The following is a 126,859-nucleotide window of genomic DNA, read 5'->3' as shown; positions in this document are numbered from 1 at the left end:
CTAGTATAATGGACCTGGTTCAACAGCAGGTGGCAGCATAAATGGCAGAGCTACAGGTATAGAGAATGGAGCTTTCTTTCCATTCTAACACCCCCCTCTGTGGTGTGGTGGGCATTTCCAACTTGCTTCAGGATGGGTGGAGACCAGTTTTAGTCAGTCTAGCTTACCCTTGCTAGGGGAAGGTCTAGTTTACCCCCTGTCAGGGGAACGGTGTGCAGCAGGTGCACGTCCCTGTTGGACATGCAGTGCCCAGGCCAGCTGGAGCACTCTCAGCTCAGCTGGATATGAAGGCAGAAGCTTAAAGCCTCAGGAGCCAGGAGAGGGAGACTCCTGGTATAGCAGAATTCAGAGTCAGACTACAAGAGAGAAGTTGCAGCACCAGAGATAACTAAGTTATGCAGCTAGCCTGTCAGCACAGCAGAGCCAGAGAGCAACAGATGTAGCAAAGAGGAGTTTGCTGTTTCCAACATCATCACAAGGTCTGGACTCAATTTATTTAATCATCCCCTTCATCAACAACCCCCCTTTTCATTGCTGCGGAGGCAACACCTAGGGTCCAGCGTATCCAGGTAGGAGCACAGTGACACGTGCACCAACATTAAGGGACATTTAGGCCACCCTACACCACTCTGGCATTCCTACACCTGGGTACCATCCACAGTATCACTAAAAGGGGCCCTGTGCCCTTGTAGCTTTACTGCAACTGGTGTCACGAAAACAAGTACTTTTTTCCTCTTAAAGGGCCCTGGGGGAGGCGCCTGCCGCAACAGCTGTCTGTGTATGTACACTCAATCATTGAGAAGGACCACCCACTGGACTCCTAAGCTCACTAAGGGAAACTATTTTAATCAATAAGTCACAAGTAGAATCTTTTCCAGCAAAACTATATATCAATTTACTCAGCTCCTCCTGCCAAAAAACATAAAATATAACCTTTATATTGAACAGCTAAAGAAATTCCTGTGAATAATTCATAGGAAGCCACAAACAGACATGATACATACCAGGCTACACAATGTGTAAGGAACTATGTTATGATTACAAGGGGAAAGAACATCAGTTCGATCAGACACTATGAACTACCCAAGGACTAAATAGGGACAAAAACCTTTCTAGTTTTTTATATACAACCAGCGTTGCTGTGGTAAAACTAATAGGTTTAAATCTATACACAATTAGGGCAATTTATTATGACCCCCTACGCCTGAAACAAAACTCAGATTCCACCTTTTACTTTTCAGATCTCCTTTGGAAAATGAAAGGTAGAATCTGATTGGTTGCTATGGTCAACTAAGCCAGTTTTACTTTACACCAATTTGATAATTCTCCCCCTTTATGTCTATTTTGTGCAACAACAAAAATTTAATAAAGAACTGGTAAAGACCTGCTTGAAATGGACTTCTGTATCACTAATTCTGACTTGATTTAATCTAATTTTTACTACCACAGAGCTAATTCCCACACTGTTTATTCTGGAAGCCTGCAGTGTCCCTGTCATCTTGCCTCCATTTGTTAGTTTAGACTTCTGATCCTTGTCACAATCAGCTCTGCAACATCAATTGCTCCACTGCACCCTCAACTCTGCTAAATCAATTGCTCTGCTGCACCCTCAACTCTGCTAGATCAATTGCTCCACTGCACCCTTAGCGCTGCTACATTGATTGCTTCACTGCACCCTCAGCTCTGTTACATTGATTGCTTCACTGCACCCTCAGCTCTGTTACATTGATTGCTTCACTGCACCCTCAGCTCTGTTACATTGATTGCTTCACTGCACCCTCAGCTCTGTTACATTGATTGCTCCACTGCACTCTCAGCACTGCAACATAGATTGTTCCATTGCACCATCAGGTCTGCTACACCACCAACTCTGCATCAACTTAAGCCCACTGCACCATCAACTGTGCAACAGCTATAGCTCTGCTTTACCGTCAACCCTACAACATCACCAGTCCTGATACATCTCCAGAATACTACCAGAATGTCTCCACTGAATTGGCAGGAGAACAAAAAAGTTGCCTTTTTTATATGCCATTTGTATATCTGCTTTAAAAATTGTAGTTTGGGAAGTGGGTAGGGGGACATGATATTTGTGGACATAATGAGCTAAATTCTTCTCTGGGGCCCATAGAACTCCACTACAGCTGTACAAACTCCTTTTTCACCCTGGTTCTAACAGGTATGCGGAGGAAGATCTCATCATAGCCACCACTAGCAAGAGTACATCCCTAGACATTATTATATTAAGGGTTTAGGATCTGGGAAAGAGGTGTTGTCAGGTTCTTGGACCTGGATTACATACCGAGGACAATTAAATGCCCAAATAAGATATTTAAACAGGGGTTGTCTTTATGACAGCGACTCTTTTAACCTCTTAAAGACTGTTGTATAGACTTTTTGCGGCGGCCGTTCAATGTACTTCTGCAGTAAGCCGAATTGGGACTAATGCACACTGGTGTAATGACATGCACTGACTGGGTCAGGTGTAGGTATAGTTAATCGTTTTTGTTTGTGACGCCAATTGCAATGTGCACAGGTTATAGTCTCAGGGCCCTTTAAGATGTAATAACTCACTTACCAGGTGAGGAATGCCAGAGGGGGATAATGTCTCTGTGTAATGTCAACTGTGTCTCCTACCTTGGTACGGCTGGACTCCTGGATCCTGGCTCACTTGCAATAAATTGAGTGTTGCTAGTAGGAGTAATTGAGGAACTTTGGTAGCAGTAAATGAGATTCAGACTGGTAATATGATTCAACTTGTCTTTACTTAATGCAGCATAGATCCATATGAGTGACAGCATAAGTCTTGGGTCCCAGCAGGTATTGGCAATGTATGGCAGGGATCAATAACTCTTCTGCTCTTATACTATGTGCCTCTATGTGCCTGGAGAATCTGGAGGGTATCTATCTTCTGCCCTGTCTATCTTCTGCTTGGTATGGGACTGACTAGCTGAGGAGGAATTTGGCTTCTCCTGGACTCTGGATATGTTACTCACAGTACTGCTCGCAGGGAATGGTTCTTCCTGGAGATCTGTAGTTCTGGAGGTGCTGCTTGCTTGTCCACAGTCGAGGCGGAAGGGCTCAGACTGGGAAGAGTGATCTTTGGCCTCAGCCGAGGCACGATCCTGTCTTGGGATCCCTGTTTCTGGGAGCTCCTACTAACACAGCCTACCCCAAGCAGGGGTGGCTGGTACACTAACTAGAACTTCCTTCTCCTCCCCATGAGACACCTCCCTCCTCCTGTGTAAACCCCACTCCTTTGGCACAGTGTAGCGGTATACTGTATATTGTGTGGCACAGTGTATGCTATATGTGTATAACATAAACATATTTCATATGAAAACTTACAGTTACTTGGCTTGGCCCTTGGGGATCTCGGACGCCCCTTCAACACTTAGGCCGGGGGCTCGGTGATGCTGATGTTGTGTTTTATCCTAATGAGAAAGATTTCATAATAAGGATTTAGAGAAGGGACAGAGGGAGAGCAGAGTAGGGAGAGGCTGGTGCTGCTACTAGGGGGTCATACCATGGGGGAGTAATAAAGCCCACCATAATGCCCCCCAGTAGTAATAATTCTCCTTATAATGTGACAGTGCAAAAATACCCCCTTGTAATGCCCCCAGTTGAGCTAATGTTCCCATAGTGCCCCCATAATGTGCCAGTATAAAATACCCCTATATAGTGCCCCCAGTAAATTCCTCCATAGTGCTCCTTTCCCCCCTCCCTGCTAGTGCCCCCCATAATGTACCAGTATAAAATGCCCCATATATAGTGCCCCAGTAGATGACCCTCAGTGTCCGGCCTCTGATAGGCTGCCGGCCTAGTGTCCCCCATAATGCCCCCCAATAATGTGCCAGTAAGTGTCCCCATAGATGCCCCCCCATGTGCCAGTATCATAGTGCCAAACCCACCCATGTCCCAGTATCAAGTGCCAAACCCCCCCCCCCCCCACATGCCAGTATCAAGTGCCTCTCTCTCCCCCCCATGTGCCAGTATCATAGTGCCATCTCCCCCCCAAAAAAAGTGCCAGTATCAAGTGCCTCTCTCCCCCCCATGTGCCAGTATCATAGTGCCAAACCCACCCATGTGCGAGTATCAAGTGCCAAACCCCCCTCCCACGTGCCAGTATCAAGTGCCTCTCTCCTCCCCCCCATGTCCCAGTATCATAGTTCCATCTCCCCCCCCCAAAAAAAAGTGCCAGTATCAGGTGCCAACCCCCCCCATGTGCCAGTATCAGGTGCCAACCCCTCCCCCCCCATGTGCCAGGATCAAGTGCCTCCCGCTCCCCCATGGCAGTAGCAGTCGGGTATTAAAAAAAAATACTTCTACTTACCTCCATGTCAGCGATGCGATGCAGCCTCTTCCTGTGTCCTGCCCTGTATGTCCATTTATGGAGTCAGTGCTTGTATTTCAGAAAAGTTTCTGCTGGGATTCGAACCCACAACCTATATCAGAGACAGAGCACCTAACCACAAGACCATAAAAGCTGCCTTGCTGCTGACTGAAAAAAATATGAGACTTCTACTGTTATAGCTGGCTATACACATGACAGCTGCCCCAACACACCCAGCACTGCTATATCTCTATATGACAGTTGTCCCAGCACACTCAGCTCTGCTATATCTCTATATATGACAGCTGCCCCAGCAAACCCAGCTCTGCTACATCTATACACATGACAGCTGCCCAAACACACCCAGCACTGCTATATCTCTATATGACAGCTGTCCCAGCACACTCAGCTCTGCTATATCTCTATATATGATAGCTGCCCCAGCACACCCAGCTCTGCTACATCTATATATCTCTAAGTATTGCTATACAGTAGATAGATATATAGAGATATAGCAGAGCTAAGTGTGCTGGGGCAGCTGTCATGTGTATAGATGTAGCAGGGCTGGCTGTGTTTGGGCAGCTGTCAGGTGTATAGATGTAGTAGAGCTGGGTTTGCTGGGGCAGCTGTCATATATATATAGTAGAGCTGAGTGTGCTGGGACAGCTGTCATGTGTATAGATGTAGCAGAGCTGGGTGTGTTTGGGCAGCTGTCATGTGTATAGATGTAGTAGAGCTGGGTTTGCTGGGGCAGCTGTCATATATAGAGATATAGCAGAGCTGAGTGTGCTGGGACAGCTGTCATATAGCAGTGATCTAGCAGTGCTGGGTGTGTTGGGGCAGCTGTCATGTGTATAGAGGTACAGTTAGCCAGCTATAACAGTAGAAGTCTCATATTTTTTCAGTCAGTTGCAATGCAGCCTTTATGGCTGTGTGGGTTAATGCTTTGCCACTGATACATTGGAGGTTGTGGGTTCGAATCCCAGACACATCAGGAGAATTTAGGAGACCGTAAGATTAGATCACATTAGCGAGGGGGCCCTGAACTGAGACAAGAATCGATGATATTTAACTAACTTGAAAATAAACTGTCACACACGCTGACGGGGCGCCGGTAGTTACGGCTGCCTGTGTGTAGTGTGTGTCAACAGAAGGCGGCGCGGGGCCCCATAGCCGTTGCTATGGCGATCCCTACGCCACTGAGCAGAGGTACCTGTGTAGTAACTGGATCTGCCTGGACTTACCACTTGGTCCTACCCTGGGTACCTATGGGTATACATCACCGGGTGTAGGCCATTAGTTTTCAACGTCCACATGAAGACAGTCCGTATAAAGAGGGGAGAGAACAACAGCTGTCAAGTTAAGGCATACTTAAGTAAGTTGCTACATTTTTTGTTAAGTGCAATGGTTAAGTACAATTGTCCACAGTCGAGGCGGAAGGGCTCAGACTGGGAAGAGTGATCCTGTCTTGGGATCCCTGTTTCTGGGAGCTCCTACTAACACAACCTACCCCAAGCAGGGGTGGCTGGTACACTAACTAGAACTTCCTTCTCCTCCCATGAGACAGGACATGGGACCAGCCCACTTCTGCTCACAGGGGGGGGTCTAAACTGGAATTAACTATTCCAGCCTAGGTATACTAAAACTGGCTAAAGTTCCTGATCACACATTGCTGCGACCTGCTGGTGTACATGGAAATCCCAGCACAATATATATGAAACAGGCCTAGAAAATACATAAAATGACATAAATGACAATATGATTACACTTAACATGTGGTAGCGGGGGAAAAAGAGTTTGGTAACATAACTCCGGGATGTTACACTTCTTCTGATCTGCTGGTTTTGTGGTGACAGTTCAGAAGATTGCCAAGTTGTTTCCCATGGGCTTCTTGGCAGCGACTGGAGACCAGCAGAATCGGTGTCTGATCATGTGATCACTATAATGACCAATCACAGTGATCACAGAAAGTTTGTATCCAAAACAAAAAGTTTTGTCCACCCCGTTTCTCTGCCTCTTTTCTCACTCGTTACTTTGTGTGGAGCGTCAGAGAAACCAAAGATATGCTTATGTTGACCACTGTCCACTGTTGTGACACAGTGAGGGGTTGTGTCTGGCAAGGCAGGTATTTTTCTCCCACCATCTGCGGCTGGGCTGGTTTCCAGCCAGGTGAGGTCAAATACCGGACCGGAGTTTAATTGCCAGTCCAAGTTTTGGCAGCACCTAGCTGTCCTTAAGTAGGAATCTGGGCTCAGCAGAGATGTCTCTGTTTTTGGGATCTGAGGCTTTGTGCCATGCTGGAGGGCTGAGAGCCGCACGCTGGAGAAACAGGCCCCCTAAAGCCTTCTGTGGACTAATGGAGGCTGAACTGCCAGCAATGTGACTTGTGTTATATGAACTTTCCATTGTGTGTGAATTAACACCAAGACAGCAAAGTTACGTGCTGTTTTGTGAAATTGCCTCAAGTGTGAATAAACACTGACATTTTGAGTTAAGAACTTGTATTTTGCCTCTGTACTGCGCCCGCTTATCCTAACTACCAGAGCGAAATCCCACAATTGGTGGAGGATGCGGGCAAATGCAGTGAGGCTGGCGTGAACGCCGATATTTTTGGTTTCTGCATTTTTCAGGCACGGTTGTATGTCGTACATTAAACCAGATGTATTACAACCAGTGCCCCACGACACATTGAAGGCTGTTATGGAGGCTAATCTGCAGCAGTGAGAGACAAACCTGCAGCAACGCGAGGCTAATATACTGCAGCAGGAGACTAACCAGTTGCTGCTACACGTGATGGCTTTGCAGACAGCAGGAGCGTCCAAGATGCCCGGAAAGCAGTCCGTGCCGCGATTACAAAGATGACCTCCGCAGACGACATCAAAACCTACCTGGCGATGTACGAGAAAGTGGACATCAGGGAAAAGCTACCCCGTGACCAGTGGGCTGAGGCCGTCGCTCCATTCCTGGCATCCGATTCCCAGCAAGTGTATTTCCACTTGCCGGACGATCAAGTGACCGACTACCAAAAAGTAAAGGGTGAGATTTTGGCAATACTGGGGGTGAATGTGTTGGTCCGGGCCCAGCGGGTACATCAGTGGGGGTTTAAGCCGGCGGAGCCTGTATTATGACCTACTCCACCTTTTGCAAAAGTGGCTACAGCCTAATGTGCTGAGTCCCACGGCTATGCTGGACAGACTATTGGCTATGTTCTGGTGGGCTCTGCCACCCCCTTTCAGCACTGGATCGGCCAGGTATCTCCTGGCAACGCCCAAGAAATGGTGGACCTGGTGGTGGGCTACGAGGCTACTAAGACTATTACAGGGTTTTTTTTTGGGAGGGGGGGCAGTCAAACCCCGTAAATCTCCATCCCAGACCCGGCGACTTGTACCAACCAAACCCACCCAGGGTGTACTCTCTACGGACCTGGCTCCGATAGTCTGCTGGCGGTGTCAGGAGCTGGGCCATGTAAGAGCTGACTGTACCCATCAGGTGAAACCCATGGATACTAACTATGGCTACCATCATAAATAGACAAACTCCAGCGTAATTTGCAAGTTTGTATTACTTTTTATTGAAATTGCGGCTTCAATGTTGTAACGTTTCGGCCTATTGGCCTTCTTCAGACTAATGCCGCTGGTGATGATGAGAAGAAGTTGGCGCTTTGTAGGAATATTTTGCGGAAGTACCGCTGGTGAGAGTGGCGCAAAATATTCCTACAGAGCGCCAGCTTCTTCTCATCATCACCAGCGGCATTAGTCTGAAGAAGGCCAATAGGCCGAAACGTTACAACATTGAAGCCGCAATTTCAATAAAAAGTAATACAAACTTGCAAATTACGCTGGAGTTTGTCTATTTATGCTCAATTGGGGCGGGAACCCTACTCCAAGCTACAACAGAGTGCGACAAGGTTACAACCAAGATATGGCTCCCATCAGTCGCTAAATGCCAGGAAGCTGTGTGCAGCAGGTACCCCAAAAACTCTAAACCGCCTGTGCCAGGTGGAGGTAGAAGACGCTCCGGCAGAGACTCTGCTGGACTCAGGGAGTCTGGTGTCCCTAGTAAGGGCTCCCCTGGTACAGTCAGTGGAGTATACTGGCCTGAAAGTCGGGGTCATGTGCATCCATGGAGACTTAAAAGACTATCCCACTGCCCTGGTGTCTCTAACCACAGGGTCTGGCAGATGGAGTCACAAAGTGGCAGTTGCCCCAAATTTACACTACGAACTTATAATAGGGTGATGTAACACCCCAGAGTTGTGTTACTAAACTCTTTTACCTGCTACAATCTCCTAAGAGCATTAACCTTGTCATCTGATGTAATTTTACATTAAATCCTCACAACTGTGCATTGTAAACCTTGTTAAATGTATATTGCTGTAATTTCCATGTTCACCAGCAGGTGGCAGCAATGTTCTGGCAAGGACTTAGGTTCAGTTAAGTATTCCTAGTCCGGATCTTTAACCCGGGTGATCGGGTTTTGGTTCTGGTGCCGACCGTGGACAGTAAGTTCCTGGCTAGGTGGCAGGGGCCCTACGAGGTGCTCGAGAAAATTGGAGATGTAAACTACAAGGTACACCAGCCAGGGCGGCGAAAGCCGGAGCCGGTTTACCATGTGAATTTACTCAAACCGTGGAAAGATAGGGAAACCTGTACAGAAGACAGCCCGCGGCCGGGTTTTCTAGGAGAAGAGGTACCGGCCCCTCTGTCTAATGCAAGAGAGGCGGCTGCCACAATAAAAATTGCTGACAGCCTCTCCTCTAAACAGACTCAGGAGGCCAGGTAGTTTGTTAGTCGGAACACGGATGTGTTCTCGGACCTCCCTGGACGCACTTTCATAATCCAGCATGACATTGTCACTGAGCCTTAGGCAAAAGTCCGATTAAAACCATACCAGGTACCCGAGGCTCGGCTACAAGCCATATCGGAGGAGGTGCAGCTAATGTTTCAAATAGACATCATTGAGGAGTCAAAAAGTGAGAAGGCCAGTCCTATAGTATTGATACCCAAGCCGGACGGGACGTTGCGGTTTTGTAACGACTTTCGAAAACTTAACAAGGTTTCCAAATTCGATGCGTATCCCATGCTCCGGGTGGATGAGCTCATCGAGAGGTTAGGTCAAGCCCGTTATTTTTCTGTTTTGGACCTCACGAAAGGGTACTGGCAGGTGCCCTTAACGGAGGCTGCCAAAGAGAAAACTGCCTTTATCACGCCTGAGGGGCGGTATTAATATACCCTTTGGTCTGCATGGCGCCCCAGCAACAAATGGACATTGTGCTTCAGCCACATTGTCGGTACGCTTCGGCTTACCTGGACGATATTGTCATCCACAGTACTGACTGGGAAAGTCACCTACCCAAAGTACAGGCTGTAGTGGACTTCCTTCGGAAAGCTGGCCTAACAGCTAACCCAAAAAAATGTGCAATAGGGTTAGAAGAGACTAAGTACCTGGGGAATGTCATTGGGCGTGGAGTTATCAAACCCTAAGTGAACAAAATAGAGGCGATACGGAATTGGCCCAGACCTGTCACCACCAGGCAAATTAAGTAATTCCTGGGAATAGTGGGCTATTACATGAGGTTTGTTCCCCACTTTGCTACTCTTGACAGGGCTCTTGAAGGGACGAAAATCAGTGATGGTTCACTGGGATGAACGAGCGGAAGAGGCTTTTGCCGCTTTGAAGTCGGCCCTGTGTGGGTCACCGGTTTTGGTGACGCCCAACTTCAAGAGGTAGTTCGTGGTACAAACGGATACCCCTGAAGTAGGCCTCGGTGCTGTACTGTCTCAGGAAGTCAACGGGGAGGAGCATCCCATTGTCTTCCTAAGCCGCAAGCTCACCCCAGCCAAAACCAGGTACAGTATAGTTGAGAGAGAGTGCCTGGCTATCAAGTGGGCGCTCGAGTCTCTCCGCTACTATTTGTTGGGGAGAAAGTTCCGCCTGGTGACCGACCACTCCCCTCTCAAGTGGATGAGCCAGGCCAAAGACAGGAATGTCCGGGTCACCAGATGGTTTTTGTCTCTACAGTACTTTAAGTTCTCGGTAGAACACAGAGCAGGCCGGTTGCAGGGAAACGCGGATGCCCTGTCCCGGGTGCATTGTCTAGCGTGTGTCCACCTCCTCAGGGTTGAACAAAGGGGGGGGGGGGTATGTGACACATTGAGGGGTTGTGTCTGGCAAGGCAGGTATTTTCCTCCCAGCATGTGCGGCTGGGCTGGTTTCCAGCCAGGTGAGGTCAAATACCGGACCAGAGTTTAAGTGCCAGTCTGGGTTTTAGCAGGACCTGGCTGTCCTTAAATAGGCAGCTGGGCTCAGCAGAGATGTCTCTGTTTTTGGGGAAACAGGCCCCCTAAAGCCTGCTGTGGATTAATGGAGGCAGAACTGCCAGCAAGGTGACTTGTGTTATATGAACTTTCCATTGTGTGTGAATTAACACCAAGACTGCAAAGTTACGTGCTGTTTTGTGCAATTGCCTCATGTGTGAATAAACACTGACGTTTTGAGTTAAGAACTTGTATTTTGCCTCTGTACTGCGCCCGCTTACCCTATCTACCAGAGCGAAACCCCGGACCACACAGACACAAGAGTAAGAACTTGGGACTGCTGAGCTGCAGTGATTACTACAATGAATTCATGGCGGCTGGATTTATCTGATCAGGATTTACAGCCATACCTGGTGCAAAGAATATAATGTGTCTGGTATAAAGAGGTGGTGTCACGGTAGGTGAGGGAAGGGAAGCAAACCAAATACAACAAAAGAAACAAAACACCAGGGTAGGCCCCAAAGCTAGGGAACAGAGAAAGGTCACCACCTGACAATCCCTGAGCCTTTCCCTGACTGCTGACAACATGAGCAAATCCTTAGGGTAGAAGTGCTCATGCGCTGGAACCTAAGCCTAGCTGAAACTGAAACAAACCCTCAGCTAGGGAGCTGGAGATAAGACAACCGGTTCCTAGCGCAAGGTGCATGAACCAGCGTCTTCCTGAGGCCTAGCCAGAGCACACAACAAAAGGGAAGGAGTAGGACTTAGCTTAAGACGGACGGGGAGCAGGAGATCCACCAAACACCAGCTGAGAACTCCAGAAGCAAATATAAACCGCAAGGGCTATAGTGAGAGGCAGGTATAAATAGCACCACTAAATAGCTAATGAGCAGAACCTGTGGGGAGGTGGGATCCTGCCCAAAACCACAACAAAGAGAAACAGAACAATCTGTCAGATAGACTTACGTGTAGCAAGTCTGTCAGATCTTCTCAGGCCTCTCACAGGGCAGGGAGTGACAGGTGGCCATCCACATGATTCAGGTGGCAACGGAAAATGTCTTTGTGTTGCATAAAATATCACTTACTAGAAATCGCAATAAAAAATCTCTTATTTCAGTATCCCGACCCCAGACTCCACGAGGAAGAAAATGTCCAACAACTTGTGGAACGTCATTTTGTACACTCTATCCCTGCTACTGTAAAGAATATGGCATGCGAAAAGGATACACCATTTTATTGCCATACATGCCCCTCTAATACTTGTCTTTAAAACTACCCTTGCTTCGAAATACATTCTATAGTCTCACATTATTGAACCATTTATTTTCACAAGGAAGGGTTACTGCATGGTTAACAGTTTACATTTTTTATGCTTGGTCGACTGCTGTTGATCAGTGCTTGTCTGCAGAATCTGGTGATATCTCTGGTATTTCCATATGTGCTGGCAACCTGTAGAAAAAAAGGCTTTTTATGATATGCAAATTACCCCCTAGGTGAAATGTGGGCAGTGCTCTTGCTCTTCGTTGCACCCAGAGTCTCTGCTCCCTGTCTGCTATGCCGTGCCCGCCACTACTGGGACAGACAGGCCAGGCAGTGAAAATATATTCATGCCTGGCCCTGCTCTCATGAGTGTGCGCAGTAAAGGAATGGAGACTGCCTCCATCCCTTTACTGTGCATGTGCTGAACCTGCTCCTGTGAGACTTCAGGGACAGATGTAAATATGTTTTCACTACCTGGCCTGTCTGTGACAGTGATGGGGGCGCGATGCAGTGTCCCAGGGGGTCAGTAGTGTATGCTGGGCTTTGTAGTGCAGATTGACCACTAACCTGGGATCCACTGTCGTCTTCAAATGGGGCAAATACTGGAACAGGCAGGTAGTTAAAGAGTTCGTGACGCCAGTGTCAAGTAAACGGTGACACGCCGTGTATGGTATTGTAGAAGAATGAGGCAAGCATAGGATAGCCAACAAAAACTGGAACTTTTACTGAATATCAGTGGATACAGCTGGTTCTTGGGAGTACAGAATGGCCGGTTTTAGCAAGGCATTATACAGAGTGTTGATTACAGGAGATGCAGTACAGGCGGTTTGCACAATATTCCTGACTGGTCCTGCTACATGTGACTTGCTCTCCAAGGTCTAATGCCCTATAGCTGGCGTACCCTTGAAGTTGTCTTTATATAGTACCTCCTCTGTTGTCTTGAGTACCTCTTGCTTTATCTGATCGGCCTCTGTGGTATTCTGTGTCTTCAGGCTGATTAGCTATGCCTTTCTGACTTCTATGCATGGACTCAGGAGGGAATCCTCTCTGCACTGAGTCTGGAAACTTCTACCCTTCTGAGCTAGGCCCTAGCCTATTTATACTGAACTGGGGGCTCCCTCTGCTGGCTGTTATAAGGATTGCCGGTAACCGGCCTGACTGGCTTAAAGGGAACTACACACTCAAATCTAGCAGTGTCGGGTAGCCTACCCGTATGCTGCACACCCCCAGACTTTAACGTGAGTAAGGCCTCGTACTCACACTCATGCCTGAACCAACATAAGCTGCTGCATAATTTAAACATTGCATTATAAATATAATAAACAACTATTTCACACAAAAATATAACATTTGCAATAAATGACGCAAGAAAAAGGGGCGTCTTCTTTCTTCTTAGACACGGCCGCTGACCTGGCACAGCGGACTTAAGGTGAACCAGGTTAGTCTATTTTTTTTCCTTGACTGAAGTATAATAAGGAACTACACAGGGTTTCCCCGTGGGTATAGAACAGGCAAGGGCTCTCGTGGAGGAGTCCATTCTTGCGTACAAACGTCAAGCAGGCTATTTCTATTAACAACTGTTCGGGGGGAGACACCACCAGCATAGTCAAAGTCTCCTAAATGGACTGGCGGACGTCCCCTGGTTATCCGGGTGGACCTTCTCAACACAGGGGTCTCCTCTTCCCTTAGCAACGAGGTAGAAGAGAGAGGAGCAACAGGAGGATCTCCATCCGTGAGACCTTGGTCAGGAACAACTGGAACAACAGGAACAACAGGAACAACAGGAACAACAGGATCCACTAGAGGGGGAGCTGGATCCGGGGCATCTTGAACCGGCTCTTCTGGAAGTGAAGGTACAGTAGGTGCCGGAGCGGGCACCAACAAGTTCAACCATGGTGTCAGAAGCCAATGCATGGGATCAGCGTCATACCTTAGATCACGGACAGCCTGCATAGGATCCTCGGGCCGTATTGATGACTCTGACACAGGGGGTTCAGAGATAGAACTCTCGGCACTGGGTTCTGGTGTCAGGCAGAGCTTTAACCGGTTTCGGTGTACAATTTGGGATCCCCTGCCTTCCCGGGTGATCTCATAAGTGTGAGTTCCAACATTTGGGATTGCAGTGACAACATAGGGACTTTGTTCCCATTTACTGTCCAGTTTACTGGTGCGGCGGTTATTTTTTTAACCATACCACAGCCCCTCCGGTAATAAATTGTTCCCTCAGGGTCTGATTCTGGTTATCAGCTTCCTTGGGATCTATCTGAATTACAGCCCCCAAAGCCTCCTGAAGTGATAGGGCATAGTCACGGAGGGACTCACCGGACTTCTGTTTCTTGCCAAAGAAGTGCATCTTTATCTCTGAGGCAGTCCTCGTTTCAAAAGTGGCCCTGAGGCGGGTGAATATCTGCTCTAGAGTACTCCGTTCCGCAGCAGGCCAGGATAATACCTCTCTGCGGGCAGCCCCCTCCAGTTGCGCTAGCAAGATTTCCATTTGCTGATCGGCATTTATGGGGTATAGTTTGAATAAGGCCAGCAACTTTTCCTTAAAGTCCCTTAGGGTATGGGCCTCTCCGTTATAGCGGGGAAACCATGGGGCCCCAAAATAGTAAGGCATGGTAAAGGGCATCATGCTGGGGGCTATAGGATGATTAGGAGCCGCAAGCTCTCCCGGGTCCGGCCGCTCGGCAACTCCCGGATCTGACATGTTAACTTAGTACGAGGTGGCCGCTGGTGACTAAAGGGGCCGGAACAATCCCCTTCCCTCCGGATACAAGTTCTTACCGGTATCGCCGGGTTCGCGCAGGCCAAATCTCGTGAGACTCCGGACGTCCTGTGTACGCGGTGACGTTGCTGACGCAGGAAAAGCAGGGCCGCGGCGGTGCGATGATGAAGAGGGCGGGATTCTCTGTGTCTTTGAAGGGATCCGCCCACGGAGGTCCTCAGCAGCGCGGGAAACTTTACTCCAGGCGGCCGGTGGCCATCTTGATCACGATTCCCTGACAGCAAGCAGGGTGTTGCAAAGTCCAATAAATCACAGTCCACAAGTACGATTTTCTCTCTGGGGGTAGCGCAACACAGTACAGCGTCTCTGATTCCTCCCAGGCACAATTTCAATCCACCGGCTTGGAAATAAAGGGTACAGTCTTTGTAATACGGTGGTGGAATAGTTAAAGCACACAGTTCACACTTCTCTGCACTGTAGAAGTATGCGAATCCTGTTCGTGACGCCAAAAAGAGCGATGCAGTGTCCCAGGGGGTCAGTAGTGTATGCTGGGCTTTGTAGTGCAGATTGACCACTAACCTGGGATCCACTGTCGTCTTCAAATGGGGCAAATACTGGAACAGGCAGGTAGTTAAAGAGTTCGTGACGCCAGTGTCAAGTAAACGGTGACACGCCGTGTATGGTATTGTAGAAGAATGAGGCAAGCATAGGATAGCCAACAAAAACTGGAACTTTTACTGAATATCAGTGGATACAGCTGGTTCTTGGGAGTACAGAATGGCCGGTCTTAGCAAGGCATTATACAGAGTGTTGATTACAGGAGATGCAGTACAGGCGGTTTGCACAATATTCCTGACTGGTCCTGCTACATGTGACTTGCTCTCCAAGGTCTAATGCCCTATAGCTGGCGTACCCTTGAAGTTGTCTTTATATAGTACCTCCTCTGTTGTCTTGAGTACCTCTTGCTTTATCTGATCGGCCTCTGTGGTATTCTGTGTCTTCAGGCTGATTAGCTATGCCTTTCTGACTTCTATGCATGGACTCAGGAGGGAATCCTCTCTGCACTGAGTCTGGAAACTTCTACCCTTCTGAGCTAGGCCCTAGCCTATTTATACTGAACTGGGGGCTCCCTCTGCTGGCTGTTATAAGGATTGCCGGTAACCGGCCTGACTGGCTTAAAGGGAACTACACACTCAAATCTAGCAGTGTCGGGTAGCCTACCCGTATGCTGCAATAGCATAGCAGACAGGGAGCTGAGCAGACAGGGAGCGGAGCAGACAGGGAGCTAAGCAGACAGGGAGCGGAGCCTCTGGGTGCAGAGTCACCACCTTTTAAAAAGCCTTTTTCAACAGATTGCCGTCACATGTGGAGATAGCAGAGATATCATCAGAGTCTGCAGATAAGCGCCGATATACAGCGGCTGACAATTTCACCTAATGGTAAGTGATGACAGATGCCCTTTAAGGGGCTTAGTGTTAGGTTAAGGCCATATGTAAGGTGGGCCTAGTTTGCGTGAATAAAATGTGAAGAGGTAAGACAACCAATAAACCCATATACTGCTGTAGCCAATAAAGGGCCTCAGTTTTCTTGTGCCACACACTGTTGAGGCCAGTGATTGGCTGCAGCAGTACATAGGACGTCACCACTGCAGCCAAAACGATACATCATGGCTGCAGCCCAGCAGAGAAGATGGACCAGCTGCGCCGGATCGGAGGGGGCTTGTGTTTACCATCCTTCCTGCAGTTTTCCCAAGAAAAATTTTAACCTAGATGACCCCTTTAAGGTTTAAAATACCTGCGATATTAAGAGGTAATGATAGGTGTGCTTTAATAAGCCTCATGGACATGTGCTGTCCAAATGTTTTATACTGCGCAAAATTCTCTGTATACTGTGGAGATGATCGTGTAGCGATGATCCGGGAGAATGCTTCAGTTTTTCCCCTAGTTTGGTCTGGACAACTGAACTATATATATATATATATATATATATATATACAGTATATACTGTATATAATGATGCAGAATAATGGAAATAACAATGTCGGTATGAACCCAGCCTAGGGGCTTTTTTTACACGTCTGTGTTCATGGCCAATGGCTCTGCAATGTGCCGCCCGACAGGGCCAATAGTGTCCTAGGTCTATAGAAATGCTGAGTGGTGTGGTGCGGCCTTAACAGTTTTCTGTGTCTGTCACGGTGCTCTTACCTGAATACAGCCAATCCCCAGGGTTAGGCTCCAAAGCAATAAAGGGGAATAATTGAGGTAGGAGATGGAGAATAAATCGAGTCCAGACATTTATAAAGTTCAACGGCTTTACTTGCATAAACTTTCATCCAGACATTATTCAGGCTTTCTCTTGGTTCCAGCAGGCTTTGGCATAAACTGGCAGGCAATCTTAATAACTCTGCTTTCTCTCTCTGTTGTACTAAACTCAGCTTGGGTCTGGTTACTGTACTTTCGGTTGGTTCTGGTATCCCTGGATTGTGCTGCCTTTGGCTGTTGTCTCCCTCCTGACACTCAGTAAGTAAATTTAGCAAGGAGTCATGGTGCTCTATGAGCTCCTTCCCTTTGGAGAAACTCCTGCTGCAGCCAGAGAACTTTCCCCTTGCTGCTACATCTTCAACACATCTGCCTCCATCACAAGCTTAGCTTAGACTGCCTAGACTTCCTGTAGTCCCCTCCCTTGGATAGGATATGGGACTGACCCACCTCTGACCTAAAGGGGGAGAATGGAATGGTAAGTTCTATTCTATCTAAAGATCTCTCTCTGCCATATACTTTGCCATCTGCTGGTGAACCAGGCATATTATATGTACAAAACAGTTTCATAACAATAATAGAAATGCCCAGTGTAAGAAACCTGGAATAAATACACTGATGACATTATTGGTAGCAATTAAAGACAGTAGCAGGGTGAAGGAATAGTAATACCACTCTGGGGTATTACAGTTCATCCGTGAAGATGTCCATGAAAGATCAGTGTTTGGTCCATGTGTCCGTTTTTTGTCCTCCTTGTGTCATCCGTTTTCTACAGGCACTGCTTGGCTGAAAATTATTTTCCAGAGCATCTCCTACCAATGGTCAATGAAAATCATTGACAGAATACGGGTGCCATCCATGTTGTGTCAGTGGTTTTCATTGACCTATGGACTTTAATGGCTGTGTTTGGTCTGCACCAAAGTAGTGTATGTCTCAGTGGTTTTTCCACTGACCAACTGATGTGTAAATAAATACATTAAAATCAAGGGGTTTGTGTGGAGTCCATGGAGAACATTCACTGACTTCTGAATAAGGCCTCATTCACACGTCTGTGATGAAATCCGTGATTAGATGGTCAGTGAAGACTTTTGTGAAGAATCCATGTTTGGTCCATGTGTCTGTTTTTTGTTCTCCATGTGTGTATTATGGTGAGATCAGAAGTTCGGAAAAATAGACTTAGGTGCATAAAGAGTTTATTAAACTATGATAAAAAAAATATATAAGTAACAGTCACTGAGAGTTGTGCAGACAAATGAGTGAGCTCCCATCGATCAGCACCCGACATTGCACTAGGGCCGATACCCATATTATACAAAGAGAGGTGATTGTAGCAAGAGATCTTCCCTTGATGATGTCTTCAATGGAGCTGAGCACTGTGTTCCAAAACTAATGGGGTCATTTATTAAGACCAGTGTTTTAGACGCTGGTCTTAATAACCCTGTGCGCTAGAGGTGGATCTGTTGAAGTTATGAAGAGGCACCAGCATCTACAGTACAGACCAAAAGTTTGGACACACCTTCTCATTCAAAGAGTTTTCTTTATTTTCATGACTATGAAAATTGTAGATTCACACTGAAGGCATCAAAACTATGAATTAACACATGTGGAATTATATACATAACAAAAAAGTGTGAAACAACTGAAAATATGTCATATTCTAGGTTCTCCAAAGTAGCCACCTTTTGCTTTAATTACTGCTTTGCACACTCTTCAAGAGGTAGTCACCTGAAATGGTCTTCACTTCACAGGTGTGCCCTGTCAGGTTTAATAAGTGGGATTTCTTGCCTTATAAATGGGGTTGGGACCATCAGTTGCGTTGTGGAGAAGTCAGGTGGATACACAGCTGATGGTCCTACTGAATAGACTGTTAGAATTTGTATTATGGCAAGAAAAAAGCAGCTAAGTAAAGAAAAACTAGTGGCCATCATTACTTTAAGAAATGAAGGTCAGTCAGTCCGAAAAATTGGGAAAACTTTAAAAGTGTTCCCAAGTGCAGTCACAAAAACCATCAAGCGCTACAAAGAAACTGTCTCACATGCGGACCGCCCCAGGAAAGGAAGACCAAGAGTCACCTCTGCTGCGGAGGATAAGTTCATCCGAGTCACCAGCCTCAGAAATCGCAGGTTAACCACTTCAGCCCCGCTAGCTGAAACCCCCTTCATGACCAGAGCACTTTTTACACTTCAGCACTACACTACTTTCACCGTTTATCGCTCGGTCATACAACTTACCACCCAAATGAATTTTACCTCCTTTTCTTCTCACTAATAGAGCTTTCATTGGGTGGTATTTTATTGCTGCTGACATTTTAACTTTTTTTGTTATTAATCGAAATGTAACGATTTATTTGCAAAAAAATGACATTTTTCACTTTCAGCTGTAAAATTTTGCAAAAAAACCAACATCCATATATAAATTTTTCACTAAATTTATAGTTCTACATGTCGTTGATAAAAAAAAAATGTTTGGGCAAAAAAAAAATGGTTTGGGTAAAAGTTCTAGCGTTTACAAACTATGGTACAAAAATGTGAATTTCCGCTTTTTGAAGCAGCTCTGACTTTCTGAGCACCTGTCATGATTCCTGAGGTTCTACAATGCCCAAACAGTAGAAAAACCCCACAAATGACCCCATTTCGGAAAGTAGACACCCTAAGGTATTCGCTGATGGGCATAGTGAGTTCATAGAACTTTTTATTTTTTGTCACAAGTTAGCGGAAAATGATGATGATTTTTTATTTTTATTTTTTTCTTACAAAGTCTCATATTCCACTAACTTGCGACAAAAAATAAAAAGTTCTAGGAACTCGCCATGCCCCTCACGGAATACCTTGGGGTGTCTTCTTTCCAAAATGGGGTCACTTGTGGGGTAGTTATACTGCCCTGGCAATTTAGGGGCCCAAATGTGTGAGAAGAACTTTGCAATCAAAATGTGTAAAAAATGACCGGTGAAATCCGAAAGGTGCACTTTGGAATATGTGCCCCTTTGCCCACCTAGGCTGCAAAAAAGTGTGACACATCTGGTATCGCCGTACTCAGGAGAAGTTGGGGAATGTGTTTTGGGGTGTCATTTTACATATACCCATGCTGGGTGAGAGAAATATCTTGGCAAAAGACAACTTTTCCAATTTTTTTATACAAAGTTGGCATTTGACCAAGATATTTTTCTCACCCAGCATGGGTATATGTAAAATGACACCCCAAAACACATTCCCCAACTTCTCCTGAGTACGGCGATACCAGATGTGTCACACTTTTTTGCAGCCAAGGTGGGCAAAGGGGCACATATTCCAAAGTGCACCTTTCGGATTTCGCAGGCCATTTTTTACACATTTTGATTGCAAAGTTCTTCTCACACATTTGGGCCCCTAAATTGCCAGGGCAGTATAACTACGCCACAAGTGACCCCATTTTGGAAAGAAGACACCCCAAGGTATTCCGTAAGGGGCATGGCGAGTTCCTAGAATTTTTTATTTTTTGTCGCAAGTTAGTGGAATATGAGACTTTGTAAGGAAAAAAGAAAAAAAAAGAAAAATCATCATTTTCCGCTAACTTGTGACAAAAAATAAAAAATTCTAGGAACTCGCCGTGCCCCTCACGGAATACCTTGGGGTGTCTTCTTTCCAAAATGGGGTCACTTGTGGCGTAGTTATACTGCCCTGGCAATTTAGGGGCCCAAATGTGTAAGAAGTACTTTGCAATCAAAATGTGTAAAAAATGGCCTGCGAAATCCGAAAGGTGCTCTTTGGAATGTGTGCCCCTTTGCCCACCTTGGCTGCAAAAAAGTGTCACACATCTGGTATCGCCGTACTCAGGAGAAGTTGGGGAATGTGTTTTGGGGTGTCATTTTACATATACCCATGCTGGGTGAGAGAAATATCTTGGCAAATGACAACTTTTCCCATTTTTTTATACAAAGTTGGCATTTGACCAAGATATTTTTCTCACCCAGCATGGGTATATGTAAAATGACACCCCAAAACACATTCCCCAACTTCTCCTGAGTACGGCGATACCAGATGTGTGACACTTTTTTGCAGCCTAGATGCGCAAAGGTGCCCAAATTCCTTTTAGGAGGGCATTTTTAGACATTTGGATCCCAGACTTCTTCTCACACTTTCGGGCCCCTAAAAAGCCAGGGCAGTATAAATACCCCACATGTGACCCCACTTTGGAAAGAAGACACCCCAAGGTATTCAATGAGGGGCCTGGCGAGTTCATAGAATTTTTATTTTTTTGCATAAGTTAGCGGAAATTGATTTTTTTTGTTTTTTTCTCACAAAGTCTCACTTTCCGCTAACTTAGGACAAAAATTTCAATCTTTCATGGACTCAATATGCCCCTCACGGAATACCTTGGGGTGTCTTCTTTCCGAAATGGGGTCACATGTGGGGTATTTATACTGCCCTGGCTTTTTAGGGGCCCTAAAGCGTGAGAAGAAGTCTGGAATATAAATGTCTAAAAATGTTTACGCATTTGGATTCCGTGAGGGGTATGGTGAGTTCATGTGAGATTTTATTTTTTGACACAAGTTAGTGGAATATGAGACTTTGTAAGAAAAAACAAAAACAAACAAAAAATTTCCGCTAACTTGGGCCAAAAAAAATGTCTGAATGGAGCCTTACAGGGGGGGGGGGGTGATCAATGACAGGGGGGTAATCAATGACAGGGGGGTGATCACCCATATAGACTCCCTGATCACCCCCCTGTCATTGATCACCCCCCTGGTAAGGCTCCATTCAGACGTCCGTATGATTTTTACGGATCCACTGATATATGGATCGGATCCGCAAAACACATGCGGACGTCTGAATGGAGCCTTACAGGGGGGTGATCAATGACAGGGGGTGATCAGGGTGATCAGGGTGATCACCCCCCTGTCACTGATCACCCCCCCTGTAAGGCTCCATTCAGACGTCCGCATGATTTTTACGGATCCATGGATACATGGATCGGATCCGCAAAACACATGCGGACGTCTGAATGGAGCCTTACAGGGGGGTTATCAATGACAGGGGGTGATCAGGGTGATCACCCCCCTGTCACTGATCACCCCCCCTGTAAGGCTCCATTCAGACGTCCGTATGATTTTTACGGATCCATGGATACATGGATCGGATCCGCAAAACACATGCGGACGTCTGAATGGAGCCTTGCAGGGGGGTGATCAATGACAGGGGGGTGATCAGGGAGTGTATATGGGTGATCACCCGCCTGTCATTGATCACCCCCCTGTAAGGCTCCATTCAGACGTCCGCATGTGTTTTGCGGATCCGATCCATGTATCCATGGATCCGTAAAAATCATGCGGACGTCTGAATGAAGCCTTACAGGGGGGTGATCAATGACAGGGGGTGATCAGGGAGTGTATATGGGTGATCACCCCCCTGTCATTGATCACTCCCTGTAAGGCTCCATTCAGACGTCCGCATGATTTTTACGGATCCATGGATACATGGATCGGATCCGCAAAACACATGCGGACGTCTGAATGGAGCCTTACAGGGGGGTGATCAATCACAGGGGGGTGATCAATGACAGGGGGTGATCAGGGAGTGTATATGCGTGATCACCCGCCTGTCATTGATCACCCCCCTGTAAGGCTCCATTTAGACGTCCGCATGTGTTTTGCGGATCCGATCCATGTATCCGTGGATCCGTAAAAATCATGCGGACGTCTGAATGGAGCCTTACAGGGGGGTGATCAATGACAGGGGGTGATCAGGGAGTGTATATGGGTGATCACCCCCCTGTCATTGATCACTCCCTGTAAGGCTCCATTCAGACGTCCGCATGATTTTTACGGATCCATGGATACATGGATCGGATCCGCAAAACACATGCGGACGTCTGAATGGAGCCTTACAGGGGGGTGATCAATGACAGGGGGTGATCAGGGAGTGTATATGGGTGATCACCCCCCTGTCATTGATCACTCCCTGTAAGGCTCCATTCAGACGTCCGCATGATTTTTACGGATCCATGGATACATGGATCGGATCCGCAAAACACATGCGGACGTCTGAATGGAGCCTTACAGGGGGGTTATCAATGACAGGGGGTGATCAGGGTGATCACCCCCCTGTCACTGATCACCCCCCTGTAAGGCTCCATTCAGACGTCCGTATGATTTTTACGGATCCATGGATACATGGATCGGATCCGCAAAACACATGCGGACGTCTGAGTGGAGCCTTACAGGGGGGTTATCAATGACAGGGGGTGATCAGGGTGATCACCCCCCTGTCACTGATCACCCCCCCTGTAAGGCTCCATTCAGACGTCCGTATGATTTTTACGGATCCATGGATACATGGATCGGATCCGCAAAACACATGCGGACGTCTGAATGGAGCCTTACAGGGGGGTGATCAATGACAGGGGGGTGATCAATAACAGGGGGGTGATCAGGGAGTGTATATGGGTGATCACCCGCCTGTCATTGATCACCCCCCTGTAAGGCTCCATTCAGACGTCCGCATGTGTTTTGCGGATCCGATCCATGTATCCATGGATCTGTAGAAATCATGCGGACGTCTGAATGAAGCCTTACAGGGGGGTGATCAATGACAGGGGGTGATCAGGGAGTGTATATGGGTGATCACCCCCCTGTCATTGATCACTCCCTGTAAGGCTCCATTCAGACGTCCGCATGATTTTTACGGATCCATGGATACATGGATCGGATCCGCAAAACACATGCGGACGTCTGAATGGAGCCTTACAGGGGGGTGATCAATCACAGGTGGGTGATCAATGGCAGGGGGTGATCAGGGAGTGTATATGCGTGATCACCCGCCTGTCATTGATCACCCCCCTGTAAGGCTCCATTCAGACGTCCGCATGTGTTTTGCGGATCCGATCCATGTATCCGTGGATCCGTAAAAATCATGCGGACGTCTGAATGGAGCCTTACAGGGGGGTGATCAATGACAGGGGGTGATCAGGGAGTGTATATGGGTGTTCACCCCCCTGTCATTGATCACTCCCTGTAAGGCTCCATTCAGACGTCCGCATGATTTTTACGGATCCATGGATACATGGATCGGATCCGCAAAACACATGCGGACGTCTGAATGGAGCCTTACAGGGGGGTGATCAATCACAGGGGGGTGATCAATGACAGGGGGTGATCAGGGAGTGTATATGCGTGATCACCCGCCTGTCATTGATCACCCCCCTGTAAGGCTCCATTCAGACGTCCGCATGTGTTTTGCGGATCCGATCCATGTATCCGTGGATCCGTAAAAATCATGCGGACGTCTGAATGGAGCCTTACAGGGGGGTGATCAATGACAGGGGGTGATCAGGGAGTGTATATGGGTGATCACCCCCTGTCATTGATCACTCCCTGTAAGGCTCCATTCAGACGTCCGCATGATTTTTACGGATCCATGGATACATGGATCGGATCCGCAAAACACATGCGGACGTCTGAATGGAGCCTTACAGGGGGGTGATCAATGACAGGGGGGTGATCAATGACAGGGGGTGATCAGGGAGTGTATATGCGTGATCACCCGCCTGTCATTGATCACCCCCCCTGTAAGGCTCCATTCAGACGTCCGCATGTGTTTTGCGGATCCGATCCATGTATCCGTGGATCCGTAAAAATCATACGGACGTCTGAACGGAGCCTGACAGGGGGGGTGATCAATGACAGGGGGGGTGATCAATGACAGGGGGGTGATCAGGGAGTTTATATGGGGTGATCATGGGTGATCAGGGGTTCATAAAGGGTTAATAAGTGACGGGGGGGTGTAGTGTAGTGTAGTGTTTGGTGCGACTTTACTGACCTACCTGTGTCCTCTGGTGGTCAATCCTAACAAAAGGGACCACCAGAGGACCAGGTAGCAGGTATATTAGACGCTGTTATCAAAACAGCGTCTAATATACCTGTTAGGGGTTAAAAAAATCAGATCTCCAGCCTGCCAGCGAGCGATCGCCGCTGGCAGGCTGGAGATCCACTCGCTTACCTTCCGTTCCTGTGAGCGCGCGCGCCTGTGTGCGAGCGTTCACAGGAAATCTCGGCTCTCGCGGGAGGACGCGTATATGCGTCCACCCAGAAGAGCAGGGCCGCCGGCAGGACGCAATCCTGCTTACGGCGGTCCAGGAGTGGTTAACAGCAGCTCAGATTAGAGACCAGGTCAATGCCACACAGAGTTCTAGCAGCAGACACATCTCTAGAACAACTGTTAAGAGGAGACTGTGTGAATCAGGCCTTCATGGTAGAATATCTGCTAGGAAACCACTGCTAAGGACAGGCAACAAGCAGAAGAGACTTGTTTGGGCTAAAGAACACAAGGAATGGACATTTGACCAGTGGAAATCTGTGCTTTGGTCTGATGAGTCCAAATTTGAGATCTTTGGTTCCAACCACCGTGTCTTTGTGCGATGCAGAAAAGGTGAACGGATGGACTCTACATGCCTGGTTCCCACCGTGAAGCATGGAGGAGGAGGTGTGATGGTGTGGGGGTGCTTTGCTGGTGACACTGTTGGGGATTTATTCAAAATTGAAGGCATACTGAACCAGCATGGCTACCACAGCATCTTGCAGCGGCATGCTATTCCATCCGGTTTGCGTTTAGTTGGACCATCATTTATTTTTCAACAGGACAATGACCCCAAACACACATCCAGGCTGTGTAAGGGCTATTTGACCATGAAGGAGAGTGATGGGGTGCTGCACCAGATGACCTGGCCTCCACAGTCACCGGACCTGAACCCAATCGAGATGGTTTGGGGTGAGCTGGACCGCAGAGTGAAGGCAAAAGGGCAAACAAGTGCTAAGCATCTCTGGGAACTCCTTCAAGACTGTTGGAAGACCATTTCAGGTGACTACCTCTTGAAGCTCATCAAGAGAATGCCAAGAGTGTGCAAAGCAGTAATTAAAGCAAAAGGTGGCTACTTTGGAGAACCTAGAATATGACATATTTTCAGTTGTTTCACACTTTTTTGTTATGTATATAATTCCACATGTGTTAATTCATAGTTTTGATGCCTTCAGTGTGAATCTACAATTTTCATAGTCATGAAAAAAAAGAAAACTCTTTGAATGAGAAGGTGTGTCCAAACGTTTGGTCTGTACTGTATATAACTTTGGCGCATCCACCACCACTCTAAATCTACGTCAGCTTTCTTGGCCGATTTTAAGACTGCAAATAATCTATTATTTTCCTTGTGCTCTATTGCAGATAATGTTGAGCTACAGAAGCATTGCAATATACAGGTGAAACTCGAAAAATTAGAATATCGTGCAAAAGTCCATTTATTTCAGTGATGCAACTTAAAAGGAATTACATTAATGCAGCTTAAAATTAGAATTTTGTGAAAAGGTTCAATATTCTAGGCTCAAAGTGTCACACTCTAGTCAGCTAATTAGTCCATACCCCCTGAGCGACGGGTACCTCAAAATTGAGAATTTGGGGTTTCATAAACTGCAAGCTATAATCATCCAAATTATACCAAATAAAGGCTTGAAATATCTCGCTTTGCATGTAATGAGTCTATCTCCTATATTAGTTTCACCTTTTAAGTTGCATTACTGAAATAAATGAACTTTGCACGATATTCCAATTTTTCGAGTTTCACCCAAGGCTTCTGTAGCTCAACATTATCTGCAATAGAGCACAAGAAAAATAATAGATTATTTGCAATCCTGAAATCAGCCAATTGCACATAACTTCTATGTTTTCTGTCCTGAGAGAGGGATCCCTGAGTTATCTGTTGTGTTACATAGGACTGCGGGTAACATCTAACTACATTATCTGTACTCAGAATTGTATCCCTGTGTTATCTGTAGTGTTGCTTAGGATACGTTAAGGGTACTGTTGTGACATGGCTGTATGAAAAACATAATAGCTATGGGGCAGAAGATGGAAGGGGGGGATTATAAAGGGAAAATGGAGGGAGGGAGCCCAAGTTGGGTAAACAGTCTCGGGCCTATGATGCACCTAATCCACCTCTGAGCGGAGCCTACACAGAGATAACGTATAATGTAAAGATTTGCACCTGTTTGTTATTTTTGAACTACACCTGGTTTTAGCTCACAATCACTGATTGAAATCACTGACCAAACACTGACTGTGTGAAAGTGGTCTTGGGCTTCATTCACGCGTCAGTGATTCACCAGCCGTCTGTGTTCTCCATGGACAGCACACGTACCCATTCCTTTTAGGCCTCATGCACACGACCGTTGTGTGCATCCGTGGCCATTGTGCCGTTTTCCGTTTTTTTTCGCGGACCCATTGACTTTCAATGGGTCCGTGGAAAAATCGGAAAATGCACCGTTTTGCAGCCGAGGCCGTGATCCGTGTATCCTGTCCGTCAAAAAAATATGACCTGTCCTATTTTTTTGACGGACAACGGTTCACGGACCCATTCAAGTCAATGGGTCCGTGAAAGAACACGGATGCACACAAGATTGGCATCCGTGTCCGTGATCCGTGGCCGTAGGTTGCTTTCATACAGACGGATCCGAAGATCCGTCTGCATAAAAGCTTTTTCTGATCTAAGTTTTCACTTCGTGAAAACTCATTTCCGACAGTATATTCTAACACAGAAGCGTTCCCATGGTGATGGGGACGCTTCTAGTTAGAATACACTGCAAACTTTGTACAAGACTGCCCCCTGCTGCCTGGCAGCACCCGATCTCTTACAGGGGGATATGATAGCACAATTAACCCCTTCAGGTGCGGCACCTAAAGGGGTTAATTGTACTATCATATTCCCCTGTAAGAGATCAGGGCTGCCAGGCAGCAGGGGGCAGACCCCCCCCCCCTCCCCAGTTTGAATATCGTTGGTGGCACAGTGTGCGCCCACCATCGCCCCCCCTCCCTCCCTCTATTGTAATAAATCGTTGGTGGCACAGTGTGCCCCCACCATCGCCCCCCCTCCCTCTCTCTATTGTATTAAATCGTTGGTGGCACAGTGTGCCCCCACCATCGCCCCCCCCTCCCTCCCTCTATTGTATTAAATCGTTGGTGGCACAGTGTGCCAACCACCATCGCCCCCCCCCTCCCTCTATAGCAGTAACATTGGTGGCAGTGTGCGGTCTCCCATTCCCCCCCCCATCATTGGTGGCAGCGGAGTTCCGATCGGAGTCCCAGTTTAATCGCTGGGGCTCCGATCGGTAACCATGGCAACCAGGAAGCTACTGCAGCCCTGGTTGCCATGGTTACTTAGCAATAGTACAACAGTAGAAGATTCATACTTACCTGCTTGCTGCTGCGATGTCTGTGAACGGCCGGGAGCTCCTCCTACTGGTAAGTGACAGTTCTTTAGCAATGCGCCGCACAGACCCTTCACTTACCAGTAGGAGGAGCTCCCGGCCGGACACAGACATCGCAGCAGCAAGCAGGTAACTATGAGTCTTCTACTATTGTACTATTGCTAAGTAACCATGGCAACCAGGACTGCAGTAGCGTCCTGGTTGCCATGGTTACCGATCGGAGCCCCAGCGATTAAACTGGGACTCCGTTCGGAACTCCGCTGCCACCAATGATGGGGGGGGGAATGGGAGACCGCACACTGCCACCAATGTTACTGCTATAGAGGGAGGGGGGGGGCGATGGTGGTTGGCACACTGTGCCACCAACGATTTAATACAATAGAGGGAGGGAGGGGGGGCGATGGTGGGCGCACACTGTGCCACCAACGATTTATTACAATAGAGGGAGGGAGGGGGGGGGCGATGGTGGGCGCACACTGTGCCACCAACGATTTATTACAATAGAGGGAGGGAGGGGGGGCGATGGTGGGCGCACACTGTGCCACCAACGATATTCAAACTGGGGAGGGGGGGGGGTCTGCCCCCTGCTGCCTGGCAGCCCTGATCTCTTACAGGGGAATATGATAGTACAATTAACCCCTATATCATATCCCCCTGTAAGAGATCGGGTGCTGCCAGGCAGCAGGGGGCAGTCTTGTACAAAGTTTGTAGTGTATTCTAACCTGAAGCGTCCCCATCACCATGGGAACGCCTCTGTGTTAGAATATACTGTCGGATCTGAGGTTCACGAAGTAGCTCATATCCGACAGTATATTCTAACATAGAGGCGTTCCCATGGTGATGGGGACGCTTCAAGTTAAAATATACCATCGGATTGGAAAAAACTCCAATCCGATGGTATAAAAGAACTCCAGACTTTACATTGAAAGTCAATGGGGACGGATCCGTTTGAAATGGCACCATATTGTGTCAACATCAAACGGATCCGTCCCCATTGACTTGCATTGTAATTCAGGACGGATCCGTTTGGCTCCGCACGGCCAGGCGGACACCAAAACGACTTTTTTTTCATGTCCGTGGATCCTCCAAAAATCAAGGAGGATCCTTTTTGGAGGATCCACGGACATGAAAAATGAAAAAAAAATCTAAGTCAAGTTTGCCATTGAAATGATAGGAAAAAACGGACACGGATCACGGACACGGATCACGGACACGGATGACAATCTTGTGTGCATCCGTGATTTTTCACGGACCCATTGACTTGAATGGGTCCGTGAACCGTTGGCTGTGAAAAAAATAGGACAGGTCATATTTTTTTCACGGCCAGGAAACACGGATCACGGATGCGGCTGCCAAACGGTGCATTTTCCGATTTTTCCACGGACCCATTGAAAGTCAATGGGTCCGTGAAAAAAAACAGAAAACGGCACAACGGCCACGGATGCACACAACGGTCGTGTGCATGAGGCCTTAATGTGTGTATTTACACATCAGTGTTTTAGCACAGAAGTATGATCTATTTTATCCTTCACTACGGATCCAGCACGGCTAGATCGCCGCTAGCATGTCCACAATATACCTGTCCCATAGCGCTGTGTGCTTTTATTTAGTTTAAAAAATTATTTTAGAGATATGTAAATTAGTCTTGTAGGTGCCCAAGGGGCTATATGAACCTTCCTGGTGCCCAGCCACGCCCCCCCTCTGATGGAGCCAGCGTCCTCCGAATCTCCTCCTTTCTTCACAGTTAGATTGCTGTAATCTCGCGCATGCGCAGTTCCTTCCCTGAGGCTGATGCTGGCACAGGGAAGGAACACTATACCGGCACTGCGCATGCGCGAGCTCATGCATCGCAAGATTACAGCAATCTAACTGTTAAGAAAGGAGGAGATTCAGAGGACGCAGGCGGTGCTGGACTCCTTCACAGGCGGGCGTGGCTGGGCACCAGGAAGGTTAGTGCAGCCCCTTGGGCACCTTACCAGGGTCATTTACATATCTCTAAAATCATTTTTTAAACAAAATAAAAGCACACAGCCCTATAGGACAGGTATATTGCGCATCTCTATAACCTAAAACAAGGTGACAGAATCCCTTTAAGGGCTCTTTCACATCTGCGTTCTTTTCTTCCGGCATAGAGTTCCGTCGTCGGGGCTCTATGCCGGAAGAATCCTGATTAGGATTATCCTAATGCATTCTGAATGGAGTGAAACCCGTTCAGGATGCATCAGGATGTCTTCAGTTCAGTTCCGGAACGTTTTTTGGCTGGAGAAAATACTGCAGCATGCTGCGCTTTTTGCTCCGGCCAAAAAAACGGAAGACTTGCCGCAAGGCCGGATCCGGAATGAATGCCCATTGAAAGGCATTGATCCGGATCCGGCCTTAAGCTAAACGTCGTTTCGGCGCATTGCCGGATCCGACATTTAGCTTTTTTAAAGTGGTTACCATGGCTGCCGGGACGCTAAAGTCCCGGCAGCCATGGTAAAGTGTAGCGGGGAGCGGGGGAGCAGCATACTTACCATCCGTGCGGCTCCCGGGGCGCTCCAGAGTGACGTCAGGGCGCCCCAGGCGCATGGATGACGTGATCGCATGGCACATCATCCATGCGCATGGGGCGCTCTGACGTCACTCTGGAGCGCCCCGGGAGCCGCACGGATGGTAAGTATACCGCTCCCCCGATCCCCGCTCCTACTATGGCAACCAGGACTTTAATAGCGTCCTGGCTGCCATAGTAACACTGAAAGCATTTTGAAGACGGATCCGTCTTCAAATGCTTTCAGTACACTTGCGTTTTTCCGGATCCGGCGTGTAATTCCGGCAAGTGGAGTACACGCCGGATCCGGACAACGCAAGTGTGAAAGAGGCCTTAGAGGAGATATTCTGAAAATTCATTTTCAACTGTGTAGTGTCTGTGGAACACAGATGACATACTGTAAAGTGAGGTTTTTAATTGGTTCTTCCTCTCTAACGTCATGAAGTTATTTAGTGATGTCTATACCTGGCCACATTTCTGCAGTTTGTGGTAACTGTACATGGGTACTGACATTTAGGTGGGGCTGTGAGGGGCCAGGAAAGTAGAAAACACTTAGAGGGTCATTTACTGACACTCAGAAATTCACCTATTTTTGGTGTATTTCTGATGCAGATAAATAACCTTTGCGCTGCAATCTGTGACTTTTCCTCACTCATGCCTGTTTTATGCATAAGAAAATGGTCTGAATGTAAGGAAGGAAGCTGGCGTAGATTTAGAGTGGTGGTGGATGCGCCAAAGTTATATAGAGGCCGGCGCCTCTTTATAACTTCGGCAGATCCACCGCCAGCGCACAGGGTTATTAAGACCAGTGTCTAAAACGCCGGTCTGACCCCTTTAGTTTTGGAACACAGTGCTCAGCTCCATTGAAGACATCATCAGGGTAAGATCTCTTGCTACAATCACCTCTCTTTGTATAATATGGGTATCGGCCGAATGCAATGTCGGGTGCTGATCGATGGGAGCTCACTCATTTGTCTGCACGACTCTCAGTGACTGTTACTTATAGTAAACTCTTTATGCACCTAAGTCTATTTTTCTGAACTTCTGATCTCACGATAATACACACATGAAGAGCAAAAAACAGACACATTCACCAAACATGGGTTCTTCACAGAAATCTTCACTGACCACCTAATCACGGATTTCATTATGGACACAGACGTGTGAATGAGACCTTATTCAGAAGTCAGTGAATGTTCTCCATGGACTCCACACACAAACCCCTTGATTTTAATGTGTTTATTTAGACATGAGTAATTTTCCACCGTGGGTCAGTGGAAAAACCACCAAGACATACACTACTTTGGTGCAGACCAAACAAAGCCATTAAAGTCCATGGGTCAATAAAAACCACTGACCCAACATGGATGGCATCCGTATTCTTTCATTGATTTTCATTAACCAATGGTAGAAGGTGTTGTGAAAAATAATTTTCAGCCCAAGCAGTGCCTGTGGAAAATGGATGACTCAAGGAGGACAAAAAAACGGACACATGGACCAAACACTGACCTTTCATGGACATCTTCACGGATGAACCATTGACCATTTTGTCACAGGTGACATCCTGGACATGGACGTGTAAAAAAAGGCCTTAGGCTGGGTTCATACTGACATTATTATTTCCATTAGTCTGCATCATTATAGAAGCACAGCAATGAAAGTAACGCAAGTGCCGGATCCAGAACATAAACTAATGGCACTGGAGGAATCTCTTTGACACTAATTGGGTTTGTTTGTATTGTTAAAGTCTGGTATTTTACAAAGTAGCATTATTTTCTCTGTGGTTTCTGACAGAATCTGTGATGGGGACCCCTAATGAAGATCTGAAGCCTTACCTGTTAAGATTTGCTGATCTGTCTGGTGTCCTAGAATATTCAAAATGCAAAAAAATAATAATTGTTTTGTACCACCAGGGGGCGCACAAAGACCAGGCTAATAATTTCTCATATGCTGTTTAAAGATTACCTCTATAAAAAAAATATCTGATTAGTGCTACAGGGCAGTAATTACAGCTGCTCAATCAAAATAAAAAAGTAGTAATTAAATACTATGGTGACATTAAAACTATTTTTGCATAAAATAATGGCAATTTTAGTGCTAATCACATTTGCATATATGTTAGAAAACTGGTATACTTGATAAGGCGAACGATACGGATCGTGTCCGGATCTGTTCAGGAAAAAACTGATGGTTTTGCACAGAAGTTCATTTTTTTTCACGCCTCTGCAATCAGTATTAGGGTGCATTCACACATCCGCAATTCCATTCCGCATTTTGCGGAACGGAATTGCGGACCCATACATTTCGATCGGAATTGCGGAGCGCACATTGCCGCTGTCCGTGTTTTGCGGATCCACGGATCCGTGGATCCGCAAAACACACACGGATGTGTGAATGGACCCTAATGCTCCGTGTCTCTGCTGTCCAGAGCGGGGCTTGGCTGTCTTTCATGCAACGGATGACACGCATGGCATCCGCTCGTGTGAAAGAGCCCTAAGGGTCCCTATCAGGGTTGGGATTCAAATTTTTAACAGGTTCCCTACTCAACGGCGGACAAGCGGCGTTACGACACATGTTTACATATACATATATATGCAGCACACATACACATAAATACACCATATATACACTACACACACATACCACCCAACTTTTAAAAAGCCTAAGGAGCTAAACTATCAGTGCTCATCTCCCGCTGCCGTGCCGCCACTACCAGAGCACTGGATCGGGATTCAGCCGGTAACACGGTTCTCCAATCCGGCTGTAATTTTAACAATCAGATCTGGAGAACTGGAGGGAACCGGCCGAATCCCATACCTGGTCCCTATGGATCTATATTACAGATGTACAGATACAATCCACATGCCGCTATACAGTGCTTCTCCAGTATTAGTACTGTGGGGGCGAGCACTGCCCTGGGGCATCAGTAGAGGTTCTCTTTTTTTAGGCTACTTTCACACTGGGCTTTTATTTCTGGAGGATCACCACTATCATCCTATTCTAGCCAGTACAGAACGGCGCAATTCCCAAAATCTGATGTAAAAACACATAATGTAGTAGATGGGTGGCTGCAGCCTGAACATTTCCTACATTTGTCTTTATAAAATAAAGAAATGCAACAAAATGATAGCACAACGGGGAGCGGCGCTTCTAACGCCAGTCATCACTTGTACGGGGTGCAAGAGGTGCCAAAATTCTTAGAATGCAAGTTGTATGCCAGAAAGTGACACGCCAGCTCGTAGCTAGTACTGCTGGTGTCAGTAGAGATAAACGTGTCAGGCAGAAAAAGCCCCTGTCCAGTTTTTTTTTTTTGTTTAGAAAAGTGGCAGGCAAGGCGTAAAAGTTCAAAAATGCACACATTTTTGCATAAAATAGGTGGCGCAAATATGTCGGACTTTTTGGCACCACAATCCTGAAGCAAAGTGCGTGACAAATCTCTGGTAAGGTGCCTTTTCATGGTTTAGGTGTGTAGAAGTCTCCAGGAAGGGATTATACACAGGGCACACAAGCCTCCAACAGCCATGACATGAAAAACGTAGTTGTGTGCACCCTGCCTTGGCAGTCACTGGCTCAGCTGTCTACATGACTCCCATACACTTTGGAGAGTGTTAAAGGGACATAGTCACCTGGATTTTACTTACTGAGCTAAAAACATCACCACATCAGTCCACTGGCGGATCTAGGGGGAGGGCAACGGGTCAATTGCCCCCCCCCCCCCCCCCCCGGGCAATATAGTGAGAGAGTGGGCGCCACTCCATTCTCTCACTGTGGCCCCATTACCTTCTCCCGCGCTGTATGGTAATTGCCACTATCGGAACACCAGGGAGGAGTCTGCCCTGTTTCTCCCTGGGCGTTCCTTCTCCCTGGCTGTAGTGCTGTCCATTCACAGCGCAGAGCTCACAGCCAGGGAGAAGGAACGCCCAGGGAGAAACAGGGCAGACTCCTCCCTGGTGTTCCGATAGTAGCAATTACCATACAGCGCGGGAGAACGGAACAGGGCCACAGTGAGAGAACGGAGTGGAGGTCAGGGATAATAGTAAGTACAGTGAGATCCCTGGATGCCGCGCTACATACAGTTGCAAGAAAAAGTATGTGAACCCTTTGGAATGATGTGGATTTCTGCACAAATTGGTCATAAAATGTAATCTGATCTTCATCTAAGTCACAACAATAGACAATCACAGTCTGCTTAAACTAATAACACACAAAGAATTAAATGTTACCATGTTTTTATTGAACACACCATGTAAACATTCACAGTGCAGATGGATAAAGTATGTGAACCCCTAGACTAATGACATCTCCAAGAGCTAATTGGAGTGAGGTGTCAGCCAACTGGAGTCCAATCAATAAGATGAGATTGGAGGTGTTGGTTACAGCTGCCCTGCCCTAAAAAAAACACACACCAGTTCTGGGTTTGCTTTTCACAAGAAGCATTGCCTGATGTAAACGATGCCTCACACAAAAGAGCTCTCAGAAGACCTACGATTAAGAATTGTTGACTTGCATAAAGCTGGAAAGGGTTATAAAAGTATCTCCAAAAGCCTTGCTGTTCATCAGTCCACGGTAAGACAAATTGTCTATAAATGGAGAAAGTTCAGCACTGCTGCTACTCTCCTTAGGAGTGGCCATCCTGTAAAGATGACTGCAAGAGCACAGCGCAGACTGCTCAATAAGGTGAAGAAGAATCCTAGAGTGTCAGCTAAAGACTTACAAAAGTCTCTGGCATATGCTAACATCCAGGGGCGTCGCTAGGTTAAAACATTCGGGGCCTGGGCCCCGGATGTTTTGTCCCATGCCCCGAATGTCCTGCCTGCCTGCTAGATGCAACTGTATTGCCGTACACAGAACGGCAAATACAATTGAATCTTATACTGGGAACAGGCGAAGGACCTTTGGTGACATCACAGGCCATGTGATCAGCAAAACAGGCTGTGATAGGATGACCTGGATGATGTCACCATCCAGGTCATCCTATCACAGCCTGTTTTGCTGATCACATGGCCTGTGATGTCACCAAAGGTCTTTCGCCTCTTCCCAGTTCAGGATTGGACCGGAGTCAAGAGGAGAAGGAGCCTAATAGTGATGTCTGTACAGGCGAGGTAAGTGAAGGGAGAGGTAGAGAAATGCTGGGAGTTGTAGTTATTTAACTGGGATGTATTTTAGGGCTGAAGGGAGGGATGTTATTGACATGGAACTGTATGTTGAAAGTGGATGGTGGGGGGGAATGATGTTTATGTACATGGGACTTAATGTTTAGGGTCCGTTCACACTTGCGTTTGGTGATCCGCTTGTGAGATCCGTTTCAGGTCTCTCACAAGCAGCCCCAAATGCATCAGTTTAACCCCAATGCATTCTGAATGGATGCGGATCCATTCAGAATGCATTCGTTCGGCTCCGTGCGGTCCCCCGTTCCATTTTGGAGGCGGACCTCAAAATGCTGCAAGCCAAACGCATCCGTCCTGACAATGTAAGTCAATGGGGACGGATCCCTTTGCATTGACACAAAATGGTGCAATTGTAAACGGATCCGTCCCACATTGACTTTCAATGTAAGTCAGGACGGATCCGTATTGGGACTTAGAAATTAAAATCTAATACAAACAAATTGGTCCTTAACGGATGCATTCGTTTGTATTATATCGGTGCGGATCCGTCCTGTACAAGTACATGAACGCAAGTGTGAAAGTAGCCTTAGGGGGTGATGTTTACATGGGATTGTGCGTTGGAGGCGGCTGGGGAAGAGGTGATGTTATTTACATGGGACTGTATGGTGGAGGGAGGATTATAACTGCAGGGGGCACTGCAAATCCAGGGGACATTATAGGCGTTCTTATTACTACTGGGGGCTCTATAGGAGGGTCTTGTAGATCTGCCTTATTTCTACTAAGCGCACTATGGGGGCCTTATTACTACTGTGGGGTCTGTAGGGAGCTTTATTGCCACTGGGGGAACAATAGGGGGCCTTATTTCTACTAGGGACTCTGTGAGGGTATTATTAATATGGGAGGGCATTGTTGAGGAGCATTATCACGGTTGGGGCAGTGTTACTAATAAGGGCATTCTAGAAGGGAATTACTATTGGTGGGACTATGAGGAGCACTATTACTATGGGGGGCAGTAATGTTTCTTTAGGATAGTATTTGGGGGTATGAGGGGGGGGGGGGTTGAGGTTTTGGCATAGAAAGCAGCAGGATAACACTGTGGGGACTCCAGTTGGGGGATAATGATAGAAAGTGAGGAAGCTAAGATGTCTGTGTGTCGCACTCTGCAGAGACGAGGCGGCTGAGAGAAGTTGTCCAGACCGAGAAGATGATGACAGAGAGGAGACGTCACCTGGAGGCCCTGGATGTGACAGGTAAGTGCCGCTGTATAGCAAGTACAGCATAGTGCGGGGGGGGGGGGGCATATTTATTGGGGCTTGTGCCCCGGATCTTTTGAGACCCTAGCAACGCCCCTGCTAACATCCCTGTTAGCGAATCTACGATACGTAAAACACTAAACAAGAATGGAACCACTGCTTCCAAAGGGTTCACATACTTTTTCTTGCAACTGTACAACTGTATATATACAGATAGTTATCTTACAAAGTTTGGAATGAATGTATAGTGTATAGTGGTTATATATAGATATATGGCATGAAAGGTCCTCTTAAATAAGTTTTTCAGGGCCTCTTCACATACACTGGCACTGGCAAAATTAGTGGCCCGCCCTGTCCCTTTCACTCCCCCCCCCCCCGTGCATCTTACTGCCAGCCAACCAGAATCAAGCCGGTACAAACTGGCGCTGTTCTATTTAGGCCTGCCCACCAAGTTCCGGGCTCGGGAACTGGAAGTCTGGGACAGGGACCTCACCTCACGGGTTGTGGACAACTGCGGCGGTGCCAGTGACAGTCTGACAGACTTTGCCCCTCCAGAGACCAATCTCTGGATCCACCACTGCATCAGTCTCCATGATTTACAGTACAATATACCAGTAATACTGCCCTGTGTCTTTTATTTTGTCTATAAAAGTGGTTTTATTAATATGCAAAGTACCTCAATAAGGAGCCCAAGGGGACATCCCTCTGGCAATTGGAGCCCAGCCGCTCCCATTACTTCAGAGCCCAGCACCGCCCCACTGCTAATTTATCCACTCCTCTTCGCCGACGTAATGTTTGTGCAGCGTCCGTAATCCCGCGCATGCGCCCTGGATACACATGTCAGCCCCTGCACGGTGTCCTGGCATCGGCCTCACAGAAGTCATTGCGCATGAGCCAGCTTCGCTCGACCCGGAAAGGAAGAGCGGCGCGACTTGCCATGCGGACGGAGGAGCAGGAGCAGCGAAGCTGGTGTATGCGCAATGACTTCTATTAGGCCGATGCCAGGACAATGCACTGGCGCTGACATGTGTATCCAGGGCGCATGCGCGGGATTAGGGGCGCTGCATAAACATTACGTTGGTGAAGAGGAGTGAATAAATTAGCAGTGGGGCGGTGCTGGGCTCCGAAGTCATGGGCGCGGCTGGGCTCCAACTAGATGTGATGGTGAGGAAGCAGAGGGTGGATATTTATGCACTGACCTGTACAGAAAGGAAACTGATAGAAATAGTGTTTTACACTATCAAAGTGCACATCCGATTTCTCATAAAAAAGACATCCCCAAATCACAGTTTATGAGGATTAAAAGGATAGTTTCAGATCCCGATACACAGAATATGAGGATGGAGGAAATGAAAACCAGGTTTTTACAAAGGGGCTACCCTGAGAAAGTACTGTCAGAGGTTGAAAACAATATGAAGGTTCAATCTGCCTCTAATATAAAGAATAAAAAGAATAATCGAATAGCGTTTGTGCATAAATACCACCTTTACAATCACCATTTTGACAACATAGTGCGTAAACACTGGCATCTTTTAGGCAAATCATATCCAATGGTGGAAGAATTCAAAAATCCACCACTTATCTGTAATAAGCGTAGTCCCAATTTAAGGGACCAATTGGTACGTGCGGATATAGGCAGTACAAAAAAAAGAAGGAATACAGCAAACCCTAAAATGTCTGCGCTGTATGCAATGTAGTAATGTACAAAATATTTTTTATCACCCACATACAGGGAAACCATATAAGATCAAGGGTTACTACACATGTGACACTCAAAATGTAATTTATTTGATAAAATGCCCTGTGGCTGTTATACATAGGGGAAACAATGCAGATGGTACCGCATTAGTAAACATAAATCCACTATACGTAAGAAAAATCTGCTATTACCTATCCCATACCATTTCCATACTCAAGAACATTCAATTGCACAGTTGAAATATCAGGTGATAGAACGGGTACATCAGCCAAGAAGGGAGGCGATTTAAAGGGATTCTGTCACCTGGATTTTAGTGACAGAGCTTTTAACATCATCACATCAGTCTGCCCGTTTTGTATTAAAATATACTAGTATTACTACCCTAAGTGTTGTCTTTTGTCTAGAAAATCGCTTTTATTAATATGGTAATTACCTGAGTAAGGAGCCCAAGGGGCTGTCCCTCCGGCCGTTGGTGCCCAGCCGCGCCCCTTCTCCTGGAGCCCAGCACCGCCCCGCTGCTAATTTATTCACTCCTCATTGCCGGCTGGCGCATGTGCAGTTCGTCCTGTGACGCCGATTCCAGGCCCTGACATGTGTATCCACGGAATGCATTCGCTGAGCCATAAGCTTGCGCATGCGCTGTGGATACACATGTCAGCGCCTGGAATCAGCCTCACAGGACACACTGCACATGCGCCAGCCGGCAATGAGGAGTGAATAAATTAGCAGCGGGGCGGTGCTGGGCACCAACGGCCGGAGGGACAGCCCATTTGGGCTCCTTACTCAGGTAATTACCATATTAATAAAAGTGATTTTCTAGACAAAAGACAACACTTAGGGTTGTAATACTAGTATATTTTAGTACAAAATGAGCAGACTGATGTGATGATGTTAAAAGCTCTGTCACTAAAATCCAGGTGACAGAATCCCTTTAAGCCTTTCGGATCCATACTTTGGATACTTTGCAACCAAGAGGCCTAAATATGATATATGATTTTAATCCGGATGCATTTTCTTACCGACCACAGTACCACGAACCTGATATTGGAGGATCCTATTTCCCTTCTGATGAACTGGGTCTTAGGGGGATAAATGTATTCTATCACGTTTAAGCTATTTTCTGATTTACTAATTGATGATGTCATGATTAAGTGATGGGGATTAGGTGTCTATATAAATGTATATGCTGTTACTTAGTATCACGCAGTTGAGGAAGGCTGGACGGGCCGAAATGCGTCCTGTAATCTTACTTTACTATATGGAATAAAAAGAATATCATGGATTGAAAAATCAACATGTCTGCTGGGATTATTCTTCCAACTGCCAGAGGGACGTCCCCTTGGGCTCCTTATTGAGGTACAGAGGCGGCTCTTCCATTAGGCCACTTAGGCCGCCGCCTAAGGCCTCGCGCTGGTCGGGCCTCACTCTGGCTCCCACCCGCACCTGACACTGCCGCAATTTTATTGGCTGCTTCCAGACCTAGTGCTAGTGCTCAGTGCTATAAGTAAACTTAGACAAGACAAGTAGTAACTTCTTAAGAGCTGCCGCGGCCAGGCCGCTCGAGCCCCTCTGCTCTCTGCCTCTTTAAGAGAACAGAGGCTGCTGGGGCTCGGAGCGTGCTACCGCACAGGCACGTCTCTAAACGCAACGGCAGCCCCGCCCTCAGAGCGATGCGCAGCCAGGGAGAGAAGGATTGCCAGCCGCCAGGTCCCTGCCTCACCTCACCGGCTGTGTGTGGACTGTCCGGTGTCTGGCTGCTGCCGGCGCCGCCCCGAAGACATTGTCAGTGGTGGACTCACTGTGGACTGGTGCCACTGTGCCCGAACTTAAGAAGAATCCCAGGTGTGTGTCCTGCTGGCCGCTGTGACCACCCCCCCCCCCCCTCCCTGGCTGCCCTGATCTGATATTAACAACAGTAACTTACTGACTGGTGCCAGAGCCAGTAATGTGCCCATGGAGGGGGACTGAGAAATGTGCAATTGGGGAGGGGGGGGGGACAGGGGTGTAAGATGTGCTGCCAGCCTCATGGAGGGGGAGAATTTGGAGAAATGTGCCATTGGAGAGGGAAGGGGGTAAGATGTGCCGCTGCCACCCTGCTAGACCCATGGAGGGGGAGAAATGTGCCATTGGGGGAAGTTAAAATGTGCCGCTGCCAGCCATTGGGGGACACTTTTTACTGGCACATTAGGTGGCACTATATGGGCATCTACTGTGGCCACAAAGAAGGGGCATTTTATATGGGGGGCTCTGTATAGGGGTATTTTTTTTTTTACTCTGGCGCATTATGGTGGGTACTATAGGGAAGGGGGAGAGGAGAACTATGGGGTCATCTCCGAGGTGCACTAGAAGGGGTATTTTATACTGGTACATTATGGGGCACTAGCAGGAAGGGGGGAGAGGAGCACTATGGGGGAATTTACTGGGGGCACTATATAGGGGTATTTTATTCTGGCACATTGTGGGGGCACTATGGGAACATTAGCTCAACTGGGCGCATTACAAGTTTTTTTTTTTGCACTGTCACATTATAAGGATAATTATTTCTACTCGGGGGGGGGGGGGGGGGGCATTATGGTGGGCTTTATTACTTATGTTTTTTTTCCTCGGAAGGCACCCGTACCGACAGGTGTGACGTCACAGGAACCGTTCTTGGACTTACTTTCTTTGGTTTCCCCGCGCTCACACCAGCTACCGGCCAGCGCGCACAGGAGAGGGGAGTCGAGAGGACAGAGCAAGTTAACTACCACGAGGAAAAGAAAACGGAAGACCAGGAGAAAACCAACCAGGATGGCGCCATCCTGGGGTAGCGCCATCCTGGTTGGTTTTCTCCTGGTCTGTTTTTGGTGAGTCTCCATTGTTCTCTTATACCCAGGCTTCCCTCCATTTGGATTGCTACTTTGTTGCTAGGCTTTTGCCTGGTGGCCGGTTGTCCACAGGCTCTTGCCTGTGTGGGCTGGGAATTTGTTACTTTCAGACTCACCATTCCCATTTATAATTATCCTTTATCTGCGGCTTACTTTTCCATTCTATATTACACCCGCTGATTATATACTAACATCTATGACCGGAGTGCCCCTCCCAGGGTGGAGCTGTTTTCTCCTCTCCCTGCTCCTTTTTTGTTCCTTGTCTTACTGCATTTTGTATACGAAATTTTGATATCTTTTTATGTCCTAATAAAACATTTATAATTATTACACCTGGCTTGTTGAGCTCTATTCTCCTTCTTTTTTCTGATGCATAGATTAGCGGCAGCGCAGGAGTACCCCCCTCCTTTCTGTTTTATTACTCCCCCATGGTATAAGCCCCTAGTGGCAGCACCAGCCTCTCCCTGCTCTGCTATCCCTCTGCCCCTTCTCTGACCGATGGGATCCCCCACGATCTCCTGTGTGGTACTCCGGATCTCCTTGTGCCCGGAGCGGTGGTCAACACCCCCCTCCATGTATCTATGGGAGAGCCGCAGATACAGCTCTTGTGTATCTCCGAGTCTTCCATAGAGATACATGGAGGGGGAGTGTTGACCACACCACCACTCCGTGTGGTGGTTGACACAGCTTATTTCTTAAGGACAAAGTCTAGAGCCGCCTCTGTTGAGGTACTTAGCATATTAATAAAACCGATTTTGTAGACCAAGTAAAAGACACAGGGCAGTGATACTAGTGTATTTTAATGTAAATCGTGGAGACTGATGTGGTGATGTTATTAGCTCAGTAAGGCCTCTTTCACACTTGCGTTGTCCGGATCCGGCGTGTACTCCACTTGCCGGAATTACACGCCGGATCCGGAAAAACGCAAGTGTACTGAAAGCATTTGAAGACGGATCCGTCTTCAAAATGCTTTCAGTGTTACTATGGCAGCCAGGACGCTATTAAAGTCCTGGTTGCCATAGTAGGAGCGGGGAGCGGTATACTTACCGTCCGTGCGGCTCCCGGGGCGCTCCAGAATGACGTCAGAGCGCCCCATGTGCATGGATGACGTGCCATGTGATCACGTCATCCATGCGCCTGGGGCGCCCTGACATCACTCTGGAGCGCCCCGGGAGCCGCACGGATGGTAAGTATGCTGCTCCCCCGCTCCACTTTACCATGGCTGCCAGGACTTTAGCGTCCCGGCAGCCATGGTAACCATTCAGAAAAAGCTAAACGTCGGATCCGGATTATTGCCTTTCAATGGGCATTAATTCCGGATCCAGCGTTGCGGCAAGTGTTCAGGATTTTTGGCCGGAGCAAAAAGTGCAGCATGCTGCGGTATTTTCTCCGGCCAAAAAACTTTCCGGTCCTGAACTGAAGACATCCTGATGCATCCTGAACGGATTTCACTCCATTCAGAATGCATTAGGATAAAACTGATCAGGATTCTTCCAGCATAGAGCCCCGACGACGGAACTTTATGCCGGAAGAAAAGAACGCAAGTGTGAAAGAGCCCTAAGTAAAATCCAGGACACAGTGTTCCTTTAATATACAGCTACAAGGCGGTCCCAGGTCCTGTGTCCTTCAGAGCTGAGGGACCAGGTCACGTGTACCCAGAACAGGACCAATGAAAACCTCATCCCACTACTCAACGTGGAAAATTCCGTTCCTTATAAATTGCTGACGAGACACGCCCCTAAGTCCCTATTGGTTATCGCCATCCTATTGGCGTGTCTTGCGGTGAGCGGCCCTCAATTTTATGTAAAAAGAGGGGCGGACCCAGGCTGTCTGTCAATGACACGCAGAGCCGGAAGTGGGGCAAAAATGTTGTGATCCCGCCGGAAGTGGGGCATGAAAACAGGAAAAGAGGGTTTCTATGAGAGTGGGTTGGTTGCTAGGTGCAGGCAGGAAGTCGGGAGGTGACGGAGTGATGGCAGCTGTACAGAGCGACCGGGACAGGATGGCGAGTCCCGGACGATGCCTCCCGTCCTGTGCCGCGCTTCTAGCCTTCATAGCGGTATTCGGCGCGGTGCTCCCGGCGCACGTAAAGAAGGCGATGGAGGAAAGCCCGGAGACGTACAGCCATTACTACGATCACACGGAGCTGAGCGAGCGGCTGCACTCCCTGGCACAGGCGTACCCGGAGCTGTGCCGGCTCTCCAGCCTGGGCATGTCCGTGGAGGGCCGGGAGCTGTGGGTGATGAGGGTGACCGCTGACCCTGACACGGTCCCCCCGGAGCGGCCGCAGTTTAAGTACGTGGGGAACATGCACGGGGACGAGACGGTGTCCCGCCAGGTGCTGGTCTACCTCCTCCAGTACCTGCTGGAGAACTACGGCCGAGAGCCGCGGGTCACTGCCCTGCTCAACGCCACCGACATCTACATCGTGCCCAGCCTCAACCCAGACGGCTTCCAGAGGGCGCAGGAGGGCGACTGCCAGGGGGCGGAGGGCGGCCGGGAGAATGCCAGGCAGCTGGACCTCAACCGCAACTTTCCAGACCAGTTCACCAATCAGCAGCCGCCTGACCCTCAGCAGGTGCCCGAGGTGGTGGCCATGATGAAGTGGATCCGGGAGAACAGGTGAGCGGGGCAACAGCGCTGACCTGTGCCACACAGCGCTGACCTGTGCCACACAGCGCTGACCTATATAGTGCTGACCTATGCCACAGCGCTGTACAGAGGGTTCCCTCAGTCTGCCCGAACTGCCCACTGAGGCCAAGACTATTCTCGCCTAGGAGATGTGCTCACTGTGTGATGGGTGGGGGTCTGACCCCTGGGACCCCTATGATCCTGGGAATGTAGGGTGGCAGCTCAGATTTAGAGCTGTGTCCCAACTCAGGTTTTCTGGCTGTCCTAGACCCCCTCTATGCAGGGCACTATGGTACACCTCCACTGTACAGAGGGGGCGCCACTGAGCAAAGAACAGAAAACACAATGGTGTTACTCCCCTTTATTCTCAGGGTCAGGGAGTCTCCGTGTTATATGCTGAGATGGGAGTAACCCTTTAAAGTCTTCCCATACATTTATACAGTTTTTGATGGGTGGGAGTCTGGGTGCTGTGAGGAGAGACTGCTCAGCAGGACGCATCTAATCCCTGGTGTTAGTGTTCAGCTGGGGTCTCCACATTCAGACCCCACCGGTCAAAACCCTTGATTTGTCACGGACATCAAAGTTTTTTTTTAATTAACCCCTTAAAGGGAACCTGTCATATATATGTATCAAATAGTTTTTTTACACAATAAAAGCACACAGAGCTATGGGGACTGGGTATTGCGGATGTGGTAGCGGCCATCTAGCAACCCATGTCCTCAGCTCTATACACAAAATCCCGCTGACAGGTTCCCTTTAAGGACCCTGCCATTTTTCACCTTCCTGCCCAGGCCATTATTTGCAAATCTGACATGTGTCACTTTATGTGGTGATAACTTTAAAACGCTTTTACGTATCCAGGCCATTCTGAGATTGTTTTCTCATCACTTATTGTACTTCATGACAGTGGTAAATTTGAGTCAAAATATTTCATTTTTATTTATATAAAAAAATACCAAATTTACAAAAAGTTGGAAAAATTAGCATTTAAAAAAAAAATGTATTTCTCTGCTTTTAAAACAGATAGTGATACCTCCTAAAATAGTTATTAATTTACATTCCCCATATGTGTACTTCATGTTTGGATCATTTTGTAAATTACATTTTCTTATTTTGGGGATGTTACAAGGCTTAGAAGTTTAGAAGCAAATTTTGCAATTTTTCTGAAAATGTCCAAAACCCACTTTTAAAGGACCAGTTCAGTTCTGAAGTCACTTTGTGAGGCTTACATAATAGAAACCACCCAAAAATGACCCCCATTTTAGAAACTACACCCCTCAAGGTATTTAAAACTTTCTTAACCCTTTAGGTGTTCCACAAGAATTAAAGGAAAATGTAGATGAAATTTCAGAATTTCACTTTTTGGGCAGATTTTCAATTTTTTCCAGTTACAAGGCAAGGGTTAACAGCCAAACAAAACTCAATATTTATTACCCCGATTCTGTAGTTTACAGAAACACCCCATATGTGATGGTAAACTGCTGTACGGGCACACGGCAGGGCGCAGAAGGAAAAGGAATGCCACATGGTTTTTGGAAGGGCAGATTTCACTGGGATAATTTGAAGACCCCCTGATGCACCCCTAGAGTAGAAAGTCCCAAAAAAATTACCCCATTTTGGAAACTACGGGATAAGCTGGCAGTTTTGTTGGCACTATTTTAGGGTACAGATGATTTTTGGTTGCTCTATATTAGACTTTTTGTGAGGCAAGGTAACAAGAAATATCTGTTTTGGCACCGTTTTTTTTATTTTTTTCTTATTTAAAGTGTTCATCTGACATGTTAGATCATGCGCTATTTTTATAGAGCAGGTTGTTACAGACACGACAATACCAAATAGAACTACTCTTTTTGGTTGTTTGTTTCAGTTTTACATAATAAAGCATTTTGGGGAAAACCAATTTTTTTTTTTAGTGTCTCTATATTCTGAAAGCCATAGTATTTTTATTTTTTGGGTGACTGTCTTATGTAGGGGATCATTGGTCTTATGACTGTTTGGTTGGTACTATTTTAGGGTGCATATGACTTTTTGGTCGCTTGGTATTACACTTTTTGTGATCATCTGAGGGGTTAGTTCATGTGATTTTTATTTTTTTACATTTTTTTTATACAGCAGGTTCTTGCAGACGCGGTGATACCTAATATGGATACTTGTTTTTTTATATAAGTTTTGCACAATAACAGCATTTAAAAAAAATAATAATTGTGTTTTAGTGTCTCCATATTCTGAAAGCTTTATTTTTTTTTTTTTGGGGCATTTGTCTTAGGTAGGGGCTCATTTTTTGCGGGATGAGGTGACTGGTACTATTTTGGGGGGCATACGCCTTTTTGATCACTTGGTGTTGCACTTTTAGTGATGTGACAAAATATATATATATATATATATATATATATATATATATTTATATTTTTTTTTAAACCTTTTTTTTATTAAGAATTTTTAGGAGTACAGCATATCAGACAAAACATTTTAACATGCTAGATATAGAGAATTGGGGGGGGGGGGGGGGGGGGGTAAAAGGGGTTTAGGGAAAATAAAATCAATGTTATGGCGAAGCCAAATAAGACACTGGGACAATAAACAATTTGACATATTCCCTTAGGGCTCTTTCACACCTGCGTTCTTTTCTTCCGGCATAGAGTTCCGTCGTCGGGGCTCTATGCCGGAAGAATCCTGATCAGTTTTATCCTAATGCATTCTGAATGGAGTGAAATCCGTTCAGGATGCATCAGGATGTCTTCAGTTCCGGAACGGAACGTTTTTTGGCCGGAGAAAATACCGCAGCATGCTGCACTTTTTGCTCCGGCCAAAAATCCTGAAGACTTGCCGCAAGGCCGGATCCGGAATGAATGCCCATTGAAAGGCATTGATCTGGATTCGGCCTTAAGCTAAACGTCGTTTCGGCGCATTGCCGGATACGACGTTTAGCTTTTTCTGAATGGTTACCATGGCTGCCGGGACGCTAAAGTCCTGGCAGCCATGGTAAAGGGTAGTGGGGAGCGGGGGAGCAGCATACTTACCATCCGTGCGGCTCCCGGGGCGCTCCAGAGTGATGTCAGGGCCCCCATGCACATGGATGACGTGATCGCATGGCACGTCATCAATGCGCATGGGGCGCTCTGACGTCATTCTGGAGCGCCCCGGGAGCCACACGGACTGTAAGTATACCGCTCCCGCTCCTACTATGGCAGCCAGGACTTTAATAGCGTCCTGGCTGCCATAGTAACACTGAAAGCATTTTGAAGACGGATCCGTCTTCAAATGCTTTCAGTACACTTGCGTTTTTCCGGATCCGGCGTGTAATTCCGGCAAGTGGAGTACACGCCGGATCCGGACAACGCAAGTGTGAAAAAGGCCTTACTAAGTCTAATAAGTTGCATATCTGCCCCTGAGTGTCATCTGTGAATGATGTAGGGAACAAGCAACTAAGAACTAACGGAAAAATACTTGGATGAGCTTAAATTAAAGTGCAGGTAATTATATATTTATGTGAGTAGTGGATGAGTATGTAAGGTCAGTGTGAGAAGGTCACTAAGGATTGAGGACTCGCTGCCCCATCGAGGAGTGTCTATATTCCCACCATGGTCTCCATAGTTTTGCAAACTTGGTGTGTGATCTGGTTGCCCAACTCGCTGACTCCACCATTAAATGGATCTGGTCCACTTTCCCATACCAGTGTTCTATAGAGGGAGGAGAGTTATTCAACCAGCGAGGTGGAATCAGAAATCTGGCAGCTTGAATTAGTAAAGTGGCCAGGTCAGAGTAGGCAAGATGCCATTGTTTGGAGGGAAGCCACAACCGGACAGACTGGGGGGAGAACTCCCACTTGGATTTACAAATCTCGTTTATCGTTTTCCCTATTTGATCCCAAAATGGACATATTAGCGGACAAAACCATAGAATGTGACCTAAGGTTCCCTTCTGGGATGAACCTCTCCATTCTGAAAAGTTTATAAGGGTCGTTGTTCCAGCGGGTCATCCTTTTTCTAGGAATCTTCTTGGATCTTTATACATTTCGAGAACCTGTGTCACCTCTGATGGATGTGTTTGATTTCTTGTGGGGAGAATGTTATTTCTAGGTCTTGTTCCCAGACACGTATATATGAAGGGAGCCCTGACTCAGGATGGGAGAGTAAGGATTTGTAATGAAGCGAGATACTATTTTTTTGGGGGGAAGGGATCTTAAAGAGCGAGTTTTTCAAACCAAGTTGGGTTTGTGGTAGTGTTATATCTGGTAAGTAAAATCTTACAGGAGCAATGTAGTTCCTGCCTGGCAAAAAAAAATCCATCCCATATGATCTGGGAGCAGTAAGTAGGTATGTTCTCCGCAGATTGTATGTCTGCCAAGAGTGTTGAGATCGTAGTATCTTTTAGAAGCTCCCAAAATTGTGGTGCTTGGGAAGTAGAGGGCTGAATCAGGACTGTTGTTTGCTGGTAAGCTACCTGGGGGGACTGAGAATGAGTATAATCATGGATGCTGAAGTATAGGCCTTTGGTGAGATCCGTAGGTGCAGAAGAGAGGTCCAAAAGCACCCACAGTCCTGCGTACTGTTTGTTAGTAATGCCAGTTCAATATCAGAACCTAGTGATCTATATTTAGGAATGCATAGTTGCAGCCACCTCTTCAATTGAATAGCTCTGTGTTAGTACTCCGTATCGGGCAGTCCAACTCCACCCTGCAGGCGATCTTTTATAAGCCTATTCTAAGCTATTCTAGAAAAAAGATGTAACAGTCTTCCTAATCGGTTTGAAAAATGATGATTGGAGGTATATAGGGACCATTTGCATAAGATATAACAACTTGGGGACAATATAAGTTTGCAGTAGGTTTTTGCATCCTATCCAGGATATCCAAGGTAATGCTAAAGAGTCGAGTTGTCTTTGTATCTTTTGTAGGATTGTGGTATAATTGGATTTATAACACGGCTGGGTCATTGGTGAGCGTTATACCTAAATATGGCAGGGAACTGGTGTTCCACTAAAAAGGATAATATTCTTTCAGAGAGCGGATTGTCTGGGTCGGGAGGTTGAACCCCATAGCCTCCGATTTGGAACAGTTGATCTTAAAATTCGATAGGCTGCAGAATGTGGCAAAGACGTTTAAAATCTGGGGGAAGGCTTGCGTGCGGTTGGTAACGAGCAGCATGAGGTCGTCCGCAAATGTGGTGCATTTGTGTTCTGTTTTGTCCACCTTCAGACCCCTTATGTGCGAAATGTCTCGAAAAGCTTGTAATAAAGACTCCATAAAAAGGGAAGGAGACAGGGGGCAACCCTGGCGAGTCCCGTTAGTAATGCGGAAGGACTTGGACAAGGTTCTGTTAGCTCTTACTCTAGCACTTGATGATTGATATAGAGACATTACCGCTTGAACAAAGAGGTCAGGTATGCCAAATCTGTGAAGCGTGCGCTGCATGCATAGCCAATCATCTCTGACCAAAGCCTTTTCTGCGTCAGTGCTTAAAAGTACTAAGGGACAGGCTTTTCTCTTTACCCATGAGGTTACATTTATTAACCGGCATGACTGGGTGTTTCCCTCCCGGCCCAGAACTAAACAAGCTTGCTCTGCATTTATGATTTTTGGAATGAGAGAAGCAAATCGGGAAGCTAGAAGCTTGGCCCAGAATTTCATATCTTATGTTGAGAGATAGGTCTGTAGTTGCCGCATTCCCTACTAGGGTTGTTTCGATACCAACATTTTAATTCGGTTTCAATACCATAAAAAAAGTAATCCATGTTCTCGGATACTGGGCTGTGCAGTAACACAGCCTGAGCCTAGTATCGATAAAAACCAAAATCCCGGTATCGTATCTATTGGGTATCGAAAATTCGATACCTGAAACAACCCTATTCCCTACTGTCTTTGCCTTCTTTGGGGATAATGGTAATTGTGGCTTCTAGCGACTGTTTCGGTAAGGGTGTACCTTTAGCTACATCTGGGGAGCAGTACATCTGGAGATCGCCGGAGTGCTCCTGGCATGATGTCCCTCTCATGGCGAGATTCCCTATGGCGATCAGCGGTCTTGTCTATGCATGACGATGCAAGTCGAGCCTGGATTCAGATCACATGGAGCAGGTTATTCAGCTTGAGGATGATCTCCTCGAACAGAGCGGAGTTGATAAGTAGGGTCCCAAAATGATCAAAGGCATCGGGCGGTTACATAGGGTGGGACACATATAATGTGCCATGATGTGGCACTCCTAGAAGAACTCATGTGGTGTTGTTGTCTTCAGTTAGGGATATGGTGACCCTCACCTCATGTTTCACTTGTTTCTGGTAGTCTTATGTTTAGCAACTGTTTCCCCAGTTTCTTGTGTAGGGAGACGTAGTATTTTGGTCAGGGGAGAGTCTACAGGGAGCCAGGAGTCCAAAGGTATGAGTGACATATCGAGAATGCTCCAGGCCACGGGCAGGTCTTGGGGGGTGCGAACCACAGAGCGGCGTCCATTTTTTGCAAAAGTTATCCCAAAAGGAAAAAGACACTTATAGTATTTTTTGGTTCCTCATATGGTCTGTGAGGGGTTTAAGGGCACAGCACTTAAGGTAGAGGGTGGCGATGTCTTGGAAAAGTAGTACTGACGAATCCCCATACCTTTTTTTATTTTTTTATTTCTTTCCTCTCTCTGGAGGCTTGTAAGATGGCGGCTGTGTCCCTGAAGCTTAATAACCCTCGGCGATACTTAATATGTCTATTTTTATTTTTTTCCTGTTTTTTACAATTTTTTTCAATTTTTTTTTTACTTTTATTTTGGGGAAAAGGATGTTGTTGGTGTTTGTGTTTGTGTGTGTGTGTGTGTGTGTGTGTGTGTGTGTGTTTTTTTTTTTTTTTGTTTAAGCGTTAAATATTTTTTCTTTTGTAAAACTTTATTTTTTTTAAACTTCTTCTTTTTTCACTTTCTATTTTGTCCCACTCTGGGACTTCAACTTTTTTATAATACTTCTGTATTGTGATGCATTATAATACTTCTGTATTGGGAGCTGCCATCGGGTCCCCGCGCTGCTGTGACGGGGACCCGATGGCAGGAAAGGCAGCCCGAAGCCTTCCTTAGGCAATGTTGCCCGCCTTCCTTGACAGCCGGTGAGATCTAGCCCCCTGAATCTCACAGGCAAGTAGGCTGTATTACACTTACAGCCTACTTGCCTGTGAGATTCAGGGGGCTAGATCTCACCGGCTGTCAAGGAAGGCGGGCAACATTGCCTAAGGAAGGCTTCGGGCTGCCTTTCCTGCCATCGGGTCCCCGTCATAGCAGCGCAGGGACCCGATGGCAGCTCCCTCCCTCACCATACACTGCACGTGCTGCGGTCACCGCTGACCGTGGCTGTGCAAGGGTTAAAACGCCGGCATCAGTGTTTTCACCGATGCCGGCGCATACAGCAGGGGTCCGGCTGTCAGTGACTGCCGGACCCCTGCTGCTGATTGGGCAGGTGCAGCTCCTGCGCCCGCCCGATTACCATGAAATACATGTACGTCATTGGTCCTTAAGGGGTTAAAAGGACAGGTACACTGTAACCAATCAGTGCGGTAGAAGACACATGCAGACATAGACAAGTGCTGATCACAGTGCTGTTCTACATATGGCACAGGCTGGGGGTAGTAGTTCTCAGCCTGCCTGTACCTGGAGCGATATGGTCCAGATCTGACCAGCATTCTGATTGACGCTGGTTATAACCAGCGTCAAACAGTGGAGAAGTATTGTCTAATACAATATCTAATGGATGCTGGGAACCGATTTGCAACGCATGAGAGGTAATGGTGATACTTAAAGGATTATCCAGGAAAATATGTTTCTGACTTATCCTCTGGTCATTAGTATCAAATCTGCAGGGGTGCGACACCTGGGACCCCCGCCGATCAGCTGTTGGAAGAGGCCTTGAGCCGCCACAGCCTCTTCCTAGGCCAGTGACATCACTGTACACCGGTCACATGGCCTATTTGCAGCTCAGCCCCATTCAAGTCAATGGGGCTGAGCTGCAGGGCCAAGCCCTGCCACTATATGATGTACGCTTGGAAAGCTGCCGGGTAGGGATGAGCGAACTTGTGTTTCGGTGTCCGGGTTTTATTACAATTCGGATTTGGATTCAGCTACCACGGGCCATAACAGAATTCTACGACGGAATGCACCATAGAAGCCTTTAAGAGGCATTCCGTCATAATAGAAGTCTATAATGGATCCGTCTGGTTTCCGTTATGCATTTTGTCGTCATAGAATTCTGCTATGATCCGTGGTAACGGAATCTATATCAGAATTGTAATAAAAACCAACACCGAACTTGTAAAACATGAGTTCGCTCATCCCTACTGCCGGGAGCCTGCATCTCGCTCCAGTGAGGGCACCGGCTGATTGTCGTGGGTGCCGGAACTTGGACCCCGCTGATGTGATAATGATGACCTATCCTGAGGATGTCATCATCTTCTTTTCCAGGATAACCCCTTTAAATGGAATTTCCAGTTTATGGCTGAGATCAGTATACTGGGGTGATTTGCAAAGTTAAATGCATTAGAATTCTGCTCCAAAATGTCACTCACTGACACCCCCCCCCCCCCCCCCCCCCCCCCAAAAAAAAAAAAGAAAGATATATAAAAATTTTCTGTTGATATACTTGAAGTTCTTTAATGATGCCCGTTTTGGCCCGTTTTGCGGACAAGTATAGGCATTTCTATAGCGGGCCGTCCCTTCCGCAAATTGTGGAAGGCACACGGGTGGCATCCATGTTATGCGGATCCGCGAAAACACTGCACGGTCGTGTGAACAGCTTCAGTATCCTGCCAGCTCCTGAAGGTCCTAACGTTTCCTTAGTGTTACTGGTTCAACAGGGGACTGTTAGGTTTAGTTCCCACAGTCAGTGTTTGATCAGTGATTTTGAGCCCAAACCAGATGCCGGTCAAAAAGGCAGAACAGGTGCAGATCGTTCCATTAGATCTGATCTCTGTGTAGCCTCCACTCCTGGTTTTGGCTCACAATCACTGATGGAAGTCACTGAAGTGTGAACTAGGCTTTACAGGGACAATGTGAACACATATATCAGTTTATTCATAAATCTATGGAGTGTCCACATACAGGTAGCAGGCCACCACTCAGAAAAGTCCACATACGTAGATCGTCGGCTGAGAAAGCCTTGGCGCTCATTTTAGATACTTCAGTGAAGACAAATTCAGGTGTGGTTCCCGTAATGGGAGGCAGAGTCCAGATACAACCTCCTGGTAACCTAAAGTAGGAAATCAGATATTTCCTCCAGCTCAGGAGACCAACCACTGAACATTAAATAATTACACCGAAAATCCCATCTATGGATAGTCCAGGTATGGACATCAGACAAAGAGGTATCATATGACCCAATTACCCCATATTGGGTCAAATGATACCAGGTATGGACGTCAGACAAAAGGTCGTGGTTATTGGGTCATATGATACCTTCTGTCTGACGTCCATACCTGGACTATCCATAGATGGTGTTTTCTGTGTACTTATTGTTCAGCGGTTGGTCTCATGAGGTGGAGGGAACATCTGATATCCTCCATTAGATCACTGGGACCTTCTGAGGTTTTGTCTTGATCCGGTGACTGGTTTTCTGTTGACCTGGATTTCTGTTCGCTTTTTACTGAAGTATCTAATTGAGCTCCAAGCCGACAATCTACGTATATGGGCTTTTCTGAAAGGTGGTCTAATGCCTAAATGTGGACTCTCAACATGTGTTCACATTGTCCCTCTAACCCTGGGTTCACACCTGAGCGTTTCTGAGACGCGCGTTTTACGCGCGTATTTGTCGCGCGTTTTTTGCAATACGCGCGTTTGATGCGTTTGTGTGATTGACTGCAGTGTTGTCCAATGAGTCTATGGGCCAAAACGCGCGACAAACACCCAAAAAAAAAGCTCAAGAACTTGTTTATGCGTCGGGTGTTTTACAGCGCGTTCAAATGCGCTGTAAAACGCTCAAGTGTGAACCAGGGCCATAGGGAAGCATTGGTTTTCACGTGTTGAGCGTTTTACAGCGCGTTTGAACGCGCTGTAAAACGCTCAGGTGTGAACTTAGGGTAAAGGTGCCTTCACACTCTGCGGACCTTCTGCTCACCTAAATGCGGCTGCAGAAATCCTTGTGTTTTTGCCACCCCATTCAAATGAATGGAACTGATTTTCAATTGTGGAAAATTCTGCCACAAAATCTTTAGTGAGTGAAAGCGCCCTAATTAGCCAGTAACATCGGGGAAATGTGGAGCTGGCGGGTACTGAAGTTATCCCGGGTACCCTGGCTTCTCCTTTTGAAATCCAAAATGTACATAAATCCACACTATTTATCTCGCTTTGGGCCATTTGTGCTTTTTATTTATTTATTTATTCCTGCAGTTTTTGGTGTGAATTTGATGCAGATTTTTCCACAAATCTCACCGTTCCACTGAAAAGGGTGAAATCCACAAAAAAAAAAAAAAAAAAAAAAGACACACACACACAAACAATTGACATGCTGCAGATTTCAAAATCGGCACGGCAGGTCAGTTTCTGCACCTAAGAAAAAAAAAGCAAACGGGCACATTTATTAAGAGCGGTGTTTTAGACTATTTTCACACTAGCGTTAATATTTTCCGGTATTGAGATCCGTCATAGCGTCTGAATACCGGAAAAAAACGCTTCCGTTTTGTCCCCATTCATTGTCAATGGGGGCAAAACGTAACTGAACAGAACAGAGTGCTCCAAAATGTATTCCGTTCCGTTTTCGTACCGGAGAGCAAACCGCAGCCACAATAGAAAGCGGATCTGTCCCCCATTGACTTTCAATGGAGTTAATGACGGATCCGTCTTGGCTATGTTAAAGATAATACATCCGGATCCGTTCATAACAGATGCAGACGGTTGTATTATCTGTACGGATCCATTCATAATAGATGCAGACGGTTTTATTATCAGTAACAGAAGCGTTTTTGCTGAACCCTGCCGGATCCAGCAAAAACGCTAGTGTGAAAGTAGCCTTAGTCGTTGGTCTTAATAAAGCCCCTGCTGTGTCGGTGGATCCGCTGCAGTTATGAAGAGGCGTGAGCAGAGGAGAATACTGGCATCAGCAGCACGGAGTTCACACGGCCAGTGCCCGTCTATTTCAGACCTACGGCACGAAGCGCTTGCGTTCATCTGCATGAGCCTTTACTGTGCGTCATTTAAGAGCTTTATCGAGTGCATCACCAACATTTTTCTTCCCTTTTTTTTTTTTGGGGGGGGGGGGGGGGGGGGTTGACTTTTTTTCATAAAAATGTTCTCTTATATACACAATCTGCAATGTGTTAATTTGCTCTATAAACTGGCATGCATGCTTGTACCACCGTTGATATGGTTTTAGATACTGTTTGCGGTATGGTTTAGCGGTACAGGGGGCGGGGCTTAAGATGCATTGACCAGCGCCAAAATTTTGTAACAAAGTAATTTTAACCATTACAGATGTAGCAGGGGTAACGCACACAATCATAACTCAAATTTCTTAACTCATCGCGTTATCTTGAAACAAAAGTCATTGAAAAGCAATTGCTTAACACATTTAGTTGCATTTACATGTCTCCTAAAGCATGTGTGTTAACCCTGCTACATCCGTAGCTGGTGTAAAGGTAGTAAGAAGTTACTACCCCTGAACCACTGCGATAAATCTGCATCTGGGTTAGTAAATCTGCCTCTATGGGTTCTGGTTTGGGGCTTTTAGTCTGTGTCAGTGGTGTGTTTTTGTTATTACACAGCATACTCCCGGGTATGACTCAAAAAAACCCTCACCTTTTTAAAATGCCAGAAAATAACACTGTGTGACGGAGGGCTTAAAGGACTTGTTTCACTGCAGCAAATGGAATTTATTATGAAGAGGAAGTTAATACAAGGCACTTACTAATGTACTGTGATTGTCCATGTTGCCTCCTTTGCCGGCTGGAATAATTTTTCCATCACATCATACACTGCTTGTTTCCATGGTTACAGACCACCCTGCTATCCATCTGCGGTGGCTGTGTTTGCACACTATAGAAAAAGGTCTTTGCCTCTCTGGAGGCTGGGACCGTGGGAATGTACATAGACTGGCAGTTTTTCCTATAGTGTGCAAGCATGACCACTGCTGCTGGATTGAAGGGTGGTCGTAACTATGGAAACGAGCAGTGTATAATGTGATGGAAAAATGAATCCAGCCAGCAAAGGATGCAATATGGACAGTCGCAATACATTAGTAAGTGCCTTGCTTTCTCTACATGATAAATGACAATTGCTGAAGTCAGACAACCCCTCTAAGGAATTTCCAGCATTAGAAAAACATGGCCGCTTTGTCTGACAAACAGCACCACACCTGCATGTTGGTGATCTCTGGTAGTGGATAGAGCTGAGCTGCAATACCACACACAACCTGTGGACAGTTGTGGTGCTGTTTTTGGAAGAGAGCAGCAGTGCACTCTATCTCCAGCAGTGACATAAGGCTGAATGCGCACATGAGCGACTCTTCTGGATAGATCATCAGTATCTGATCGGTGGAGGTCCGACACACGGGACCCCTGACGATCAACTGTTTTAAAAAAGGCTTCGGCACTCCTGTGAGCGCCACGGCCTTCTCCGTGCTTACGAAGCACAGCGCCATACATTGTATAGAGGCTGTGCTTGATATTGCAGCTCAGCCCCCTTCAGTTGAGCTGCTCTTAAGCCATGTGATGAATGAACATGTCACTTGGCCTGGGAAAGGCATTAAGAAGGCTGGGGCGCTGATTGGTGGGGGTCCTTGGTGTTGGACCCTCACCGATTTAAATACTGATGACCTATCATGAGGATAGCTCAGTATAAAAATCTCAAAAAAAACCTTGATAGGGGTTATCCCATGAACAACACGTGTTAACTTTGCATGATATGGGGATAGGTCTCTGATCAGTGGGGTTCTGACTGCTGAGACCCTCGCTCCATTCAAGTGGGGAGTACTGAGCCCCCTTACTTGTGATCAATGGGGGTCCAAGTGGTCAACCTCCCCCACTCGCTAGATTCTTATCCCCTCTCTTCTGGGTGCGGTTCTTTAGATGACCCCTGTATGAAGCCACCAGCATACGTTCCCTGACCCCCGCCAATAAACGGGCATGTTGAGCTTGGCCGAACGTTTTTATTATTTCAGTGGGGGATGGGAATGGGTCTGGTGAGACCCCAACATGTCCAATCCTTATTTCCACCTAGGCTAGGTTTCGGCAGCAATCTGAGCTCCCCCTTTACACAATCCTCTAAGATCACTCCAATGACGCACAAGAGGTGAGCACAGTTTCCCCTTTGCATATAGAAAAAAGCTTATCAACAAGTTTTTATTCTAAGTTTTTATGGAACAGGAAGCCAAAAACCGCCACAATAATGTATACAATTGGGTGGGGAAACCACAGACCTATTGCTGAACCTTCACAGGGAATTTCACAAGTGGGACAAGACTTGAAACCTGTTACATTTACCGCATCTTGGTCTAGTTTTGCAATAAGCCCATTTGTAAGCACATTTAAAGGATATGCGAGTTTAAGGTCTTACACAGATATCTGATCTTTGACGTCAATCGGTGAGATGTCCGCCCATCATTGGTGTCACTAGATATTTTTGAAAAACCCCATCTAATGCAGTGAACTTTGCTTCAAAGGGAGTCTATCAACTGGATCAAAGGGGTTATCCCGTTCAAAACATCCATTGTCCACAGGCTAGTGTAGGGCATGTGTCTGATCGGCTGGGACCTCTCCAATCACGAGAATGGGGGGTTTGAATGTGTCAGTGGTCACACGTGCCCTGCTGCTCCATTGAACTCCATGGGTGTTGAATGGTGTGTGACCGCTACTCCATTCAAACAGAGGAATGCAGGGCCTCCATTCCTTTTATTAGAAGGGGCCCAATGGTCAGACCCCCACCAATCAGACACTTATCCCCTATCCCTGTGAATAGGGGATACGTGTCTGTAATGGGTCAAACCCCTTAAGGTGTCCTACTCATGTACTGCAGATGAAGAGTCTGGATCAGTACTTTATTTTCATAGTGCCACCAGGCTACGTTCTATTACATACATTTAAAATACTTTAAATTTTTATTTTTTTTGCATTCCCTCCAGATTTGTACTTTCTGGAAACCTTCACGGTGGCTCAGTTGTGGCCAGTTATCCTTATGATGACTCCAGCAGTCACATGGAAACAGGATTCTACAGCAAGTCTTCAGATGACAAAGTTTTCCAGTACCTGGCCAAGGCTTATGCATCTAACCACCCCATAATGAAGACTGGGCACCCAAGCTGCAAGGGTGAAGAAGAGGAGTTTTTTCCAGATGGGATTACCAATGGGGCACACTGGTATGATGTTCAAGGTATGATTCCAGATTTTATTGGTCATAGACAAACATAGCAAGTAAAAAAAAAAAAATGAAAAGGAACCAAGACTTTGCCCTATAAAAGCCAAATTAGTGGCCAAAGTTGCACTGAGAAAACAGGCTTGAACACCTGTTCTTTCAAAGCATTAAACATGTACAGTTCAAAAGAAAAAGGAAAAAGTCTGGTACCGTGTTAGCCACTAGAAAACGAGTATAGTGCTCTCATTAAGAGAAACAAAATAAGAGTATTGCAGGTTTGATACCTTTTAATGACTAACAAAAAATAGAAGTAATGATGTTACATAGCGCGCTTTCGAGACATCACCAGTCCCTTCATCAGGCGTACTACAAGAATATATGAAGAAACAGCAATATACACTGCCTGTCCAAAAAAAATATGATTCTCAATGGGGTTAAGGTCTGGACTCTGTGGTGGCCAATCCATGTGTGAAAATGATGTCTCATGCTCCCTGAACCACTCTTTCACAATTTGAGCCCGATGAATCCTGGCATTGTCATCTTGGAATATGCCCGTGCCATCAGGGAAGAAAAAATCCATTGATGGAATAACCTGGTCATTCAGTATGTTCAGGTAGTCAGCTGACCTCATTCTTGGAGCAAATACTGTTGCTGAACCTAGACCTGACCAACTGCAGCAACCCCAGATCATGGCACTGCCCCCACAGGCTTGTACAGTAGGCACTAGGCATGATGGGTGCATCACTTCATCTGCCTCTCTTCTTACCCTGATGCACCCATCACTCTGGAACAGGGTAAATCTGGACTCATCAGACCACATGACCTTCTTCCATTGCTCCAGAGTCCAATCTTTATGCTCTCTAGTAAATTGAATCCTTTTCTTCTGGTTTGCCTCACTGATTAGTGCTTTTCTTACGGCTACACAGCTGTTCAGTCCCAATCCCTTGAGTTCCCTTCGCATTGTGCGTGTGGAAATGCTCTTACTTTCACTATTAAACATAGCCCTGAGTTCTACTGTTTTTCTTCGATTTGATTTCACCAAACGTTTAAGTGATCGCTGATCACGATCATTCAGGATTTTTTTCCCGCCACATTTCTTCCTCGAATACGATGGGTCCCCACTATCCTTCCAGTTTTTAATAATGCGTTGGACAGTTCTTAGCCCAATTTTAGTAGTTTCTGCAATCTCCTTAGATGTTTTCTCTGCTTGATGCATACCAATGATTTTGACCCTTCTCAGACTGACATCTTTTCCACGACCACGAGATGTGTCTTTGGACATGGTTGTTTAAAAAATGAGAAGCAACTCATTGCACCAGTAGGGGTTAAATAACTTGTTGCCAGCTGAAATATAATCGCCCAGGCAGTAATTATCCAATAGGAGGCTCATAACTATTTGCTTAGTTAAATCCAGGTGGCGACTTGTTTTTTTTTTGGACAGGCAGTGTGTATATACAATACAAGAACAGAGACATGGGGGGAATGAATGGACCATTGAAAAAATAACAGAACAACATATCAAAGATCTTGAGAATGAGTCCTTAATTATCTTACAGATAAGGGGTGTGAAAGTTTTATGGTCTCTAAATTGATGTTATCTCAGACCTGGTGCCCCAACTATGTCTATAGAAGACTCTTTAGATCTTGTAGTATGTCATAAATCCCAGGGACAAATTCAGTCCTGTATTCAAAGTGTCAAGCAGTGTTATAAATTTGTATTCTTCTAGGTCTTTGGGATTTGAAGTTACCTTTTTAACCACCTCCGGACCGCCTAACGCACATGTGCGTTCCGGAGGTGGCAGGCTGGCGCACAGTCACGCATATATGCGTCATCTCGCGAGACGCGAGATTTCCTGTGAACGCGCGCACACAGGCGCGCGCGCTCACAGGAACGGAAGGTAAGCGAGTGGATCTCCAGCCTGCCAGCGGCGATCGCTCGCTGGCAGGCTGGAGATCCGAATTTTTTAACCCCTAACAGGTATATTAGACGCTGTTTTCATAACAGCGTCTAATATACCTCCTACCTGGTCCTCTGGTGGTCCCTTTTGTTAGGATCGACCACCAGAGGACTCAGGTAGGTCAGTACAGTCACACCACACTACACTACACCCCCCCCCCCCGTCACTTATTAACCCCTTATAAACCCCTGATCACCCATGATCACCCCATATAAACTCCCTGATCACCCCCCTGTCATTGATCACCGCCCTGTCATTGATCACCCCCCTGTCAGGCTCCGTTCAGACGTCCGTATGATTTTTACGGATCCACGGATACATGGATCGGATCCGCAAAAAGCATACGGACGTCTGAATGGAGCCTTACAGGGGGGTGATCAATGACAGGCGGGTGATCACCCATATACACTCCCTGATCACCCCCCTGTCATTGATCACTCCCCTGTAAGGCTCCATTCAGACGTCCGCATGATTTTTACGGATCCATGGATACATGGATCGGATCCGCAAAACACATGCGGACGTCTGAATGGAGCCTGACAGGCGGGTGATCACCCATATACACTCCCTGATCACCCCCCTGTCATTGATAACCCCCCTGTAAGGCTCCATTCAGACGTCCGCATGCGTTCTGTGGATCCGATCCATGTATCCATGGATCCGTAAAAAATCATGCGGATGTCTGAATGGAGCCTTACAGGGGGGGTGATCAGTGACAGGGGGGTGATCACCCTGATTACCCTGATCACCCCCTGTCATTGATAACCCCCCTGTAAGGCTCCATTCAGACGTCCGCATGCGTTCTGTGGATCCGATACATGTATCCATGGATCCGTAAAAAATCATGCGGATGTCTGAATGGAGCCTTACAGGGGGGGTGATCAGTGACAGGGGGGTGATCACCCTGATTACCCTGATCACCCCCTGTCATTGATAACCCCCCTGTAAGGCTCCATTCAGACGTCCGCATGCGTTCTGTGGATCCGATACATGTATCCATGGATCCGTAAAAAATCATGCGGATGTCTGAATGGAGCCTTACAGGGGGGGTGATCAATGACAGGGGGTGATCAGGGAGTCTATATGGGTGATCACCCCCCTGTCATTGATCACCCCCCCCAAGGCTCCATTCAGACATTTTTTTTGGCACAAGTTAGCGGAAATTTTTTGTTTTTTGTTTTTGTTTTTTCTTACAAAGTCTCATATTCCACTAACTTGTGTCAAAAAATAAAATCTCACATGGACGCACCATACCCCTCACGGAATCCAAATGCGTAAACATTTTTAGACATTTATATTCCAGACTTCTTCTCACGCTTTAGGGCCCCTAAAAAGCCAGGGCAGTATAAATACCCCACATGTGACCCCATTTCGGAAAGAAGACACCCCAAGGTATTCCGTGAGGGGCATATTGAGTCCATGAAAGATTGAAATTTTTGTCCTAAGTTAGCGGAAAGTGAGACTTTGTGAGAAAAAAAACAAACAAAAAAATCAATATCCGCTAACTTATGCAAAAAAAAAAAAAATTCTAGGAACTCGCCATGCCCCTCATTGAATACCTTGGGGTGTCTTCTTTCCAAAGTGGGGTCACATGTGGGGTATTTATACTGCCCTGGCTTTTTAGGGGCCCGAAAGTGTGAGAAGAAGTCTGGGATCCAAATGTCTAAAAATGCCCTCCTAGAAGGAATTTGGGCCCCTTTGCGCATCTAGGCTGCAAAAAAGTGTCACACATGTGGTATCGCCGTACTCAGGAGAAGTTGGGGAATGTGTTTTGGGGTGTCATTTTACATATACCCATGCTGGGTGAGAAAAATATCTTGGTCAAATGCCAACTTTGTATAAAAAAATGGGAAAAGTTGTCTTTTGCCAAGATATTTCTCTCACCCAGCATGGGTATATGTAAAATGACACCCCAAAACACATTGCCCAACTTCTCCTGAGTACGGCGATACCAGATGTGTGACACTTTTTTGCAGCCAAGGTGGGCAAAGGGGCACATATTCCAAAGTGCACCTTTCGGATTTTGCAGGCCATTTTTTACACATTTTGATTGCAAGGTACTTCTTACACATTTGGGCCCCTAAATTGCCAGGGCAGTATAACTACGCCACAAGTGACCCCATTTTGGAAAGAAGACACCCCAAGGTATTCCGTGAGGGGCACGGCGAGTTCCTAGAATTTTTTATTTTTTGTCACAAGTTAGCGGAAAATGATGATTTTTCTTTTTTTTTCTTTTTTCCTTACAAAGTCTCATATTCCACTAACTTGCGACAAAAAATAAAAATTCTAGGAACTCGCCATGCCCCTCACGGAATACCTTGGGGTGTCTTCTTTCCAAAATGGGGTCACTTGTGGCGTAGTTATACTGCCCTGGCAATTTAGGGGCCCAAATGTGTGAGAAGTACCTTGCAATCAAAATGTGTAAAAAATGGCCTGCAAAATCTGAAAGGTGCACTTTGGAATATGTGCCCCTTTGCCCACCTTGGCAGCAAAAAAGTGTGACACATCTGGTATCGCCGTACTCAGAAGAAGTTGGGGAATGTGTTTTGGGGTGCCATTTTACATATAACCATGCTGGATGAGAGAAATATCTTGGCAAAAGACAACTTTTCCAATTTTTTTTATACAAAGTTGGCTTTTGACCAAGATATTTTTCTCACCCAGCATGGGTATATGTAAAATGACACCCCAAAACACATTCCCCAACTTCTCCTGAGTACGGCGATACCAGATGTGTCACACTTTTTTGCTGCCAAGGTGGGCAAAGGGGCACATATTCCAAAGTGCACCTTTTGGATTTCACCGGTCATTTTTTACACATTTTGATTGCAAAGTTCTTCTCACACATTTGGGCCCCTAAATTGCCAGGGCAATATTACTACCCCACAAGTGACCCCATTTTGGAAAGAAGACACTCCAAGGTATTCCGTGAGGGGCATGGCGAGTTCCTAGAATTTTTTATTTTTTGTCGCAAGTTAGTGGAATATGAGACTTTGTAAGAAAAAATAAATAAATAAAAATCATCATCATTTTCCGCTAACTTGTGACAAAAAATAAAAAGTTCTATGAACTCACTATGCCCATCAGCGAATACCTTAGGGTGTCTACTTTCCGAAATGGGGTCATTTGTGGGGGTTTTCTACTGTTTGGGCATTGTAGAACCTCAGGAATCATGACAGGTGCTCAGAAAGTCAGAGCTGTTTCAAAAAGCGGAAATTCACATTTTTGTACCATAGTTTGTAAATGCTATAACTTTTACCCAAACCATTTTTTTTTTGCCCAAACATTTTTTTTTTATCAAAGACATGTAGAACAATAAATTTGGCGAAAAATTTATATATGGATGTCGTTTTTTTTTGCAAAATTTTACAGCTGAAAGTGAAAAATGTCATTTTTTTGCAAAAAAAACGTTACATTTTGATTAATAACAAAAAAGTAAAAATGCCAGCAGCAATGAAATACCACCCAATGAAAGCTCTATTAGTGAGAAGAAAAGGAGGTAAAATTCATTTGTATGGTAAGTTGCATGACCGAGCGATAAACGGTGAAAGTAGTGTAGTGCCGAAGTGTAAAAAGTGCTCTGGTCATGAAGGGGGTTTCACCTAGCGGGGCTGAAGTGGTTAATATGAGAACTTTCATGTGTTCTTCATTGTGTCTGGGCTACAGAAATGCTTAGCCACAAGAAAGTGCAGCTTCTTCTCTTTATTGTTTCGCGATGGGACCTCATCCTTGCATTGTTTTTTTGTCCTGTTTCTCCAACGTAGAGGCCTCCAACAGGACATTTAGTGCAGAGAATCAGATGAAGAACATTAGATGTAGAACATGTGAATGTCCCAGGGATCTTATAGTCCTGCTGTGTGTTGGGGATCCTGATCTGTTGTCATTATATGGGAACAGGTTTTGCATCTTCTTATATTACAGGGATGGGTTCCTTTTTCTGTGGTACATGTCAGTAGTCACAGAATTCCACCCTAAAACATAGCCTTTATAATACCTCTGCATTATTATACCTACAGACTGGTTTCTTTCTGAACTGTGAACTTTTCTGTGGTACATGGCCTTGAACTTGATCAGAATGTTCCTTAGATTTGGAGGTTGTCGGTAGGCTAGTAAAGGGGGATCTGGGAAGACTGTTTTTAGTCGATCATCCTTAGGACATGATGTAATTATTTTTTTTGGGCAGTTTTTGTCAGTACCTCTAGTTGTAGGTCACAACCAGAGGTACGCGCTAGTTCTGTTTCTTTTCATTGTATTGGAGAAGTTGTTGACTTCTGGGGATTTTGGTGGCTCTTATGATCTGCTCTTCAATTGAAGCTGGATGATAACCCTGGTGTAAAAATGTCTGCGCGTCCTTTAGGCCCTTTCTTGCAAGCTATAGGTGGGCTTTCGTGTGTTTTTAATTGAGGAAAGGCTTCTTTCCGACTACTGTCATAAAGCCCAGATTAGTGGATTGCTGCAGTGATGGTTGACATTCAGGATCTTTGGAACTCAGCCAGAATGAACATTGGGTTCTTTGTCGCCTCTCTTACCAAGGCCCTTCTCCCCCCAATAACTTGGTTTGGATGGGCGGCCAGCTCTATGAAGAGTCCTGGTTGTTCCAAACATCTTCTATTTATGTAGACCAATGTGCTCTTGGGAACTTTCAGTACAGCAGAATATTTTTGTACCCTTCACCAGATATGTACCTCCAGACAGTTCTTTCCTCATTATGGCTTGGTTTTTGCTCTGCTATGCATTATCAGCTGTGAGACCTTTATATAGACGGGTGTCTTTCCAAATCATGTCCAGTCAACTGAATTTACTACATGTGACTCCAGTCAAGATGTAGAAACATCTCAAACTTGATCAAGAGAAATCGAAGACCCCCAGAGCTAAATGTCAAGTGCCGAAGTTAGAATATTTAGGTCCATTCAAAATGTAAAATTTACCTTTTTAATTGCAAAAATTTTTAAACTTCTGTTTTCACATTTTTATTACTGTGTATCAAATGCAGATTAAGGGGTGGGGGCTTTAATTTTATTTTAGCACAACATAATGTGAAAAAAGTGAAAGGGTCTGAAGTAGGGATCGACCGATTATCGGAGTTATCGGCTGATATTCATGATTTTCTAAGTTATCGGTATCAGCATCTAACCTTGCCGATAACGCGTCCAGTGCGCTATCACAGAACATGAGCTGCTTTCAGCGCGCCATGTTCCCTCAGCAGCACAGAGGAGGAGGAGTCGCTCTCTCCCTCCCCCTGTTCTGCGCTGCCAATGAGGACAGATGGGCGGAGGAGGGGCGGGTTCACTGCGCCACCAATGATGATTAACGTCTAATACAAATACAGGAGGCGGTGCCCAGCCTATATGACAGGAAGCTGCGATCAGCGGCAGTTAACCCCTCAGGTACCGCACCTGAGGGGTTAACTGCTGCCGCTGATTGCAGCTCCCTGTGTGATTCCTCCGCCGACACACCCGCCTTCTGTATTAGGCTACTTTCACACTAGCGTTCGATCGGATCCGTTCTGAACGGATCCGATCATAATAATGCAGACGGAGGCTCCGTTCAGAACGGATCAGTCTGCATTATATTGGCATATAAAAGCTAAGTGTGAAAATAGCCTCGGACGGATCCGTCCAGACTTTCAATGTAAAGTCAATGGGGGACGGATCCGCTTGAAGCTTGAGCCATATTGTGGCATCTTCAAACGGATCCGTCCCCATTGACTTACATTGTAAGTCTGGACGGATCCGCACGGCCAGGCGGACACCCGAACGCTGCAAGCAGCGTTCAGCTGTCCGCCTGTCCGTGCGGAGGCGAGCGGAGCGGAGGCTGAACGCCGCCAGACTGATGCAGTCTGAGCGGATCCGCATCCATTCATACTGCATCAGGGCTGGACGGAAGCGTTCGGGTCCGCTCGTGAGCCCCTTCAAACGGAGCTCACGAGCGGACAGCCGAACGCTAGTGTGAAAGTAGCCTTAAACGTTAATTATCATTGGTGTTGCAGTGCGCCCTTCCCAGTATTAAAAACATTGGTGGCGCGGCCCCCCCATCCCCCAGTATTAAAATCATTGGTGGCCACAGGGTCCCCTCCCGTCGTCCTCATTGGTGGTGCAGTGGCAACTTGTGATCGGAGCCCCAGCAGTGTAATCCTGGGGCTCCGATCGGTTACCATGGCAGCCAGGAAGCTTCTGAAGCCCTGGCTGCCATGGTCAGCTCCCTGCTGATGTGTGCACAAAGCCCAGGGCAGCAGGGAGAGTGTGAGGTCCTATTCACCCTGATAGAGCTCTATTAGCTTGAATAGGACAAGGGATTAAAAGATCCCCCTAAAGGGGAAAATAGTTACTAAATAAAAAGTAAAAAATAAATAAAAATACAAAAATATATAAAAAAAAAAAAATCTGTGGTGAAAGCCGGAACAGAATTTTTTTTATTTTATTTTTAAAATGAAAACGCACAGGCATCACATCCAACAGCTATTATTGGGAAGGACATGTTCACATGTGAATTGTCTGTAACTAGGAGTGGGTTGTAAACTGAATTTTAGGGGGTCTGAAAATGAAGGAAGGAATAAAGATTACCGTCTGAGACTTGGTGAAGGATACATCTATTGGTGTTTGGGTCATTTTACATTTTTCATTTGTTTGCATTTTTTATTGTGTATTTTCTGGAGGCACCATATGCCATTTTCCTTACTGATTAGAGGCGCTGCTTGTGATTGAACTTTGTATGTCTGGATGAGATGTCATTGTAAATTGTGACTCATGATAATGTACCAGGATATCCTGGAGAAGAACAGTTTACTGACCAGTCTCAAGTAAATATGTGTTGCATCTGTCATTGACGCCACCACAGAGGTGTCTCCTCGCTGGCAGCCTGTTACACTTCTGCTATACTTCCCCTGTAATGTCCATCAAGTGGCTGTCGATCGGTCTCCTTCAAGGCGGCCATGTCTTATAACGCCAGAAAACGTTTGTCATCTACCATTGTACTACTTGATGTGCCATTTTCTCCGTTTATGTTGGCAGCTAGCGGTCAGTTTAGAAACCGGTCACATCTGAGCTCTCATTGGTTCCAGGGCAGGTTAGAAAATGAAAGCAGTGATCTGATTGGTTGCTACAGCCAGCCCATCTGCTTCCTGTCTTTTTGGTTTACCTTCTCATGCAGGGCCTCATTCATGAGAAGCAATTCTATCATTTTGCACCAGATAAAGGTATATCATATTCATCTCATGAGATATATATGCGGGTGGCAGGACCTTCAGTGTCTAAGCTCATCCAGCCTTCAAAGTATGGGAATGCTGCTTCCAGGTTGTCTTTTCTATGACCCTGTCTTGTTGTAATCCCTCATATTTCTCAGAAATATTCAAATGGGTGTTACCATTAGATATACTAGATCTGCAGAAGCGCATCTCAACAAAAAAGTCCACAATCCCCACAAAGCACTAAAAGTAAAAGGAATCTCTTTTACAAGAGGCTCTCCACGGCACGGGTAGTCGCCGCAGTGAATGTGACCGTGTACTGCAGCTCAGAATGGGAGCACAGCTGCTGGACAGTGGATGGAACCTTGTGCTTCCCGCTCCATCCATTCTTTAGTTTCTGTAGTCGGTGACTGCCGACTAAAGCTGATCAATGGGGTGCCGGACCCCCACCGATCTGATATCTAAAAACTGGAGTACCCCTTTAATTACAATTCAAATACCACAGGCAGATATCTGTGAGGAAGGGATATACAAAGTATAGAAAAATTTTCTTTTGGTTATACAATGCAAAACCTTTTAGGCCAGGTTCAGTCTTGTCATCGGGACATACATTTGAACACCCGAAAACTGTGTTCAGAGTTGTACACCATGACAGATCCATTCACTTCAGTGGGGCAGATGGAGTCCAAAGGATTCACCTTTTGGACTCCATTTAATCTGCATGCTGTTAATTTCCATCTCATTTCCTCCGACGTTGGCATAATCTACCACACTGTTCTGTCCAGTAAAAACTGTTAGTAAGGCAAAGTCCTGATCCCTCTATTTTACCCCCCTCTTTGCCCCTTCGTTGCCGTAGAATGGTAACATTGGACAACCTCTTTAAATTGGCTCCTAAATCTGCAATTTGTTAAGCCCTGTTAAAGGGAACCTGTCATCAACTTTATGCTGATCTCATAAAATAGTGACAGAAATGCTGATGTCAGCGATGTCACTCAGGAGCTAAAAGTCAGTGGTTGCTGAGAACCAGCATCATAATCATTGCAGCCCAGGCCTTGAAAATCTGCAAATCTGCCTGAGAAGAGTCCTGGTTATTCCTAATCTCCTGCTCTCACCCACCTGCTGATGATTGGCAGTTCTCTCCTAGAGAGAAAGGGAGAAAACTAGGTAGAAGACGGTCAGTCATCAGCAGGTGGGCAGGAGAGCAGGAATAACCAGGACTCTTCTCAGGTGGTTGTGACTCTTCTCCAGGCCCAGTCTGTAATGATTGTGATGTGGGTTCTCGGCAACCGCTTACTTTTAACTTTTAAATTGCCAACTTCTGAAATCAACTCGCCTGTCAGTACTTTATGCTGCCGTTAGTGTGGGCAGCATAAAGTTGATGACGTGTTCCCTTTAAGTTAATATAATGCATTAGCTATTATTTTGCTGAGTGATAATTGTCCCATACTATCCCTTGACGGAACTATACTATATTTTATTCAGCTTCCCCAGAAAGTGAAAGGGCTAAATAAATTATTAAACATGAGACCATAGCGCAAAATCTTATTTACAGATATATATTTTTTTTTAACATATTTGAATTCAAAATTATATTTGATCATTGACCTGAGATTTTACTTTATTGTAGATGGCATGGTCCTCTTCTGGTGGGGGTTGTGACACTTGGCATTTGTCCCTCAGTGCTTTGTGTGATTTAGTAGCACTTGTATGTAACATGAAGCAGACAGTCTGTTATGGTTTGGCGTGTAGGTGAAATACAATGGACTGTTCATAGCGCTCCAACCTCTGCCTCCGAGAAACCCTATACTTTATTATCCATGACCGAAACCCGAGCCGTCACTTAATTAAAAGTAGAGTCAGCCTATCGGAGGACATTGTGACCTGTTATCAGGTCATGTGGGTTAGTAAGGCTGAGGATACAGTTACCCGTGATTTCTTGCCTGTTTGACCATCGCCTCCTAACAAGAATTTTATGGATTTTAACCTAAGAGACTGAGGGCACATTTACACTGCGCTGAGGTTGAACCCATGCCATAGGTCACCACCACTGCCCTATATAATTCTTTCTTTTTTTTTTTTTTTTAAGGCTTATTCCATCTGTATAGTAATAAGTGCACACACTAGAAGTATGTATGTATTTGCTTTGCTTTTGGTAGATGTTACTGTAGCCTTTATTAAACAATTCTGCATTGCTCAGATGATTCAGGCGGTAAATTGGCAATGATCATGCCCATGGGACAAGTTGAACAGTCATCTCCTGTAGAGAATTCCTCCTGCCCACAGGGGGAGCTGTGAACTTTTTCTGCGTTCCTAGCATCCCACTGGTCTGCTGTAACCGGACTTCTCACTTTTCAGAGAACTCAAATGAAGGAAAATCAGTGACTTTTAAGTGCATAATATGGTTCTAGCCTGCTCAAAATGACCGTGGTCCCTCGCTGATCCACACGAGGCCCATATTGCACCAGTAAGAGCCGGTCGCTCTTCTACTGACACCAGCAATGCTACTTACCTGTCTGGTAGAACGAAATATCGCCCTGTTGGAAGGAGAGCTGCTTCCACCTCAGCGATTCTTTATCAAAACTGAAATATTGAATATATAAAGGCTGCATTTCTCTTATCTATGGCCTTTAAAAAGACTATATCCTCACAGGCTGGTAGCGTGGCACATGGCAAAGCCACCGGCATCACTTTATGAATGTTATGGGATTTCTGGGCTCCTTTTTGCATTTGAAGGCAATTTTTAAAATAGGTTTCATCTGTAAACCTTGCATGTTCAAGCACCACATTGCAAAGCGTGCCAACTCACACTCAAACTTGTATAGCATCTGACCATGCATGTGGCACCCTCCTGGGTCGTGAGAATACGCCCTAAACGTGCCCCTTTTAGTACATGAGCTTTACTTCTTTCCATCTAAACTGCCTGTAGAAACGTTCTGCCCGTGGACTACAGTTTCCGTCTCTGGTGTTTTCTTTTGATGTGAGAATAGTAAAAGAGAGAACTAGTGGAGTGAGAATCGGCCAGCCTTACGATGGGCTCACAAGTGACACAAGCGTGCTTCATGTGTGATATGAAGAGCAAATGTCTCTTGGTGAACGCGACCAACTGAGCGAGAATCCTGAAATGAATGGAGACCACTGCCAGCGTCTTGCATGCATGACCTCCTGGCTCCCTGTGTTAAAGGGGTTATCCAGGAATTTGATATTGATGGTCTATCTTCGGGATAGGTCATCATTATCAGATCGGCAAGGGTCCGACTTCCGCCTCTCCTGCCTAACAGTTGTTTGCAGAGACTGCGGCGCTCACCAGAGCTCTGTCTATTCACAGCTCACCAAGCACAGCTCACCAAGCACAGCGCTGTACATTGTATAGTGGCTGTTCTTGGTATTGCAGCCCAGCTAGGCCATGTGACCGATGAACGTGACATCAATGACGCAGGAAGAGGCCTAAGCGTTCTACAGGTGATCAGCGGGGGTACCGGGAGTCAGACCCCTCCACTGGTCTGATATTGATGACCTATGCTGAGGATAGGCCATCTATATCGAACTACCAGATAACCCCTCTTAAGCCTGAGTTCACATCAGCTTTCAGCCTTTCCGTTCTCCTGCTCAGTGCCGAATCCGGAAAGGACGGATTCGGCACATAACTGAGCCGAATGGAGCCTACGGACCCCATAGACTATAATGGGGTCCGTTAGGTTTCTGCGCAGAAGATGATTTTGGAGTGGAGACAAAAGTTGTGCGCGCAGAAAACCTAACGGACCCCATTATAGTCTATGGGGTCCGTAGGCTCCATTCGGCTCAGTTATGTGCCGAATCCGTCCTTTCCGGATTCGGCACTGAGCAGGAGAACGGAAAGGCTGAATGCTGCTGTGAACTCGGCCTTAGCTGGGCAGAAAGGAAAATGTTCCACTGTAATGAATGTTGCAGGATACACTTGTGTAAAGCCCTAGAACAGCGCGGTGCTTATGCAGTGATTTTCTCAGCGAGGTATGTGTTCCATTCTAGTAGTATAGTTATACAATGGCGGACAATGAGAAGGACCACCTTGGTTGTGTGATCACAGACTGAGCACTGCTAACAGTTTACACTTTGTCAGTCTCATCTTAATTGCATTAAAGGGCATCTGTCAGCAGATTTGCACCCATGACACTGGCTGGCCTTCTTACTTGTGCACTTGGCAGCTGAAGGCATCTGTGTTGGTCGCATGTACATATGTGCCCACATTGCTGAGAAAAATGTTTTACTATAGGCAACTGAGCCCCTTATAGCAATGGAGGTGTTGCCGTTACACCTAAAGGCTCAGCTCTCTCTGCAACTGCTGCGCCCTCTGCACTTTCATTGACAGGGCCAGACATTTGATGACTCTTGCACTGCTTGTCTCTGTCAAAGTGCAGAGGGCGCAGCAGTTGCAGAGAGAGCTGAGCCTATAGGCTCCTAGAGGCTCATTTGCATATATTTAAACTTCTTTTTTTGTCGGCCAGTTTCATAGGGACAAATCTGCTGACAGGTGCCCTTTAAAGTTTTTTCCAAATTTTTTTAATTTTATTTTCTAGTAGTGTATTAGTATGGATGTGTAAAATATTTATTATATATACACACTGTATATCAAATAGGACTAGCATTCACTGTATACCGTGACATTGTGCTCCTGGTTGTCGCTGACATTTATCTTGTGATGTCGTCTTACGTTTTTATCCTCCCACACGCAGTCTCTGGGATAAGACCTCCCCGTCTCGCCACAGAAGTCTTATCTGATCGTTCTATTATCTAGAAATGCTTTGCACACGGAAATCATTGGTACCTGGTAGATGGCAATGAAGGGTTACAGGAGCGAGTGGTATCCAGAGTGTACATAGTGGGTGGATGCGTGTAAAGGTCACCTTTTCTTTAGCTTTTGTTTGCCTATAACATTTCCTTATATTTATTTTAGCATAAAAATTGTTTGCTTGGCTCATGAGAAATGACACTTGTCTCTTTCATAGAGCTTCTGCCGTAGGTTTCCGGGTCATTGTCATATGTATACTTCTCTTTAGATCAGATTCCCGTGTGATGGTGTGCGGTCGTGTTCCTTGCAATGTTTAAAAAGGACCAGTCACCGCTCCTGACATGTCTCTTGACAATTCTGGAACATTTTTTCTTATGACTTTCCATACTTCTTCTATTCTTGTTAGAAGTTTATGGATAAAGGTACAGATGGGAGTTACCAATTGGGGGGGCTGTCCCTGCAGTGTTCCACTGTCCAATCAGTGCTGCCAGTAGCAGACTGTGCAGGGACACACTCCTAACTGGTATATATACCTTTTATCCTATAAATGTCTAGCAGGAATAAGAGAAGAACGGAACTACCCTAGTCATAAGAAATAATTCGCCAGAGCTGTTATTGCATAGGAAATGCAAGTAGCTACTAAAACAGACATGTCAGGAGAGGTGACAGGTCCTCTTTAAAACAAACTGTAGACATAAGATAGTGGTTCCATCCCCTCCATCTCCTGCACCGATCACTAACTCTCAGTTCACTGCTAAAACCTGTCTTGGGTTATCAGGAGACTAAAGGATCAGGTTACAGGCTGCTCATAGAAGGGGAGGATTGAGTGCTGTCTATGGGAGACATCATAGCAGCTAATCTCCATCCACTTGTACTTCTGCAAACTCTATATCAAATTGCCAGACTGGTAAAAAGGTATGTAGCTCAGTATACCCTTATGACCTGATTCTCTGTATTGAAAAGGGTAGTATACGGCAGTTTTCAGTACAGCTAAGCAAAAAATGGAATGACGAAACATACCCGCCAGATGCATCACAAAAAGAAACCGTCAGACTGCTAGCACCTTATGTACATAATCGGGGACGTTTCCCAGCATTAACACTGAACATGTATTATTATAGTGTGAATATAAAGTTACAGACTCTGAGCCAAATGGGTTGGTATTTCTGGGAAGGGAGAGAAATTAGCAGCTGCCAGACTTGGGACGCCTTCACACGATCAGTGCTTGGTCAGTGTTTGATCAGTGATTTTCAGCCATCCAGGTTGGGTAAAAAAGACAGAACAGGTGCAGATCTTTCCATTATACTTTATCTCAGTGTAGGATCCACTTCTGGTTTTGGCTCACAATCACTGGTGGAAATGACTGATCAAACACTGTCCCGACACTGTGCCCACAAGTCCCGACAACAGCGTATGTGGTCTTAGTGGGGAGAGGAGAAAGCTGCTGCCACTTTAGGGCTCATGCACACGAAGGTTTTTTTTATTTATTTATTTTTTTGTCCATTCCATTCCCTTTTTTTTTTTTTTTTTTTTTTTTTTTTGTGGCCTGTATGCGGAGCCATTCGTTTCAATGGAGCCACAAAAAAAGGAATTGACATGTGCATTCCGTGTCCCTATGTCCGCAAGTCTGTTCCGCAAAAAAAAGTCCTATTCTTGTCCGTTTTGCATTGTTGCAATATATCCGCCAAAAAAAAACTAATGCAACACGGACGTCACACGAATGTCATCTGCTTTTTTGCGGATCCGAATTTTCCAACCTGCAAAATACATAGTCGTGTGCATGAGCCCTGTTTTTTTTGGGGGTGGGGGGAGGTTAGAAAGTAGCTCCGCATGCACATTAGATTGCTGGCTGGTCCCACCGACAATGTCTATGGGGCCTTTAAAGGGGTATTCCCATCTAGGACATTAATTGCATATCTATAGGAGATGCCATCAATATCCAGTAGGTACTGGTCCTACCTCTGAGACTCATTCCTGTCTTGACATGAACGGAGAGCAGTCTGCAATCTCACCCTTCCAATCTCTGCTGTGGGACTATAATCCTAAATACTGCCCTGTTGGCTCAATTTCAGATCCCCTCTCTTTCCCAGCTTCCATTCCAGCACAATCGGGGAGTATGAAGTCACCAACACACAGATGGGAAAGCTTCCTGCCTAAAGGTCCTTTTACAAGGACCAATATATTGGGCAATTATCAGGAACTAACTAAACCTTCCAGACAATTGCCTGATCGTCAGCAGAGTCTAGGGCTGCATTTACATGCAGCAGTCACTTTTGCTGCATAAGGAGAAGTGATCACTAGAGGGATCGCTGGTCCCCATAGAAGATCATTGTTCTTGGGCAGCAGATGACCAAGTGTTTGCTTGTTTATCAGGTGTCGCCGGCAACTTTTACAGAGGACAATCATCTGGAATGAGTGTTTACACAAATGCTCATCCACAATCGGCCTGACTATCCATCCGTGTAAAAGGACCTTAAATCAGAACTTACACTTTGAGGTGGAACTTCTGGGCCCAATAGAGATCTGAAATTGGGCTGACTGGTCAGTATTCAGAATGAAGCCACATTAGTAAGTGTTATTGATTTACATTTTGACAACTGAACAGATTTGTATCTCGTCAGACGACCCCTTTAACTGGATTCATCATGATTCAGTCTGTGACTTTGGCTTTCAGGGGTGAATATTGAGTGATTGCATGCTGTAAAATACCACCATGGTAGTAATCCTGTGCTGGTACAGAAGAATACCCTGTGCCTGGGCTCCTTAGAGACATTAGTCAGAAGACATAGTCCAGGGTCACAAGGATAAAGTAGAAAACTGCCTTGAGCTGTCTAATCACTGATTAACTTTAAATCAGAGGTTTTCGTACCAGTCGCCCCGGATTAGGATTATCCATGGTGTTTGCTGTGCGTCATAGGACTAGAATTATTACTGTAGTACAGTAGCGCTAATCTTGAATCAATGAAAATTAAAAAAAAAAAATTCTTAGACCTACAAAAGTCTACAATTGAAAAGGTTTTCACAAAAATGTAAAAGAAAAAACTTTCCATTTGTGAAGACTTTCAGAGAATCTTCCATATACGAGAGGGAAGGATTCTTCTGAGAGTTGTTCTCCTAGTTTCTTGTACGACTGAAGGGGCACATTTTATTAAGGCCGGCGTTTAAGGCTACTTCTACACTGGCATTTCTGGGTCCGCCTGTTCGATCCGTTTCAGGGATCTCACAAATGATTCAAAACGGATCAGTTCAGCCCCAATGCATTCTGAATGGATAAGGATCTGTTCAGAATGCATCACATGTACAGCGCTATGGAATGAATGGCGCTTTAATAATAATGCATCAGTTTGGCTCTGGATGCGGACACCACAATGCTGCTGCTGCGCACCCTGGCTTCTGCGCACTACTTTGGAATGTGAACTAATGTAAACATCTGGTCATCGTCGCCATGTTGTAATGGCGTCTATCCTAACAAGAATACTGCATACGTCATATGTGACACTTCAAAGAGGTGCTTCTCTATAGGCAGTAAATAATATGTATATATTATCAACCCATATGATTGGACTATGCATTTTTCCACACTCTATATACCTCCCTTGGGACATCTGTAGAAAGATGAGAAACCAGACGCTGCCCACAGCACAGCTCTTTGCCCCCCCCGCACTGAATCCCGACCCATTCATTTCTATGGGGCTGTTCACATGAGCGGTGATTTTCACGCATCACTTATGCGTTGCGTGAAAATCGCAGCATGCTCTATTTTGTGCGTTTTTCACGTAACGCAGGCCCCATAGAAATGAATGGGCTTGCGTGAAAATCGCAAGCATCCGCAAGCAAGTGCGGATGCGGTGCGATTTTCACGCACGGTTGCTAGGAGACGATCGGGATGGAGACCCGATCATTATTATTTTCCCTTATAACATGGTTATAAGGGAAAAGGAAAATAATAGCATGCTGAATACAGAATGCATAGTAAAATAGCGCTGGAGGGGTTAAAATAAAATAAAAAATTTAACTCGCCTTAGTCCACTTGATCGGGCTGCCCGGCATCTCGTCTGTCTCCTTTGCTGAACAGGACCTGTGGTGACGTCACTCCGGTCATCACATGATCTTTTAACATGGTGATGGATCATGTGATGACCGGAGTGACGTCACCTCAGGTCCTGTTCCTGAAATGAATGCTCACCACAGGTCCTGTTCAGCAAAGGAGACAGAAGAGATGCTGGGCTACGTGATCAAGTGGACTAAGGTAGTTAAATTATTTTATTTATTTATTTTAACCCCTCCAGCGCTGTTTTACTATGCATTCTGTATTCAGAATGCTATTATTTTCCCTTATAGTCATGTTATAAGGGAAAATAATACAATCTACAGAACACCGATCCCAGACCCGAACTTCTGTGAAGAAGTTCGGGTTTGGGTACCAAACATGCGCGATTTTTCTCACGTGAGTGCAAAACGCATGACAATGTTTTGCACTCGCGCTGAAAAATCGCGGGTGTTCCCACAACGCACCCGCACATGTTTCCGCAACGGCCGTGTGAAAGAGGCCTTGGGGTTGTCTGTTTTCGGCCGGGCTGTCAGACAGACTTCTGCCCGTTGTCTTGCATTGAGATGCATGTGAATTTGACCGGCCCGTGTAGCACTTTCTTACCTGGTAAATTAAAGGCTCGTTATGCCTTTGTACAAGGACAGGATAAAGATATAAAGTCAATAGTAAAAGCAATTTCCACATTGGGGACAATATTTGCTTTGGCCGTTGCACAGTACAATGTTATAGTGACTACGTGGTCTCGCCTCATTCATTTCTTAAAATGTACATGTTTGCCTTCCCGCCTCTGCCCTGGATAACATTGACACAAACTTTTTTTTTTTTTTCTCAAGCCTGCCATTGCTTCCCAGTGCATCGTGTGGATTTTTGTCCCACATCACCATTGATTTGTGGCTTTGTCCACAGTATAGGACAGGTCTAATTAATGCTCAGTTTAGCCCTGACTTTAGCTGTCGTGACCAGTGCGCCCATAAGCACATCAGGCAGAATGAAAGCTGCGCTGTGATTGGCTGCTGTCGGTGTCTTTTATCCATTTTCATGAATCTCTCCCACTTCTCTCTTCACAATTGTCCATTATGAGGAGGGTACAATGGACTTCTCTTTGGAGGCTGGACATCTGTCCACAGGAATCTATGGACCATTGTCACATTTGGTCCGAGCATGAAAATATATGTATATGGAAATTTAAGGAGGATATTTATTTTTATTTTTTTGCAAAATGTGCAGATTTTAGAAAATTTCCATATTTTTCCTCCATATGGCTCATAGAATCAGTAACTTAATATGCAAGATATAGCAGCCTTATGGGAAATCAACCCCTGCCTGATGGACCTTCTGCTAGATCTACCACATGTCTGTGCAGAATCCCCAGCCGTCCACAAGCATCTCCTCTCAGGAACAGCAAGGATTTTGGAGTTCTGATTCTGACTTAAAGGGGGTTGTCTAACTTCAGCAAATTGCATTTATCATGTAGAGAAAGTTAATGCAAGCCACTTGCTAATGTATTGTGATTGTCCATATTGCTTCCTTTGCTGGCTGGATTCATTTTCCCATCACATTATACACTGCTCATTTCCAGGGGTTACTACCACCCTGCAATCCATCAGTGGTCGTGCTTGCACACCCGGCCACCAGAGAGGCTGGCACTTTTTTTCTATAGTGTGCGAGCACGGGCACCACTGCTGGATTGCAGGGTGGTTGTAAACGTGGAAATGTGATGGAGAAATGAATCCAGCCAGCAAAGGAGGCAATATGGACAATCACAATACATTAGTAAGTGCCCTAAATTAACTTTATCTACATGATGAATGCCATTTGCTGAAGTGAGACAACCCCTTTAGGCTAGGTCTACACGACGACATTTGTCATGCGTCGGGGCACAACTACACTGCAACATTTGTCGCGCAACAATTTTTATAATGGTAGTCTATGGTGTCCCACTGCAACATGCGACATGTTGCGACTGCGACGCGACAGTTGCAGAAAAATCCATTTCGAATAGACTATCTTTATAAAAATTGTCGCGCGACAAATGTCGTCGTGTAGACCTAGCCTTAAGGCCAGGACTACACATGTAATATAGCTGAAGATCAGTGTTGCACTGCGTTCGTCATAAGTGAATGGCGTTGTGCTGCGACCTACAAGTTGATACGACAGTTGCAGGAAATCCAGCCTTGATGCGGCAGCTTGTGGATCGTGTTGCGACCTCATTCAGTACGTTGCAGCACAGGTAGCACCACACTGCGATCTTGCGTCGCAAGCAAACGTTGCTGCATAGCCCTAGAATAAACATATCTATTTAATAACTTTTCATGACCTTTCCGTTGAATGGCTGCCATTACATCATTTTGGGGAACAGATGTGTTAAAACGGATGCCGGACAGTAGGGTCCATCAGCCATTGGATATAATGTTATCTGTTTAATGAATATGCCATTAATAGCTGTTGAAAAACTGATCACTGATGCCATTATAGCCTATAGCTGATGGCTGCCACTGTTGGGCGTCTATCACGGCCTCTGTTTAACATGTTTGGGGGACGAAGGATGGGTCCTAAATGAAACCATTGGTTGATGATGGCAGCCAGACCGGGTCTTGGTACCGCAGACCGGGTACAGTCAGCTCATTGCACATATGATGTAGGATATGCATAGTAAGTTCTGTTTTGTCTTTTCTGCCCTCTGCAGGTGGGATGCAGGATTACAATTATGTATGGGGGAACTGCCTGGAAGTCACGTTTGAACTGTCCTGCTGCAAGTACCCACCGGCTTCCGAACTGGCGCAAGAATGGGACAATAATAGAGAGTCGCTTCTGAAGTTCATGGAAATGGTAATTCATGGTTTTACTCATTTTTATGTTTTTACCCTTTTCACTGCTTCTTCATCAGCTTATCATCTTGTTGGTCATAATGGATCGCCGAGATGTTACCTTTCCCTGATTTCTCATACCTGTAACTTGTAGACGTTAGTGGTTTTATCTAACATGGGACCCGTTGGACTACATTCACTGCACATTGTGGTGTCCGTTGGGGGGTATACGTCAGGCATACTGACACAGACTGATATGTTCATATGTGTCCGCAGTGCTGAGAAAAATTACGTTTTATTACTTGCAAATGAGCCTCTACACTCAGAAGCTCAGCTAAAGCCCCATTCACACGTCTGTGTTTCACGAAAAATAGGCAGAGTTTAGAGAGAGCAGAGCGCCCGGGCCCAACAGATTTACTGTCACTTACATCACGTACTAACATAAATGACCATTGAAAAAGATTAGAATTTCTGGCGCACGGACTGCCTGGACATGCGCCAAATTTATTTAGAGGCCAATGGACTTTAAACTAAGACTGGTGTTTGTAAGGCCCGTCTTAGTATATCTGCTCTAATGTCTACCTTTGAACATAAGACTATCTCCATCTACATAAAGCACTGAGTAACATGTAAGTAGGTGGCATCACTTATCTTGCGTCGGTCCTCGTTTCTGCAGCTCTTCCTCGTTGTGTTATTGTGCATGCTGCTGGTTACCTGATAGTGTGGAAGAATAGAAGATGCAGGAAGGTATGGGTACATTTCCTATAGTGAGGAGACTTCACATCTCTCAGGGTGCGTCCAGTCTAGATGGATTATTATTTTTTTTTTTAAAGGGAACCTGTCACCATGATTTTGCGCATAGAGCTGGGGGACATGGGCTGCTAGATGGCCACTAGCACATCTGCAGTACCCAGGTCCCATAGCTCTCTGCGCTTTTATACTGTTAAAAAAACGTTTTGATTGATATGCAAATTACCTGATATGAGTCCTGTAGCCGGAGATGAGTCCAGCGGAAAGGAGCCCAGCACCGCCCCGCGTCCTCCGAATCTCCTCCTTGCTGGCTGATGTCACAGAGCTGGAGCGCCGAAATCTCGCGATGCTATGGGACCTGGGTACTGCAGATGTGCTAGTGGCCATCTAGCAGCCCATGTCCCCAGCTCTATGCGCAAAATCATGGTGACAGGTTTCCTTTAAATATATATTTTTTTTATTTGCAATGTGCACGCTGATAAGCCCCATTCAATAGAGTTAATCAGTGTCTGGCTAGCCGCCACAGTTTCCGGGTAGAAATCTCCTCAGAAATAGACATGTGGTACAGATTCCTATTGAAATCTCCTGTTTCCTCCCACACTTCAAAGACATACTGATAGGGAACTTAGATTTTGAGCCCCACTGGTGCCAGTGATGTCTGTAAAGCACTGCAGAATATGTCTGCGCTTTTAGGCTACTTTCAAACTAGCGTTCGGGGCTTCGCTTGTGAGTTCCGTTTGAAGGCTCACACAAGCGGCCCCGAACGCATCCGTACGGCCCCAATGCATTCTGAGTGGATGCGGATCTGCTCAGAATGCATCAGTCTGGCACCGTTTGGCCTCCGCTCCGCTCAGCAGGCGCACACATGTTCGGGTGTCCGCCTGGCCGTGCGGAGGCAAACGGATCCGTCCAGAGTTACAATGTAAGTCAATGGGGACGGATCCGTTTCAAGTTGACACAATATGGCTCAGTTTCAAACGGATCCGTCCCCCATTGACTTTCAATGTAAAGTCTGGACGGATCAGTCTGAGCAACTTTCACACTTAGCACTTTTTCTAAAATATAATGCAGACGGATCGGTTCTGAACGGATCCCATTGTCTGTATTATAGGAGCGGATCCGTCTGTGCATACTCCAGACGGATCCGCTCTGAGCGCAAGTGTGAAAGTATATTTTAAAATAAATTATACATACATAATACATACACACACAGATAATTGGTGCTGGTGGTAATGCTGCGTCTGCAACAATTCTATGGAAAAAAAAACTCAGTTTTTTTTAATTATTTTTTTTTGCCTCCCCAAAAACTGACTAAAAAAAGCCATCAAAAGTTCCCATGCTTCCCAAAAATGGTATCAAATAAGCCCCCACACAGCTTTGCCAGTAGAAAAATAAAGTTGTGGGTGTCAGAATATGGCAACTCAGAGCCATCTTTTTATTCCTAAAAAAAAAAAAAAAAAAAAAAAAAAAAGCTTTCATCTTTTTTTTTATTATTATTATGATGATGATGATGATGATTATTTTTTAGTAGTGAAACATAGCAAACATTATACATTTGGTGTCTCTATAATTGTACTTACCTGCAGAATAAAATGAATGTGTTGTGTTTTTATTTTTTGTGTTTGTGGCACAGCACGTGCCAGGACTATGAGAGAGATGAGTCCAATGAGACTTGTGGCTCCGGCCTCCCCCGCCTACTGTCCATGACTGGCAGGTTTCTTTCCTGTGCGATATGAAACCTGTCAGTCATGGGGAGGGTGGGGCCAGTAGTTTCATCAGACTAATCTCTCTCACAGCGCTGGTGCCCTATGAAAGTACTGAATACTAGCCGGAAGTGACAGTCTGCTGATTTTAGCAGGTCAGCGAGGTCCGCATAATAGAGGTGACGGATTCCCTTTTAAGTACTTATCTAGACTGCGTCCATGATTGTTGTAAAAAAATAAAAATCGTATGGTATGTCTCTTATTAACAAACCTAGAACCAGCCCTGTACTGCACATAGATCCAGAGATCTCCCCGTTCATTGCTCCGGTTGCCTTCCTAGGTTTTCTTAAAGGCCTCATGCACACGATCCTATCTGTTATTGAGGCCTGCAGATCGCGGCTGATCCTGGCCATCTGCATGCCACCATTTATTTTTTATTTTTTATGTTTTTCTCCCCCCCCCCAAACATTTGTAGAACTGTCCTATACTTAGAATAGGATATGTTCTGTCTTTGTTGCAGGGCCACGGAACTGACATACGGATAGCACTTAGTAAGCCATGCACATCTTTTGCGCCCCATTGAAATGAATGGGTCCACATCTGATTTTAAAAAAAAAAGGCAGGTTGGATGCAGACCGAAAATACAATTGTGTGCATGAGACCTTAGGCTGGTAGCTCAGGGAGTTTGTCCTTTCTGCTGTAGCAGCTCAGGGCATGGCCATTCTCAGGAGGTCCTTTCTGCTATAGCGCTTTCCCTGTAACTGTCACCGCTTTTAACAGAAGATATGGTTGGTGGCAGTTGATTTAAACTGAGCATGTGCGACCACCTCAGTGAGGTGGACTTAGAAATAAGCAAAAGAACAAACAGCAGGTGGCTCTATACAGACACATTTTACTGAATAACTCAGAGGCTATACAATTTTTTTTTAATTACAGTTCAATTACAAAAGTATTCAGATCCAGATGGTGGCGCAGTCCCTTTTAAGGAGTTTTATTAAATAATTCTGATAGTGACATTATTTTTGGTAATTGCTATTTATGCAGTTATTTCAATCATGGTTTAAATGGCTTTTCTAAAATTCCTTTCTTGAGAAAAGAGAAGAATGTATCCTGCTGCAAATGTTTGTCCGTGGGTTGTGCAGAAGACCTTCCTAGATGTTTCTAGTGATGTAGTTTCTTTAGCATCACCCCTCGGTGGGATCTGCTCAGACTTCGCAGTGTATTTTCTATGGTCCTTCACTTTGCTTTGTGCTGTGAGTATATAATGTCCTGTGCACAGCAGGCTGGAGTTCAGTTCTTAGCATGTGTCTTATTTTTGACAGTTCTTCAGTTCTGCTCTGTCTGGATCTGAAGGAACACTTGCAGCATGCCAGCGAGAAAGCATTTCCTATAACTTGACACTTTGGGGAGGTTGGCATTGTATTACGTGTCCTCCTTCCAGTCCCTTGGGTGCTGGTTTTCTTTTTGGTTCTTCCTGTTATGACTGACCTCCTTGGCCTCTCTGGTTGTTGTTCAAGCCTTTTTTTTTACAAGATTAGGAAAATGTGATATTCTGTAGGTTGGCCAGCGAATGGCTGTTGGATTTTCTCGTTAATGACTTTGGGAATACGACACCATTGGGTATATTCCCAGCTGCCACTAGAAGGCTGACGTTAGAGCTGAAAAGGTGTTGGCGCCGCCCGTGTGGGCAATACTTCAGGTCCTACTGCTATTTTTATTTTTTCTAACTCCTTTTATCAACTTGATTGATAGCGTTCTCTGTGTAAGTGTGTATACAGAACAGTCCTATCCTTGTCCATAATACAGACAAGAAAAGGACATGTTCTATTTTTTTGCAGATGCCGCAGAACGGACTTACATCGGATGCTTTCTGCATCTTTTGCGGCCCCATTGAAGTGAATGGGTCCGCATGCAATCCGCAAAAAATGAGGATAAGATGTGGACAAAAAATAAATTTTATGTGCATGAGCCCTTACCCGTTCTTTTTCAGCGGAGATCATCCTTCCTTCCTTTTTGTCCCATAACTTCCCAATCTTAGCGGTGCAGTTCTTGTCTGCCCCACTTTGTACACATGTCTTCTGTTGCACTGATTTAAAGGAACAGTCTAATAAAAGACTTGTTAATCCAGAATTCTTTTCAACAAGAAAGTTTCAAAAACATGTCCCAATTCAGCTTCTTTTTTTTTTTTCTTTTTTTTTCTCTTCCCTACATGCGTGTTGTGCAATGCATGCTAGAATCAGCAAATTGTTATTAAAGTGACCCTTCAGTTCAAGAAAAAAATACGTTGGAACACTTAACTGGTGGCCTTCTTATTAGCTGCAGATCTATAATTTCCAGGCTTCTCTTCTGTCCTCCAAGATGGCCGCACCAGTTCTCAGACTATCTGAAGCATGCTGTGCATGGTTAGCCCAAGACACTTCATTCTTGTCCATCCCTGCTCTTGGATTGGCCAGCACTGTTCACGTGAGACGTGCTGGCCAATCCAAGAGCAGCAGGGAGTGCCGTGACGCAGTGAGGTTATCCTGCATGGGATCGCGGTACAGTGCCTGCACATACAATGATGCTTGCAAATCACTAGCGTGCCAACATTCAGCCAGCAAGGGACGCTGGGAGATTTTAGGTCTGGAGGCTGCAGAATTGTGAATACAGCTTTTGATTATGATACAGGCTAGCCCACAGGATCAGTCCAATACAGGTAATGCATTTGCAAGATTACTCAACTTTTTATTAGGTTCATTCTCTATACAAACATTAAGGTGGTCTTGACTTTTGCTACAAAGATCAGCACTGACAGTCACGGTTTGTGCAGTTTTTGTAATTCTAGGAGATACTGTAATAAAGTCATACATAATTTTTGGACTGTATAGTAGGACCTTGCTGTTACAGTTTTATGTGGTCATTTGAATTATTTTTGTATGGAATTATAGTCTGTCTCCTCTTTCATTTATAGGTCCACATTGGAGCCAAAGGCTTTGTAAGAGACTCTGTTACTCAGAAAGGCATTGAGAACGTGACTATATCTGTATCAGAGATTAACCATAACATCACCACTGGCAAGCTGGGAAACTTCCAGAGATTGCTAGCTCCAGGGACCTACAACATCACTGCTTCAGTTACTGGGTGAGTAGGGGTATATTCAATGGAGCTCATGGACCCCATAGCAATGGTTAAGACGAGTCCCCCCTTTCCTTTCAGTTTTGACTATGCTGGGGAGAACACTATAAACACACTTTTTGTGGAGCTTTAAATTGAAGCTCCTCCTCCAGTGCACGCAGAATAAAATTTCATATTTCTGCTACTCCTGATGACGATAAAAGCTCTTCATAAAGTATGTTTATAGTGTTTTTCCCAGCATTTTCAACAGTTCAGCATAATCAAAACTGCTGACAGATTCTCTTTAAAGTGTAACTGCCGTTTCATTTTTTATTCCCTAATGGTATAGTACACCCTGCTGTAAAAGTGCTTTTGTGATTTTAAAATTTGATCATTTTCAGTTTTACCTGCTAATAACTCCCACAAATGCTTGCTACTTTCCTATTCAGGAGCTCTCATCTCACAGCGTTGCCATGTGCAGTCCGTCTTCTCAGTATAATAACGAGACGGAGGAGCTCATCCCTGACAGCCTGGAGCTGGGTCCAGGCAGAAAGTGGAGGGGGGAGGGCTGCTTTAGATGGTGATATCTTCTCAATGGTAGCAGCTAGAAATATGCAACTGGTCTTGTTTGAAGGCTTACAGTCCCGGCTTTCATACAATAACTGCTCTAGTCCAAGCAACAGAGGAGAAATCACTGTTAGAAATAGTCGGGAATAATCGCGGGTAAAATCTGCTTTTACTTTCAGCATCCCGATTTCTATCATTGATATCTTCCCCTGTACTGAACAGATTTATGTCATTCTGGTATTGTCTGAAAGCCATGTTTCTAGCTGGTACCAAACAAGAGATATAAGCAGCTAAAGCAGCTTACTGATTTAATGTAATTGCAGGGCTTGTCTCTGGTTAGTTGTATGTGAGGATACACACTGCTCTGGGTACTGTGGGAAGTCATCTGCGTTCCGATTGGTCCTGCTAGTTCATGTGAGGAGAGCAAGGGCTTATGGGAAGTGAGGGGAATACAGGATGGCCTCAACTTAAGGGCAAAGATCCTCACAAGAAGAGCAGCAGAGGACATCTTAGGAAGTTGTTGAAATAGAGGCACAGAGAAATATGGTTGCTAAGGGCTGAATACAGACATCAGAAAGGTAAAATTAGCTGAAAAATGCAGCTTCATGAATATCTTCCCTTCAGCATCACATATGTTAGGAATTTCATTTTTGGTAGTGAAATGGCATTTACACTCTAAGAATGGTATTTTTTATTTTTTTTGTCCACAGTTGTAAAGTTAGTATTTTAAGAAACCACTACCTTAAAGGGCATCTGTCAGCAGATTTGTACCTATGAAACTGTCTGCCTTGTGGCATGTGTGCTTGGAAGCTGAAGACATCTGTGTTGGTCCCATGTTCATATGTGCCCACATTGCTGAGAAAAATGATGTTTTAATACATGCAAATGAGGCTCTAGGAGCAACAGGGGCGTTCCCTTTACACCTAGAGGCTCGTCTCTCTCTGCAGTTTGATTGACCTTAGGAGAAATCGGGGCCAGCCGTGGTCATATTTTCACTGCCTTGCCCTTTCAATCAAAGTGCAGAGGGGGCATGGCAGTTGCAGAGAGAGCAGAGCCTATAGCCCCTAGAGGCTCATTTGCATATATTAAAACTTCATTTTTGTCAGTGATGCAGATGCCTTCAGCTGCCAAGCGCACATGCAACACATATATCCATATAAAATGTCTTAAAGGGGGTGTCTCAAGATATAAACTTCTCCCCTATTCACAGGATGGGGGATACATATCTGATTGGTGGGGGTCCAAATGCTGGGATTCTACACCAATCATGAGAACGATGTTCCCAAGACTCTTGAGTTAATTGAGCGACCATCAAGCATGCGTCCTGCCACTCCAATCATTCTCTATGGCGAAGATAGCCAAATACGCTATTAACAGCAGATACGTTTATATCCTGGTGCAACCCCTTTACTGCAGTCTGAACTACAAAGCAGAGACTACCTGAACTGTAGATCTGTCTCCTCTTCCTACCACTACTACTACACCATGAATATCCCCTTTCCCTCATCAGTTGTCCCTTGCATTCATTTGAAATAATGCCTTGATTGGTGATTCCACTATACAGTACCATTAGTATTGACTACAGCTTAGACTACCAGGTGTTCCGGAGTCCTGGGCACCAGATTTTTCATATACATATTGTCTTTTGTCTTCCAGATACCTGCCACTAACCATTACTCAGGTGGAAGTAAAAGAAGGAGCAGCTACCGTGCTTGATTTCCAGCTCAATCCTACAGTATCAGTTGTAGCAGATGATGCCCTGGGCACTACTAGTGCTCCACTACCCACCGCTGAGCATCCAGCATCTGCCAAACCTGAGAACATCCCTCCAGTTCACAGACCAATCCAGCCTCAGGAGTACCGCCATCACCACTATTCTGACATGGAGATATTCCTGAGGAGGTACAACAGTGAATACGCCAGCATCACACATCTCTACTCCATTGGCAAATCGGTGGAATCACGAGAGCTTTATGCGATGGCGATATCGGACAACCCGCGTGTCCATGAGCCAGGTAATTTATTTTCTTTTGTGTGAATAAAGACACAATTGGACTGATCTCAGTGTTGTGAGTTGTGTGCACCTCTGGTAGTAAGGCATCACATCAATTTTAGACTATAACATTTGGGGTCCGGCAAATGGGACCCTAGAGGTTTCCACACTCCCATTTCCTCTTCTCAGTAGAAGCATATAGGCTTTGCCATCTTTTCTCAATTGGAAAACCTTTTTTCTTTGTGCTATGAATGTGGCTTATCTGTGGTTTAGGTGCATGGTAGTCCCACAGCATTATGTTCTGATATCTGGATTGGTGATCATTGGCAGTCTTGTATATCTTGTTTATCTTTTTGCAGGTGAACCGGAGTTTAAGTACATTGGGAACATGCACGGTAATGAAGTTGTAGGAAGAGAGCTGCTTTTAAACCTCATTGAATATCTGTGCAAAAACTACGGTACTGACCCTGGAGTCACACAATTGGTGAACACTACCAGAATACACATCATGCCCTCCATGAATCCGGACGGATATGAGAAAGCACAAGAAGGTAATTGCTTACTCACACTTACAAGTCTATGCAGAAAAGACTATTTGAAGTTTTAAAGCATACCTCCAGGGAAAAATAAAAATTCCACTGTGTGTTTAGATCTTTATTTACAGTGTCAATGTGGAACCTTCCCCTTCAAAGCTCAGACTCGCCTTCCTCCTAATTCAGAAGTTATTATTGTCTGCCATGTTACAGTGGAGCTGCTGTCAGCCCAGTTATTGTTTCTACAAGCCTGCAAGCTCACCTTATACTTACCACTTTTCTAACCTCACCCCTCTGACACTGCAGTGAAAGAGAGAACCTGTCTGTTTGAATCACTGCTGAGGCTGCTGTAATCACAAGACCTTTTTAACTAGCATGTTCCCTTTAGGCCCCTTTCCCATGAGGGAGTTCCAGGCATTGGACTCACAGCGCGTGTGGGCAAGAGCACCCGCCCTGACCTCCCAGCACTGCCAGGGTCGCATAGCATTATATTGATTTATGATATTATATAACCCTGTCAGCTATCAATACATTCCAGAACTGTAAGGGTTACATAGTATCATAAATCAATATAATGCTATGCGACCTGTCAGTGCTGGGAGGTCCGGCCGGGTGCTCTCATGGACCCGCTGCTTTTTCTCTATTATAGCCATCTCCTTCTCAGCAAGAAGGTGGTAAAGGGTTACACTGTGCAGCTTGTGAGTGAATGAAACCAATAAACAGCATAGAGCACCCATTTGCTTTAATTCTTGATTAAGAACTTGAATTTATAAACTGATGTGCCTGTACTAAGAAACTTGTGAAAGCACACCTCTAGCTATCCACTTGCATCACTTATTTATTCTCATCTTCCAAAGGGATGGTCATTGAGGCCTGCCTCCAACGATCCTGAGAATGGAGGAGCTACAGGGGTGAATTGTTGCTGCATCCCCTCCTATGTTTTTTTTTTTTTTTTTGCCCAACAGCGCTGTGCATGGAATTGCAGTATGGTCCCATTGACGTAGTGTGGCTGTACTGCGCTGCAGCCCCATGATCGTCGGGGTTGTGGGGGCCCCAGAGGTCAAATCCCCACTAATCATAAATTCAGAGACAGGATGCAAAAAGTAATTAAAGAGCAAAAATACCAGGTTACCAGGCAGTGCCAGGCATCCTGTAATTTCCAGCGGTGGCTTAGGCAGGGCACTGCCTAATGAGTAGCATTTCCAGATGACTCTAGAATAGTATCTGACATTGTTCATCTCCTTGTCTCTCTGCAGGGGACCGTGACGGGGTTGTTGGCAGAAACAACAGCAACAATTATGATCTTAATCGTAATTTCCCAGACCAGTTCTTCCAAATCACAGACCCTCCGCAGCTTGAGACTTTGGCTGTAATGAGTTGGCTGAAAACCTATCAGTTTGTCCTGTCTGCTAATCTCCATGGAGGTATGTTATTAATTACACTTGTCCATTGTGCCTTCTGACTAATGCAGAGTTCCACAGAAATGCTCCACAAAGAACAAAAACGAAATTCACCACTCCTTGGTATTGAGTTTGAATTGGAATTCCTTTGAATTTGCACCCGCGTCATTGTGTCCTCTTTGTATTAGTGTCATATATTCCATTACCAGGTAAACCAAGGTCTACCAATACCACGTTATCACCAGACTGCAGGATTGTATCTACTGCGTACTGTATGTGTCATATGCAGTACAATGTTTTGTGTCTTACCCCTTGGCCATGGTCCAGCCATGGTTACTTATGTAATTGGTTTGCATCTGCACCTTTCTTGGAAGTCTTTAACCCCTTCCCCACCAGTGCCATAATAGTATTGCGCTGCGGGAAGTGACTTCCCGACCAATGCCATAGTACTACGGCATGCTGATCAGGCGGGTGCAGGAGCTGCACCCGCGCGAAGTTTTGCATGAAAAAATAAAAATTTCAAGTAAAAAAAAGTGTTCTTTTCCCATAATTAAGTAATAAAAAAATAGGGAAAAAAAGAAAAGTATACATATTAGTTATTGCCGTGTCCGTATCGACCAGCTCTATAAAAATATTCCATAATCCACCCTGTCAGGGGAACGCAGTAAAAAAAAAAAATAATAAGTGCCAAAACAGACATTTTTGGGTCACCTTCCCTCACAAAAAGTGTAATACCAAGCAATCAAAAAGGTGTATGTACCCCAAAATGGTACCAATCAAACAGTCTTCTCATCCTGCAAAAAAATGAGATCCTACCTAAGACAATCGCCAGAGAAAATAAATAAATAGGGCAATCAGAAAATGGCAACACAAAAATAAGATTTAATTCTGTTCAAAAATGCATTTACTGTGTAAAACGTAAGAAAATGAAAATAATAGACACATTGTGTATCACCATGTCCGTAACAACCTGTTCTATAAAAATATCACATGATATACCCCCTCAGGTGAATACTGTAAAAAAAAAAAAAAAAAAAAAAAAAACTATGCCAAAACAGCCTTTTTACCAAGAGATCAAAAAGTCTTATCTACCCCAAAATGGTACCAATGAAAGTCACCTCATCCCGCAAAATATGAGCCCCCACGTAAGACAATCACTTAAAAAAAAAACAATGGCAGCCATAAACCAATTCATCAAAATCTGCACTGCAAAAGCCATATGACGCTCCTTCCGTTCTGAATCCTGCCATGTGCCCTCCCCCAGCAGTTAACCACCACATATGGGGTGTTGCAGTAATTAGGAGAAAATAAGTAACAAATTATGGGGTGCTTTTTCTCCTGTTACCCCTTGTGAAAATGAAAAATTTGGGGCGAAAGCAACATTTTATTGGAAGAAATGAAACTTTTCATTTTCACAGCCAAGTGTTTCCAAATTTCCGCTTAGGGGGGTCAAAGTGCTCAGTACCCCCACTTTAATATATTTTTTGTAGTTTCCAAATTGGTGTCACCTTTTGAGGGTTTCCACTGTAGGGGTACGTCAGGGTCTCTTTAAATACAAAATGGTGCCTAAAAAGCATTCTAGCAAAATCTGCCTCCAAAATTCATATGGCGCTCCTTTCCTTCTGACCGCTGCCACATGCCCATAGAGCAGTTTACTACCACATATAGCGTATGTATTTCTGTAAACTGCAGAATCGGCGTAATGCATATTGAGGTTTAGTTTGCTGTTAACCCTTGCTGTGTTGCAAGAAAAAAAATGATTAACATGTAAAAACTGCATAATTTTTATTTTATTTTTTTGAAATTTCGCCTCCAATTTCCTTTATTTTCTTGTGGAACACCTAAAGGGTTAAAAGAAAAGTTGGTAACATCAGTTTTGAATAATTTAAGGGGTGTAGTTTCTAAAATGGGGTCATTTATGGGTGGTTACCATTATGTAAGCTCCTCAAAATCACTATCTGAATTACTTAAAAAAAATGGTTTTGGAAATTTTGTTGAAAATTTGAAAAATGCCTTCTAACGTCCTAAAAAAATAAAATGACATTTGCAAAATGATGCCTACATAAAGTAGACATATAGAGAATGACGACTGATAACAATTTTTGAGGCATTACTATCTGTCTTAAAAGTAGAGGAATTTTTCCAAATTTTTGGATTCTTTTATTATTTTTTTTTATAAATAAAGGAAAAATATATTGACTCAAATTTACCACTGTCATGAAGTACAGTGTGTCTCGAGAAAACAGTCTCAGAATGGCTTGGATAAGTAAAAGTGTTCAAACGTTATTACCACATAAAGTGACACATGTCAGATTTGCAAAAAATGGCCTGGGCAGGAAGTCCAAAACTGGCCCAGGGCAGAAAGGGTTAAACTTGATATTTGATGTCTTTTGTAACTGCTTTATGATGTGCCATTGACATTTAATCCACAAATGATAGATTCAGGTCCCGTCTGTGGAAACCTGCATACATTTGGAGAACTTTGGTCACCCAACCTGCTTGGTGAGATGACCACCTCATCAAGGAGGATAAACAATGGAGAGGTGGCCAGGCATGTGCGGGGTCTCTCTGTGTTTCTTTGCTTTCACTTCTGTAGGAGTTGCATATTTAGATGAGCAAGAGTGGAAGGAGAGAAATGCCCCCACGTGTGACCACCCCTCCATTCATTCTCATCACCTTTCTTAAGAGTCTGCATTTTGTCATTCTTCTGTTCTACTGGAAATATATGGATAAATGAACAGTTGGGTGTCATTAGTGTATCCCTGCATAGTCTAACAATGACACAATCTCTAGGGCCATGCCCTATTGATGAGAGGGATTTCTACGCCCAGTTGTCTATCATGCCTTTCCTGGAGGAATAGCAGAGTTGTTAGAAAAGATTCTCCACAAATATAATCTTATTGGGGATACAGGTGCTTATTAATAGAGACATGTCAGGAGAGATGACGGGTCCTTTTTCAACAGCACTACTAAATGATGATGTTTTTTAATTATTATTATTATTATTCCTGTGTCTGGTTGTCAACATTTAGAGGGGTTGTCCAGGATTATAAAAACGTGGCTGCCTTCTTCCAAAAACAGCACCCACCCCTGTCTACAGGTTGTGTGTGGTATTGCAACTCTGCCCTATTGACTCCAACTGCAATACCATGGACAGGGTTGGTGCTGTTTTTGGAAGAAGGCAGCCATGTTTTTATAATCCTGTACAACCCCCTTAATGTCCCAGCTCTGTTGTCGGAGCCCTGCCACTCATAAAGGGAGCAATTCTCAGAACAGAATTGAATTAGGGAATTGCTTAGCAAGCAGTTTTGCAAATGTGTAGATGTAAATTGGTTAAAAGTTCAAACCTACATTTTGCAATTCTCATTTTCTTTTAGTGATGTTCATATTCATAGTCTTGTGATTAATGTAGTGTAGGGTGGGGAAGTAGTTTTCGGCTACAAACAGAATCGTCAGCAGGGATGTTCCTTGCACCATTCAAGCTTCAACTTGGTCATGTTTTCGGAAAATTTGGGGCAGTTCATGGACTGTTTAGGCTATTAGGCTAGTTTCACACTAGTGGCAAGGAACTCCGGTGGATGAACAGCCTGTCGGATCCGTCCTGCCACTAGTGCACGCGTGCCCCCGGACTACCGCTCCGGCCCCATTGACTATAATGAGGGGGGGGCAGAGTTCCGGCGGCAGCACATGCCGAGAGGCGGCCGGAATAAAAGTATGACATGCAATAGTCTGGGGACACGCGTGCACTAGCGGCAGGACGGATCCGACAGGCTGTTCACCTGCCGGAGTTCCTTTCCGCTAGTGTGAAACCAGCCTAAAAAGGAACACTCTGGATAAAAACAGTGTTAAGCCTGATGCGGGAAGAGAAGCGGTACAGCCAGATGTAGTGTTTCTGTGGCACAGTTCTTCGCACCCACCATCCATCTACGTATTCAGATTCTCCTTTCTTATATGTTGGCAGCATGTGGATTTTCTAACAGCACTGACTTGTGTCTGCAGGTTCCCTTGTGGTTAATTATCCGTATGATGACGATGAAAAGGGCTTATCTATGTACAGTAAATCCCCAGATGATGCCGTCTTCCAGCAATTGTCTCTCTCCTATTCCAAGGTGAGGCTTACAGCGACCAGTCACCATGTTCTGCCTTTGCCAGCAGTAGGCACGGTGCCCAGGGAGCAGCTGCGTCTGGTTATACATACTTATAATTAATATTGCAGCACAGTACAACCTTAAAGAGGTTCTCCGGGCTTTTAATATTGCTGACCTATTTTGAGGATAAATCATCAATATCAGATAGGCGAGGGTCCCGACATCAGCACGTGCATCTCCCTTCTCCCCATGCACACTGCGCACGCGGTCTCATCATACAGCTGATCGATTGGTGGGGGTGCCGGGTGTCAGACCCCCTCCGATCTGATATTGATGACCTTTCCTGAAGATTGGTCATTAATATTAAAAGCCCGGAGAACCCCTGTAAATTATACACTTCTAGACTCAGTTTCACTTTTTTGGCAATTTGAGGTTCATTTATACAGACTTAAAAAATGTGCTTTATCTGTTGGTAAAGGGGAATTCCACGTTAATTTGGTTTCTGGCAGGTCATAGAGACTAGGACCCCACTGAATCTCTAAACCTTTAACCCTCATTTTGCTTGGCTTAGATTTCTAATCGGTGATTGTGAGCCAGAATGATGGGTGGGCCAAGAACGCAGAACAGGAGGAAATCTTTACATTATACCTTATCTCTGTGGAGGCTACACAACTGGTTTTGGCTCACAATCGCTGATTGAAATCACTGCCTGTGAAAGCTGGCTTAAGCCTGTATTGCACCTGCAGACTATGCAGCCGATTGTCAGGGGGAGGGAGAGCGTTCCTTCCCAGTAATCCCCTGTTTATCAGTGGAGGAGAGCGCTGCCATTACATGCACCGATCTCCTCCACACCTAATGCCATCGCTCGTCCCCATACTGAATCATTGTTTGCTGGCAGCAGATCATGATTACACATCACGACCTGCCACCAGCCAGCGGTGATTTTTTAAACCTGCTGAAAGATTGCGATTGCCCGATGTACGAATACTTGCTCGATGATCAGGTAATCGGAGGCACATTTACACAGGCAGATCATCGCTAATGAGCTATGAATTCTGCCCGACAATGCCCGACAATTGTGCCGCTTGCTTGTGACAAATCGGGCTTTATGATTTGAACAGATCTTATCCAGTGTCGCCTTCATTTGGCAGTCTAGGCTTATGCACCCCCCACTCCAATTCAGAGCACCTCTGCCAAAAATTCATCATTTGTATCTGCGGTGTATTTTAGACTTGCAGAAATTGTGTTACATAATAAGGATTTTTGTGCACTTGTTTAATTCGGTCCAAAGCAAATACTTGAAATCTCCTCCCCATTCCTCAATATACAGCAATTGTGTACTTATGAAATTCTAAAGTGCACAGGTCTGTAGCTGTAAGGGGACAAAGGCTTGAGTTAAAGGGGTATGCCCATCACAGACTATTGACACATTGTCTGATATGTGCAGGTCCCACCTCTGGGACCTGCACCTACAATGAGAATGGAGCGGGGGAATGAATGGAGGGTGCACAGCGCATGCACAGCCGCCCTCCATTAATTTCTATGGGGCTGCCGAAAACAGCAGAGAGCTGGCTCAGCTATTGCCGTCTGCCCCATAGAAATGAATAGGAGCAGGGGCCGCGCGTGTGCGGTGTGCTTCCATTCACTTCTACGGGAGCAGCGCTTGGTGGTGGACGGGGTCACAGCCACAGCTCTCCCTGCTCTGTTCTCGTAGGTGCGGGTCCCAGAGGTGGGACTTGCACCTATAAGACAATGGGGGCATATCCTAGCAATATGCCCCAATTGTCTGTGATGGTAATACCCCTTTTAAAGGGGTTGTCCCATGAAAAATATTCTACAGTTTTCAAACCAGCACCTGGATCTGATTACTTTAATTGCATTTAAAAAGTTAATGAGATATTCAATAAAAATGTATCTGTATAGAGCCACCTGCTGGTTTTCTTTCTTATTTCTTTACACAATAAAAGCACACAGAGCTATGGGGACTGGGTATTGCGGATGTGCTAGTGGCCATCTAGCAACACATGTCAACTCTATACCCAAAATCCCAATGACAGGTTCCCTTTAAGCCCGTCTCAGCAGCGAAGGGAGACATTGCTCGGCTTGGGGGCTTATTTCTCCTTGTTGTATCAATTTTGTTAAAAAGTACAGCTTCACTTTAATTAGGAATAGTCCGGATGTTGGTCTGATTGGGGCCAAAATGTAAAGATGTAAACTAATAAAACAGACAGTGCCATAAATTTCAAGGGAGTCTGTCACCTCCATATGGCCATATACAGCTTACATGGCGCGGTAGCACACCTATACATGAATGTAACGGTACCTTTGTTATTTTCTTTACACTTTCAGAAGCTGGAAAAACAACTTTTAATTCATATGCAAATGAGCACTCGCAGGTGCCCAGGGGTGGCATTCACTGTGTAGGTGCCCAGGGGTGGCATTCACTATGTAGGAGCCCAGGCTGCTCTGCCTCATTTCATTGTTACTCCTCCCCAGCCTCTGCTTATGCCTGCCCTCCTATTCCCTTGTGTCATCCTTCAGTCCTGCCGAGATCTCACGCCTGCGCACTGCCTCACCGGCGCATGCTCACTAGTTGAAGCGATGCCGTGCCCACAATGGGCATGCCCCAGCGAGGCAGTGCGCGGGATCTGGGCACTTGTGAGTGCTCATTTGCATATAAATTAAACGTAGTTTTTCCAGCTTCTGCAAGTCTAAAGAAAATAACACTGGTACCGTTACATTCATGTATAGCTTTGTGATAGGACAATGTAAGCGCTGTATATGGTGGTGACAGACTCCCTTTCAGTTGCTGCACAGGCAGATGTACTTGCTTTAGTATAGCACCACCATGTGGCAAAAACAGAAAGTGCACACACAGGAAAAAGATATTGCAGCAGCACCCTGCAAACACAAATAAAGTACAATAATGCCATAATTATAGAAAACATTCTAGTGCTAATGCCACACTTATTTTGCAAATTTGAGATTCTTGGCAAATACATTTTGTACAAAATTATTGGGCCCGTCTGCCAAATGTCAAGGCGACCTCTATATGACGGGAACCTAACACTAAATCCTACCTGTTATGTGCCATAATGGCCACCATAAAATTCAGGGACTGCAGGTTCCACATGCATGCTGGGTCCACTCAGCTTTTTACCATTTTTGGTGCCATAACGGCCTCCATTAAATCCAGGGATGCAGGTACCAACATGAATGCTGAGCCCACTCTATACCTCTCCTGGTGGCAAATGGCTTCCAATAAATACAATGAGAGCACGCTACAGCTTTATACTTACTCTGAAAGTGCACATATAATTTACTACCCAGTTCTGCTAAAAAAAAAAATATATATTATATTATATTATATTATATTATATCTATATCTATATCTATCAAGGGATTAGTACAAGCCACTATATTGTGGGGCCAAGGGGGTATCTGGTGTATTTATATAATGTTACTATAAAATATCTGTACCTACAAAGATGGGTTATTGTAGTAGCAGCAAGTGAAGCCATACTGGTCTTTACTCTCCAGTTAAGGTTTTAAAATTGTCACTTTATCGATTATTGTTGGATGCTAAGAAATTTGATTGAAGATTTGTTTGCCATCCAATTTTGTTACAAGGTACCTCACCAATCGGCAAAGTGCCGTGCAGCTAAGACCTCCATGATCAGCTGTAATCTATGGGGGGAACACAAGCAAACATTCAGTTCCCCAGCAGGGAAAATTTAAAGGGTTGTCTCACTTTAGCAAATGACATTTATCCTGTAGATAAAGTTAATACAAGCCACTTACTAATGTATTGTGATTGTCCATATTGCCTCCTTCGCTGGCTGGATTAATTTTTCCATCACATTATACACTGCTGATATCCAGGAGTTACGACCACCCTACAATCCAGCAGTGGTGGCCGGGATCACTGATGGCTGGGATGACGGGATCGCTCTTAGGCCAGAACTTTTTTCTGCAAGCACGGCCACCACTGCTGGATTGAAAAAATTAATAAAGCCAACAAAAGAAGCAATATGGACAATCACAATACACTAGTAAGTGTCTTGTATTAATTTTACCTACATGATAAATGCCATTTGTTGAAGAGACACAACCCTTTTAAGTATTACAGTTTCCATCAAAATCAGTCGCTAGCGACTGTCATTTCTTACTGAAATACGCCTATATTAAGCATAATTCAGGTGCAGATTGCAGCACAACGGTTAGTTGCGCCACAATCTGTGAATTTTCCCCTCTCACACTAGGTCTAAAATTGTGAGCGTGGCGGGCAAGGGGGAGGGCCGGAAGGCCCATCTCATTTACCGTTTTCTGTGACTGGTTTAGGCCTCTTGCCCACGAACGTAAGGGCTCTGTGCCAGTGCTGCGGGCCGCATACGGCGGTTCCACAATACGCGGGTCACCAGCCATGAGCATTCTGCATCACCGATGCGGAACAGAAGCATGGAACGGAAACCAACCCCATGGAAGCACTACAGAGTGCTTCTGTGGTGTTCCGTTCCGCAAAAAGATAGAACTTGTTCTATGTTTTTGCAGAACGGATGGATCGCGGACCCCATTCAAGTGAATGGGTCTATGATCTGCATTCGGCTGCCCCACAGCCGGTGCCCGTGCATTGCAGACCGCAAGTTGCGGTCTGCAGCACGGGCACGGAGCCCTTTCATTCGTGGGCAAGAGGCCTTAGGCGTAGGAAGGTCGAAATGTAAGACCGCTAAGAAGCGGTCTTGCATTTAGAACTGGCGGAAGATCCGCCGAAGTTAGGAAGAGGCCAGCTATGGGGCTTTATTAGGACCGGCGTCTAAAACGCGCCCCTCTGTCTGCAGTTGCTCTGTTTTAAAGTGCCTTTCTTTGTGCTTTGTATAGGAAAACGTTAAGATGTTCACGGGCAGTCCTTGTAAGGAGATCTATCCCAATGAGAATTTTCCTCAAGGAATTACCAATGGCGCAAACTGGTATAATGTCCCAGGTAAGCAATAATTTGTGCTAATTATCCCCACCCTTTAATGAGGAGTGCCAGCATATTAGACTTCTGTCATGTTTGCTATTTTGTAATACAGGTTTAGTCCTTTTAATGAGCAATATATCTGGTAATCACCTGATTGTTTTATATGAAGTATTGTGTTACTATGCAGAGTATAGGTGTGAACAAGCTAATGAAAACATTTTATATAGTGCATTGGAAATGTATTCTACATTTTATTTTCATGTTACACCCACAAACTTAAAGGGAGTCTGTCACCAAAATTGGATGTTACACAATGCCTACATGGCGCTCTAGCACAACTACCCATTATTCCGATGGTACCTTTTTGTTCAGCTGAAAAAACGCTCTTTAATCCATATGCAAATGAGGGCTTGCAAGTGCCCTGGGGCAGGGTTCGTGGTGTACGTGCCCAGGCCGCTCTGCCTTTCTTTCATATTACTCCTTCCCAGCCTCTTGCTTGTCCCGCCATGTCATCCCCAGTACCGGCTGAGATCCCACGTGTGGGCAGTTCACCGCCGGCCTGGGCATGCTCACTGGTTGCTGGTTTCCCGCTATTAGCCGGCGCACTAGATATATCGATGCTGCTGCCCACAATGGGCATAACAGTGCTCATGCCCAGGCCGGTGGTGAACTGTGCACGTGCGGGATCTCGGCCGGTACTGGGGATGACTCAACAGACTTGCAGGGATGGACAAGCAAAAGGCTGGGGAGGAGTAATGTAAAAAAAAATAAAAAGCGGCCTGGGCACCTACACCGCAAAGCCCCCCCCCCCCCCCCCCCCCCAGCAACAAAAGAGCGAAAGTACCATTAGAATCATGGGTACTTGTGCTAGAGCGCCAGGTAAACAGTGTGTAACATCCAATTTTGGTGACAGACTCCCTTTAAATGTATTTTATTGGGATTTTATGTAATAGACCAGTAGCATGTATGTGTGAAGTGGAAAGAAAATGATGCATGATTTTCAAAAAAATTTATAAATAAAAAGCTGCATTTACAGCTACAAGTCTTTTGGGGTATGTCTTTAGAGACTCAAGGTTTTCCTCCAGGATTGCGCTGTATTTAGCTCCATCCATCTTCACATCAACTCTGACTAGCTTCCCTGTCCCTGCTAATGAAAAGCCTCCCCACAGCATGATGCTGCCACCACCATGCTTCACAGTGGGGATGGTGTGTTCAGGGTGATGTGCAGGGTTAGTTTTCTGCCACACATAGAGTTTTGCATTTAGGCCAAAAAAGATCAACGTTGGTCTCTTCTAACCAGAGCACCTTCTTCCACATGTTTGCTGTGGCCCCCTGCATGGCATGTGGCAAAATGCAAACAGAACTTCATATGGCTTTCTTTCAGAAATTGCTTTCTTCTTCTTCCATAACGGGCAAATTTGTTGAGTACATGACTAATAGTTGTCCTGTGTACAGATTCTCCCATCTGAGCTCTGGATCTCTTACAGAGTGACCATGCGCTACTTCTCTAATTAGTGCTCTCCTTGTGTAGGCTGTCAGTTTAGGTGGATGGCCATGTCTTAGTAGGTTTGCAATTGTGCATGGATTGTAAAGTGCTCCGTGAGATGTTCAGAGCTTGGGAGATTTTTATTTTTATTTTTTATTATAATCTAACACTGCTTTACACTTCTCCACAACTTTATCCCTGACCTGTCTGGTGTGTTCCTTGGTTTTCATGATGTAGTTTGATCACTAACCTCTGAGGCCTTCACAGAAGAGCTGTAGTTATACTGAGAATATATTACACACAAGTGAACTCCATTTTCTAAGGTGACTTCTGAAGGCAGTTGGTCACACTGGATTTTATTTAGGGGTATGAAAGTACAGGGGGCTGAATACAAATGCAGATCACGCTTATCAGATTTTTATTTGCAAACATTTTTGAAAATCATGTATAGTTTTCTTTTCACTTCACACATACTTGCTACCTTGTGTTGGTCTATCACATAAAATCCCATTAAAATACATTTGACTGTGGGTGTAATGTGAAAATATGTGGAAAAGTTTAAGGCGTATGAATACTTTTTCAAGGCACTGTATTTAAGGGGGACTCCTGGATCCCTCTTCATAGCTGGCCGGTTCTTTAGTATATGTGGGGCTGATGTCTCCTGGGCTCTCGGTGAAGTTGTTCTTTAGAATAAGTAATTGCAGTGTAAAAACTGAGTGTAACATGTTGTATTTTTTAGGAGGAATGCAGGACTGGAACTATCTGAATACCAACTGCTTTGAAGTGACTATTGAGTTGGGATGTGTGAAATATCCAGTGGCCTCAGAGCTTCCCGCCTACTGGGAAAGCAACCACCGTTCCTTGCTGGAGTTTATACAGCAGGTGAGTCAGAGGCGACAGCTTTTTATCACCTTATCTTGTGTGCGAAACACTAACCCGATTCCTTGTTTAGGTACACAAGGGAATCAAAGGATTTGTGCTCGATGCCACGGATCGAAGAGGCATTTTCAATGCAACCGTCAGCGTAGCAGATATTAATCATCCGGTGACCTCTGACAAGGCTGGGGATTACTGGAGATTGCTGGTCCCAGGAACCTATAAAGTCACGGCCTCTGCAAGAGGGTACTTATCTCTCCACTTATCTGTATTACTCTCGCTTACTTCATGGTCTGGCAATCTATAAAGTAGGTAAAATAGATAGATGGATGGCAAAAACGGCCACATACTAAAAGCACATCAACGTTCTGTTTTTCAAGGCTGATTATACATTTGCACTTCTGTGGCGATTTCTGTACGTTTGGTTTGGGCTAATCCCTTACGCTATGTTAGTGCATCAGCAACATACAGATAACCTGGCATCTTTGGGACTGCCAAGGTGCTGGATTATTGAGTATGTTAAATAATAAGATATCTATTCACACACAGATATGTGCCTCCCTGCCTGTGACACCTTCTGTAGTCCATAGGCTCATAGGTATGGCTACCTACACATTTGCGTTGTTAAACTGATCCGTGCCATTTAATTCATCCGGATATATCCATTTTGGCCAGTTCTGGTTGTATTAAATCAAAACTGAACAAACCAGGTCCGGTATAAAAGTCAATGTAAGTCAGTTGGGGCCCGGTTCCATTTTATATATTTTTTCGCCTAAAGAACAAACAAAAAAAATTCAGCACCATTGACTTGCATTGATTTTCATGCTGGATCTGGTTTGTTCCTTTCTCAAACCGGACACAAAACTGCTCCAAGCTGTATTTTATAGGAGGAATGCAGGACTGGAACTATCTAAATAACCAACTGCTTTAGGATGTGTGAAATATCCGGTGGCCTCGGAGCTTCCAGCCTACTTCCCGCAGCAGTTTTGTGTCCGGCTATGAATGGCAAGAAAACTGAACCGTTTAGTTCCAGTTTTGAGATCCTTTTCCAGATCCCAAAACCAGAATTGAAAAAGCAGATGTCAAAGTTAGGGCGCATTCAGACGACCGTAGTCAGATCCGCAAAACACAGACAAGCCATGTGCGTTTCGCAATTTTGCGGGCCGCAATCATAATAGAAAATGCCTATTCTTGTCCGTGATTGCCTATTCTTGATCCATGTATACCATGGATTCATCAAGGTGTAAGAAAGTAGGGCTTGTCTGAATGTTATGTCATTTTGCAGTTTTATTTTTTTATTTATTTTTTTTCTAGATATGTTCCGGTTACAAAAGTGGTGAATGTGACAGAGGGAGACGCGGTGGTGACAAATTTTACACTGGTTCGCTCTGGTGCAGATTTACACAAAGAAGATAAAAACAAAGTATCGGTGGTAGAACCAGAAAAACCCGACCCCAACACACAGGAATTTGAGACCCTAATTAAGGATCTTTCAGCTGAAAATGGTCTTGAGCACCTGCTGCTGTCCACCTCCGGTGATATAGATCTGTACCGCTATAGGCCTTATCACGACCTCTCTGAATCACTGCGTGGACTGAATCTTAACTACCCAAACATTACTAGACTGACTAGGTATTATTCATGTTTTTGTTTTCATGTACCAAAGTATCTGGACACTAAACCTGATTTTAAGTCTAGAACTTAAATGGTCACTGTATTTTCATCAAACTTTGCATAAGTCAGTAGTACAGGTGATTATAAGAAAGTTTGTAGTTTATCTTATCAGAGAAAAATGCTTTGCCCCTCCACTCCTAGACAAACTCTGTCAGCCACGTCCGTATTGAGAGAGGAGACAGACTTTCAGCTAACTGAAGGATCCGATTACAGCCACCTGTGGAAGACTCTGGGAAGGTGGAGGGAGAGATGGAATGAGATGCTAGAGGGAGAAATTGCCATTTTTCTCTGATAAGATATATTGCAAAGTTTCTTATTGAACGGTCAAAACAGTATGGTCTTTTACCCTGGGTTCACACCTGAGCGTTTCTGAGACGCGCGTTTTACGCGCGTTTTTATGCGCGTTTTTTGCAATAGTAAACGCGCGTTTGTGTGATTGACTGCAGTGTTGTCCAATGAGTCTATGGCCAAAACACGCGACAAACGCCCCAAAAAAAGCTCAGAAACTTGTTTATGCATCGGGCGTTCAAACTCGCTGTAAAACGCTCAAGTGTGAACCAGGGCCATAGGGAAGCATTGGTTTTCACGTGTTGAGCGTTTTACAGCGCGTTTGAACGCGCTGTAAAACGCTCAGGTGTGAACTTAGGGTTAATGTAAGTGAATGGGATTGAACTGCAAAGCAAAGCTCATGGTAAAGAGGAGTGGTGATGTTCCAGGAGAAAAAAACATGAAAGCTCTACGATTTCTTCAAACAGCTGATCAGTGGGGGTGCCGGGAGTTGAACCCCCCACCAATCTGGTATTGAGGACCTATGCTGAGGGTATGGGAAAACCAGACAACCCCTTTAATTTGGTAGATCACTAAAGGAGCTGGGCTTACTCTTCAGACAGAGCAGTGGCGGAGGATTAATTAATATTTCATTAACCTTAGGCCTCATGCACACGGCCGTGTTCCGCGGCCGAGAGCGTACTGTGGAAACCCGACCGGGATTCCTCCTGACAGCATGAGCGCACGGCGTCATTGGTTGCTATGACGCCGTGCGCTTCATGCAGCCGCTGCTGTACAGTAATACACGGCCGTGTGCATGAGGCCTTAGTAGTATATACTCTCCTTGCCTAATCCCAGCAGAATATTACAGTTCTTTCTGTGTTTATTCACCTTAGGTTGGGGCAGAGCGTTGAATATCGCTACATATGGTCTTTGGAAATCTCAAATAAACCAAACATTTCTGAACCAGAGGAGCCAAAAATCAGATTTGTTGCCGGAGTCCATGGAAATGCACCAGTCGGCACAGAGCTGCTCTTGACTTTTGCTGAATTTCTCTGCTTGAATTATAAAAAGAACAGCGCAATTACAAAGGTGAGGCAAGTGTCCTTAGTCTATGGGGTTTTGGCTTATAAGAAGTAATCTGGAAAGTTATTTGTCTCCTCTGCTGCCATTATACTCTCATTAAAGTATAACTGTCATTCTTTTTTTATTTTTGTAATGTATAGGGGCAGTGATACTGAACATTTTTGTAATATACTTTAATTACTGAAATTGTACATTTCTGTTAGAAAAATATGTGTAAAGAAGACAGAGGAGCATTGGCAACGCTCCTCTGTCTTCTGTTTACATAACTGTGGAGACGCGCTCCACACTGACTGTGTTATGTAAACAAAAGACAAAGGAGCGTTTCTAAGGCTCAAAATGGGCCACTTTAGAGCTATTTTTCTAATAGAAATGATTAATTTCAGTAATTAAAGTATATTACAAAAATGATCAGTATCACTGCCCCTATACATCACAAAAAATAAAAAATAAAATATGTTACACTTTAACTGGGCCTCTAAAATACCAATGATCCTCTAATGCCTCAGCTATGATGTAGCACATGCTGCGTTATTTTCTCCAGGTTTTGTTTTGTTTTTGTTCTTTTTTTAAATGGAATCTGCAACAGTGCATCTGATACTGATGTGATCAAAGCCTTAGGAGATAAACTGATAGCTATGTTGTGACATTTATCTCACAAGAAAGTCCCTCGCCGTTCCATGGATTGCCGCTATCAAAAAGCACACGTGGTGTTGTGCTACTGAACGCCATTAATGATCTGAATATATGGTGGAATACTGTTTTTAATCTGTATTTTGCATCTGTGTTTGGAAATGATTTGCTATACAGGCATATACAGTCAATATTCCCGATATAGCAATTACAATATTACTGAACCATACACATTATAGATAAAGTTAATATTGCCATTTCCATTATTCAAGATTAGCTGTATTCCAACACTCAATATATATTATTATTATTATTATTATTATTATTTGTATTTCTCGCCCAATTTCCTTGGGGGACACAGAAGACCTTGGGTATAGCTCATTAGCTCATCTCCCTAGGAGGCGTGACACTAAGTGAAAACTGTTAAGCCCCTCCTCCATCAGCTATACCCTCAGCCTGGAGAGAGAGACTGCCAGTTTTTGCTTAGTGTCCAAGGAGGCAAGACACTCCCTGCTACTGCAGGGCTGTTTTCTCCTTGTTTAAATTTTGATTTTTACTTTTTCTTTTCTTTTTGTTCCAGATCATCAGGGACAACAGAGTCGCACTAGACCTCTCTGTTTCTCCCGGGGTTGAGCTGCGCCAGTGCCGGTCACCCGCACTGCTGCCTCCCCCACAGAAGACAAGGTGGATCAGGGCAGCCCAGCTCCCCTACATCCCGCCAGCGCAAGGGTCGCCCGCACGCCAAGTCCCTCTCCCAGCGTCCTGCCACTACGGTGCCAGTAGCTGAAGGGGCGACCCTGCTGGAATGGACCGAGGGTGAAGACGACTATGGTGAGAGAGTGGCTTCTCCAGCCCTACGTCCCCCACCCCCCACCCTGGTCTCCTGCGTGCCTGACCCCCCATACTTGGACCCTTCGGTCACTGCTGGACCTAGGCTGGCCCCTGGGGTGCTGCGGGGCGACATTCCACTCCCTGCTCCCTCCCCTCCCTTCTGGCCCTCATGGGACATTTTAGCAGCAGAATGCTGCGAATAGGCAGCCACATCGCCTCCCTTCACATATCAGCATCCCTCCTGGAACGCTGTGCTCACATCCTCACGGGCACCCGGTCTCAGGGTCCCCCCATCCCCTCACCGATGCGCTGCTCTGGACCGGGGGCCTTTTCCTGACGGCAGTGCTGCTTGGGCGACCGCACCTGCGGCGCTTCTAACCGGCCTGCTGGGCCGCACCTCCGAGCTGGGCCGCACTTCCTCCCGGCCCCCGACTGTTCCGGCCTGCGGGGTAGACTCCCGCGGCCGGCATTGGCTCGAGCACGATGCTCCAACGATTCCGGCCGGCCGTCGGCGACTTCCGGCCGGCCGGGCGCCGTAAATTTTGGTCCAGGCTTCGGCCTACTGGGCCGCATTCCGGCGCTCCACCCGGGCCCCTGACTTCCGGTCCGCGGGGTGGGCTTCCGCGGCCGCTTTGTCCAGGCAGTCCGCTCCGGTTTCCTGTGCGGCCCCGGTCAGCCGGGTGCCGCAGAAAATTCAGGCCCCGGCTTCACGGCCTGCTAGGCCGCAAACTTCCGGCCTCTGTTGGAGGGGGCGGGAACTTCTCCGGGCGCGAATTCTTCCCGCCTGGAGGTTCCCCGCCCCCAGGGGATCGCGGCGCCGCCTCCTCCTCCCTTCCAGGTTGGTGGCTGTTAACCCTTCGGGTACCGGCCCCCGTGCTTCTGTTTGTTTTGCTCGGCTGATGGGCCTATATGGCTGGCGCGCCCCCCCCCCCCCCCCCCCCCCCCTCTACTTCTATGCTGGGCACCTGTATGGTGGCACTTCTTTCTGCCTCAGTGAGGCTATTTTTATTTGGGAATGCATAACATGGTTGAGCTAATGGATTTCTTGTGTGCTGCGCAGGACGCTGCAGCCTTATCTCAGTAGCGCCGCCTGTATGCGTGCTCCTTCCATGAGCGGCATGGTGTCGCACTCCCCGGCTGGTGCATGCTTCCCTTCTTTAGCCCTCTCCGGGATGCAGCGCTGGCCAGGTGCATGCGCCCTCCAGCTATGGTAACTGCCATGTGCAGACAACCCCTTCCTAGGCGAAATACTGCACTCCCTCGGGATGCAGGCTTGCCTGGTGCATGGCCCCCGCTTAGGTGGAATACTGCACTCTCACCGAATACGGTGTTGGCCATGTGCACGAGAACGCTGCACTCGTTGGATTCGCTGCAGGCCATGTGCACAACCCCCTTCCATAGGCGGAATGCTGCACTCATTGGATTCGTTGCCGGTCTTGTGCATGTCCTCCTTCCATAGGTGGACTCTGCACTCTCGCCAGATACGGTGTTGGTCTGGTACACGACCCCCCTTCCATAGGGGACCGCTGCATTTTCACTGGATTCACTACCGGCCATGTGCGTGATTCCTTTCCATAGGCGAAATCGCTGCTCTCACTGGATTTGATACCGGCCATGTGCATGACCCCCTTCCATAGGCGGAATGCTGCACTCACTGGATTCGCTGCCGGTCTTGTGCATGACCCCCTTCCATAGGCGGAATGCTGCACTCACTGGATTCGCTGCCGGTCTTGTGCATGACCCCCTTCCATAGGCGGAATGCTGCACTCACTGGATTCGCTGCCGGTCTTGTGCATGACCCCCTTCCATAGGCGGAATGCTGCACTCACTGGATTCGCTGCCGGTCTTGTGCATGACCCCCTTCCATAGGCGGAATGCTGCACTCACTGGATTCGCTGCCGGTCTTGTGCATGACCCCCTTCCATAGGCGGAATGCTGCACTCACTGGATTCGCTGCCGGTCTTGTGCATGACCCCCTTCCAGGGGCGGAATGCTGCACTCACTGGATTCGCTGCCGGTCTTGTGCATGACCCCCTTCCTCTAGGCGGAATACTGCACTTCATTGGTTATGGTGCTGGGCAGCCGGCCATGTGCATTACCCCCTTCCATAGGCGGTATGCTGCATTCTCATTGGATTCGCTGCCGGCCTTGGGCATGCCTTCTTCCCTCAAGCGCCATGCATACACCCTCACTGACTGGGGTCGTTCTCTCGCTGATAAGTTGCTGGCCGCGTGCAGGACCCCCTTCCATGGTGGGATGCTTGCAACTCACTAAATCCACTGCCGGCCATATACATGTTCCCCCTTCCGTGGGCGGTGTACGGCACTCTTACTGGATTCGCTGCCGGCCATGGACATGTCTCCTTTCCTCAGGCAACATACACACACTCTCACTGACGGTGTTTGTTCTCTCGCCAGTGTGCTGCTGGCCAGGTGCCTGACCCCCATCCATGACGGGGTGCTCGCATTCTCCCTGGTTGCAATACTGGCCATGGGCATGGCTCCCCCTTCTGGGCAGCATACTGCACTCTCACCAGATACGTTGCTGGCCTCTAAGATGGGTGAAATGCTTGCACTCCCATTGGATACGGTGCTGGCCTTGTGCGTGACCACCCCTCATTCCATGGGTGGACTTTTTGTACGCTCACAGGACTCACACCTGTCCTTGTATGTGCTGTGCTGGACTTGTACTTGTCCCCATTCATTGGCGAAGTAGTTGTACTCTCACAAAATTCGGTGTTTGGTGGATTATTGCACACTCACTTAATGTTAGGATTACCCTGTGCATGTCCCCTTTTCACTAGGTGGACGTCCTGCTGGATGCGGTGTGGCCATGTGCATGGCCCTCTTCTGGGCGGAATATGGTATGTCTTCCTTCTCTGAAGTAGGTGCTGGTCTTGGGCATCACCCCCTTGTTGGGCGGGCTTTGCACGCTTGCTGCCCGCACTGTTTGCCAAGTACATTGCCCTCTCTTCTGGGCAGACTGCTTGCGCTCCGTCGCATGCCATACTAGTCTTGTGTGTGTCCCCCCTTCCGGTTGCACTTTGCACTTCTGTGGGGCTCTGTGGCTGGCCCTCCTTGCTGTATGACTATTTCGCAGTGGGCGGACACTCTTGGGGGCTGCTACTCTGTGCGTTGTTGGGCCGTGTATGCCTTCTCCTTCCGTAGGTGGGTTGGCTTTCTCACTGCTTATGGGGCTGCTTGTACGTATGCCTCCATTCTTCCTGCGACTTGTCGTTTTTCTCTTGGGATACGGTGATTGCCGCCGGCCTGGCACTCTTCTCTGAGGAGATCTTTCTGTTCACCTGGCCTGGATGGGCTCTATTGTTCTCTACTGCAGCGAGCTGGGTGGTATCCGTTCTCTGTTCGGAGGGTATATTTGGTGTTTCCGTTGTGACGGTATCCACCATATTCGTTGGCCCTTCCGTCTGGGGAGTGTTTGTGGTTCCTGGATGCGTACCCATTAGTTACCCTGTGGCGTTGCTTCCCAGCGCAAGCTGTCACATGGTCGAGAGTGCTGTCTCCAGCGTCCCTCGCAGTCTACGTTGGCTCTGGCCGGATTACGGTTCCCTCGCCTGTTGCCATTCCTCCTCTTGGATGCGTTTTGGTTTGAGTCCTTCCTGTTGGCACCCTCCGTGCTTGTTTGTTTTGCTACCAGGTTCTAGCCGCTCTTTTTGAGCAGGTCGCCCAACTTCTCTTGGTTGCTCGATTACCGAGGTCAGGGACCTCCACTTTCGATTCGTTAGGGTATTCGCCTTCTGCGAATTGGTGAGCCGGACATCTCGGAGTAGCGGAGTTCTGCTTTTTGAGCGGTCCTGTGGCTTCCCTGTTGCCCACTCCTCCTTGCGGTTGGAGGGTGTCATCCGTCTTCTCGGCTATTTTTTCTCTCGACGGCTCTGTTTTGGCTTCTCCTGGGTCAGTTTCACTCCGATGTGGCTTCTGCCCCGGCCAGGCTTCAGGGGCTGTTCCTTCACTGCCCTCCCCCCTGGGGAGACCATGGTTGTTCATATGGATGGTCCCGGTGTTCCTTATGATCTCGTGCTGTCTCCATTGTTCACACTGGCTGTACTAGCTGTGTGCCTATTACCGGGTTTGCCGCATTCTGTCCTCCCGCTGGGTGCAGATTACTTTTCCCATTCTGGGCGCTGGTCCTGCTTGGACTTTACCTTCTCGGTAACCTGGCGTGCCTACTTTCTTCTGTCAAGATTACCCTTCAAGCCCCCTCTTCGGGTCTGTAGAACACCTTCCTGTGGTGGCTACAACGACAAGGACTTTAGCCTGACTTGTCCTGGAGTCTGTTGGAAACTGGCCGGGTCCCTTTCGGTTCCTTCCGTTTGTCCATCTGCTCCCCCACTCCGCGTGGATTCGGGACGGCGTTGCTCGGGGGCCGACGGGACCAGTTTTCCCAACCTTTTTGCCGTGTCACTGATTTGCGCTTACTCGCATTGGATTTCCTCCCGTCTGCCCAGACGAGTCCAGCGAGCACACTAGTGTTCGCTCCCGGCCGTGCTTCGTCCAGGTTCTGTTGTCTGACTTGGGGTCTTCCCTGGGGTTCTTTAGGAAGCTGGGCATTCACCCAATTCTGCCTTTCTCTTCCCGTGATTCGGTCTTCTCCAGTCTGGCCTGGACCTGCGACTGGGACTCTGTTACTTGAAGTGTCTGCAGTTTTTTGCTTGGACATCTCCGACTCTTGTCGACGCTCGGTCTCTTGTTTCCAGGAGGTCCGCGCCAAGGTTCACGGCTCCTGGGTGCTTTCCTCCGCTTAACCACATGGCTATTGCTGTGGTTACTGCTCAAGGGCAGGGCTCTGTTTTTTTGGTGTCACCGTTCATTTCACCAGAGCGGTTGGTGCCTCCGGGGCTGGAGGCATGGGCTTCAGTCATGTCATTGTGCAGGGTGGCCACGGTCTTCCTTGCACTCTTTCCCAGGTTTTCCTGGGTGCGTACTCTGGCTTCGGCGGCGGTTGCTGCCTTGGGCCGCCTGGTTTTTGCAGGTGGCATTTCCTTGCTGCCTTCGGGTGCTTCGCCTTGGTGCTGTGGTCCCTCCCCTCTTGGACTGCTTTTGAACGTCCCAAGGTCTTCTGTGTCCCCCAAGGAAATTGGGCGAGAAAACGAGATTTTTGTATAACTTACCAGTAAAATCTCTTTCTCGCTCTTTCCTTGGGGGACACAGCACCCACCCATTCATTGGTTTTTTTCTACACGGTTTCCGAGTTTTGTTTACCCGTTGGGTAGTTGGCTTGTTGTTTCCACTGGTTGGACTTTGCCTTTTCTCACTACTTGGACACGCAACTGGCAGTCTCTCTCTCCAGGCTGAGGGTATAGCTGATGGAGGAGGGGCTTAACAGTTTTCACTTAGTGTCACGCCTCCTAGGGAGATGAGCTAATGAGCTATACCCAAGGTCTTCTGTGTCCCCCAAGGAAAGAGCGAGAAAGAGATTTTACTGGTAAGTTATACAAAAATCTCGTTTTTTTTATCTGCAGAAATTTTAAATACAAGGTTTTGATATGTTTTTATAACGGTTTAATAGTGTGGTATTAACTATTAAATAAGCACCTATTTAAAGTGATATATCTCTGGGGGGGGTCCCTTATGCTTGAGTGCCTGTCATAATTCTAAATATAAAGTTCATTTCCTTGACTGGGTGAGTCAAATTGGCAAAAGCACCTATTCCAGCGAAACAGAGAGAGGGTGAGCCGCTTTGTATATTTATGAAAAAGTACCGGATGTGGCGCACAGTACTCACTAAGACCAAACTGAGGTGCACTCAGAAAAGAGGATTCGCCCTATCCTCTTGAATTCAGATAAGTTAAACAAAAAAGGAACCTGGGCACTCTCTAGATAATCGGACCACACAGAATTTATTACTACACAAATAAATTAAAAAACAAGTTAATTAAAATGTCCGCTTCCCATACTGTAATATAAACATTCTATAGATACTCCTGAGAGACAGTAATATTACATATCATCGAAAAAATCCTAAGGCCCCTTTCACACGGGCGAGATTTCCGCGTGGGTGCAATGCGTGAGGTGAACGCATTGCACCCGCACTGAATCCGGACCTATTAATTTCTATAGGGCTGTGCACATGAGCGGTGATTTTCATGCATCACTTGTGCGTTGTGTGAAAATCGCAGCATGCTCCTCTTTGTGTGTTTTTTCACGTAACGCAGACCCCATAGAAATGAATGGGGTTGCGTGAAAATCACAAGCATCCGCAAGCAAGTGCGGATGCAGTGCTTTTTTTTACGCATGGTTGCTAGGTGACGATCGGGATGGAGACCCGATCATTATTATTTTCCTTTTATAACATGGTTATAAGGGAAAATAATAGCATTCTGAATACAGAATGCATAGTAAAATGGGGCAAATAACAAGTAACAAAATAATATTCAGCAAACAATGTCAATGAGGGGCATGGATTCCAATTGATAAATAGTCCCAAATATAATTAATACTGTCAAAAATAGCCTGGAAAAAAGTCAATGAATGTTCCTGGTATAATGTCACAAATTGTATCCTGTATGCCAAATGGAAACAATGTGTACATATACACAGAGGTAGCGGTGCCCTGCTATATAAAATCGCCAGCGGCGTCCCACTGGCGAAAACTTTCTTGTGCTCCTTGTGACAGCCCTCCGGAAGAATAAGAGCGGTCTTACCGTGTAAATGAATGTCCCACAACTTCTCAGCTAGATGGTCCTATGGTTGTCAGACCCCAAAGTTTATGGCCATCCGATGTATGTGACTAGCCTGCCGTATATATAAAATACCGTCCGCCGCACGAATGGAAGGTTGAACTATACAGCGCAAGACTAACTACACAAGCCGAAGTCTAGCTGCACGTGCCAAACAAACCACCAGCGTGGGAGAACGGGGACGAAGAGACGCTCGTGAGCACTGGTCTGACAACCATAGGAGCATATAAAGTAGGGTGTGTGCTTTATAGCAGCCACAATAAATGGGACCTAATGGTCTTCATAGACTAAGGGTACTTTCACACTAGTGTTTTTTTTCCCGGCCCTTGTCCTAGGGGCTCTATACCGGAAAAGATCTGATCATTCAGAATGCATTGGGATAAAACTGGAGAGTAATCCGTTCAGGATGTCTTCCAGTTCAGTGTTTTTGACTGTTCAGGACGGAGCTAATACCGCAGCATGCAACGGTTTTATCTCTGGCCCAGAAAAACTGAACACTTGCCTGAATGCCGGATCCGGCATTTATTATTATTTTTTCATAGGAATGTATTCGCGCCGGTTCCGGCATTCAAAATACTGCAATGCTGGATCCGTCCGCAGACCGAAATATTTAAAAAATAAAATAAAATTTTAATGCCGGATCTGTTTTTCCGGATGACACCGGAAAGACTGATCCGGCATTTTAATGCATTTGTAAGACTGATCAGAGTTACAAATGCCATCGGTTACGTTTTGACGGATCCGGCAGGCCGTTCCGGCGGCGGAACTACCTGCTGTATTCCTCTGCCGCAAGTGTGAAAGTACCCTAATACAGTCTCTAAGAAATGGTGGCATACAGTGGCTTCTCCTCTAGAGACTAGGCCGTGACAGGTGAGCTGCATACAGAGCATTATCTGTGTGTTTAGTCTTATTATTGTGCCTTATCCAAGCCTCCAGCAGCAATAAAGCGGTCATCTGTTATTCACCCACTTTCCCCTCTAATGATGAGATAACTCTGTTGACCATGTCCAAATCTAAATGGTTAAGCTGACAAAGTGAGAATTGGAAAGGTCAGTCTAATTAATGTATTTGCTCCAAATAATCACATAAGGCTAAAAAAAAATAATATATTTGTAATTAAATATGACTTGTTAACCTTATCCCCTATGCACAAGAGAGGGGTTAAGTATCTAATTGGTGTGGGTCTGACCACCGGGGTCCACATCAATCACTGTAATGGAGATCCTGAGTTCCACAAATGAACCGCATGGTTATTGAGCATGCCTTCTACCACTCTATAGCACTGTCAGAGCTAGCACTGCATCTTTGGCAGTGCCTTATGCATCTCTGGCACACTATATATTTATTCACAATTTTGTCTTATATTTTTAGCTTATTGACCGAACAAGAATTGTAATTGTGCCTCTGGTTAACCCCGACGGACGAGAAAAAGCAACAGAGAAGGAATGCACCTCAAAGATGGGTCAGACCAATGCCAATGGCAAGGATCTGGACACAGACTTTATCAGTAAGGAGTTCTCCATTCCTCCTGACGATGCATTTTCATGTGTCGCTGTTATTTTTAGTCAGGTATTTATTTCGAATAGAGCGGCTTGATTGCTGAGTGTAAAATTCCCCGTATTCCTAAATATAAGCAGTGAAAGGCGTGACAAGGTCAGTGGGACTAGTGTGTTCTCCACCACAATTTAGTGCACATTCACAGCACTTACAGAAGACCAGAGCATATACAGTATCTGATCCATATGTATCTGTAATATAAAATATCCAGAAGACCAGAGCATATACAGTATCTGATCCATATGTATCTGTAATATAAAATATCCAGAAGACCAGAGCATATACAGTATCTGATCCATATGTATCTGTAATATAAAATAATATAAAATATCCAGGTATAAACACACAATATAGCGTTTGAACATCAGTATAGACACAATCCCATCAGCACTGTGTGTATTTCAGTCTTTCTTCTCTTTTTCTAGGTAACTCTTCTGGACCTGTTGGAGAGAGGGAGAAGGAGACTAATGTCTTAATTGACAGTTTAATCTTGAAGCAAGATTTCACGCTTTCTGTGGTTTTAGATGGGGGCTCCCTGCTGGTTACATACCCGTATGATAACCCAGTACACACAGGTAAGGTGGGGAGTGTGTCGCCATCTTGTGGAATGTCTCTTAAATGCACAGTCTCCTTGATCTTTTTTATTTAGGGCTTATGCACACGACCATGTTCGGCCCGTGAAGCACTGTCTGTGTTTCTGCCAAATCTCCTAGGCCCACCGTGGCTCCACTGAACTGATTGTATATTTGTGTTTCATGAGACAGTCTGTTTAATATCTGATCATGGATCTCTTGTTCTGAACTTGCAAAGATCCAGCAGACATACAGAGTGTGTTTCCATTGCCAATCTCGGTCGTGTGCATGAGCCCTTATGCAGATTTTTTTTATTGATTTTTTTGGATGGTTTACTTTTATTACTTCAATGGTGTATTCAGCGTTCAGGTTCAGAATTTTCCATTATAGAGGACCTTTCACCACTATTTTCATAGCTTCACACATTCCCCATGTAATAACCATTCTGGAGCATTTCTTTTTATGTCTCTATGTTGTGCCATTCCTGTATTATTTCTACTAGAAGTTATGAATGAATTGCTAGCAGTCTGCAGTAAGGGTACAGAGGGGAGGTAACCAGTTGGGGGGGGGGGGGGGGGGGGGGGGGGGGGGGGGGGGGGGGGAGGAGTGTCACTTCAGACTCGCTCTATCCAATCAGTGCTGCCCCCCCAAAACTGCTTACCTTCCCTCTGTACCCTTACTGCAGACTGCTAGCAATTCATTCATAACTTCTAGCAGGAATAATAAAGGAAAGGCACAACATAGAGCCATAAGAATAGATGCCCCAGAATTGTTATTACATAGGGAATGCATGAAGCTATTAAAACAGGCATCCGGAATGGTGACTGGTCCTCTTTAAACGATTTTTATACTTTCTGTACCAACTCTGTAGTCTTTGCTAGGAGCCTTAGTTGTTTTTATTACAGTAGATAATAAACTGTCTTAGTCACTGACAGCAAGCAGAGATCTTAAAAACCTGTGGGGTATTCAGAGAGAAAATAAAATGGAAAATTTGTATTTTATTACATTTTGCTGAAATTTTGTATATTTTAATCTTATTTTTCAACAGTGGAGAATAAAGACACCCTGAAACATCTAGCTTCTGTCTATGCAAATAACCATCCAACAATTCATCTGGGACACCCAGGATGCCCAAACAAGTCTGGTTAGTATACATAGTGCAAGTTACTCGTGCCTCACTTGCACTACCAGATTTGGGACATTTAAATTTTTGTACCATGTATTTCTCTTTAGATGAGAACATTCCTGGAGGAGTGATCAGTGGTGCTGAATGGAGAGGACATCAAGGCAGCATGAAGGTAATTCTCAACTGCGTCATTTAGATGTACCTGAATTTAAAGAGTAATTTTCCAGCTTTTAAATGAATGGCATATTGCTAGGGTATGCCATCACTTTATGATCAGTAGGGTTCTTGACTCTGGGAACCTCACTGATCCAGAGAATGAAGGGTCCTTAGCAGCAATCTCACACACACAGAGGCCATAGCTTACTCCAGATGTCCCTGCTTTCACAGTTCCTCTAATTTAAGGGTGCTCCGGGCTGATTGGTTAATAGGGAAAGCTGCTGAGGTGCATCTACAGTATTTGCTGAGGAGCAGATAATTAATTGATCTAGAAAGCATGTAAACAATAAGGTCATGGTAGGAGTACCTTCCGTACGAAGGATGCGATCAGGACACAACTGGCACCCTTCTGGTCTAGTAATGATGGCCATAATGACCTAATGACTTCAGTCTAATATTAAAGGGGTTGTGCAGTCGCTGGATATCTCATCAATATCACATTGGTGGGGGTCCAACACCCAGCCCCCTCACCGATCACTTGTTTGAAGAGGATGCAGCACTTACACAAGTGCCATGGCTGCTTCATACAGCTGATTGGTGTGCTTGGTGTCTTACCCCCGGCAATCTGATATTGATGACACTGTACAGCCCCCTTTAAAGGGCATCTGTTAGCAGATTTGCACCTATGACATTGGCTGACCTGTTACATGTGCACTTGGCAGCTGACGACATCTGTGTTGGTCCCATGTTTATATATGCCCACATTGCTAAGAAAAATGAAGTTTTAATATATGCAAATGAGCCTCTAGGAGCAACGGGGGCGTTGTGGTTACAACTTAAGGCTCTGCTCTCTCTGCAACTGCTGCGGCCCTTTCACTTTGACAGGTCCAGGTGTGATGATGCTTTGCCTTGTCCCTAGAAGCTATTTTTTCTCACCATTGCGAGATGAGATATGAGTGGGACCACTGCGTTTGGTCCTCCCTTTAGATTTTTTTTATTAACTGTTTCTCTTGTGTTTGATTTTAGGATTTCAGCGTAACTCATGGTCATTGCCCAGAGATCACAGTCTACACAAGTTGCTGTCTATTTCCTAGTTCTGGGCAGCTGAAGTCCCTGTGGACCGACAACAAAAAAGCACTTCTTGCCATGCTGGTAGAGGTATGAGTGGAGAGCGATTTATTGTTGAATTGATTTTATTTTCAGGTTAAATGTCAGTCATGTCCTGATATTTAACCCTACCTTTATCAGACAGAGCATTTTATATGGTTTTCTGTTGGTTTGTAGGGCTTTTTTCTCTTTTTTTCTATTTGATGAGTTAGGTGAATAGTGTCTCAAATGGTATCTGGGAGCTGGTTCCATGCTCAAGAATGGCAGTCTAAAGTGCAAAAAATAGAAATACATGGGACTTTTTGGTAGTTCAGAAAAAGCTGCATGTAGTATGCAAACAAAACTTTGCACATCTAAGGGTTAAAGAAATGTAACGAGATCCAGCAGTAACGTAAATGGAAATTGAACGTGTAATAGAATGCGAACTTAAAGCTTTCCATCAATAAGTGATAGGAACTGAATCCAGCTCGGTCTGCTCACCTTCTCTCTGACCATAGATATCATGGCAGCGTTCTTAGCAGGCAAGTGTTGTATACCACCAGTTGTCCTCTTCTCTGTGCTGAGCTTTGTTTTACTTTCTAACATAGCGATAATTTTGTCTTCTTGTCTATCAACGTCTTACAGGGTGTAGTAGCCTGCTGCCATTTACAATGCTCCGGCCGTGACTGCATACTGCTAATCAGGTGAACTTATTCATGATGTATTTTGTCCTCCCAGGTACATAAAGGCGTACATGGCATTGTAAAGGATGAGAAAGGAAAACCTGTGCCTAAAGCAACAATTATTTTCAATGAAGGCGTGAAGGTGTACACTAAGGAGGGAGGATACTTCCATGTCCTGCTGGCACCAGGTTTCCATAACATTAACGCCATTGCCGACGGATTCCAGCAGCAGCACACACAGGTATTGCTTTCTCTAATGGTATTAAATGCTTAATCCATGGGCTTAAAGGGGTATTCCGGTAGGTAAGTTATCCCCTATCCACAGGATAGGGGATAACGATCAGATCGGTGGGGGTCCTACCGCTCCGCCCCCCCCAGTGATCCCTTACCCCCTGCAGGACCTCTGCTGCTCCTCTAAAATGACCGGAGCGGCCGGTCGCACATGCGTGTGGCCGCTCCATCCATTTCTAGAAGCGTTTCGGTGATGGCCGCGTAGAGCCAAGTTTATTGCGGGACAAGCTGTGCTTTCTAATGGCACCATTTAATATTGCATACAATGCAGTGGAAAGCTTGAAGAAGAAAAAAATCCAAATGGGGTGGAATAAAAAAACGCAACTCCGCCACAGTTTCTATGGGTTTTGCCTTTGTGGGCCCATGCAGTAAAATCGATCTGTTTCCTTCATTCCCTGGGTCAGGATGATTGCAGCGATACCACATTTCTATACTTTTTCTTGTGTTTTAATAATGGGGAAAAAAAAACAACTTACCGGTACTAAATTAATTTTTTTCATTTCCATATTCTGACCCCCCTAACTTTTTTTTTTAAAGTTATATCTACAGGCTCATTTTTTAAGAGACGATATGTAGTTTTGTTATGTTGGTACCATTTTGGAGTGTGTATGACTGCGGGTTTTGGTGTGCATTTTATGTGGATTTTCCGCAGATCTCACCCCAAAGTTGAAATTAGTGAAAAGTGCGCAAACGGTTGACATGTCAGTCTACATGAGATTTGTCTAATCTCCTTCTCTTTGCTGGGACTGTGCTACATAGGGTATTCGTGCACGAGAAGGAAAAAACAAGTGTAATCCGCAACGCGTTCAGATATGCACGTTTACCCTAGTAGTTGGTTTGTCCAGCACTGACATCATTCCAGCTTATACTGTTCTGCAGTGAGCGGCTTTGCCCACTGTAGATTTATGTTTAAGTGAATTTTATTTTCTTTAATTATTTGTATTTAATGGTCTTTATTTCCGACATACACAGACCTTAGTCGCACGGTGTAGTTTGTTTTTCATGCTGTGTTCTCGCTTTTAGGTTCATGTTCGGCACGATGCAGCCAGCCTTGTAGAAATAATCTTTGTCATGGATAATCGTATATTTGGACTTCCCAGAGAGTTGGTTGTGACTATTGCAGGTATGGCATTACTGTTTTTTTCTAGTTAAATTGACATCCATCCTGATTATTGTGCTTGCATGTCAAAGGGGTTGTGCAGGCAGTATATATGGAAGACCTATCCTCAGGATAGGTAATCAATATCTGATCTGCGGAGGTCCGGCACCCCTGTCGATCAGCTGTTTGAAAGGGAGGCAGTACTCCATGCGAGGGCTACTTCCTATTCTTTACACTGCCTGTTTTCTTGGAAGCCTCGGCAGTGCAGTTTAATGACGAGTACTCGCTCCATTCACTTAAATGGAGAGAATACTTGTAATTACACTAGGCCACTGCTGCAAGGCAGACGACGCATAGTGTAATAAAGAGGAAGCGGTGCTCGCATGGAGCACTGCCTTTTCTTCAAACAGCTGATTGGCGGGGGTGCCACGTCTATCAGATATTGATGACCTGCACAACCCCGCTAAGTCCCTCTCACATCCCTTAATATTAATTAATTCCCCACTTGGATGCAGCAGCTGCTTCACCAGGTGGAACCAGAGTTGGGACCTCGTTCTGGAGGTAGCTGTTGGTCCCAGAGGAGGATACTGTATGTCATTAATGTCTAAGCTGAGAATGCACAAAACTTTACGAAAAAAAATACATAAATTTCACATCCACATGCCTTGTATGCTTCTATTGCTGCTAATCATAATTTATAAACGTGAACGCAAGGCTCTTTGTATACGTTTTGATCAAAATGCATAGGCTCGCTCATGTCAGTTGCCTCTATTCAGTGGGTTCCTGAACTAATTTGGCCCAATATGGCAGCTGCCAACCCCACAACACAGCAACACACCATACGGACAGATCACAAGCGCTGACCTTTCCTTGTGGTCTCAGAAACCAGACCAAGTAACTATTAAAGGGGTTCTCACACCTCAGACATTGGGGGCATATTGCTAGGATATGCCTCTAATGTCTTATTGGGGTGGTCCTACCTCTGGGACCTACAGCTATCTTTAGAATGGAGCCTGCAAAGTGAAGGAGCAGTCCCATTGAAATGAATAAAAAGCGCACCGCAGCATTGGCCACCGCTCCATTCACTTCTATGGGGCTGACGGAAATAGTCTATATCCTAGCGATATGCCCCCAGTGTCTGAGGTGAGACGACCTCTTTAATACCTACCTTCCTTCATGCCGACAGCAATTTTTGTATTTCAGTCTGCAAACCGCAGATCTGCAAAATACAGGCACCTTTTGTGTGCAGTCCGCATTTTTCTCACTCTCATCACTAGAAATCCACAATACTGACAAGAATAGCAAATGTTCTATAATTTTCTGAACAGACCTACAGATGCGGACAGCACATGGATGACATCTGTGTGCTGTCCGTTGTTTTTGCAAACCCATAGAAATGAATGGGTCCATGTGCTATCCCAAAAAAAAGTGGATCAGACACGAATGCAAAATGTGGTCATGTGCATAAGCGCTAAGGCCCCTTTTTACACGGTCAGTGGTTTTGAATCCGTTATTGTGAGCAAGGTGTGGCTCAAACACAGAACAGGTACAAATTGTTCCAATTATACCTTTTATCTGTGTGTGTTCTCCTCCTCTAGTTTTGGCTCACAATGACTGATGGAAATCACTGATCAAACACTGACCGTGTGAAAACTGCATGGCAGCTTTTGCTGCCCTAGTGCTGTGCCAGTGGTTTGCTGTGGCACAGTGCCATGGGGACTTAGCCTGACAGCATGGGACCTGCTGAGTCTTGCCACCTGCAGCTGCTGTGTTACAGCGGTCACCATGTGGTTCCACACCAAATTACTGTAATGGCCGACTCAAAAGCATTGACATGGTGGTGGGCCGGTGTATTTTGATCTCTGCGTATGCACAGAGCTTCATGTTAATATTTATTTATAAATTATTTTGTCAGCCATCAATCAGTGCATAGCAATGTGGATGTGCGGCCATGTCATTTTTGTTTATAGTTTGGCAAAAGATGAGTATCCTGTACTTCTTTAATGTCGGTGGAACCGGCCACTTTCAGCAGGACCAACTGATCATCTAGTGCAGGCATCCTCAAACTGCGGCCCTCCAGCTGTTGCAAAACTACAACTCCCAGCATGTCCAAACAGCCTACAGGTATCAGCCTACAGCAGGGCATTGTGGGAGTTGTAGTTTTACAACAGCTGGAGGGCCGCAGTTTGAGGATGCCTGATCTAGTGTGTAGGGAGGAGGAAATATTTACTTTTTTCCCTTCTTCCTTGTTCCATGAACTGAACCTAACTTAAGAACATATTTTTATTATGTGATCTGCAAGGGCCCAAGAACAAATGTTTTTTTTCATAAAGGGTCACTTAGTTTTCATAAAACTTGTAATGTCAGAGACATATCAACAGTATTGATCAGTGGGAGTCTCTAGAACGAGGAGAGAGAAGTGCTCCCATATTGTGCTCTTGCTTCCTATCCTGCAGCAAGACGAGCGACAAACTCAATGGGCTCCTCTCGCTTCAGTCTCCTGCAGGGAGGAGAGACAGCACCTCGTGATATGCGAGTGCATCTCTCTCGTCATTCTAATGGTCAGTAGGGGTCTCAGCACTCAGACCTCCACCGATCAAAACTTGTTAAGTCTCTAATGTGTCAAGTTATCTTTATTTGGGGAGAGAGCACCTTAATCCGTGTGAGGAGACTTATAGGCCATACATGCTCCTCTGGATTTCTGGGAGGGAAGGGAGGCAAATGAGCTGTTAACAAGCTCTGCCTCTAACGCCACCAGATGTAAGACAGCTATCCTATAAGTCCATGTTTGACCCTTTTAAATTGGCTTAGAGATATGACTCTAATAAACTAACCTAGCATCTCATCTGCAGACCTCAGCTGTTTTGGGGTGATTGCCCCTCATCAGAGCAGAGAGTACTGGCTTAACTGGGTGAGAGGCCTAACGGTTATCTAAAAACTCTGTGACCCTCTAAAGAGTTTTCGAAGAGGGCGACTTTTGCGCCACCAAATTCTACAACTGTTGCTCAATATTCTTCACTTTCATGGTTAACTACTCCTGGTTTATTTTCAGGAGCCACAATGACGGCTCTGCTGTTGACCGCCTGCATCATCTGGTGTGTGTGCTCAATCAAGTCCAATAGACACAAAGATGGATTCCACCGGTTGAGGCAGAACAATGATGACTATGAGGATGAGATCCGCCTGATGTCTGCCGGATCTAAGAAATCCCTCCTCAGTAATGAATTCCAGGATGAAACGGACACAGAGGAAGAGACTCTATATACCAGCAAGCATTAAAAAGACACTGTCCGGCCTGGATGAGTTTCTCCGAGCAGGATACTCGCCACTCTTGGGAACAGTTCCTAGTTTGGCTGCGGCAACGTCCTGCAATTTGTAACCGCACATTTGCCATTGACCTTTTCTTGAACTACTTTTGTTTTTGTGTTAAGTGCTCTTTCATTTTTACAATATTGTTGTGTTTGTGAATGGATCCCATTTGTCTGCTAGCAAAAGAACGTAACAATTAAGGATCGCTTCTAAAGCCTTACCAGCTGAACATTCTCATCACACTGGCCCTCACCGGGGGTTAGGATTTTTCTGCAATACTTGGCGAGGTGCCCGCACTGGGCCTCTGTCCTTCTTTCTATTCTATAATGTCAGAAGAACAATGGGACTTTTGGGTGAACGTGTTATCAGTTTGTGTTTGGTAAGCTATTGGGATTTTGTATTGACCAGATTTTATGTCTGCCATTGAGGAAAGTATGAATGTATTACAGTTTTATATTAGTCGCAGATGGTTTAGGTTCTCAAGGTTTTTCGTAATGGGGTTCCGGAACAAAGAGTGTTTGTAATTTAATATTCTTTTCTAGACACTACAATAATGGAGGTTCCAGGTACAGCGGACTGCCCTCTTGTCAATGAGCTGCTGACTGGTCAGCAAGTGTTCATTTTCTTATCTTTGGCCATTTCTGCTATCTTGGCAATAAGCACATTTTCCTAATGTCTATTATCATGCTTGCTCTTCAGTCCATCGCACTACATAGCAGTAACGTTTCGGCAAACCCTTCTCGTTTGCATTCTCTAAAAAAAAAAAAAACACTCTACGTGATGCACTAATATTCCTCTTATTGGAATTGGAAAATCTTCTCTTAATGTAGAAGAGGAAAGTGTGGTCTGACGAAAGGAGAAATCCGGTCAAAATGATCTTCTCATAGGTGACACATCTTAGATTTTTCCTTGAATACAGGGCTCAGCAACCTCTGACACTCCAGCTATTGGGCAATTACAACTTCCAATGTGCACGCTTGGGAGTGGTAGTTTCACAACAGCCAGAGGTTGCTGACCCCTGATTTATTACCACTACTGATTTTCAGAAGGTAAAGGCTCTCTAGAACTTTCTAAGCCTCGTGCAGAGATTTGTAATTGAAAATCTGACAACTTTCTAAGCAAAGGGCCTGAAATGGAAAAATCTGCTGTCTGAACCTGTAATGTTGTCAGGATTTCAGTATCCTATGTGGTGCCAAAATGGTTTGAGCTCTCCGTAGATCAGACTTCACCGATGGGATTTTTCTCGTATACATAATCGTTTTGACCTGATTTCTGCTTTAAGGGCTCATGCACCCGAACATATATTCTGTGTCCGTTCCGTTTATTTTTATTTTTGTTTGTTTTTGCAGACAGTATACTGAACCATTCATTTCAATGGGTCCGCAAAAAAAACTGAAGTTACTCCGTGTGCATTCCTTTTCAGTTTGTCCGTATTTCTGTTCCGCAAAAAGATAGAACATGTCCTATTATTGTCTGCATTACGGACAGGGATAGTACTGTTCTATCCGGGGCCAGCTGTTCCGTTCTGCAAAATATGGAATGCACTCAGACGTCGTCCGTATTTTATGCGCATCAGTTTTTTTGCGGACTGCAAAATACATACGGTCGTGTGCATGAGCCCTAAGAATGAGAGTGACGATTCTTGCAGTTCTTGTACAATCTAGTCGCCTGCATTAGGTCAGTTCCAGTTTTCTGCTTTCCTTGTCTTTTGTGTTAACGACCAGGACTACACTTTAAGGGCTTGTTCACACGAATGTGCCCTGTTTTGCGGTCCACAAATTGCGGGTCCGCAAAACACAGATGCCGCCCGTGTGCCTTCTGCAATTTTCAGAACGGAATGGGCGGCCCATTATAGAAATGCCTATACTTGTCCACAAAATGGACAAGAATAGGACATGATCTATAATTTTTGCAAGGCCACGGAACGGAGCAACAGATGCGGACAGCACACTGAGTGCTGTCTGCATCTTTTGCGGCCCAATTGAAGTGAATGGGTTTGCACCCAAGCCGCAAAAAATGCGGCTCGGATGCGGAACCAAACCACGGTTGTGTGAACAAGCCCTTATTCTGTGCACTTACAGATATAGTGGCTGCCAAATCCACTGCCTTATGTTTTTTTTGTTTTTTTTTTGCTGTTCTAAATTCAGCCTTACAGAAGTTTTGTCAGCCATGCAGTAATTTACTCTGTACTTTCTGAAAACTTTCATTTGGACTGCACATGGGTGCATTTATGGCATTAATTTATTATTATCCACAATCAATTTGATTTTGTGAATTTGTTGCTACAATTAAAGGGGCAGGCCCTTCAAGTACTTTGGTGGCATATTGCTAGGATATGCCACCAATGTCCCACCTCTGGGACCCGGACCTATCTCTAGAACAGGGCCCCCAAAGCGAAGAAGCGCACACCATGCATACATGGCTTGTTCTTCATTCACTTTGGGATTCCAAAAAGAGCTGAGAGAGCACTCTGCTATATCTGGAACTTAAGTAGAAGTGTATGGAGAGCACACTGCGCAAGCGCGGCCACATTTCAATTCTCCTCTATGGGAGTTCCGGCTCAGCTATTTTTGCCACTCCCAATGGAGGGTTAGCTGTGCTTCAGCAGTGTCCCTCCTTGACTTTGGGGGCTCTGTTTTATATTTAGGTGCTCTAGCAATATGCCACCAATTTGTGAGATTGGCTAACCCTTTTAAAGAGGACCTGTCACTTTTCCTGACACGTCTGTTTTAGTAACTACTTACATTCACCATGTTCTAACCATTCTGGAGCATCTATTTTTTTTGATTTGCCATTCCTCTGTTATTCCTGCTAGAATTTATAAATGAATTTGCAACAGTCAGCAATAAAGATCCATTAGTGTGTTCCCAGTTGGGGGTGTCCCTGCACAGTCTGACACTAGCCAATCAGCGCTAGCAGTGTCGGACTGTGCAGCCCCCAAATGGTAACACCCAGCTGGACCTTTGTTACAGACTGCTGACAATTCATTCATAACGTCAAGTAGGAATAATAGAGGAATGGCACAGCAAAGTCATAAAAATAGATGCTTCTAAATTGTTACACAGGGAATGCGACAAGTTACTAAAAACAGACATGTCAAAAAAGGTGACTGGTCCCCTTTGAAGGGAAAGTCCAGTTGAAAAAAATTTTTGTATACATGTGGAAAGACCAAACTACAGTATGTGAAGTTTTTGTGATCTCAGATCACCACTGATGTTTAGAACCAAAGGACTCTAAAGTATACGAACAGTTTTGAAACTGCTCAAGAGATTTCTGCTACTGGACCCAATAGTCTGAGCAAATAGTCACTGAGATGTGTCCACCTGGGACATTGATGACATATCACTAGGATATGCCATCAGTGTCAGATAGGTGCAGGTCCCACCTCTGGGACCAGCTTCCATCTCCAGAATGAGGCCCCCAAAGCGAAGGAGAGCGCACCGCACATTCACTGCTACGACGGTAACTGCTTTTTTCAGAAGTTCCTTAGCCGTGAATGGACAGCATACCACACATGCAAGGCCACATCTCCATTCACCGCAATGCAACTGTCGGAAATAGCGGAGCAAGGCTATTTTCGGAACTCTCAGGCCTCTTTCAGACGCGCGTTGCGGGAAAATGTGCGGGTGCATTGCGGGAACACCTGTGATTTTTCTATGCGAGTGCAAAACATTGTAATGCGTTTTGCACTTGCGTGAGAAAAATCGTGCATGTTTGGTACCCAAACCCGAACGTCTTCACAGATGTTCGGGCTTGGGATCGGTGTTCTGTAGATTGTATTATTTCCCCTTATAACATGGTTAAAAGGGAAAATAATAGCATTCTGAATACAGAATGCATAGTAAAATAGCGCTGGAGGGGTTAAAAAAAATAAAAAAAATAATTTAACTCACCTTAGTCCACTTGCTCGCGTAGCCGGCATCTCCTTCTGTCTTCATCTTAGCTTTGTGTAGCAACAGGACCTGTGGTGACGTGATCCATCACCATGGTAAAAGATCATGTGATGACTGTGACGTCACCAAAGGTCCTTGTTGCCTACACAGAGCTAAGATCAAGACAGAAGGAGATGCCGGGCTGCGCGAGCAAGTGGACTAAGGTGAGTTAAATTTTTTATTTTTTAACCCCTCCAGCGCTATTTTACTATGCATGCTGTATTCAGAATGCTATTATTTTCCCTTTTAACCATGTTATAAGGGAAAAAAATAATGATCGGGTCTCTATCCCGATCGTCTCCTAGCAACCGTGCGTAAAAATCTTGCTTGCGGATGCTTGCGATTTTCACGCAACCCCATTCACTTCTATGGGGCCTGCGTTGCGTGAAAAACGCACAAAGAGGAGCATGCTGCGATTTTCACGCAACGCACAAGTGATGCGTGAAAATCACCGCTCATGTGAACAGCCCCATAGAAATGAATGGGTCAGGATTCAGTGCGGGTGCAATGCATTCACTTCACGCATTGCACCCGCGCGGAATACTCGCCCGTGTGAAAGGGGCCTCATAGTGAGTGTGGCCATGCATGGTCGACTGCTCTCCATTCACTTTGCGGGGCCCGTTCTGGAGATAGTTGCAGGTCCCAGAGGTAGGACCCACACCTATGTGACATTCATGACCTATCCTAGTGATATGCCATTGATGTTTGAGATGGGAATACCCCATTTAAGGGATCCTATCGCAATACAAAGTCCGACACCTATACTGTAACATCCCCTTAGGGCTGATTCACATGACCATGAGTAGTCCAGGAACCATGGTCCGTGTGTCGGCCACATCTCCCAGACTGACTGCATGATTAATTAATTTATGATAGTCAGGTCCTAAGTGATTGTGGCGCTATTGTACTATGCCATCATCATCATCATCATCATGTGAGTACAGTACACTAGACTCACAATTGGATAGGAACTGAATGTGTCATTATAAGTACAGATCAGGGGAGCCGCGGTCAGTCTGGAACAGGCACCCGACACACAGACCGTGTTTCCTGGACCGAGCACTTTCTTGTTAATCAGCCCTAACAGAATAACGTGAAATTATTATTATTTTTTATTTTTTTCAAAGCTCGCCATCTCAAGCCAAGCGGAAAGGTATGGAAGGGCACATCGATGCTCTTTGACTGTTGTCAGAGCTCTGTCAACTGGGTT

General features: G+C 45.6%; 1 protein-coding gene across 1 annotated transcript; it reads left to right on the top strand.

Moving 5' to 3' along the window:
- The first annotated feature begins 43,445 nt into the window (after positions 1–43,445).
- On the top strand, positions 43,446–123,114 carry CPD (carboxypeptidase D). The gene is made up of 21 exons (XM_044283784.1): positions 43,446–44,133; positions 58,208–58,455; positions 79,081–79,223; positions 84,605–84,774; positions 86,971–87,329; positions 87,667–87,858; positions 89,097–89,264; positions 93,240–93,349; positions 98,207–98,309; positions 100,514–100,656; positions 100,727–100,896; positions 101,965–102,282; positions 103,488–103,683; positions 113,210–113,345; positions 113,821–113,970; positions 115,016–115,111; positions 115,201–115,265; positions 116,276–116,407; positions 117,074–117,259; positions 118,333–118,432; positions 121,461–123,114. Exons 1-21 carry the CDS (start codon positions 43,484–43,486, stop codon positions 121,685–121,687), a joined length of 4,062 nt encoding a protein of 1,353 aa, XP_044139719.1. The 5' UTR covers positions 43,446–43,483; the 3' UTR covers positions 121,688–123,114.
- The last annotated feature ends 3,745 nt before the right edge of the window (positions 123,115–126,859 follow it).

This window comes from Bufo gargarizans, chromosome 3, assembly GCF_014858855.1.
Source record: "Bufo gargarizans isolate SCDJY-AF-19 chromosome 3, ASM1485885v1, whole genome shotgun sequence".
Classification (NCBI taxonomy): domain Eukaryota; kingdom Metazoa; phylum Chordata; class Amphibia; order Anura; family Bufonidae; genus Bufo; species Bufo gargarizans.
This window is presented reverse-complemented; position numbering and strand designations above follow the sequence as displayed.

What these genes read in the sequence shown, in the direction of transcription:
- CPD (XM_044283784.1), top strand. Translation starts at nt 43,484, where the DNA reads ATGGCAGCTGTACAGAGCGACCGGGACAGGATGGCGAGTCCCGGACGA. An exon ending in TCTGGACACAGACTTTATCA is followed by an intron (nt 113,346 to 113,820) that starts GTAAGGAGTTCT and finishes CTCTTTTTCTAG; the next exon opens with GTAACTCTTCTGGACCTGTT. An exon ending in GACATCAAGGCAGCATGAAG is followed by an intron (nt 115,266 to 116,275) that starts GTAATTCTCAAC and finishes GTTTGATTTTAG; the next exon opens with GATTTCAGCGTAACTCATGG.